Source organism: Gossypium hirsutum, chromosome D10 (genome assembly GCF_007990345.1).
Source record: "Gossypium hirsutum isolate 1008001.06 chromosome D10, Gossypium_hirsutum_v2.1, whole genome shotgun sequence".
Lineage (NCBI taxonomy): Eukaryota > Viridiplantae > Streptophyta > Magnoliopsida > Malvales > Malvaceae > Gossypium > Gossypium hirsutum.
In genome coordinates this window covers 54,224,088-54,368,266 of record NC_053446.1, presented here as the reverse complement: position 1 = coordinate 54,368,266, position 144,179 = coordinate 54,224,088, and the positions used below count along the sequence as shown (strand labels likewise).

At 34.2% G+C, this 144,179-nt stretch overlaps 6 protein-coding genes, 1 long non-coding RNA gene, 1 other non-coding gene and 1 pseudogene across 22 annotated transcripts in view; 6 read left to right on the top strand and 3 right to left on the bottom strand.

Moving 5' to 3' along the window:
* Positions 1-6,778, bottom strand: part of LOC107916273 (reticulon-like protein B16) — an 8,570-nt gene extending 1,792 nt beyond the window's left edge. The window contains exons 1-3 of one of the 4 annotated variants that reach the window (XM_016845446.2): positions 6,417-6,778; positions 126-306; positions 1-40 (exon numbers count right to left, since the gene is read on the bottom strand). The exon at positions 1-40 is cut by the window's left edge and continues 105 nt beyond it. In XM_016845446.2, coding sequence (XP_016700935.1) covers positions 1-40; positions 126-306; positions 6,417-6,555 — 360 coding nt within the window. In that variant the 5' untranslated portion in view covers positions 6,556-6,778. Of the gene's footprint in view, positions 41-125; positions 307-2,344; positions 6,385-6,416 lie in introns of those variants that run through there. The other 3 variants (XM_016845447.2, XM_016845449.2, XM_016845448.2) reach the window with 3 other exon arrangements.
* A 14,701-nt stretch (positions 6,779-21,479) lies between these two features.
* LOC121222460 (uncharacterized) lies at positions 21,480-22,776 on the bottom strand. Its single transcript, XR_005919762.1, has 2 exons — positions 22,527-22,776; positions 21,480-22,456 (listed from the first exon to the last, which is right to left on the bottom strand). It is a non-coding gene; the product is annotated as an uncharacterized lncRNA (long non-coding RNA).
* A 1,237-nt stretch (positions 22,777-24,013) lies between these two features.
* LOC107916272 (superoxide dismutase [Mn], mitochondrial) lies at positions 24,014-26,527 on the top strand. The gene is made up of 6 exons (XM_016845444.2): positions 24,014-24,483; positions 24,967-25,013; positions 25,100-25,225; positions 25,321-25,377; positions 25,772-25,849; positions 26,256-26,527. The coding sequence occupies exons 1-6, from the start codon at positions 24,189-24,191 to the stop codon at positions 26,346-26,348; spliced, it is 696 nt and encodes a 231-aa protein (XP_016700933.1). The 5' UTR covers positions 24,014-24,188; the 3' UTR covers positions 26,349-26,527.
* Positions 26,528-51,835: 25,308 nt separating this feature from the next.
* Positions 51,836-56,694, top strand: LOC107916271 (uncharacterized). 11 transcript variants are annotated; one of them, XR_005919755.1, is made up of 9 exons: positions 51,837-51,999; positions 52,500-52,814; positions 53,058-53,166; positions 54,566-54,645; positions 54,979-55,060; positions 55,198-55,290; positions 55,526-55,580; positions 55,817-55,936; positions 56,377-56,694. XR_005919755.1 is itself a non-coding variant. In XM_016845443.2 (5 exons), exons 1-5 carry the CDS (start codon positions 54,377-54,379, stop codon positions 56,381-56,383), a joined length of 345 nt encoding a protein of 114 aa, XP_016700932.2. In that variant the 5' UTR covers positions 53,534-54,376; the 3' UTR covers positions 56,384-56,694. The 11 variants fall into 11 exon arrangements, 1 of the variants encoding a protein (XP_016700932.2); XR_005919753.1 differs by having other exon boundaries at positions 51,845-51,999; positions 52,469-52,814; XR_005919756.1 differs by lacking the exon at positions 51,837-51,999 and adding an exon at positions 52,060-52,180 and having other exon boundaries at positions 52,785-52,814.
* A 23,064-nt stretch (positions 56,695-79,758) lies between these two features.
* LOC107916001 (probable methyltransferase TCM_000331) lies at positions 79,759-81,465 on the top strand. The gene is made up of 4 exons (XM_016845171.2): positions 79,759-79,833; positions 79,953-80,360; positions 80,441-80,689; positions 80,914-81,465. The coding sequence occupies exons 1-4, from the start codon at positions 79,759-79,761 to the stop codon at positions 81,292-81,294; spliced, it is 1,113 nt and encodes a 370-aa protein (XP_016700660.2). The 3' UTR covers positions 81,295-81,465.
* A 3,219-nt stretch (positions 81,466-84,684) lies between these two features.
* On the top strand, positions 84,685-86,284 carry LOC107915638 (probable methyltransferase TCM_000331; annotated as a pseudogene).
* An 8,539-nt stretch (positions 86,285-94,823) lies between these two features.
* Positions 94,824-97,516, top strand: LOC107916270 (40S ribosomal protein S26-3). The gene is made up of 5 exons (XM_016845435.2): positions 94,824-95,018; positions 95,123-95,215; positions 95,316-95,400; positions 95,489-95,622; positions 97,227-97,516. The coding sequence occupies exons 1-5, from the start codon at positions 95,016-95,018 to the stop codon at positions 97,296-97,298; spliced, it is 387 nt and encodes a 128-aa protein (XP_016700924.1). The 5' UTR covers positions 94,824-95,015; the 3' UTR covers positions 97,299-97,516.
* LOC121222941 (small nucleolar RNA snoR99) lies at positions 96,455-96,560 on the top strand. Its single transcript, XR_005920311.1, has one exon. It is a non-coding gene; the product is annotated as a small nucleolar RNA snoR99 (small nucleolar RNA).
* Positions 97,517-99,559: 2,043 nt separating the features above from the next.
* Positions 99,560-105,511, bottom strand: LOC107916269 (alpha-galactosidase 3). 2 transcript variants are annotated; one of them, XM_016845433.2, is made up of 15 exons: positions 105,115-105,511; positions 104,541-104,599; positions 104,024-104,080; positions 103,901-103,935; positions 103,557-103,660; positions 103,361-103,433; positions 103,141-103,199; positions 102,992-103,057; positions 102,824-102,907; positions 102,458-102,522; positions 102,286-102,368; positions 101,771-101,861; positions 101,529-101,587; positions 100,651-100,791; positions 99,560-99,942 (listed from the first exon to the last, which is right to left on the bottom strand). In XM_016845433.2, exons 1-15 carry the CDS (start codon positions 105,342-105,344, stop codon positions 99,832-99,834), a joined length of 1,317 nt encoding a protein of 438 aa, XP_016700922.1. In that variant the 5' UTR covers positions 105,345-105,511; the 3' UTR covers positions 99,560-99,831. The 2 variants fall into 2 exon arrangements, with proteins under 2 accessions (XP_016700922.1, XP_016700923.1); XM_016845434.2 differs by lacking the exon at positions 102,824-102,907.
* Positions 105,512-144,179: the final 38,668 nt, after the last annotated feature.

Here is a 144,179-nt window from a genome sequence, read left to right as displayed (position 1 = left end):
CTCTGACAATTCAAGCTCTGGTAATGATTGTGGTTGTCTGCTTAAATAATTTATCGACATCATTGTCAAAACTGCTTCAGTATTCAAAAGGAAATCAACACATAAAAAGGAAATGTTGGTAATACCTATCTCTGTAAGCAGCATAGTTGGAATGGACAAACAAAACTATAATTAATATCAGCAAGACATCTGAACAAATAGATAAGAATGGTAATCCAGACCACTCAAATATGAGCCAAGCAACAGAAGCAACAACAATGACACCGAGAGAAACACTCCACTGCTTCCACAAGAGTATATCAGCCGCTAGAAACATGAGAAGCAAAATTAGTTCATATATAACATAAAATAATGCACTAGTATTATAAGGGTGACAAGACATCAAGATGTTATGGTTTATATTTCTGTTAAGGTGGTTGAGAATAATTAGTTAAGTGCTGCGTTCTTATTAAGTAGATTAGTGATACGGTAAGTTTCGGGTTGGGCAAAACGGGTGCATTTAGTAAGTTGTTGAAAAAAAAAGACGGTTATTGTTTTTATTATATTACGTGTAATAGAAAGGAGGGAGGGCATGAATATTGAATATCATTTTCCAGCTTCTCTGTGTTCTAGTTTTCTTTTTCTCTCTCTCTCGAATTTCTTCTTCTCTTCTTCGATTCTACTTCTCTCCAAGAACGTTCTTCAACAAAGGTATCAGAGCTTGAACGATCCTCATGACTGGCGACGGAGTAACCACGAGAATGCAAAAGGAGCTTGGCCAGATCCAAGGTGAACTTTCTCACATACAATCAGAGTTTTCTCAACTGGATGCACGAATTGATGTCTGGTTGAAAGGTTTACAGGAAGACATCAAATCGGAGGTACGTACAGAACTTCGTTCTGAGCTGCATTCTCTATTTGAGCAGTATTTTGGTCAGGGACCTCCAGTGGCAGTGGGATGTGCGGGTAGAAGCAAAGGGAAAGGTATTTTGGGATATCCACCTGGATTTCCATCTCAGGAACATTTGATAGTCTCTCCGATGGCGGATCTAGGACATTCCAACACCTCTTCACGTGGAATGCTAGCGGAGGTGGATCATTCCACTTTTAGAATGGCATGTCCGTTGCTCGATGGTGAAAACTTCTGAGGATGGTGGTCTAAACTTGAGCAATACTTTGAAGCGGAAGGGATCGGGGACCATGCTAAGGTTCGGCTAGTGATGCTGCATCTTGAAGGTAAAGCACTTGACTGGCATCACTTCTTTGCTCGAAGACATGGAGGGTTGCATCAATTGTCGTGGGATATTTATGCAAGGGGGTTGAGGGAGCGATTCAGGTCAGACTCTTTTTTGGATCCTATGGCTGAGTTAGTGACCCTTAAACAGAGTGCCTCTGTCGACCAGTACCATGATGGGTTTTTAAGTTTGTTGAATCAGCTAAACTTGCCTGAAATGTACGCATTGAGTATATTTCTTAGTAATCTCAAGCCTGAGATAGGTTAATTTCTTAGGTTGTTTAAGCCTCAGTCACTAGTGGAGGGATTCAACTTAGCTAGACAAGTGGAAAATATTGTGTTTGGCCCAGCTAAGCGAGAAAATATACCTACTACGGGAGTTAATATGGGAAGACCTTTATTCCCTGTGGCTAAAATTTTAGGGGAAACAACAGCCTTAGTTCAACAAACGAGTCAATGAGTGGAAAATTCAACTCTAAAATGCCTTCAAAGTCATTGTCACAGGCAGAATTGGAGGACAGGAGGAAAAAAGGCCTTTGTTTCTGGTGTGGCCTTAAGTATTCACCAGGTCACAAGTGTTCCAAATCTCAGGTGTATCAGTTAGTGGTTGAGCCTCCGGAAGATAGTAATACTGAAGTAAGAGTCCTACTCAGGACGACTTTCAAGACTATTCTGAATAGTTAGAATCTATGGAGTTGGGGTCGGGGAGTTCCACTCCGGTGTTATCATTGCATGCGTTGCATGGCTTACAAGGTCACAACACCATGAGATTTCCAGCAATTATCGACCAAGTTGAGGTGGTGGCCTTAGTAGATTCGGGCAGCACACACAATTCCATCGACTTCAAGGTAGCTAAACGATTGAAGTTGACCATCAAACCTGCACCTAGTTTGAAGGTAATGGTGGCAAATGGTGTCAGACTGAACACTTAGGGACTATGTAGGGTTGTAATTTGGGAAGCACAGGGGTATAAATACACTACAGATTTTTTAGTACTTTCAGTCAAAGGGTTTGACTTAGTACTTGGAGTTCAATGGTTGTTGTCCCTAGGACCAATTATATGGGATTTTGCAAAGTTAACCATGCAATTTCAGAGTGGGGACCAAAAATACAATTTAAGGGGTACTGTACCTGGGTCGATGCAGATTGTTTCGAGAGGCCGATTCTCCAAGTGCATGAGCTTGGCAGGTAATGGTCCTTGTCTGATGCTGTTGACTTCTTGTGATCAAACTGTTCTTACGTTGCAATCGGTTTCATCACCTCCCAAGTTGCAAAAACTTCTTGGAGATTTTGAGGATTTGTTTCAGGTACCTACACTGCTACCACCCCCTCGGTTCCATGACCACAAGATACCATTGGTGGATGAATCTCAGGTGGTGAAAATACGCCCTTATAGATACCCAGCAGTGCAGAAAGCTGAAATTGAAAGACTCATTCAGGAGATGTTGCAGGCTGGAATTATTCGAGATAGCATAGTCTTTTTCCTTCTCCAGTGGTCATGGTCAAAAAGAAGGACGGGAGTTGGCGGCTCTGTATAGACTACAGACAACTAAACCAGCTGACAATTAAAGATAGATTTCCCATTCCCATCATTGAAGAATTGTTAGATGAGTTGGGGCAGGCACACTATTTTTCTAAGCTAGACTTGCGTTCTGGTTATCACCAGATTCGAATGAGTGAGCAGGATATCTTCAAAACAGCATTCAGAACTCACGAGGGTCATTATGAGTTCTTGGTCATGCCATTTGGCTTGACCAATGCACCCTTGAGCTTCTAGTCCTTGATGAATTCGGTTTTTCGATCCATTCTAAGAAGGTCGGTCTTGGTATTTTTTGACGATATCCTTGTGTATTTGCAAGGGTGGTCTGACCACTTGGACCATCTACGTGAAGTTCTGCAAGTACTTCGAGAAAATCAGCTTTTTGCCAAGAAGTCTAAGCGTAGTTTTGGAGCCACACATGTGGAATATTTAGGCCATATTATCTTCCAATGGACTGTTAGTATGGATCAAGCAAAGGTACTGAGTGTCCTGGATTGGGCTCCTCCACGATCAGTTAAAGAATTGCGGGGATTTCTTGGTTTATCAGGGTATTACAGGAGGTTTATACAAGGCTACGGGCTAATAGCTAAACCCCTTACTGCACTATTGAGACAGGATGTATTATGGCAGTGGACAGAACAGGAACAACATGCCTTTGAGCAACTCAAGTCAACGGTTTGTCTAGCTCCAGTCCAGACTTTGCCAAATTTTCAAGAGCAATTTTGTGTAGAAACAGATGCCAGCGGGCAAAGAGTTAGAGCCGTTCTTCAACAGAATGGGAAGCCAATAGCTTTCTTTAGTAAAGCTTTGGGAATCAAATAACAAGCTCTGTCCATTTATGATAAGGAGATGATGGCAGTGCTACTAGCAGTTAAGAAGTGGCATTCTTACCTTGTGGGCAGGCCTTTTGTCATCAAAATGGACCATCAGAGCTTGAAGTTTCTTTTGGAGCAACAAGCCATTACGCCTTATCAACAGAAGTGGGTGGCTAAGATGCTTGGGTATGATTACTCGATTGTGTATCGTAAGGGGGCTCAAAATGCAATGGCAGATGCGCTATCCAGGAAACATTTAGAATTAGGTCATCAATTGCTTCAATGTGAAGGCAGTCAGGAGTCGGACTGGTCCGCGATTTGGGAACGGATTTTAAGCTTGTATGAGACTGATCAGAAACTTTCTCGACTTTATGATCAAGTGCGTGCTAGCCGCAGTTGCATCCTAAATATTCGTGGCATGGCACCTTTTTACGTAGGAAGAACAAAGTGGTGGTTGACAAGGATGCAGCACTGCGAAGACAGATTTTTAACATCTTCCATGATAATCCCTTAGGAGGCCACTCTGGAGTACATGTGACTCGCCAAAGAATATCAGCTATATTGTATTGGAAAGGGCTTTCCAAGGACATACATGCTTGGGTTCGTGAGTGTATGACTTGTCAAAGGTGTAAGTCGAACAATGCAACATCACCTGGTCTATTGCAACCGTTGCCCATTCCTAAACGGATCTGGTCGAACATTAGCATGGAATTGAATGATTGCCACTTTCACAAGGAAAATCAACCATCCTTGTAGTGGTTGACCGTTTGACCAAGTACGGTCATTTTCTGGCATTATCTCATCCCTTCATGGCTCTCACAGTGGCATAGGAGTATTTCAACCACATATACAAGTTTCATGGGATTCCGGAGTCCATTGTCTCGGATAGGAACAAAATTTTTTTAAGTCAATTTTGGCAGGAGTTGTTCAACCAAATAGGAACCAAGTTGAAGAAATCAACAGCCTATCACCCTTAAACAGATGGGTAGACTGAAGTGTTAAACAAATACTTGGAGGGATATTTGCGATGTATGGTTGGGGAAAAACCTTCAGCATGGCTATCGTGGTTACCACTGGCTGAGTGGTGGTATAACACGACATATCATTCAGCAATTCCAACAACTCCTTATGAAGCCCTTTATGGACAGCCTCCACCCATCCATTTACCTTATGTGGTTGGTGCATCCCCAATAGCTTCAATAGATCGTACTCTACAGCAAAGAGAGATTATGCACAGGGTTCTCAAGTTCCACCTTTCTTGAGCTCAAGATAGGATGAAACAAATGGCTGACAAAAGAACAGAAAGGGAGTTCTAGGTGGGTGACTTAGTATATCTAAAGCTGCAACCATACCGCCAACACTCTTTGCGCAAATTCAGAAACCAAAAATTGTCACCTCGGTATTTTGGTCCTCTCCCTGTGGAAGCTCGAATAGGGCAAGTGGCTTACAAGCTGACATTACCTTCTTCGGCTCGGATTCATCACACCTTCCATGTTTCACAGTTAAAAAAAATATTGGCTCAGCTGTGAGCGCCCCCACTTTGCCACCAGTTGCTTCGGATGGTGCTCTTCTTAAGTCACTAGTTCGAGTGTTGGATCGAAGGATGGTTAGACAAGGTAATCACGCTACAGTAGAGGTATTGGTTGAATGGGCAGACACTTTTCCTGAGGACGCTTCATGGGAGAAGTTATCGGAGCTACAACGCCGATTTCCTACATTTGATCCTTGAGGACAAGGATTTCTTCTAGGGCGGGCAATTGTTATGGTTTATATTTCTGTTAAGGTGGTTGAGAATAATTAGTTAAGTGTCGCATTCTTATTAAGTAGATTAGTGATACAGTGAGTTTCGGGTTGGGCAAAACGGGTGCGTTTAGTAAGTTGTTGGAAAATAAAAGACGGTTATTGTTTTTATTATATTACGTGTAACAGAAAGGAGGAAGGGCATGAATATTGAATATCGTTTTCCAGCTTCTCTGTGTTCTAGTTTTCTTTTTCTCTCTCTCTCGAATTTCTTCTTCTCTTCTTCGATTCTACTTCTCTCCAAGAACGTTCTTCAACACAAGATAATCTTACAAAAATAACATCATACTACACAACAGGATTTCCCCAACACCACACTAATTAGTAATAGTAATTATATTGAAAGAATGTTGCTGGAGAACTGTTAGAAGCCACAAACTTTCACACATAAAACAGAATAACTAAAGATTCAAGATAAATATTAAATGAGCACAGGTAGAAGTAAACTTGGACTCCAAGAATGTACCCCACCAGGGGAAACTCATGTCGGCTTCTATATATGTAAATCCACAAATCAAGTAGATAAGTAGAGTGAAATAAAGGTTGTATGCAAGAATTCAGTGCATAATCAAGATTTGCATGCATCAATTTGATGCATGTCAAAAATTTCAAGGCACCAACCAAGAAACTTCCTCCTTGGCATCATAACTTCTATTTTTTCAAACTAACTTCAAGCAAATAGTTTATTCCAGATATGGGATTTGGCTATTCATTGGAACGCATACCAAAACAAAATAAAGCAGTAATAAAGAGGGGAAAAAAACCTAATCAGATTGTGAGAGTTGCATATCATTTTGCCTAGGCAGTATGCACAAACGAGTAACTAATATAAATAATGAGATATTCCCAAAACGGAAGCAACCAAAAAAGGAAATTGTCGAGCAAGATTTCAATTGTCATAAAATATCAACGAAACCCAAGAATCACCAATTGACTAAAGAAATTAAGTTGATTTCATTCAAAACAGGGGAAAAAGAAACGGGAGAAAACGGATGAATAAAATAAAAGATGGGTCTTTTTATTGTTTAAAAAAAATCACTTTTTTTACCTTTACCACCACCTAGAAACTGGTGAAGAGAACCTTGACGATCAAACAAACGGTAATCATCGGAGGAGGATGTTGAAGAAGTGGAAGGTATTGTCTGATTTCTTGTGTCTTCCCCTTCTGGGTTACTCGAATTCTCCATGAATTGCGATCAACGCCCTTTTGTCAGTTTTTAACTTTGTACCCAGAATGAAAAAGAAAATCACAAAATTCGAATTTTGCATAAAGTTTTCCCTCTCTGGAACCAAATTGCAGTGTCCCAGATCTACCACGTAATTGACGAGCAAAGCGGAAACAAAAGTTTTTTCTCTCTTCTCTATCTGATTATTGAAATTTGAATATTAAAAATTGGTAACAGTTGAAATACATATGATAGATGGTATTTGGCAGTATTATAACGTGTTCTTTTTCCCATTCTAAAAGGTTAAACTGCACAATTGATCACTTAAAGTTCACAAGTTTTCATTTTGAGGACCGAAAAATAAAAATTTTACTTTAGGCACCACAATCAAAAACTATTTTCATTTTAGGAACTATTGTTAAAAATTATTCTCATTTTATTCACAAGATGTTTGTTCAATATTATTGTACACTCATTTTAGTCACCCAACTTTAATAAATTTTCATTCTGGTTACTTATTTCTGTTTTTAATTTCTTTTTATTTTTTAAAAGAAGGATAAAAAGCCCTAAGTTTTTACAGATTGTTGAGATGAAACCCTAAGTTTTTACATATTGTTGAGATGAAACCCTAAGTTTGTTCCACATAACTCAATTCATTATGAAAAAAACCCTGATTTTTCCTATAAAAATTTCAGTAATTCACTAGAAAAATTCAAGCTTTTTCCTTATTACTAGAAAAATAAAACTAAAATTAATTTTAAAAGAAGGAAAAGGAAATGAAAAAGATAAAATATATTTTCTGTAAAAACCCAAGTTTCCTATAAAAACCTATATATTCCCAGTAAAACGTCAAGTTTTTCTTTTTACTGAGGAAAAGTTTAAAATTAATTCTAAAAAATGAAAAAGAATAAAAGAAATTAAAAAGATAAAATAGTTTTCCTGTAAAGACCTAAAGTTTTTCCTCTTGTAAAATCTCAAATTTTCCTTTCATTCGGAAAACAACTAAAGCTAATCTTAAAAAATAATAATAATAATCTCAAATTTAAAATTTTTCCAGTCCTCAAGATATTATGAGAGAGGGGATCTCAATTAAATAGTTGACTTTTAATACCTAAAAATAATTTATTTGAAAATAATCTCAACATCAATAGTTTTTTCATCTCACACATCAAAAGTAATTTTAATCTTGAAAATATTTTTGTTAAATGGACATCTAACACCAATAGATGTCATGATCCATTTAGATGCTTCTAGTAAAATCCTAAATCTAAAACTCTATAAATAATTCATTTTTCTTTTCACACAAAAAATATCTTACTTATATCGATGGAGTTTTAGTTTGATTGACATGAGCATTATTGTTAATGCAAGAGGATGTGAGTTCGAGTGTACTAAAACACGTTATCCTCCTATATAAAGATTAGAGAGAGATTATAAATAATTTTAGGTACTGTATTAACAATAACATATATGATAAAAAAAACTATAATGAAATTAATGTTAAAAAAATATATATCCTACCTATTTCTTGTTTTAGGAGTTGTCTTTGCTCTTTACGTTTTGTTAAAGATCTCTAGTGTCTTCTTGATTGGATTCATGGCTAGTCTGCCACCCACATTGGTTTCCTCACATTGGTTTGGAAGGCTGGCTTTATTGACTCTTTCATCCTTTGTCTTGTATTGTTGCTACTTATGTGCTTCTTCAGAACCAATTTTTTGTTGTTGGTTTTTTCGCCTTGTTTGTCCTTTGTCGGTTAAGAATCTTCCAAGCAATGCAACCCATGTTCAACTCACCCAACATGTTAGAGCTTATATCCTCCAACTAATCGGATGTCAAATGAGTCCGACAATTTTGTTTATTGAAATGTATCTCCAATTGTTAATCACTTTTTAAATGACGCAAAAATATAGAATTTTGACATTCTTATACAAGACATTTTGCGAGTTCAAAGAATATCTTTTACAAGCAAATGAATATTAGGCAAATATTGTGTGGTCTTCTCATGTTAATCAATCTTGCATCAAAGTGAATTGTTGGAACAATCGAATGTCACAAGACCTGATAAGTGTGATGTCACTCAATGGTATAGAAGCATATAAGTGTACTGCATGCCTTCCACAAATGACTCTGCTTGTGGGCTTCTAGCAGTTCTACAACAATAGCCACATTATCCTAGTACGACACCCACACAAATTGCAAACAATCATATAAATATAGTTGTAATCATTGAAAGTAATTATATTAATTAAATATGAATATATCAGTAATTTACCCATTCAAATGTAAGTTCATCGGTTTATTATCGAATCTAAGTAAAGTTCTTCTCATAATTGATATGATTCAAATGTTCGCTAAATTTATTCAGATATTAAATGTAAGTAATATTATAGAACATTTATAATGTAACGCATTCTATAACATAATATATTAAGTCTTATTATATTTTTACCTTCTCATAGTAGGAAAAGTGCATCATTCGGATGAGCGCAAACCACAACAACCACAACCAACCTAACACTCTCAGAAGCAAATAATAACAATTTATTTCATTTATCTCAATCCAAGTTACTTGCAAAGTGCCTTGTAGAGGATCGTTACAACTGCTAACCCCAAGTATGTTCTAGTCAAATGAAAATCGCTCATAGTGAGAGATATATGCAATGAACTAAATTGCTAGACGTGTTTAGCATCAACATTTCTCCAATTATATAAAGCATGTAAGGTTTAGCATGTCAATCAACCTCAACCTCATTTGCAGCTAGTGAAAGCGGATTAGATTTTTCAACCATATTAGCTTCATCCAACAACCATTGAAATTAGTATTCTTCTTGGAGAATACGTCCGACAGTGTAAAGAGTGCTCCCTCAAGATTGATGAACTTCTCTCGATACTATAGTTTCATCAATTGAAAGGTCCGATCGTAAAGTTATATCTTTCAATGTTATTGTTGCTTTGCCATATGAAATTTGAATAGAATGGGCCTTAGGTCTCCATCTTTCTATTAAAATGGTGAAAAAGTCATGCGCACACTGAATGTAGCTTACTTGAGATGTCTTATATAAACAAGCACTCTCTAAATATGAGATGATTCGTCAGTTTGAAACATCAAAATAAATATTATAATGAAACCCAAAAAATTAATCTTCAGATCATTAATCAATACAAAAAGAATTAATATTTAATTTGTTACAACCTAACCAAATTTTAATAATAAAGTCAACAATTTTTCCTGATTGTGGCAATCAAAGATACATGTCCCTGTAAAGCCATTTTAAAATTTGAAATTTTGGGCTAACTTAAAGGAATTTGGCAGGAATCTGTATGTAGTGGTTTAATAGCTAGGAGAATTAAGTGTTTAAGGTTTTATGTGAAAAATAAAAGAATGAGAGAGGTATTTATGAGTATGATCTCAACACTCATTATCTTAAGGTTGATGTCAAGCAGAATACATTAGCACCATGTTTGGTTGAGGAAATAGAATAGCATTTCTCATTATTCATTAAATGGTAAATTATTCTTTTGTTTAGTTGAACGTAATATTAATTCAATAAAATGACCATTACTTCTCTATTACTTGTCTTCCCTTAATAGCTATTCTTTGGTCTCACCAAATAATGGTTATTTCATGCAACATTAAATAACAACAAAAAATAAAATTAATTTTCAAATTAGCCCTTTAAAACTTGGACTTAGAAAATATTAAATTAAAATATTTGAATAATTTAATATAAAATATTTGATTTCAAATTATAATTTAATATAAAAATTATATTAAAAATATTATTAAATTATATTTAATAATTATATTAAAATATAATTAAATTATTTTTAATAATAATCCTATTAAAATTGAATAACAATAACAATAATCACCTACCTAACAAAATTCTACTAAGAGTATTCTAGTCATTCCAATTTTTTTTCCTTATGCTATTACAACATCATTCCATTCAACCAAACACAAAAATATTATTACAGCTCTATTTCATTATATTTCTATTACATTACAACTCTATTATATTACAGTGAACCAAACGTAATATAATTGATTCAAGTTGTTAGGAAGCCTGAATTTATGTCAACTAGGAGTGTCGAGGTCCTTTATGGGTTTAGGGGTTTCTTAAAAAATTAAAAGAATCAACACTCATAAATGTTGAGGTCACATCGTAAAAAAAATATGTTACTAATTAATTTTATCTTATAAGTATTTAGAAAAAATATTGCAATTTTTCTATGAAAAATTCACACACAACCAAAATTATAATGATAACTTAATAAAAATTTTTAATATTTTTAGTTAATTTTGCTTTTAAAATATTTTTCAATTAAGAAATATTCTAATATCTAAAAGAAATTTCTTCACTTTATATATATATATATTGCTTTTATCTTTGAAATTCATTTACTCATGAGAGAAATAAACCCTACTTTCTACTTTCTACTGCGCCTTTGCTTTTAAGGTATCTCAAATTGTGAATTATAAATTATTAGGTAAAGTACGTAGGTGACTTTAAAATAATATTATTTCTATTTTTATCACTCCAAATTTTTTTATCACATTAGCCACTTTAATTAAAATAATTGCTTGAATTAGTCAATACTATAAAAGATTACGTTAATCCATTAGCAATGTCATTTTTTTTTAATTTTAACTAAAGCTAAGAACCTCTCTGTATTTAGTCCAAAACACTTTTTTAAATATAATTAGAGTAGTTACAAAGAGGTCCCTAGTTTTAATAATAATAAAAAGTTATGTCAGCAATCTATTAGTAAATTAACAGAATTTTAAACAGTAATGATCAATTCGAATAATTATATTAATTAAAGTAATTAAATTAATAAAAAATTAGAATAACAAAAAAAATACTATTTTAGAGTGATTACTGTGCCTAAATTATTACATTGAACACAGTTTTCTCGTTGATGGTTTGCACTGTATTTGTTAAAAAAAATAACAAATAATTTTGTTGGTGTAGCTGAGTTTTGACCCAGGGAAGACACCCGTATTTGAAGCAATTGGCTTTAGAGGTGTTCATTCGATTAATCGACCGGTTAACCGACCCGAAATAACATTAACCGAATTAACGACCTTTCAAAATTTTTAACCGTTAACCGAACCGAAATTTTTTCAAAAAAAATTAACCGAACCGAAATTTTTCGGTTAATTCGGTCGGTTAACCAAATTAACCGAAAATTATATATTTTTTATTTTTGGTTAAAAATTAACCGAATTACCCGAATTAACCGGATTATCCGAATTAACCGAATTACTCGAATTAATCGAATTAATCGAATTGAATCACTACATAATTAAATTATTTTTAGACTTTTAGACTTTAGTTTTAGTTTTAGTTTTAGTTTTAGAATTTTATTTTTATTTATTAAATTATTTGTAATTTTTATGATTGGGTTAGGTTGGGTAATTGGGTTGGGTTGAATACTTGGGTTTGAATTGGGTTTAAGTTAAAAAATAATTAACCGACGGTTAACCGAATTTTTTCGGTTTTACCCGAATTTTGCACACCCTAGTTGGCTTTTGGCTGCAAAATACGCCAAAACTTGTTTTGTACAGTCTTTAATTTAGCCAACTTATATGATTGGCTACTAATTTGATATATATCACTTTAATCCTATAATAATTAGTATGATATACTCACATTTCGTGTTGGATTGATTATTTATTTATGTTAAATTATAAAGTAAAAGTATAGAAATTAAATATATTTAAAATAAAGTTTTTAAAATCAAAACGGTGGTTGAACTGATCAGACTATTGGTTCGTATGATTCAATTAAATGAATCATTAAAAACATAAAAATAAAATTATTTTAAAAACTAAAAAATGGTTCAATCAGTTTTTTAGTCTAGTTCTACTAACTTGTACCAACTCATAAGTCAACCAGTTTGTTGCCTCTTTTCGAACTGGCACATCGACCGGTTCACTCGATTCAAATAACTATGACTCTAAGTCTTTACACTTCGTGCATTTAGAATTTAGTCCAACTTTTATTTTTAAGAATTTAATTTCTCAATTTTATAGATTTAAAATTTTACTTTTAAATTATATAAAATCATGTAATATTTTAATTGAAAAGCTAACAATAAACTATTTAAACTAATTAATAAAATTATAAAAAATCAAATTATATTAGAAATGAAACTACAAGAGCTAGATATCAAATTTAAACATGTCAAAAGAATTAAAAGTGAAATTTAATTATTTTTTAATAAAATGAAAAAAATGCTAGTAATGTTTAAGACAAAAAGTTCCTTTGGACATTCCTAGGTATAGATTTGACTTTTCTTAACTTTTAGAATGTCTACCCATAATAAATACAAACCACCACCAACAAGAAACCTTACCGAAAGAAAAAAAATATATATATTATTAATAAAAATTAAGTTGATGTAACCTTTAATCGAGGTAGCAACTCGATTATAAAGTTATAAGAATATTCTTCGTAATTAAAATAAGTAATATTATTTAAGGGTATTCTAATTGTCACTTAAAATATAAAAAATTATACGTATGGTAGGATTTGAACCCACACCAATTGTATTAGTAAAGTTTTGTTTTGATATTTTTATATATTTTAAATTTATTATGCACAATTTATTATATCAATCAGTTGTATGTATTAACAATGTATTTGATTGAGTTGATGTCACAAGTTAACTCAGCGTCAACTCAAGATTGATGACAACACTATGATAAATAATTTAATCTTTTCTTTCATTTTAATAGCGCAAATATTTCATTTTTTTATTAAATTGTTTTAAACAATATGTGTAACAATCTGAAAGTCAAAGGTGTTAGAAAATGCAATTTTAGGACCCCGTTAACGTAGGTGAATTGAAATTTGGATAGATAATTTAGTTAAATTAAGGCTTAATTAAGGTTCAAAGACTAAATCATAAAGTCCAATTGTTGGAGATTTTAATAAGGAAACGAATTGAAGACCTAAATTGTAATTAATCTAAGGCTCAAAATAGTAAATATACCATGTCTAAATGTTAGTGAGTGGACGGTATGATGATGATGCTAATTAAATTAAATTAAGTAATATAATTATATTATAATTAAACTAACATTATAAAACAAAAATTGTGGATGGAAAGAGAAGCTTTCATCTTCTCAAACCAGCCATAGACCGAAACTAGAAGGGCTTAACGCCATTATTGATTTTGTAAGAGTTTAGCTCAAATTACAAGTAAGTCCTTAGTTATTTCGTTGTACTTTTTATGTTTTTGAGATTATGAAAGCTTAATCTAGTTAGCCGAAGTATTAATTTTTAAAACTTTTAAAGTTTTGAAAATTTCTATAGTTGATAATTGAAAGTTTTAGGTGTTAAATTGATAGATTCTAAACTTAGATGTGAAAAAGGGACTAAATTGTGAAGTTAATTGATAGTTTCGCACGTTAGGGACTAAATTGAGTAAATTGTAAATTTTACTGTAGAAATTAGAAATAGGAGGTCCCTAATGGATTATTGTGAAATCAGATTTCAAATTGGAATTTTAAATTGAAAGTTATGCTAGTCTCGGTTTTAGGGACTAAATTGAATAAAATGTAAAGTTTGTATAAAATGATGATTGAATGTGAATTGGATTGAATTTTTATGGCATTATATGTTTATATTAATCTGTAGCTAACGTCAACCGGGATTCCTCGAGAGGTAAGGGAAAAGCTAAAGTTGTCGACAAATAACTCGAAGTTTACAGTTTGTATTTCTTTTCTTCAACACATTTAAATTGTTGTATATTGTTATTGCTTAGCATGATAAAATATTGAATTTAGTTTTAATAGATCAGTTAAATAAAATTGATATAAAAATGTTGATTTCCGAAAGAAAGGGCTAAATTGAAAAGGATAACAATTAGTGTCATTGGAAAGAAGTATGAAATTGGCTTTGGACTGGATTGAAACTTGTTATGCTAAGCGATACATTGATGAGTTGAACTATGAATTGGGATTGATTGGCTGAGAATTGAAATCTTATGGAAATATGAAGATTTGTTGTTTAGTCAATGTGCATATCAAACTTCGGGTTACCCGATGAGGCACTAGGTGCCAAATACATCAATAAATGTTGGCACAATTAAATAACTTTGATATATCCGATGAGAAACTAGGTGCCAAATACATTGATGAACGTTGGGTGCAATTGAATAACTTCAGTTTATTCAATAAGGCACCAATAACTTCAGTTTATCCGATGAGGCACTGGGTGCCAAATACATTGATGAGTGTTGGGTGCAATTGAATTACTTCAATTTATCCGATGATGCATTGGGTGCCAAATACATCAATGAGAGTTGGGTGCAATTAAATTACTTCTATTTATCCGATGAGGCACTGGGTGTCAAGTATATCGATGAGCATTGAACTCAGACTATTAATTTGTAAAACTAGTTGAGAATTGAAATATGGTAAGCTAATGCAGTAAGTTGGTGAATTGATTAACAACATTTGTTTAAACGAATCAATAAGACATAATGATACATTTAGTTAGCTGTTAAGATTTGGAGAAATCATTGAATGTATTATTTATCTTGCTTTTATTAATGATTGAAGGAATACCATTGAGTTGACTATTTAGCGTTCAATTTATTTCCATGAGCAGGTTAGGTTTCGAATGTGATCCTTTTATTGATGTCAGCATTCAACCATAATTCCAGAATCCTCAAAGTTGGTGAAATTCTTTGTTATTTTTATGGCATGTACCTAGGAGAGTCCTTTATATATTGCTAATTTGAAAGTTAATTTTGGAGGTTGATAATGGTATGAAACATAGGTGCATAAATGAATGTTTTGGCTACATAATGAATCATATTTGTGAGTCTTCATGAACGATAGTTGATAGTACTATGGTATGTTTTGAGCCTAAGGATAGTAATGTATGATGTATTGATTGAATGGTTTGAATGCATGGAGAAGTATTTATGTTCTAATATGTTGTTCGATGTGTTTTTGGTGCCAAAATAAAGGCATGCTAATTTGGTCATTTATGATAATGGTTAAACAACGAAATGGTTGCATTTTAACTAGTTTTGTGCTGGTTTTAAATGTATTTAATGGCATCTTTTGAATCAAAATTTGGTTTGGGCATGAAATGGGCACTAAATGGAAGTTTTTGATCATTTTGGTACTAAGGTATCGATACCCTGATAAAAGGTATCAGTACTTAACGTTTTAGTTCAATTAGATTTTTATATAGAATGCAAAAATAGTATTGGTACTAGATTAAGGTATCGATACTCTATATCAAGGTACCAATACTTCAAAATGGTATTGATACATTTGCCTTTTGACTAACTTTTATAAAATAAATAGAATTATAAAATAGTATCGATACTATTATTTTAAAATTTATAATTATAAAACCCATACCTAAAAGTACTATCAAGTCATACTTTTAAGCTGAATTGTTTTCTTCGTCTGCTAGGGTTTTTCCTTGAGCACGTTTCATGTTTTTTCTTCGTCCGCTAAAGGCAAGTCTTTCTTTCTTGGCTTTCTAATTGTGTTATTTGTGTGGATTTATTTGATTTGATTTTTTTCTTGGGTAACAGAGGTAGAACTTATGAATTTAAACATTGATGATGATGAAGAGGATCCAATAACTTGTGAGAAGGATTAAGTTGCAATAAAGGATAATTATCAATTCTGTTTGATAGGAAGAGCTCTAACGGATTGTGTGGTTCGCTTTCCCTCTCTGAAAAGAACTTTGCCAGATTTATGGCACATACTGGGAGGAGTTATAATTTTAGATTTAGGGGAAAATTGTATTTATTCCGTTTTTTCTATGAAGTGGATATAAAAAGGGTGTTAGATGGCATACCATGGTCTTTCAATAGGCATCTTATTGTTTTTCATCAATTGATTAGAGGGGAAGATCCATTGAGAGCCTTATCGTTTTTTACTAATTTCTGGGTCCAAGTTCACAATCTTCCTTTTGGGTTTTTGGCAAGACAACTAGGTGATTTTATTGGACAATTTTTTACAATATGATGTTGCATTGATTACAATAGGGCAATAGAGATTTATGAGATTTGGAGTCAAAGTTGATGTTAGACTTGCATTGAAACGTAAGAAAAAATTGAATTTGGGGCAAGGACGAAAATGATATGCCTTTTTTCAATATGAACGATTAATGTTGTTCTGCTACTTTTGTGGAAAATTGGGACATGGGGAAGGTTTTTGCCCAATACTAATGACAATTGGGGTGCATGAAGTTATGTTTGGGTGGGATTTATCGTTAAAGGCGTTGTCAAGGAATGAACATTTAACTAGAAGTAGATGGTTGAAGGAGGATGTGACGAGAGATTTTCAAAGGGCTACTAGTTCTTTAACCATAGATGTGGACGAGCAAAATAAAAAGTGTACAAAAAGAGTTGCAGTTGATCTAAAAGCACGTAGAAGTGACCAAAGGAAGGAAATAATGGAGAATAAGGCAATTGCAATTTGTAAGGGGAAGAAAAGATAGAGAATAATGGAAGAAATTGTAATAAGGAATGCATCTATTAGTACAATGGTTAAATTTATTAAGAGATCGGCGGCTGCTGGTAAGCGTGCCGACCAGGAGCAATGAAAATATTAAATTGGAACGTTCGTGGTTTGGGCAGCCATGAGCGATAAATCGCCTTAAAAAAATAAGGTGAGGCATGTTCAGCCCTAGATTTTGTTTCTAATTAAAACAAAGTTAAGTGAAAAAAGAATGGAAAAGGTTTGAATGAAGTGCGATTTTAGCAATGAAATTGATGTGGGAGCGAGGGGTTTTAAAGGGGGTTATCGATTAGGTGGAAGGGAGAGTATGTGGTATAATTGAAAAGTTAGTCGGCTAACATATTGATGTGGAAGTTATGGAAAGAGAGGGTATGCCATATTGGAGACTTATAGGGTTCTATGGCGCCTCAGAAGATAATAAAAGAAGAGAGTCTTGGGAACTATTAAAGAGGTTGGGATATTGTTAAGACCTACCTTGGCTAGTCATGGGCGATTTTAATGAAATTATGTATTTTTTGAGAAAAAAAGGAGGGTGGCTAAGAAATGAAAGAAATATGACTCTGTTTAGAAAAGCATTGGAGGAGTGTGATTTTAACAATTTGGGTTTTTCGGGGAGATGGTTCACTTGGGAAAGAGGGAAGTTACTTGAAAATAACATTCGAAAGAGAATTGATAGATGAGTGGCAAATTCGATTTGGTGAGGGACTTTTTCAGGATATTATTTAAAACATTTATCGCGTGCTTTTTTTGACCATTGTCCTATCCTGGTGGATTTGAGATTAGAGAGTATTGAATTTTTGAATCAGGGAAAGAACTTTAAATTTAATGCGAATTGGATTATGGAGGATGGTTGTGAACAAAGAGTTAAAGAGTTTTGGGAAAGAAATATGGATGAGATTTCTACAAAGTTAGGTAAGTTAGGGGACATATTTAAAAAAAGAGATTGGATGAATATTAACCAATAAAATGAAAGCGTCAGCATTATTGATTACAAGATTGGAAGAATTTCACTCAATTGACCTAGATGATGATACATTGGCAGAGATGGAAGAAATTAAGTTAACTTTAAACTTGGAAGCTGATAAAGAGGAGCTTTTTTGGGAACAACGAGCAAGGGTGAATTAGCTTCAATTTGGCAATAGAAATACATCTTTTTTCCATAACTTTTCAAATCAACGGAAGAAAAGGAACCCTATAAAAAACTGAAAGGGACGAATGGAGAGTGGATTGTGGGAGAAAAGAAGGCAAGGGTGGCGATGGGATATTTTTTAAAGAGTTATTCATAGCCTCAAATACGTGGAACACTGATAGAGTACTGTAAAGAATTTTGATATGCATCCAAGGAAACATGAATGCTGAGCTTGTCAAGGAGTTTAAACTCGAGGAAGCTCTAACGGTAGTTAAATGTATTGCACCACTGAAAGCTTCAGGTATGGACAGTTTCCTAGCCCTTTTTCTCCACAAGTATTGGCATATTGTACGGGAAGAGGTTACAAAGTGGTGTGTCAGTGAAAGCACCAAAAATAACTTATCCCTAAGAAATAACGAAAATAATAGTATAAGGGAAGTAAGGTCAAATCCTCAAGGACTGAATCGCTATAGCTCCTTGTTTCTCGAAATCCCAGGCACAATCATTCCCAAGAAAAATAGCTGACCTGGAAAAAATAAAATAAAATAGAATTAAAAATGTGGATAAGTCAAAATTAAATAGATCGAAATCGTAAATGTGATAAGAAGCAAAATTAAGAGAAAGAGGTTTTCCAATTAGGGGATTCTAGCCTCCGATTATCTCGATCCTCATTTGGTTCAATCATTGACTTTTAGGTGATCCTTCTCATGACTAAATAAGCCAGTTATAGTGGAAGAGGACGCCTACGACCACCAGGTCCACTTAGGTTTTAACCTTACGATTTAGAGGAACCTGAATCTAGCCAACCGTCACTTTTGTGGGACCGTCTTACACTAGATCATCATTTCTCAATGGTGAATGCCACGCCATTTGCCCTCTTAGGCTCGACAACCTCTGACGCAGTAAGTTAACGAACCGACTGTGCTATCTTTCCAAAACAGACAAAGCGGCTGCCTTTGCACAATATGAAAAGATTACTTTTTGAAGGACATGGACGAAAATGTCGGTCCCGTAATGCGAAGAAATGATGAATACCCGTTGAGAAGGGTTAAGTGCGGTTTTTAAGCCTTATGAAATTTTTTGGAAGAGTCTTGATAACTTTTTGCTAGATGAGTTTAGTGGCTCATGCTTTTAGGGAAAAAATAAGTTTAATGGAATGGAATTTTATTGGAAAATAAAAAGAACAAAAAGCTAAGAGCTTTAGGGGGAAGGAGTTTTTTTACAGAAAATGATGAATCCATATTCATGTCACTCTATCCCCTATTTATAGTACATAAAAAACCTAGTTTGTTCCTATTTAAATTCTAGAAGATAAAAAAAAGATATAATTTGAAATTAAATCTAAACAATATCATAATAATCCTAACAATAATCCTAAAAATAAAATTCAAATTTAAATAAAGTCTTATGTTCATAAATCTCTTCTTTGAAATTTTGCCCCAAGTCTTTCACACTTTGTATTTTAGGCACCACTTCTTCCCTATTTCACATGCTGACCCATTTTGTCTTTAATTTCATGCTTTTTGTCCCTAAATTTCCTTTTGCCTTCAATTTAGTCCCTACAAGATGAAAAACCATAAAAAGCCCAAATTAGTAGAATCATACTCAAAATATATATGAAATTAACACGTAAAAGTATGTCATTTTAGTGTATTATCACAAATTTTTGTTTAGAAATTCTTAATAGAAAAAAGAGATTGATGTTATTAACTATTCTAGTATAGTGCTTATTCCAAAAGTTGATTCCCCAAACTGTATGACACAATTCAGGCCGATTAGTTTATGTAATGTGGTGTATAAAATTATATCCAAAATAATTGTTAACAGATTTAGAACTGTGTTGGACGAGTGCATTGATGAGGCGCAAGCAACTTTTGTTCCTGGACGACAAATCACAATAATACGATCATTGCTTACGAGGTTTTATAAACATTAAAACAAAAAAGAGAGGGAAATCGGAGCTATTTTGCATTGAAATTAGATATGAGCAAGGCCTGTGATAAGGTTGAATGGAATTTTATTGAACAAGTAATAAAACAAATGGGTTTTTTTGATGAATGGCTGAATCTTATGATGGGGTGCATCCGATCGGTGGAATATTCGGCTCTGTTTAATGGGATTAGAGGAGAAAAATTTAAGCCTTCAAGGGGTTTGAGACAAAGGGACCCTTTGAGCCCATATTTATTTCTTATATGTGTAGATGGTTTTTCTTCACTTATTCAATTGGCAAAAAGAGAGGGAGCTATTAAAGGCGTAAAGATGGGGAGAGGAGGACTTGCTTTAACTCATATTTTCTTTGCTGATGATAGTATTTTATTTGGGGAAGCAAGTTTGGAGAATGCAAATGCTATTAAAACAATTGTGAATGAATATGAAGGGGTTTTAGGGCAGTTGATTAATTTTGAGAAATCACTAATTTTTTTCAGTAGCAATATTCAAATCGATAGGTAGGAACAGATCAGAGCGATTCTTGAGGTAAGGGTTTCAAGTAATCTAGAGAGATATTTGGGTTTACCGACTATAATTGGAAGGTGAAAAAAGGAGGCGTTTGCATGTTTTAAAGATAGATGATTAAACGTATTGAAAGTTCGAGTGTTCGCCAGTTGTCACTTAGAGGTAAAGAAGTTTTTATTAAAGCTATATTACAAGCCATTCCAATTTATACAATGCAATGTTTCTTATTTCCCGTTTCACTATGCCGTCAGTTTGAAAATATTATTAGCAAATTTTGGTGAGGAAATTCTAAAACAGGGAAGAGAATTCATTAGTGTGATTGGAAAAGAATGTGTAAACCAAAAGATCAATGAGGGTTGGGTTTTAGGGATTTAGTGAAGTTTAATATAGCTTTACTTGTGAAACAAGGTTGGAAATTAATTACGAAACCAGATTACTGACTTTATGAGTGCGAGGTTAGGATCTTACCCTTTGTTTACCTGGAGGAGTATCTGGAGTGTGAGGAAACTTTTGGAGGAATGAGTGGGATAGAGAGTGGGGAATGAAAAGTCGATTAATATCTGGAATGAAGCTTAGATCCCAAGACCTAGGAATGAGAAAGTAAGAGTTCAGCATATTAATATTAAGTTTACATCAATAGCATACCTTACTAATTTTGATCATGTTACCTGGAGAATTAATGTGTTACAACAACTTTTTAAGGAAGAGAAAATATCCAGAATTCTTTCCATCCCACTCGTTGCAGTGGATAATCACGATGAAAAGGGTGTAGAGGGGTGACAAAACAAGGGTATATTTCGCAAAAAGCAGATACAAATGATTGTTACAGGAGGATACGATAATAAGGCAAGAGGAAGGGATACAACCTACGCTACTACAAAAATTTGACAACAAATTATAGAGATTACAGGTTGCAAGCAAAATCAAAATTACATCTTGGAGAATTGCCAATAACTTCTTCCCTACTTTTAACAATTTAAAAGATAGAAATTTACAGATTGTGAATCTTTGTCCTCTTTGCCGTACAATGGAGGAATCAGTGAGTCACGTCTTCTGGGAATGTACGTTCATTAAATGTGTCCTGCAAGGAGTGGGGATTGATGGCTCATCCAGTAGCCCGGAACAAAATTGGAATATGTGGTTAGCAAATTTATTTTTGAATATGAAAGAAGAGTAGTGTAAATGGTTAGTCATCGCATAATAGGCAGTATAGCATCACAGAAACAAAGTTTATCATCAAGGAGAAAGGTAGTGCACAACGAGATTGATATATTTTATTAAGGCATTTTACATAGAGAACATTCAACTGGAAATAGTGACAGAAGCAGGTGTTTGACAAAATGATTGTGCCTGGACTCCACCGAGGATAAATGTGGTAAAAGGTAATTTTAATGCAGCGTATGACAGTTATATGCTGAGTTTAGTAATAGGAATACTTTTTAGAGACTTCGAAGGACATATACTGGTAGCATATACTTACCCTAATACTTTTGTGGCCGATGCAACCACGGTAGAGGCGAGAGCTTGTTTACAAACAGTGGTAGTGGCTGAAGATTTGGGATTCAGAAATCTGGTGGTTGAAATGTGGCTCCTTGACAGTCATAAAGAAAATCCAAATGTTTGAAGATGACAAATCAAATATTGTTGTGATTATTAAAGAAATAAGAGAACGGGCTTGGAGGTTTGAAAGCTTTACTTGTCATTTTACGGGCAAATAGGTGAACCATGTGGCGCACATAATGGCGAAAGAAGGGAAACTATGGGATTCACCGAGGATTTGGATTGAAGAGGCACCTCCAAGAACGGAACCGGCGGTCGAAGAAGATAGAATGTCCCTGTCAAAAAGGTGAAGTGAGTCGAAAAAATACGAATGAAAGGACTCCGACAGTTTCAGTCTCTACATACATTCCATCATGGACGAAAAAAAGGTAGGATATTTGATGGTTTTGACGATGGTAGTAGAGAAGTTGATGAGGGAGGCTAGAGAGTTGAACAATTTTCTTTTTCTTTTATGTTTTTCTTTCTTTTTCATTTCAAATTTGGCGTTTGAGTTTTTCTTAGGTTTAGGCTTTACTTGTGTCAATGTAGGGTTTTTTAAGGTTTATTCTTATAAAGCTTTTATTTTTCATTTATTAGGGTTTGGCATTGTTGTAAGGGCTGGAAAGAACACTTGTCTGTGATGCAATCCTGTAATGTTTTCTTATTAATAGCATCCTTCCTGATTTAAAAATAAAAAAATTATAATTATATATTTTAAAATTTTATAAAAATTTTATTTTTAATTTTTTTATAATTATTATATATGATTTTTTACATTTTTAATCAATAAAATATAATATTAAAATCATGTTCTAATAATGCCATGTAGACGGTCAATAGTCAATCAACACCAATCAACGGTCGATCAAAGTTAAAATTATTTTTTAATATTTAAATATTTAATATTATAATTTTATTTTTTAATTAATTTTTGTTTATTTTAAATAAACCTAATTTACACGTGGCCCTTTTTCATTGGCCAAAACATGCCACATGGCGATTTTCCATTTGCCAAAGTTGCCTAACCAATTTTTTTTAACAAGCGTTACAAAATGGACCAAAAATAGAAGAAATTGATACTTTATGTACTAAATTGGGACAAGAAAAGTTTAGGTACCAAAGTAGAAAAATAGATATCCTTTTAGAGGCTAAATCATGAATTAAGCTAATATTTTATATAATTGATGAGTATTTTGTATTTGAAATTTATTTAATCTCATTCATCTGATATTATAATTAATGTTTTTCATACACATATATTATACTTTTAAAGATCTCCATAAATACAAACTAGGTCGGCATACCAAAACAAACTGATACCAATACCTACCCATACTAATAAAAAATGGTATATCCATCGATATGGGAGACATTATTTTATGAACCTTTCCCACCACATCATTACGGTCTCTTTCCATTTATTTAATGATATTTCAACAATTTTTCTATATCATTGACACATAATATTGATAATTTTTTTTACCTTGAACCTCAAATCTCAAACCTCAAACCCCAAACCCTAAATCCTAAACATTAAATTTCAAACCCTGAACCCTAAACATAAACCTCGAACTCTAAATCCAAAACCCAAACTTGAATCTCAAACTCTAACCCCAAACTTTGAATCCCTTAACCTTGAACTTGTGTTTGGGGCTCGAGGTTCATGATTTAAAGTTCGAGTTCAAGATTTAATGTCAGGGTTTAGGGTTGAGATTCAGATTCAAAGTTCAGAGTAAAAAAATTACTAAAATTATATGCCAATAACATAAAAAATTATTAAAATATTATTAAATAATTATGAGTGGACCATAGAGGGTTCATAAAATAATTTTTCCCCATACGCTACCAATTACATTGCTAAAAGGAGACGAGGTGTCCTTTCCTCTAATTTGACCCAAGAGTTGAAGACTCGTCCTTTCACCAGCCCAGTCCAGCTCATTCCTCAATTCCCTTCTTCCTGTATAAACCAAACCCCTTCACTTCACGCCCTTCTTTCTCTTTGAAAAATTAATCCAAAAGCATTTCCTAATGGCTCTTCGTTCGTCAGTCACCAGAAGAACCCTAACATTGGGCCTAAATTCCACGAGGCTGCTGCCTCTGTCTCGATCATTGCAGACTTTCTCCCTCCCCGATCTTCCTTACGACTATGGCGCTCTTGAGCCCGCCATTAGTGGAGAGATCATGCAACTCCATCACCAAAAACACCATCACACTTACATCACTAACTATAACAAGGCTTTAGAGCAGCTCCATGAGGCTATTCAGAAAGATGATTCTTCCACCGTCGTTAAGTTGCAAAGCGCTATCAAGTTCAACGGCGGAGGTAAATTTTTTGTTTTAATTGTTCGACTAATTAATCGAATTTCTTTTTTAAAGATTGAAATTTTGGGATTTTTCTGCAGATTTTGAAATTGTAAGATTTTTTTTTCTAATTTACTTGCTTTTTGCTTCTGATTACGAAAGTAAATAGGATATCTTGAAATTTGAATGATATAAATGTTAAAAATGTTATCTTTAGTTTTGATACCGAAGTTCACTTGGTGGAATTCAGCCCAATTGAATTTTGATTTCATTCGTTTCATGCACCATTGTTTTGAAATTTAAGTTTCGATGATTTACTACAAATCTGTTGGGAAAAAAAACTTAGTTCATTAGGCACAAGCATAATTCAATTTTGCTTGATTAATGATTCTGTGTAACTAGGACAGTTGTCTATTGACTAGACTGTCGCCCTCTTTGTTTTTTTATCCTTTGTAGGTGATTACATTAAATTCCCCTTATGTTGGATGATTGGTATCTCATGCAGGTCACGTCAACCACTCCATTTTTTGGAAGAACCTTGCCCCTATTCGTGTAAGATCCATATTTCCAAGTACTACGTGATGGAGCTTGCGATTTCAAATCCATTCCCTCTTTGCTTATTGACGTTTACATGACAGGAAGGAGGAGGTGAACCTCCAAAAGCTTCCTTGGGTTGGGCTATTGACACTCACTTTGGTTCATTGGAATCATTGATTCAGAAGATGAATACTGAGGGTGCTGCTTTGCAGGGCTCTGGTTGGGTGGTAAGGAGTTTGGTTAATTTTAGTTATTGGTCATGAATGGCTTGCATCTATCACTTACTTCTCTTTTCTTGTTTGCTTCCTTTTTGCCTTGGCAGTGGCTTGGAGTGAACAAGGAATTAAAGAAACTCGTTATAGAAACAACTCCAAATCAGGTATGATTGTAATATATAGCATAAACCAAGAACAATTACCGTGGCATCTTGGTTGGTTTGGTTGAATTTAAATCTACTTATTTCTATCAACCTTCTTTTCCTGCTTTGCTGGAAGACATAACTTAATAACTGAGAATATCTGATATTAGATTATTCTCTCTAGAAGATTTACCAAGCAACAGGGTTGGCCATTACCTTATAGGTCTATGATGTGTTCTTTTTCCCCTTTTTATAGAGAGGTTACTTGCCATCAGTTTCTATAGATTGAAGTTTGAAGTCTTGTCAAGTTCATATCTTTCTTGAACCGTGAGAGTTGTGGCTATTATAGTAAGAAGATAAAAGAAACCCAGAAGGTTTTGCCAGGTTCAATATAATTATGGAAATTTTGCTGCAGGATCCACTCGTGACTAAAGGGCCACATTTAGTTCCTTTGCTTGGCATAGATGTTTGGGAGCATGCATACTATTTACAGGTAATTCTCAAACTTTAAGCTGTCCACTATATATATTTTTCAAAAGTTATCTTCTACGACTAGTCACAGCAACAAACTGAGTTTTGCACTGTTGCACTCCTGCAACTGACTGAAGATAGGGAGTGTCGAAAAGATCTTATGGTTTACTTGATTTAGTTTCATAAATAAGCCTATCACTCAATCATATCCCTGTTAAGACAATAGAAGTGGTTAGGACTCTGTTTCCTCTTAAGAGAATCTCTGTACAACTTTTACTCCAGTGCGTGCACGAGGAAGGGAGGGATATATATGTGTGTGTGTATCAAGAATTTAGCTTATTCATTGATCTGTTTGAAGACAGCATTCTTAGCAAATCCTTTTGTCCTATTGATTATGTGTCCCTTTGACTTATGTTATTATGGTGCAGTACAAGAATGTTAGACCAGATTACCTGAAGAACATATGGAAAGTCATCAATTGGAAATATGCCAGTGAAGTGTACGAGAAAGAATGTGCTTGAGATTGGGCCCTTTTCTTAGTTTATGAAAGTTAATAATTTCCCTTGTGACCACCTTGGTTTTGGGTTTTTGCTTGTTCGTTTCAAGCTTCTTTCATGTGTAGCAAAAAATGATACGTAATTGCGTGAGATGAATTTCAATTTGTTAAATGGGATAACGTCACATAGTCTTTGAACTAAAATAGGGTTTAATTTTGATATGCGGATGCATGGTAGCTCTTCTTTTGGTTTTGGTTCAAAACATGGTAACACTTGTCATCTATGTGTGATGAAGTAGAAATTTGTAATATGTTTAATACAAAGTTTGTGTTAAAAAGAAATTTAACAAATTATTTTATAATTTATTTAATTTCAGTAATGTATTTAAATGAATTGATCTACAGGTTCACTTACAAGTCAATTCGCTTGATTTTTTTATATAATATTCTCGAAGAATTGATACACACGTTTGTTTGCGGATCGATTTAGACCTAGTATCTAATCCTTCAAAAAACACATTCCCTAATTAAGTGAGCTTTGTTACTGAAAGAAACATTACAGATAATATCATTATTGCACGGGAGGATTAAGAGAGGCAATGTGGGATAAATGGCCATAAAAGTTGTAGAAAAAGCTCAAAATTATATTCAATGGAATTTTAGCTAAGACTCCATCATTGAAGCAAACTTCCCTTAGAATTTAATTTAGGTGATTATGAACTGTATTTCTACTGCTTTGATGCAGGTTGTGGAATGGGGTTATCACGGAAGCATTTACACCTTCCAGGGGAAATCATCAGGGAGACATGTTTTCCCCTTATTTTTGGGTCACAGTATACATAGAGCAATGAGAACTAAGGAATGGTGATAGGGAAGCAGCGGACCAAGGATTGGTTTCCTCTTTTTTCTGCTAGGTAGTTGTTCGACTCGACACAAAATTCAGATCTAACTTGAAAGAAGAAACAAACATATTTAGAAACAAAGAAAACAAAAATAACTGAAAGAAGAAATTCAAGAATAAAAAAAAAGATTCAAAACATAGATAAATAAAGAAAATTAAAATTAAAAGGTGAAAGAAGAATCAAATAAACCGATGAATATGGATAGAAGAGAGTTGCCCAATTGAACTGTTTGAGATATAAAGCTCAACAATTTCAATTAATGGCTCTAATCAACCCTCCAATAAATAATCCTTGACAAATTGAAAGATGAAAAATAGATTCCCATGACTCCTTGAAGAAAATCGAGAAGAAAAAATGATTTCTAGAATTTACAAGAAAACAATATTGCACGAAAGAAATTAACTCCAAGAGTAGAAAATTTTATTAATGAATGAATCAATATCTTTAATGAATAATGAAGAGACCTTTATATAGGCTAACTAATTAAATCAAAATAAAACCATAAAGTATGATGAAACTCTAAAGTATGATGAAACTCTAATTAATCTAAATAAGAAGTAGTTTTAGTAGAACTAAACTTTTTTATTGTCTAAGAAACATAAAACCCCTAAACAACTTTAAATACTTTAAAATATCCTAAAATTTGAAATAAATAAATAATAAAATAATAAAACCTAATAGATAAAATATTGAGTTCATATATAATCAAAATTAGACATTACACTCGAACCCAATATGTTTTAAACTCGAATTAAAACCTAACTCCCGTAATTTCTCATAATAATCTTGTCCAAAAATTCTGCTCACATAGTCTTCAGTAAAATGGTCATAACTTAAGCTTTTAGACTCGAAATTGAGTAATTCAAAGTGCGTTTTTAAGCTAAAATATAACTCTTCAAACGCTATGCAGACATCTTAGCCTAGAAATGCTTGGACCCCATCCAAAAGTTCGTTGCAAGTTGACCGATCTTCCAAACTTGAAAATTGGCAGCTTGGTTGAATTGACTTTAATAAATTTCACCCCATCTGTGCATGTATCATTCCCCCTTTCATTGAAAAGATTTTTTTTGAATCTTTTCTTTGGCTGAATAAGAAAAAATCTTTATCATAGGTGGAATGGGTTAATTGGGCTCCTCTCAAAGAATAAACAAATTCCTAAAAGAAGCAAGTCCCTTAGACAAATTCAACTTGAGGTTAGTGAAAAAATAATCATTCCTCTTCGTTGTATAGGTTCTTTCTTTCTTCTTTTTTTTTAAATGTAAATTGAACTCAATTGATTTTTATCGCTCAAGGTCTCTTCTCTTTCAATCATTTTACATGACATCCTCATTTCCCTTTAACCCCTAAAAAAGTTTAAACATTAAATTCATCGAAATACAACTCTTTAGGAGGAAAATAAAGGTCTAACTCGTCCAAATTCATAGACTCTAGGAAACAATTCTTATTATCAAAATTTTCTGATTCACAAAGTGCACTATCACTATCATCACAATTCTCACTATTACTATCAACTTTTTTGACATCAAATTTGGAACAAGGTGCCGTGGTAGATCTAGGCTTAAAAATAGGCACAAAATTACACTTATTGCCTTTATAAACAACGTCACTCGAAGTTTCATGCTCATTCATATCATTATTGTCGATGGTAACACTAAAAAAAGACTTCTCAATAGGCTTAGTGTCGTACATACATTCTTCTTCACAACTTTCATCATTGGGTGGATAGTGAATCAAACATTGGAAACCCTTATGATCATTTGAATCACACCAATGACATTTCAAAACAGGAAAGAGATTGATCATACTCTCCTTTTCTTGTTGGCATTTAGAGTCTTAGTGATCCCTCTTATCACCAAACATTTTTTTTGTGCTCCACTAGAAGTCATTTAATCTTGCAGAGCTTGCTATGTCTTTTGTACCAATTTCGTTCCTGATAAACCCAAAAACAATAAAATATTGAATGGCATTGAGATGTAATAGCCCCGATTTTCAGTGGTACCGAAAATAGTAGTTTCGAAACCCCATTCTCCGATGATTGAGTCTGTAAATATTATTAATTAATATTTACTAGTTAATTATATTATTATATTAGAATTTGGTCTGATGATTTTGTTAAGTGGAGAGTTATTTAAAGTACATTTGTATTGACCCTAAAGTCAGTGATTTTGGAAATTGAGGTATCGGGATCTCATTTTCAAAAATCGAGGTCATAAATATTTTTATTAAATAAGTGATTATATAAGTGAATTTTATTTTGGATGTTACACCCTAAATTCGGCAGACCCGATTAGAAGACGTGTATATGTGAAGTTATCTATTTGGCGTAGTCTAGTCCATCCATTTGCAGTCTTTTGGTGAATAAGAGTTGATGTAAAGTACTCGTTGTATAAGCAATTAAAGATTTTATCTCAGAGTATTCTGCTATTTAAGAAAAAAGAGTGACAACCAAAGAGTAAGCGTGGTGTAAGTTACCGCCAAAAGTATAGTATGCCCAGTTTTCCTGAGCACTGTGCATTAGATTTTGTAACGTGATTTGGTTAGGAGTCAACTGGATTGACTGGTTAAATAATATTTGTACAAGATTCTCATTTATATTTCTCCTAGATTTTTTAGGTAATTTATTAGAACAAATTCTGGATACAATCGCCACTTATCAAGTTCCACTAAAGGGAACTAGATATATATATATATGGAGAGAAGGGTCTTTTTAGAGGGTTTTTCTTCTTTCAATACTACGCTTTGGTTTTTCTTCTTAAAGTTATATGTTTTCCTTTCCTTTATTTAGCTAGAAATTAAGGTTTTTGAATTAATGGGTGGATGTTCCACCTCCTGGTAAGTCTAATAGCTCTGTATGTTACATTTTTGAAAGAATAAGGTTGTTAAGAAGTATATGGATAGTGAGTTGTGAATAAGAGACCTTGTATGAGGGTTGTCTGTAATTGAGATGTTAGTCATTTGTATGTAAATGGGTTTTAATGGTGATTCTATGTTCTTTAAACAATTTTTGCTGCTAGTTCGAGAATGATGTTTGAGTCTAGAACTCCAAGCTGTAGTCTAGGTAAGTATCAGATGAGATCTTAGTCTCGACTCCTATAATCATTCTAGAAATTTCTTCTTATGTTGATGTTCCAGTAAAGATGCATGAGTCCTTAAGTGACTGTTGAATGAGTATATATTATCTTCGTATAGTATCTATGTGAGTTTAAATGTGTGATGTGTTGTATGTATGGGTGCATGTGATTTTGAAAAGTAAATATACGAGTGTACATGGAACTTATACTGTGATGCATGGAAGTGTTGATGTAAGTGAAACATGAAAAGAAGTATGACTCGATTAGGAAAATGAGTATAGCCTACATGAATGTGTACTTATTTTAGATGTACGATACATGATTGTAAATGTTAGAGAATGAGGGGTTTAATAGAGTGTTGAGAGATTATGTGATGTGAGTTTTGACACAGCGGTGGTATCCAGTGAAGTTCGCCAAGACAGTAAACACGAAATTGAATATGACAATTCTTAGGAAAGAACATGGCCATGACACACACTACACCAAAACAGGGTTTTAGCGGTACTTTTTTAGGTCTATAGCGGCATTTTTTAGCACCGCAAATACTTTTAGCGGCACTTCACAAAGCGCCGTAAAGATTGCCGCTAATGACAGTGTCGGTAACTTTCGCGGCAGTTTCTATAATAAACGCCGCTAAAGATCAGGAACTTTAGCGGCGCTTAAATAAAAACGCCACTATAGACCGTGGTCTTTAGCGGCGCTTAAAAAAAACGCCACTATAGACCGTGGTCTTTAGCGGCGCTTACCAAAAAACGCCACTATAGACCGTGGTATTTAGCGGCGCTTAAAAAAAATGCCACTATAGACCGTGGTCTTTAGCGGCGCTTAACCAACAAACGCCACTACAGACCATGGTCTTTAACGGCGCTTAACCAACAAATGCCACTATAGACCATGGTCTTTAGCAGCGCTTAGGCGAAAAACGCCACTATAGGCTATGGTCTTTTGCGGCGCTTAGGCGAAAAACGCCATTATAGACCATGGTCTTTTGCGGCGCTTAGGAAAAAAATGCCACTATAGACCATGGTCTTTAGTGGCGCTTATGCAAAAAAGTCGCTAATTTTGGCAGATTTGGAAAGTTTTTTAATTTGCAGCCCTCCTGTAAAAACAAATCAGAAGAAACCAAATCTAAATCAATCAAAAGTAATAAATCTATATAATAGTTAAAATAAATGTCAATAAATAAAATAAAATTCGTATTATTCTTACAAAAATTGTAAAAGTTTAAATGATAATACCAAAGTCAAAATTGAAGTATATTTACACGATAGTCTAAGACGACGGCAGTTGCGATTGCTGAAACATCTTCATCATATTCTGAAGCTGCTGCTGAAGTTCATCGAACTTTTTAAGTTGTTCTGCTTCCCTCGCCGCAGCCTCTACTTCCCTCGCTTTAGCCTCTACTTCTCTCGCTGCCGCATCTACTTTAAGCTGCTGCTGGAGTTCTTCATACTTTCGTTGAACCTCATCTTCTCTCGCTGCTGCCTCTACTTCTCTCATTGCCGCATCTGCTTTAAGTTGTAGCTGGAGTTCTTCATATCTTTTTTGAACCTCAGCTTCTCTCGATGTTGCCTCCACTTTAAGTTGTGTAATTTGCTCAGTTGTTGTCGCTTGCATCTGATATATCTGGTCTCTTAACCTTTGAACTTCAGCTTGGGCCTGACTTCCCGAACGCATGTATTGTTGCGAGCTGGATCCAAAATATTGGGATGGGTTAACAAAAGATCCTTGAAATCGAACCCGACCATACCTTTCAGGACCCAAAACTTCAGTGATAATCCGGTTATCAATGTCGTTAATATGAATAGAACTATCACTGGAAGCAATCGCTTTGTACTCCGCCTTTTTATCCTTCAGTTTTTCCTAAAAAATAAATCATATAGTTAAGAACGCAATATATATTAAAAAAACAAATGCAACATAACTTAACAATATTTGCATTACAAGAAATGAAATAAACCATTAGAAAATAAGCAGTATAAATAATTAAAACAAGTCAAACTATATTAAGAAAACGTACCATAATTTCTGCAACTTCAGGAGTCATAGGGTTTCCATCTTTCTTCCTATGTGTAATGTCAAAAAGTTGAAGGCGTCCAACTTTTTGACCCAACAACACTTCCTACAATACAATAGTAAAAATATTATTTGATAGAAAGTAATAAATATCTGCCAGTATTAAAAAATTCAAAATACCTCGGCCTGAGCTACACACGCAAAACTTCTCGACCCAGCTGTGTGCGTGAATTTTTGTTTCTGCCTACTACTTGTTCCAACTCGTTCACGATCCTAAATTATGAAATTATTAGTACGTTAATTATTAAATACTATAAACCAAAATAATTACAAGATTTTTGTAGTAACACATACCTCTCCTTTCTTCGAAGTCCAAAATTTAACGACCTCTTCCCACTGGTACCTTAGCATTCCCGGCGGGACATTTTGTAATTTCTCGTCGAGTGTTGTTTTTGTCTTAAAATAGTCTTTCTTTAAAGTTCTCTTATGGTATCTCCATCTTTTTCCCAATGCCTTCTTTACATAAGCATCGGAGACCTCTAGAGCAAATCTCGCCTAAAAAAACACAACTTAAGAAAGTAAATGTAAACGAAACTTAAACCCAAGTATTATAAATGACATACATGTTTTGTTACCTTAATGTTATCGAGAGCTTGGTTCTTGTTACTCTCGGGCACTTTATGCCATGACTCGAAGTTAATAGGCAACATATTTGCATTCCGTGCTAGAATGCCTATGTATCCTGCTAAAAGGCGAGCTTCTGATCCAACAGGCTGACCAAAGCTATTACTGGATACTTGGACACGCTCGACTGGATCTAGATCGTATAAATCCCTCAGTAGCATACATCTGCGAACTCTTAGCGTCCCAGTAGTTTCAGCTAGAAAATAAAAAGTATTGTAATATAAGAAATTTAAAAAATAAAATAAATAATAAGTCAACACACATGTAAGTTAAATGTTAAATTACTTTGAGCTTCTATAGGTTCAAGTGTAACCAGAACGTTCGAAGATCCAATAGCAGTTTGTTGTTCAGTGCTGTTTGTTTCGGTCGAGTTTGGAGTACCTTGAACAATACGGTGCGCTCGCACGGGTCTTCTAGGCATTTTATCTGCAATACAAATAAATCAGTGGAAAGCTTAATATACAATTACAACAATAATAATATGTTTAAAATAGTTGAAATATATAATAAGACCAATATTATGATATGATATTACATATAATTAAATAATCGTAAAAGCTTACTATATTATAATCCATAAATATCTTCATCCGTATCCTAGCGGACCCATTGACTGTGTGTACTAGTATTAGGGATGTTTTCGTTTAAGTTTTGTTCTGGAAATGACAAAGTTTGTGTTCTGTCGTCAATGCCATCTCTGCTTCCACTGCCCATGTCAAACAAGTCCCTAGGGATGTTACGGAGCACAACGTACCAACCCTCATCAATTGGATCTTTTGAGTAAAAAACTTGTTTGACTTGAGAAGAAAATACGTACGGCTCATCAATCAATTGTTGTCCGGTATGAATCAATCGAGTGAAGTTCACCATTGTGAAACCAAATTGATCTTGCTTAATTCCACGACCAGTATTAACATCTGCCCAATCACCTCGAAATAAGACAACTTTCAATTTTCCGTAGTAATCTAACTCAATTATATCAGTAAGAAGTCTGAAATATTCTCCATTTCCCTCGACAGGATTGTTGTCCCTAGCACTAGCATAACTAGTAACTGAGGAATTAACAACTATTCCACAATTTTGTGTTCTCCTCAATCTCTCGCGATATTTTGTATGAAATCTAAATCCGTTTATGAGGAACGCACTATATCTTTTAACCACCCGATTTGGACCTTGAGAAAGCCATTTGACTTCGTCGGTCACGTTCTTCCCACTCCAAACCTATTGTATGATAAGTCAACTAAGTAATTTCAAATGTTATGAGACAAGATTATAATTATATGTCAATGAAAGCTACAATTGCATACCGTTTCAGTTAACCATTCATGGAAAGATTCTGTGAACAACTTATTGATGTCTCGAAGTTGTGTTCTTCGGGAGCGCGAACGAGATCTCAGTATTTGTTTGTACTCACTATGTAAAAAATATGTTCAGCTTGTTAGAAGATAAACAACTGAGGACTAATTGATGAATATCAATCAAATTGTTAAAAGATAAATAATCTTACTTGCGTAAAGGTTCCATTGATTCGTGGTGAAACAGAACATACCGATGTGCTTGTACCCACGAAAAACCATCTAATTCTGCAATTTCCACTTTGCCGATTGGTTCTCCAAAACTTTGGAACAAATAAGTATCGGCCAAGTTATGATCCGTGAGTCCAGCATTTCTATTTGGTCTGCTCAACCTTGTTTCGACATCATCCAAATATCGCGAACAGAAGGTCATATATTCCTCTGCTAAGTAGGCTTCAGCAATCGATCCTTCTGGATAACGCTTGTTGCGGCAGTAAGACTTTAATTTGGATAGGAACCTAAACACGACAAATAATGTTATGAAAAGTTGTACTTAAAGGCATATAGGGTTTACGGAAGGAGATTTTTTAAAATAAATTAACACCTTTCTATGGGATACATCCATCGGTACAAAACGGGTCCGCCAAGAATTGCTTCTCCCGAGAGGTGGATTATCAAGTGAACCATAATAGTGAAGAAGGATGGTGGAAAGATTTTATTCATGTTGCATAAAGTCAATGCGGTTCTATCCTGTACCTTCTGAAGTTCTTGAACATCCAAAACTTTGCCACAAATGACTTTCATTATATTGGATAGTTCAATTATACAGGACGTCACCTTCTTCGACATACAACATCGTAGAGCAACTGGCAGTAAATCTTGCATCAAGATGTGATAGTCATGTGATTTTAGCGAATACAATCTTCGATCTTTAACACTAAAACATCGAGATATATTTGATGCATACGCATCTGGAACCTTTATATCCTTCAACACCGTACAGAACACTTCTTTCTCTGTCCTCGACATCGAAAAAATTAAAGGCGGCAACCGATATTTCCCATTAGGAAGTGGACTCGGATGAAGATCAGGTCGAATTCCCATTTGGACTAAATCAAGTTGACTCTGAAGATTGTCTTTTGATTTTCCATCTACATTCAAAATTGTACCCACAATGTTCTCGCAGACATTTTTCTCAATGTGCATAACATCAAGATTGTGTCGTAAAAGCTGATGCTCCTAATAAGGCAACTCAAAAAAAAATACTTCTTTTTTTCCACAAGTCCGCCTCATTGGGATCATCCTCTTCATCGGAGTCATCATCAGCTTCATCATTTGATCTTCTATTTATTTGCGTGTTTGTCGGGTGGTTCATCTTTCCATAACTGAAATTTATATATTTCAACATGAACAAGATATCAGATCCACTTGTCTGCGAAGGAGCTTCTCTGAACTCTTCGGTACCGTCAAATACTGAACTCTAAAATCTAAATCTATGATTTTCCGGTAACCACCGACGATGCCCCATGTAAGAGAACTTTTTCCCATTGTATAACCATTGCGAACATGTTTGCACAACATAACAAGGACACGCATAACGACCCTTTGTACTCCAACCGGATAAATTGGCATAAACGGGGAAGTCATTAATGGTCCACATCAAAGCTGCACGTAAATTAAAGTTCTCCTTTCTCAGCACATCGTATGTCTCGACACCAGCCCATAATTGTTTTAACTCTTCAATGAGTGGCTGTAAATAAACGTCGATATCATTCCCGGGCCCTTTCTCTCCAGGGATAATCATAGATAAGATAAGGGAAGATTGCTTCATGCAAATCCACGGAGGCAGGTTGTAAGGAACAAGCACTACTGGCCAAGTACTGTACACAGTGCTCATGATCTTGTAAGGATTAAATCCATCAGATGCTAGGCCAAGCCTCACACTCCTAGGATCGCTTGCAAAGGTTGGAAATTTATTGTCGAATGATTTCCAAGCTAAAGAATCTGCCGGATGCCTTAATAATCCATCATCGGTTCGTCCATCATGGTGCCACGTCATTGACTCCGCTGTCTTCGACAACATGAAAAGCCTTTGAAGCCTTGGTATCAACGAAAAATACCGCAAAATCTTGACCGACTTCTTTCTTGGTTGTGCATCATTTTCATCGTCGTTCCCATCTTTTGTGTTTCTATTTATCCAACGGGATTCGTCGTATACATGACAGCACTGTTGGTTTCTCCGATCGCCCTAATACAACATGCAGTCGTTCGGGCAACTATGGATTTTGTTGTACCCAAGACCTAAGTCTTTTATCATTTTCTTCATATCTTTGCATGACTGAGGGATTTTTGCAAATGGAAACATTTCTCTCAAAAACTCTAGCAGCATTGTCAAAGAGTTCCCGGTCCACCCTCCCAAACATTTTAACTGGAAAAGACGAACGCAGAAAGCCATTTTGGAGAATTTTGATCCCTCATATAGTTCTTCGTTCATATCATTAAGAAGCGCATAGAACTTTGCCACTTCTCCATTCGGCTCTTCATGAGGTACACTTGTTCCCCATTCGGTAAAAGCATTTGCTCCAGCATTACAATTATCAGATGCCACAAAGTTGCCCGGGAACGACTGAAAACCATGACTGTGCATATTAAATGCATCCCGCAACATACCTTCCATGTCATCCCCTCTATCAGACTGATGGTAAGCAGTACCAGGATAATATACATCTATCCTTGAAGAGGAAGTACTAGGCGGGCATTCTCCATGGAAAAACCATTTTTTATAACTCTGAACAAACCCATCAACAACTAGATGCTCGTATACAACTTCACGATAATGCCAGTTTATGTTGACACACTTGTTACAGGGGCAAAGAATCATGTTCTCTTGGCTTGCATATTGAAATGAAAAATTCAGAAAAGTTTGTTCTCCATTTCTATATTCGTTGCTTACCCTTGACAAATTCATCCAAGACCGGTCCATTGCTTAATTCTTGCAAGTCTGATTTTCAGTAGAAATTACAAGGGTAAGTTGTTAACTTCATTAGTATTGTTTCACTATCTAAGTTATCATATGATATATATTAATAAGTTATGTCGTATTATATAAGTTATGTATTAAAAATGTAAAAGTATTAATAAGTTATGTAAGTTATGTATCATTTATCCATAAATATATTAATAAGTTATGTCGTATTAATGTAAGTTATGTAATTTATGTATAATATTAATGTAAGTTATGTAAGTTGTAAGTTATGTAAGTTATGTGTAATATTAATGTAAGTTATGTAAGTTGTAAGTTATGTATAATATTAATTAATTAAGTTATGTAATTTATGTATAATATTAATGTAAGTTATGTAAGTTGTAAGTTATGTATAATATTAATTAATTAAGTTAGGTAAGTTATGTATAATACTAATGTAAGTTATGTAATTTATGTGTAATATTAATGTAAGTTATGTAAGTTGTAAGTTATGTATAATATTAATTAATTAAGTTAGGTAAGTTATGTATAATATTAATGTAAGTTATGTAATTTATGTGTAATATTAATGTAAGTTATGTAATTTATGTGTAATATTAATGTAAGTTATGTAAGTTGTAAGTTATGTATAATATTAATTAATTAAGTTAGGTAAGTTATGTATAATATTAATTAATTAAGTTATGTAATTTATGTATAATATTAATGTAAGTTATGTAATTTATGTATAATATTAATGTAAGTTATGTAAGTTGTAAGTTATGTAAGTTATGTATAATATTAATTAATTAAGTTATGTAATTTATGTATAATATTAATGTGGCTTCTACATCTCTCAAGTCTTGATTGAAAACGTGGCTTCTACGTCTCTCAAGTCAAATTTAACAACATCATAAATGATAGGCAGTAACATTAATTTCAGTTAATTTCAGTTAGGTCATTTGGCATGAAAATTTTAAATCTAAAGTTTGATATATTTAATTCAATTGGTGCTCTAAGAATTTAAAAACTGTAATTTCAAACATTATCTACTATTTCAATTTTGTGTCCATTTTATTAGTACCATATGATGGTTTCATATTAAATTTTTATTTCATGGTATAAGCTACAGAAAAGCTTATATTAAACGCAAATTGAAGGTGTATATAATGCTCAAATTCTTCACTAATAGTGCCATCAAAGGATAATGACAAGACATTTTTCTCAATTTCCATAATTTAGTCAAATGATCCTCTTTCGATTCCAATTCCAACCATTGTTGCTTATAACCATTGAGATTGTAAACTTACCAACGCTAGACCACCTCCACATGCATTAATCAAATCCTAAATTATATTTTAGAAGGGGCACCTCCATATGCATTAATCAAGCCCTAAATTATCTTTTCGAAGGGGAATCAAACAATCTACAAAAGGATCGACTATTCTAAAAGATAAGCAATGGAATCTCATTTCCAATTGTCATGATTATCTACCATATCGGAGACCCGAACATTCTCCAAACCGCTAGCTTCCATAGTGCTTTTGCTAATCAAAGGTCTTACATTAAGCAGCTACCTTTCTATTAACATCGTCACACTTCTTCCATTGTCTACTGACCAACTTATATTACTTCGAAGCATCTCTTGTACTTTCATGAATGAACCTCAAACTTATATTACATTTTACCATGTACTAAAATGAGAATGAGATATTAAACCATAATATGTTGATCGGAAAGGCAAATGGGAGCACATGGGATAAGAATTAGAGGACCCACATGCAAATATGTCCTTAAATTTGAAAGCTTTTTCATAGGAACTTGAAGAATATGCAAATTATTAACAAATTTTTCACTACAAGCCTGCAAATCTATTTCAGTGAAGGAGAGAAGGAGGAAAACCTGTCAACTGTTGTACTCTAGCGACGGCAGAGGACTGCGGTGGTACAGCACTGTGACGGTCGACGGTTGACGAGCAAGAACAGAAGGGTCGACGAGCAATGTAGCAGAGATGGTTGGGGCGCAGCAGCCTAGGGTTCTAGAATTGGGGGATTTTTGGGGGAAAAATCGGGAGCAATTTTAGGGAGAAATTTGGGGGGAATTTCGGCTAAGTGTTGGGAGTAATTGGGATGTAAGAGACGATCTTTTGCGGCGTTTTTAACCTATCGCCACTAATGCTGTTAATGTGGCAGATAAAACGACACCGTTTATTTAAAACCGGAAAGAAATTTTACGGCGTTTTCCACATAGCGCCGCTAAATCCAACCTTTAGTGGCGTTTCTACACTTGCGCCGCAAAAGCCATTCAATTCTCAAACAAAACTACACCGTTTTCACCAAATATTTTAATAACTTGTTGCGGCGGTTTTGCTGAGAACGCCGCGAAAACTCACATCTTTTATTTATTTATTTATTTCTTAAGTGTATCTTTTATTAATTGTATCTTTTAATTACTAAGTATAATTAAAGTTTAGCAATCCTTTTGATAATGATAATACAATAATAATAAAAATTTATTAATTATTAAAACAATTGTACGCTACTAAAAGTTTACTTTTATATTCGTAATTAACTTTTAATATTTTAGACTAAATTGTTATAATTTTTTCTTTTGCTTTCTAGTTCTTATTTATTATTATACAAATACATAACGAATTAATCAAGTATTATATTTCATTTATTTCATTACCAAGGAATATATCAATGAATTCAAAATTCCTACATTTTTCCTAGATAATACATTTTAATAATATAAAAGTATTAATTAATTAATTGTATCATTTAACAAGTCTCAATTAAACCTTAAACCCTAATTTAACCATTCAATATACATGCATATATAAAGTTATCTATACAGTATTACGACGCCATTTTTTTCCTATCTAACCTAGTTGCGACGTTTATACATAAGCGCCACAAAATATACAGTCAAACGCGGTCGTTTTGACATCAGTTAAATCAAACTCCTGGCGTTTTCAACCTTAAACACCACAACTAAAATACGTAAAACGGCACCGTTTATATATAAAACTTAAACTATTTGCGGCGTTTTAGGGAAAGCGCCACTAAAGACAATGCCAAACGACGCAGTTTCTTAACTCATAATACACTATTGCGGCGTTTACAAAAAGCGCCACTAAATGGAAACAACAAAACGACGATGTTTTGCTAACATTTCAATAAAATTAACCGATATTTCAATAATTTCGTTTAAATTAGAGAGAAAATTTTAACTAATAATTACACATTTTAAAAAGAAAATACATCAGTATATTTTTATATTGAATAAATATAACTATTTATGTATGCAATATGAATAAAATTTTATTTTAATTATATCAATAGTTATGTTACTATTTTACAAGATTATCTAGATCACACACGATAAAAGTTAATGTATAAAATAGTTGAACAATAAAACATTGTTCGTGTCTGCTTCTGGGATTTAACCCATTTTGATATATTTTTTAAAATATTAATTTATATTTACATTATTTTCATTTATATTAATCTAGAATATCTATAATTAAACACAAAAGCCCCAATCTGAAACCCTAAAATCATCAACCATGTTATTTATCTGTAACCATCAAACCCCAAACTATAAACCATTATACTGTAAGCCTTAATTAATTAATCGTAAACCATAAACCCTAAACTATATAAACCATTACCTTAAACCCCAAACCCCAAATCGTAAAACTTAAACCTTAAACCCGTCAATTAACTATAAACCACCAAACCACAAAATCCAATCCACAATATATCGTACGCATTAACCGTAAATCTTAAACCCTAAATTAACCATAAAAATTAAACCCGTAAACCACAAACAACAACCACCAAATCATAAACTCTAAACCCTAAACTTGGCCACCCTTAAAGTCTAAACCGTAAGTCATAAACCATAATCCTAAACCATATCTTTGAAAATTCGGGTGCCCAATGTGTTAGTTTAGTACAGAACATATATTTTATATTATTTAATTATTTAATATAAGTGTGCTACAACGTGGCATGGATCCTAGTAAAATTAAAATGTTATTCTTTAATTAGTTTTCAAATAGTAGTATATATATATCTTTAAACCTTGAACATCAAACCTTCAATCCCTACCCCAAAATAGAAAATAGTATATATACCAAAAACCCTAAAACTCTGTAGCAAAAATAATGGAAAAATAAATCCTAAAATAATGGAAAAATAAATTAAGTTTCTTGCGGCGTTTTTAATCTAAAGCGCCACTAAAAATTACTCTATAGCGGCGTTTCCAAATAAGCGCCTTTAATTAATCTATACGTGAAGTCGTAACGATGCGTTTTGGACAAATTTTTTGCGGCGCTTAAGCAAAAGCGCCACAAAAAGCTGATACTAGCGGTGTTTATGGGTAAGCGCCACTAAAGGCGCTATAGCTCAAGACAAAATGTTGCGTTTCGCGTTCAAACTTTTCGGCGTTTTTTGGTTACACACCGCTAATATCAGGCTATAGCGGCGTTTATCACAAGCGCCACAATTGGCTCTATGCCTCATTGCTAGACGCTGCGTTTTGGTTCAAATATTTTGTGGCGCTTGTTCTATAGCGCCGCTAATGATGTGCTTCAGCGGCGTTTATACAGAAGCGCCACTAATTCTACCATACCTCAATATTGTACGCTGCGTTTTGTTTAACATTTTTTGCGACACATACAAAAAAACGCCGCTAATTGCACTCTATAATGGCGTTTTCATAATGCGCCGCTACTGCCACTATTCCTGAATATTGAACGATGTGTTTTGTCAGCTTTCTTACGGTGTTTTTGTTTAAAAACGCCAGTAATGGTGCTCTTTTTGTGGCGTTTTATAGAATCGCCGCTATTGCTGGATCTTTACCGGTGTTTTGTGATTAACGCCGCGAATGCCTGATTTTTAGCAGCGTTTAATCTACAAACGCCACAAAAAATGCCACTAAATCCCGCTTTTGGTGTAGTGACATTCTGGAAAGGACGGATGAGTTGCATTTATCTATTGGGGTTTCTGTGTGTCCTAGGGAAATAATGGGTAAACTTCACACAATGATGAGTTTAGGCAAATCTATATCGCAACACATTCCGTGTCTCATGCACTGGCACACGGGCGTGTGGCTTCGTCGTGTGACCCCTGCACCTATTTAATGCAAGTTAGTATGCTCACACGGCCTAGCACATGAGCGTCTGGCTTGGCCATATGACCCAAGTCAGTGAGTACCTAATTTTGGACACAGGCTGGGACACGGCTGTGTGCCCTACTTCGAATGCCCACACGGCTTGAGACATAAGCGTGTCCCTTGATCGTGTGAGCCACACAGCCTGGCCACACGGGCATGTGTCGCCTGTACCTTGGAAAATTTTTGAAATTTTGTGAAAAATTCTCTGAGTACCCAGTTTAGTCTTGACTTGTTTCTAATGCATGTTTTGGGCCTCAAGAGCTCATATAAGGGGCCTTATGAATAATTTCTGACTTGAATGTTAAAAAATATGAAATGTCTGTATTTAATCTTTATATTTCGGTAATGTTCCATAACCGTATTTTAGCAATGGATACGGGTTAGGGGTGTTATATTTATTGGTATCAGAGCTACATTTTTAGGCGATTCTTAGACTAACGTAGCATATACGAGCCTAGCATTACATGCCATTATATAACCTGTGATAGTGTGATATCTTCTAAACATTTTAAATATGTTTTTTATATGGTAATGTCGTCCAACCGAGCTGAATCTGAAGAAGCTGAGAGCAATGCTCAAGCTTTAGTTCAAAGAGCAGCTTCAAGTAGAAGAAGGCCCGTATCTAACGGCCGAGGAGGAGAGACTAAATAAGCCTTCTTCCAAATTATGAACGAATGGTTTAAAAAAATTGTAAGAATAAACCCGGCTGTACAACAACCTCCACCCCCTCCTGTCTCTCAACTGGTTCCCAATATGCCACAGGATGCAGAACTTGTTAGAACTGGTAAGCCTCCTGTAGATAAAATTCGTAAATATAGGGCAGAAGAATTTAGAGCTACAGCCGAAGATGATCCAGAAAGGGCTGAATTTTGGTTAGAAAACACTATTAGATATACACTGGCCGAATGTCTAAAATGTGATGTATCTCTGTTAAAAGATTCGGCTTACCAATTGGTGGAATACACTGATTTCTGTTGTAACGAAAGAGAAGATCACTTGTGAATTTTTCCAAACTGAATTCAAAAAGAAGTATATCAGCCAGAGGTTTCTTGATAAAAAAACTGAAAGAATCTTTGGAGCTCAAACAGGGGCACATGACTGTATCTGTGTCATGTCCCAAATTTAAGGTTGTCGAAATAGTGGTTTTGTAACCACAAATCCGATGAGAAAAAAATTATTTTTCTTATATTTTTATGGTCTACAATTTCACAAAATGATTTCGTGAAAATTTCGTTCAAAAATTTCGACGTTTGGGCACTCAATTTGGTCAAAAGGACTAAATTGTAAAAAATGCAAAAGTTGAGTTCTACATGTTAGAGGTGTCAAATTGTTATGAAACTTTATATTGGAGGTCCTTATATGATAATTAGACCATTGGTTAAGTTTTTAGACAAAAATGGACATGAAATAAGTGAAATAGAAAATTTTTAAGTTAGGGGCAATTTGGTAATCTAGTAATTAAAATGAATTAAAAGGGAAAAAGATGGCAAATTGTGCTCATCTTCTTCATTAGGTCGAATTTAGCAAGGGGAGAAGCCATAGTTAGGGTTTTCAAGCTTCCAAGCTCTATAGTAAGTGATCCCAATCCCCGTTTTTAATGTTCTTTACGTTTTTAGAGTCCCGATAGCTTAATTTAGCTTATTCTAGCAATAATTTAACCTAGGGTTTATATTTGGAAAAATACCCATAGGTGAAAAGTGCTTATTTTGATGTTTTATAGTAGAATATGAAGCTATAAATTATGTTAAACAACTTTTACTAGTCGATTTTAAACGAAAACAAGTAAGTTGACATAATCGGTAAAAATCCCTAATGTACATAAGTAAGTGTTAGAGTGAGAATTTGATGCTGTCATAGAAGAGAAAAATGTTCAGCATGTTATAAAACATAAGAATATGAGAAGAAATTTAATTTCCGAGCCTTGGGGCAAAAATGTAATTATGTAAAAGTTTAGGGGTAAAATCATAATTTTGAAAAAGTTAGAGTCGATGGCTATTTTGATGAATGTGAGTATTAAATAAGTTAAATTTTCTATTTTAGATCAAGAAGAACGAAACTCGAGGTTAGACAAAGGGAAGAATAAAGTTGAAGACTAAGTTGGTGAATTGGTCTATAGTTGGTATCGAGGTAAGTTTACGGTAAATAAATGCAATATTTCAAAAATTATTATTAATGCTGCTATTTTCCAGCAACTATGAATTTATTTCATGAATTTATTTGATGATGACCCAAGCATGAAATGATAGAGAATTAAAATTAAAAAGTCCCGTTGATACATAAGGATGGTACTGGATACGAATGTCATGACATTTGGGTAAAGAGGTCCCATGTAAGACCATGTCTGGGACATGGTGTTGACACCTAGATGAGAGGTCCCATGTAAGACCATGTCTGGGACATGGCGTTGGCACCGAGATGAGAGGTCCCCCGTAAGACCATGTCTGGGACATGGCATTGGCACCGACATGAGAACATCCCATGTAAGACCATGTCTGGGACATGGCTTTGGCATGTTATGATCAGAAGAGACCCAAGTATCCTTATTGTTCCAATGTAGCTCAACGGGCTAGTAACCGAATCATGTACATGAAAGTTCAGTTAAGAGCAAAAATGGCAAGCTCATGTGAGTTATAAGAGTCAAGAATTTATTATATTGACAATTGATATTCAACGATGCAGCAAGAGATGAGTAAGTTATGCACACAAGTATACTAAGTAAACAAGCAAGAGAACTAGAATGATATTAACTAAAGAGTAAACTAGAGATATAGATACTTGAGTAAATTTATTTGTGTTTAATGTTGCTATTTATTTGCTAGTAAACTTACTAAGCTTTATGCTTACATATTTTAGTTTTCTTTCTCTTATAGTATTGTAAAGCTACTGCAAGGATCCTAAGAAGTCAGAGATCGTCCACACTATCAACCACAACTGTTTGGTATTTTATGATGAAACACGTTTGAGTTATGGCATATATAGGGACTTAGTTATTTTGCATGTTTGTAATTATGATTTTGCTAAAGAATGAGGTGTAAGTATTTGATGATGACTGATTATTAAAAATGGTTAAGTATGAAGGTGTTTGTTGTTATAAGAGTCTAGGTGATAAATTATGCATGGAAATCATGAAATGAGTAAAATTTTGTAGAGAAATAGAATTCAGGCAGCACAGTGACGTGAATTTGAAAAATCACCTAGGATGGTATAAAATAAATTAGAGGGTAAATGGTATATGTAATTAAATATTTTTGAGTCTATTTTCTTGGAAAAATGACGGTTTAGCAAAAGGAATTTTATATTTTGAGATATGTGAATTTTAGTGAGATAGGGTCAGATCTATTTTTGGAGTCCCTGTTCTGAGTTTAGAAAATCATTAAAAATTTTAAAAAAATGGTTATGAGTTATATTTTATATTATTAGATTCCTTAATGAGTCTATTTTCTTTAGGAACAAGTGGGAACACCATATGAAAATCCTATAATGAGAAAATTTATTTTTAGTAACAAGAGGTCAGAATACTCGAATGGTGAAACAGGGGAGAATTTAACTAATAAACTGAACTAATTGGCTAAACAGAAAAAAATTCTAAAAATTTTATGGTAGGAAGATATATGAGTCTAGCTTCAGGGAAAATTACAGAATTAAATTTCGAGTCCCGTAGCTCGAGTTATAATGAATTTAGTAACTGCTGCGCGATTGGACAGATTTGCTGTAAATAGTGAAATTAATTTTCAGAACAAATTTTTATGCTCCGAATTAGTAGGATAAGCTAGGTAATGCCTCGTGCTTGACTCCGGCAACGGTCTCGGGTAAGGGGTGTTACAATCTGAGTATGAACTGGAATTTTTCCGACTGAGTAAGTTTGCCAAAGAATGTATCCGACTGAATTTGCAATGTGTAAGCGATTTGAAGATGGTTCAAGTGAAGACATAAAATTATTTGTCGGGATTCTTGAGTTGAAAAATTTTGTTGTACTGGTTGATCAAACTCATAAAGTCGAAGAGGTGGGTAGAGAAAAGAGGCAAGCTGAGATGGAAGCCAGGACTTCAAGTAAAACATTTACAAGAAAGTCACAACAATCGGCCTCAAAGAAATAAAAAAGATATTATGATCCTTCTACTACCTTTGCAGGATATTCGGGTAGAGATAGAAGTATTCATCGCTTCAATCCAAGATCCCAAGCTACATCTGTAGCAAGTGCAGGCAGTGTTAGAAACACTAAAACCAGATGCAAGCACTATAACAAAATGCATTTTGGTGAATGTAGAATGAAAAGTGGAGCTTGCTTTAGATGTGGTTCTTTTAATCACTATCTAAGAGACTGGTCGAAAAAACCTGAAAAAGATACAGTTCAAACTTCACTGTTGAGCAATCCCGCTACAAGAGGTAGACCACCTCGTAATTCTGGTAATGTGAGTGGTAACCGGGGTACAAAAAAATATTGAACTATGAGATTTGAAGCTCAAGCAACAGCCAAAGCATATGCTATTCGAGAACATGAAGATGCTTCTGCACCCGATGTTATTTTGAATGCCCCAAAAATTTAATTTTTTAATTTCTTTGCATGATATGACATAAATTGCTTGCTTGCTTTAATGGCTAAGTGATTTGGGTGTGTATGGGAGTGTTTGAGAAGCCTAGGTTCGAGTCTTGGCTTCGTCATAATTTTTAATTTTACTCTTAAGTGAATCTGGACACTGGCATATAAGCTCTATTAATAATAGTGCTTGTTTTATGACACAAAAATAGCTTGTGGTCTAGTGGCAAGGTGGCGTGTTGTGTAACTGTAAGGTCTGAGGTTCAAGTCCTGGGTTGCATAATGGAGTATATATTTTGCTGCTTGAGCTGTGTAGGTAGTGGAGTTGGATTGAAACACAGCTAAGTGGAGTTTGAATAGAATTTGATTGGAGTTGTTGGGGAGTTGAGGAGAAACCGGTGGAATAATTCAAGGAGGGATAAGGGGAGAGATTTTAGGAGAAAATCAAGGGAAGTGGGGGAGAGGAGAAGTGTGTCGAAAGTAGACTTTGATACTCAGGAAATTTGGCTAGAGGGGATACTGGTCATTTTGGTATACTTCTTATTTCGGTTTTGGGTAATGTTTCCCTCTTTTTGCTTTTTGGTGCCAAATTTTTGCTAAGTTTTCGAGTATCTCTTGGGTTTGTTCGATTGCTTTTCTACCTTCCCTTTTAATTTTTTTTTTCTGTTTTGGCTGAATAGTATTTTGGTTCCCTCCTCTGCCGAATTCGCCTTCCTTTCTTTCATTTATCATCTTTTGATTCTCCATTCCTTTTTCTTTCTTTTTCTCTTCCCCAATCTGTGCTCTCTTGGCCGAATATCCTCTTTGTCTTTCAATCGGTTTACCTTTGCCAGGCTATTTCTCCTTTTACCTCCTAGTCGAATATCACCCTTTGATTGCATCATTCTCTGCACCGATCTTTTCTCCACTGCTTATTGCTGTTCCAGTACTACAAGTGTTTCTGATTATCGGTAAAGTGTTTATACTCCTCACTTTTTGATTAAATATGTTCTCTTCTATTATTCTTCTTAAAACTGAATACTCTCCTTTTTATCCTTTGATTACCAACTATTGATTCTTTCCTCATAATGTGTTACTTATTGTGGTTTTAGGGTTTCCTTCGAGGTGTGGCGGATTGTAAGTGGTTTGAAGTAGTCGCAACCCTTGTTCTCAACGTTCAATCAAAGTAATATGCTACCTCACTTTTGGGGTTTAGGTCGTATACTGATTATGTTCCTATAGGATATCATTCGCGGTTTGAGGCCACTTATATGGCCTAACTTAGTTAATGAGATCGTTGTTTATGGTACAGATAATCGATAAAAGCGTGTGACCACTTTTGGTTAGCAGTCTTGGAAGATTAAAGTCGCCCTCATTCAAGCAAGGTAAGGATGGTGTTTTTGGATTAAGTGTCAATAAGAGGGTGTTTTACCCTAACGATTAAAGGACTAACATTGGGTCATGATTGAATCTAGGTTGGTGTACGTGGAGATTTGTGTTCTTCTCGTAAACAGGTGTGTAAACATCCCATTGTAACTGTAGAACGACAAAAAGCCGAAAAGCTAAAAATATGGCGTTTTAGACCACACAAGCTTGTGATCGCTTGTGTGTTAAGCCTAATCTGCGAATCATGGGTGATAGACTGTAGAGGCTTTCATGAGCATTTTCATGGGCTGGGGTCATAATGAGCCATGTTAGGCCGAGATGGGCCGTGTGGGACAATGGGCTCGTGGGCCTCACACGAATGAAAGCCACGATTTGTGGCAAATACTGGATTGGGATATATAGATCTCATAGCCGTGGCAAGATCTAGGCTGAACGGGCCACACGAGCGTGTGGGCCCACTTGGACTGAGTAATGAGTTGTGGGCCCATTTATATTGTTATGACCATTTAGGTTTCCTGGGTCGCTCAAGGCAACTGTAGAGCTCTCTAGAGGTCCATATATGTATCGAGACCCCAAAATAGGTAAAATGACCAAAATACCCTTAAAGGGTAAAATGTCTGTTTTACCTCTAATAGATAGGAATGACCATTATACCCCTAGTGTTAGGTTGACTGATTTGTTCATGATTTGTATATGACTGTTATTGAGTATGACATTCTGCATAAATGTATGATTTATGACATGACATACTGCATGGGGTTGGGATATCGTTATAGAGGAAGTATACTATACTGGTGGCTTTGCCACATATACTGTTATTGGCAGCTTTGCTGTGATACTGATACTGACAGCTTTACTACGATACTATTACAGGCAGCTTCACTGCGATATTGGTGTGTTGGCTGGGTGAGTCGACTCTATCCTCACACGGTGTGTTGGTGGTACAGAGTGGTGTGTTGGCTGGATTTGGATGGGTTGCATTATTGCACTGTACTATTACTGTATTAGGCTAAGGCCCGCATTATTACTATATTAGGCTAAGACCCACACTATACTGTTACTGAATAGGGCTCAGGCCAAGACTGTTACTGCTTGTTGAATACTGATTGACTAATAGGGGATTACACACTAAGTTTTCGTAAACTCACTCTTTTCTTTTAACTGTGCAGATAATCTTCAGCCTTAGGCGATTTGGTGCTGCGAGGGACTCGGAGGTGGCCACACAATTGCAGCGGTTCTACACTTACTTTTATTTAAATTTAAAGTTTATGTTGAGTTTTGTTTATGTAATAAGACCTTTAAGTTTGTTTAAATTTTTAATTGGGCTTTTGCTTGCTTATTTTAAATTGCTAGTTTAGGAGAAGATGAATTTTCAAAATAATTACTATTTTCAAAGACACAAAATTTAAACAATAGAGTTTCAAAAGCTTCTGTGATTTTTAGATCAACTTATTATAACAAAAGTAGACAACAAGGCAAACGTTTTGGCTAGATGATTTGTTAAATAATAATTAAGGGGTTTTTAAAACTTAGAAATGAATTTTTACCATCAAGTCTAATTTTTTGAAAGACACTTCAATGTGACATGCGAGATTCGACTATAACGTCTAGGCCGGGTCTGGGGTGTTACATTATTATTGATACTTTTTCTCTTCTTGATACTAATATAATTGCTTTAATTGATCTTGGTTCGACACATTTATGCATTTGCAAGAATTTAGTGTCTAATAAAAATTTGCCTGTCGAGTTCACTAAATTCGTGGTTAAAATATCGAACCCCCTGGGCCAGTATGTGATTGTGGGTAAAATTTGTTTGAATTGTCCGTTAATGGTACGAGGTTATTGATTCCTAGCTGATTTGATGTTATTACTATTTGATGAATTTGATGTGATTTTGCATATGGACTGATTAACTCAGAATGATGCCGTGGTAAATTGTAAACAGAAGCATATTGAGTTGAAATGTCAAAATGGTAAAATTCTCTATATTGAATCAGATAAAATGGATGGGTTGTCTAATGTGATATCAGCCATATCAGCACAAAAATATATCAGAAAAGGGTATGATGCTTATCTTGCTTATGTGTTGGAACCAAAGTGTCTGAATCAAAGATTAAGTCAGTGCTAATGGTTTCTGAGTATCCTGATGTGTTTCTAAATTTTCTATAGATCTTGTTTCGGGGACAACACCGATATCTATAGCACTCTACAAAATTAAAAGAGTTAAAAGCACAGTTGTAAGAATTGACTGATAGGGGTTTTACTCGACCCATTTTTTCTCCATGGGGTGCATCGATTTTATTTATCAAGAAAAAAGATGGATCATTGAGATTATGTATTGACTACCGATAGCTCAACAAAGTTACAATCATGAATTAGTATCCACTGCCTCGTATTAATGACTTGTTTGATCAGTTAAAAGGTGCCATAGTATTTTCAAAGATTGATATTCATTCTGGCTACTATCAGTTACGAGTGAAAGACTCGAATGTGCAAAAAATAGCCTTTAAAACTAGGTACGGGCATTATGAATTCCTTGTGATGACGTTTGGTTTGACTAATGCACCTGCAGTATTTATGGATTTAATGAATAGAATTTTCAGACCGTGTCTGGATTGATTTGTTGTGGTATTCATTGATGATATTCTGGTATATTCCCGAGATGAGACCGAACATGTTAAGCACCTGAGAATTGTACTGTAAACTTTCAGAGATAAACAACTGTATGCTAAATTCAGCAAATGTGAATTTTGGCTTCGAGAAGTTGGTTTTCTTGGACATATAGTATCTGCTGAGGGCATTAGAGTTGATCCGAATAAATTTTCAGCAATTGTTAACTGTAAACCTTAGAAAAATGTATCTGAAGTCAGAAGTTTTCTGGGATTAACCGGTTACCATCAGAGATTTGTAGAAGGGTTTTCGATGATAGCTCCTGTGATAACACGGTTGTTGCAGAAAGATGTATAATTTGAATGGATTGATAAATGTCAGCAAAGTTTTGATCGGTTGAAAGCCCTGTTGTCTGAAGCACCAGTTCTAGTTCAGCCTGAATCGGGTAAAGAATTTGTGATATATAGCGATGCATCATTGAATAGTTTAGGCTGTGTCTTGATGCAAGAAGGTAAAGTGATAGCTTATGCATCTAGAGAGCTAAAACCACATGAAAAGAATTACCCGATACATGATTTAGAATTGGCAACTATTGTTTTTGTGCTGAAAATTTGGCAGCATTACTTATTCGGCGGAAAATGTCATATATTCACTGATCATAAAAGTTTAAAGTATTTGATGTCACAAAAAGATTTGAATCTGAGACAACGTAGGTGACTTGAATTATTGAAAGATTATGATACGATTATTGATTGTCATCCGGGAAAAGCAAATGTGGTTGTAGATGCTCTAAGTAGAAAATCTTTGTTTGCTTTACGAGCAATGAATACCTGATTGTCACTATTTGATGATGGTTCAATTTTAGCTGAACTAAAAGCTAAACCGATGTTTCTGCAGTAGATCTGCGAAACTCAGAAAAGTGATAATGAGTTACAAGCTAAGTGGGTACAGTGTGAAATGACTTCTGATTCAAAATTTCAAATTGGATCTGATGATTTAGGGAAAACAATTATTTTTTATGGCCGATCATCAGTTCCGCTTATTTTGCAGGTAATATTCCAATCTTATTCTTTCTGGAAAAAGAAAAAAAGTGAACTTTTTTTTTTCTATGTTGCTTTTTAATTTGTGTTTGGTTTTATGGATAAAGTGAAAAGGAAAGGAAGATTTAGTTTTCATGGAAAAAAGTGTGGATTCGGTGCAGTTCAGTAGACTGTGATCGGATCCACCGCAGGTAATGGCTTTCTTAATTTTTTTTTCAAAATTAATTCTTGCTTGGTTGCCGAGAAAACTATAGAAATGAATTTTGAAATGAGGCCATTTCTGGTTTTGATAAAATAACGAATTCAATTTTCAGAATGTGTTATTTGCAAACTTTTATCAAATTGAAAGAAGATTTTAGAATAACTTGAACTCAATTAACTTAATTGTTGAATTGGAAGGAACTTTACTATCTTGAATTCGTGTTGATGATTTTACTTCATTTCTTAAATAGTTTCTTTTTTTTTATCTTTGCATAAAGGTTCATGTTCTGTTGTGATTGGAATCAATAGGAGTTCAATTTGTAATGCAATCTGTTGACGAGAGTAAGGAAAAGAAGACGAATTTGAAACGATCAAGATCACTATCCCTGCACGATATGCCCGTGACTGACAGCCCTGCTATGCAAACCCTTGACCATTACGCAAACCCTTTTATAAAAATTATTGAATGAATAATATCAAATGCAATAGGCTGTAACTGTTTGATTTTTACCTGGTTTCAATATACTGTGTGTGTGGAAAATTAGATTTTTACCCCATTGTCTTGAATATGACATTATTTTTAATGAATTACAGACTCATGGACTTGCTGAATATATAGCTCAGGTGAGAATTTCTTTCAATTTCCTTAATTTTGTTCACATATTTATATAAATTAGTCACTGGTTTGTATGAATTTGGAACTGAATACTGCTTTTGGGAGCAAATAGAAGTTACAGTTCTTTGCGAGGTGTACATCCAATGCCATAACTCTACAATGATGCCAAACTTCATTTTTCCCCCATTTAATTGCTGTATCGTGCATATAGATTTCTCTCCTTCATATTTGGGGAATTTGATTGCTTGCAGGAAGAGATGGATAGAAAAACTGGGTATTGGTGGTCACTTGATGGCAAATTCATTACATTTACTGAGGTTGATTATTCCGAGATACCTCTTTTTAGAATTATGCACCAAGGTAAAAGCTCAGTTGGTCCCTATATGTTCTTTCTTCTATAGTTTGATTAAAAAATGTTCAGCATTCAATTTCTTACTGAGAATTTTTCTCTGAACTCAGCCTCAGATTGAGAAAGTATACTCTTCTTACTTGGAACTGAAACTTGAGGATGTTGACCCTGTATATCAGGGCCCAAGAGGTAAAAGTTTTCCAGACATAAAAATTGGAACATTTTGTAACATGAAAAACTGTCTTATTTCTAACATTCCAAATGTGGCATGTCTGAATTTGACTACTTTATTGCGGGCCGCATGATCGAGTTCCTTTGCAAGAAATGAAAGCAGATTGGCATGCTTGCTTAGACAACAGAGTTGGATTCAAGGTATTGATCTCTATAATTTAGGTTAGGCTCTGTAATATACTTCTGTTTAGTTGCTTCTTATGTTTATCATTGGAGATTTTAGAACTTTAATTGAATTATTTAAAGTGGCTTAATTTTTAATTTTGCAAGTTTTTGTTGATCAGCAATTTTTTTATTTTCTGTGTGTAGTATTTTTCTATATTTTTTTATCTTTCATCATGCTATCCCTTGCATCGCAGTTAACAAATTGCTTGTGGAATTTGTGATTTGCCTTATCTTTTTCTATCTCATTTTATGTCTTTCATAACTGGAATTGTTATAATACTTCTTATCTTGTGTAGAAGACTGCAAAGGTCTCAGTCTCTTTAATTCGTTATCTTATTTGATCAGGTGCTCTCACTTTGCCGATCCAATTTCTTTCAATCAGATGTTTACATTTTTTTTCAATGTGCTATTTTCTTCATGTTGATTCCTACAATACTTGTATATTAGGCTCTCGCCCCTTATTTTTTGTGTATTACTTTTGAATACATTCGTCAACCACGTATATTTAATAAAACCACTTATCGATTCACTCATACATATGAAGGGTGACTAAAGTTGTTTTGAAAAGAAATGAACATGAAACTAATTGCAGGGATCCTAAACCGATAAGCTTTGGTATGAAGAATATCAATATATTGTCTTTGTTTGGTATGAAGGAAGTTTTAGTTAGTTGGCCATTATTAAGGTCAGAACTAGAGTCATTGTTTGGCTGCACTTCGATTTTTGTTAAGTTGAGCTTAAATTTTATTAGTTTTTTTGGCTCATTGAGCTTATATTTTCTTTTTATACATGCAAAATGGAACTGGATTTAATTGCAGTTAAAAAATGCGCAAGTTCTGTGCCTGTGCCGCTGATCTTTTTGTTTATTTTGTGGCACTAATTCATAGATTAGAAATCATGTCTTCTCGGTAAGGGAACGTTGGTTTGGTACTAATATTCTCTTCTTCTTTTTTTTGTCTTGTATCTATTTATTATTATTTTTATTTTTTGCATTTGTATCATTTTACGTGACAGTGGCTGTCCTAAGGCATACCACCCAGCCTGTATCAAAAGGGATGAGGCATTCTTTAAATCCAAGGCAAAATGGAACTGCGGTATGTTTGGATTAATTATTTATCACTTTTAGTTCGATTTAATTAATATAAGTGCTGGGGAGAGTTGAAGCATGAATTCTACTGTCTAATATATCGTAAAATATGAAGGTATAATGTGTCTCTGCCCTTTTCAGACCTTATTTTGTTGCAAGATAATTCATAGTTAACAACTCAAAAGATAAGTAATGCGCATCCAATATTATTATAGCATTTTTATTTTTTGATATTATATATTCTAGCTTATCCAAAATATAAATATAATGTTTACTATAATATATTTATTTATTTATCTTATTATTTTTTTAAGACCTATACTCGTGTTTTCATTTTAAGACATACACGGATAAAGAAGGTATCAGGCAGTAGTAGCTGTTGGCATTTATCCCAAGACATCACAAGCACTACATTTTACCGAGTAAGAATAGTTGATAGAGGCCTTCTTTTTTTCCTGGAAGCTAATTAGTGGGTTGAAGTTTTGTATGTTTTCTCATTTCCATTTCCTTTTTCTCCTGTTTCTTTACTTCTCTTCTATTGCAATTTTTTCTAAGCCAGATTCTGTCAGCAAGAAGATACATTTTAGTCCACAGTTACAGACAGATCCTAGGCAAAGTTATCTCCATGCTAAATCTTGTCTTCAACCTTTAGGTATAGTGTTTCTTAGCAAGTAGGAACTCTTCTATGTTAGTTGTTTTCTGCATTTTTTTGAGGGGGCCAAAGCATAATTTTCCTTTATATTGATTTATAATTTGATCATATGTAAGGGGTTATAATTTGATCATATTATTGGTTTTATCAACTGTTGGGAGATTGTTCTCATAACACTAGCTACTGGTCTATTCATTGTTGCTGCTGGAGGCATATCTAATATATTTCTTCATAGGCTTGCTGAGAACATCCAAGATGCTTATGGTAAGGCAGCTAGCATTGCTGAACAGGTTTTTCTCTTCTCTCCTGGTTCCATTTCTTTCAACCAGACTTATTTTTCTTAATGTTGTTCAGTGAATTTAAATTGGCTATTTTGCTTAATGTTCATACAGTTCTAACCCTATTCTTACATCAATGGTGTATGTTTCAAACGAGGCATTATTTTATTTTCTAACCCTCATTTTTTAGCATACTTTTCTTAACATGGAAGAATAAGCTATGATTTTGACCTTGATGTTGATGGCAGTCGATTATTTAACACCAAAACCCATATTTTACGGGTTTTTCAAAGAAGAAAAATACTGATAATAGATGGTCTCTGCAAAAAGATGGGCTACAAGGACGCCAAGTTACTGATGCTTTTCGGGTATTAGATTTATCCTTTTTCATCTGTTTCTTGTGTGTTCCTAACTTTCACTGTAAAATGGGATAGCTAAATTATATGGTTTCTGCATGCTCTAAATTCCTGAAAAAAGGTTGACAACATTAGCAAGTAAAATTTTAGAGAAAGTTCTATGAAGTTTTTTATGGATTCTGTGGCGCAGACCCATATTTTTTATTTTGGCATATCATGTAATTGTTGTACAAGTAAAGTAAAAAGTAGACTGAAGCAGTTTACTATGAAGTTTTTAGAGAAAGTTCTATGAAGTTTTAATCTATGCTTGCTTTCCCATGGATTTCCATTCCAACTAGCTTCGATACGGATCTGCTGCTTTCAGTTTCATGCGATCTCCTCACTGTTAACTTGTAATTATCCTTTTTCCACCTTTTGATGAGTGATTTTGCTGCTGCTATTGTTGTTATTAGGCTCTGATAGCCAATGGCGTTGAAGCGGGGACTATCCAGTGTGGGCGTCCAAAGGAACAGAAGTTTTGGATCTTGTTTGCGTATCGTGATTTTTTTTTTCTTCTCAATTCTGATGCTCATTGCTTTGAGTTCATTACAATTCTGTTGCTTTCAGTTTCACGCTCATTGCTTTGAGTTCATTACAAGATTTCCTTGATTAAATAAAAGTATTATGTCTTTTATTACCGAGATTTACTTGATTAAGAAAATGCATTGTATGTTTTATTACCTTGCATATGTATTATTTATTTTAGTTTTGATTCTAAATTTTTATTTTTACTTAAGAGTTCTAACTTTTGGATTTTAATTGTGTTATTAATTTATTATTTTAAATTCTAAAACTAAATTCATTAATTTTTATATTTAGTTTTTAAAGTTAAAATTTTCATAGAAATTTAATTTAAATAATATTTTTTATTTATCCTTAAAAGTATATTTAAAGTTCAAATTTAGAAAATAAAACATAATATAATATTTATCATAAAAATAAATATAATTTGATTAAAATATATTTTTTAAAGGTTATGTTTTTAGCGGTGTTTTTGCGAGAAGCGCCGCTAAAAGTCACGGTCTTTAGCAGCGTTTGTGGGAAAAGCGCCGCTAAAGGTCTTTGTCTTTAGTGGCGTTTGTGGAAAAAGCGTCGCTAATGGTCTTGGTCTTTAGCGGCGTTTGTGAGAAAAGCGCCGCTAAAGGTCATGGTCTTTAGCGGCGTTTGTGGGAAAAGCGCCACTAATGGTCTTAGTCTTTAGTGGCGTTTGTGGGAGAAGCGCCGCTAAAGGTCTTGTTCTTTAGCGGCGTTTGTTTCTAAAAATGCCGCTAAAGTTAGCGACGCTGTCATTAGCGGCGTTTTTTTCTTGAGCAAATACTAGCGCCGCTAAAAGCCTATTTTGGTGTAGTGTGTGTACTAAAGAATTCAGAGCTTATACAGAAAATTTTGCACGAAACTCATAATGTTACTATGTCTGTACATCTGGGGAGTAATAAAATGTATAATGATTTAAAAAAGATGTACTGGTGACCAGGAATGAAACGCGACATTTCTGAATTTGTATCTAAATGTTAGATATGTCTGCAAGTTAAAGCTGAAGATCAGGTACCTTCGGGATTATTACAGCCAGTCACGATACCAGAATGGAAATAGGAAAGAGTTACTATGAACTTTGTATCGAGGTTACCCTTATCTCTGAAAAAGAAAGATGTCATTTGGATAATCGTTGATAATTTGACAAAGTCTAAAAACTTTATTCCGGTACGTATGGATTTCTCCATGGACAGATTAGCAGAGTTGTATGTTTAAGAAATTGTCAGATTACATGGTGTACCAGTTTCTCTTATTTCTGATAGAGATCCAAGGTTCACATCTCGATTCTGGAACAAGTTACAAGAGGAATTGGGTCCGCAATTACATTTCAGTACCGCATTTCATTCTTAGGCTGATGGTCAATCCAAACGTGTGATACAAATTTTAGATGATATGCTTCGGTGTTGTGTTTTAGAATTCGAAGGCAATTGGGAGAAGTATTTGTTGTTAGTCGAATTCACATACAATAACAACTATCAGTCAAGCATTAAGATGGCACCGTATGAAGCTTTATATGGGCGCAAATGTAGAACTCCATTGTATTGGACTGAGTTTAGTAAGAAAAAGATACATAGAGTTGATTTGATCTGAGAAACCGAAGAAAAAGTGAAAGTGATCCAAGATAGTTTAAAGGCAGCTTCTGATCGTCAAAAATATTATGCGGATCTTAAAAGAAAAGAAATAGAATTTCAAGTTGGCGACAAGGTATTCTTGAAGGTTTTGCCTTGGAAGAAATTTCTTTGCTTTGGTCGTAAAGGAAAATTGAGCCCGCGAGTTATCGGGCCATATGAAATTACTGAAGGAATCAGACTTGTTCCGTTCCAATTGACTTTACCACCGGAACTAGAAAAGATTCACAATGTCTTTCACATGTCTATATTACGACGATATCCGTCAGATCCTTCACATGTTATCTCTCTGAAAGATGTTGAAATTCAGCGTGATATGTCTTACGGTGAAGAACCGACTAGAATTCTAGCACGTGAGACGAAAGAATTGAGAAATAAAAAGGTAGCTCTAGAAAAAGTCCTATGGCAATGACACGGTATAGAAGAAGCTACCTAGGAACCTGAGGAAACAATAAGAAATCAATATCCAAACCTCTTTATTGGTAAGACTTTTGAAGACGAAAATTTTTAAGAGGGAGACTTGTAACAGCCTATTTTTAGTGAAATCAAAATAGTGGTTTTGGAAGCACAAATCCGAGTCCAAAAAGAAAATTATTTTAATATTATTTCATAGTCTGCATTATGATTGAAATATTGTATGAAAAATTCGTAAGGAAATTTTACTGATTACATGTTTAATTTAATAGAAAGGACCAAATTACATAAAGTGCAAAAGTTGAATTCTAGTAGCTATAGGTATCAAATAGCTATGGAATTCAAAATTTGAGGTCCTTATATGGTAAATATACCAATTAGTGGAGTTAGTAGATAAGTGTGATAATTCATCATTGGAAATTTAAGAAAAGAAAATGACTAAATTGGAAAGAGAAATAATTAAAGATGATAAAAATCTAATATCATCTTATTTCATCATCTTTCCCAAATCAAAATATATGGAAACCCTAGCTATCGAATTTGGGTTTTGATCAAACTTATTTGGCTCAATTAGGTATGTTTTCTTGTCCCATTTTTAGTAATTTTTATATTTCTGATATCGTAATAACTTAATCTAGCTATCCCAAGGATTAATTTGTAAAGTTATCAAAGTGTTACGGTTTTGCCATGGATGAGTATGTATGAAAAATGAAGTTTTATGGTAGAAAAATAAGGTTGTTGATAGATAAACAACTTTCGTAAAGGGAATTTTGATGAAATCATGATTTAGGGACTAAATTGAAAAGATGTAAAATTCATGGAAAAATTCTAAATTTTATGATATACATGAGCTGCCATTGTTACATGTAAAAATCAGTTAGGCTTGGAATAAATATTAAATTGCATGAATTTTATTTTCCGAGCCTAGGGACGATATTATAATTAATTAAAAGTGGTAATTTTGCCTAAGGTGTGAATTGGATTGAATTGAGTATCAATTTTATGAAATTAATGTTAAATTCATTCGTATAGATCCAGATGACCAAATACGGAGTTAGATCGAGGAAAAGAAAAAGTGTCGGATTAGTAGAGTTTGCATACACGAACAATTATCGAGGTAAGTTCGTGTAACTAAATTGTATATTTATATGGTTGAATGGAATGTTTTGTATGTGAGTTGTGTAATTTCCATGTATGAAAATAAATCACATATCCGCAATGGTCTGACAAATATTAAGTCCCGTTTGAATAAATGAGAATCGATGGATACAAGGTTTCCAATTGGTTGTGGTCTTGCATGTGTTGTGGACACACCACAGCTCGAAAGAGCATCCCGTTATTAGCTCTCATGAGCTTTCCATTATATGGTTCTTACAAGCTTTCCGTTAATAGCTCTTCGGAGCATCCCGATTGGTTGTGATCCCATATGTGTTGTGGACACACCACAACTCTTATGAGCTTTCCGGTATATGGCTCTTCGAAGTTTCCTGATTAAAGGCTCTTTCATGAGCTTTTCGATTATTTGTCTCTCCAGAGCTTCTCTATATTGGCTCGCTTGAACCTTCCCGATATTGGCTTGTATTAGCTTCCCGTTACATGGCTTACATGAGCTTCCTGTTTATGTGCTCTTATGAGCAGTCTAGAATATAAATTGACAGATAATACATAAATTGACGGATTACAGATTTGTACACTTCGTGTGTACTACCAATGTATCCATCGAAAAAGGAATAATTCAATAGGCAAATTTTTGATATAAGATAATCTGAATTCTTGACGAATTATTACAGAAATATACCTAAAATACATTAATATGATTTGTACATGTTATATGGAATATATATATATAAGTAAAATTTGATTGATATTGAGTTCAAACATGTTTCTTGATGTTCATGAGAATTACATGACTAACATGCTTGATGAGGATATCTGTTTATGCATTTGGCCAATTTGGTTTGAACATATTTATTTTCTTACCTTAAATGTGAATTAATTGGTAAGTTAAATTCAATGTTATACGAACTTACTAAGCTTTAAAACTTCCTCTATTTTATTTTCTTTGTCTTATAGTACTCTGAAGCTCGTAAAGGTTGGAAGCTGGTCGAAGCTACATCACACTATCTACCGGCCCATTTCGGTATATATATAGAAAACTAATTTTGGTTATAATGGCACGTATAGGGTAATTTAACCAATGATGGCTTTAAAATACATTTTGTTGTAAATAGCCATTGGAATGGCTTGAGTTGGATATATTTTGCTAAGTATATCTATGTGTGGCTTAATATGTTTGTTGCGTTTAATGTGGTTGAGTAATGGATAATTTATGAGTATGATAATATATGGTTTGAGATAACATGATTGGACAAATATGCATATAGGTTTATATGGTTAATTAGGTAAGATTGAATACTTGGACATATATGGTGTTATAATATGTGTTAAACTTGGTTTTTGGCTTGATTTAAATGTCTTATATTGATTGGTGAAAGTGTTAAAGTGCTGATGTAGGTGGAAGACAAATTGGGTGAGAAAAATGGCCTTGGAATTAGCCTATTTTTGTCCACACGGGCAGAGACACGGGCGTGTGTCTCAGCGGTGTGTGACACACGGCCTCACGCGTGGGCATGTGGTTTGGCCTTGTGTCCCCTGTATCTTTAAAAATTGAGAAACAGAATGCTTAAAAAGTTCACACGGCCTGGCACACGGGCGTGTGGCTTGGCCGTGTGACCCAGGTCAGTGAGCAGCTAATTTTGGACACGGGTTGGGACACGGTCGTGTGCCCTACTTCGAATGTCTACACGGCCTGAGACACAAGTGTGTCTCTTGATCGTGTGAGCCATATGGCCTGGCCACAAGGGCATGTGTCCCCTGCACCTTTGAAAAAATTTCAAATTTTGTGAAAAATTCTCTGAATACCTGGTTTAGTCCCGACTTGTTTCTAATGCATGTTTTTGGCCTTAAGGGCCTATATAAGAGACCTTATGATTAATTTATGACTTGAATGTTAAATAATATGAAACGTCTGTATTTAATCTGTATATTTTGGTAATGTTCCGTAACCCTGTTCTAGCGACGGATACAAGTTAGGAGTGTTACAGTTTCAGTGAAACGATGCACTGAAGACTTAATGAAACAGAGCGTTTCATCTAGCTAATCCAAACCGTTATTTTCCATTTTTTACTCTTCATTTTCTGTTATTTTTCTTTTATATAATGGCCTATAATTGCTAAAGAGGTTATGAATTAGTTAGACACGGAATTCCTCTTTTCTCTTAATTCTTTCATTCTCCAATTACTCTCTTCTTCTTTTTCTTCCTTCTTCTTTCTCTTTGGAATTTCTATCTTCCTTCATTTCTTTCTTTTCCATTTTTGGCTTCTTGATTTCTGTTCGTAACAAAGGTATCAAAGCTTCAGTGATCCTCCATGACTGGTGATGAGTCAAATTGAACCCTTCTGGTCTCAATCCATCATATGTTTTATCCTATTACTATGGAAGCACTCCACCTAGTTTTCTCACCTTATGAATTTGTGGAGAAGATCGTCACATTTCAGAAGTCGGTTGGCTTTCAAGTCCTAATCTAGTTTGAAGGATGCTTGAATGCTATCTTAGCTAGAATTTCTCTGCAGAGCCGTAATGTTTATGATAGCTATTGTCAACTTGATATACAATTTTATGGTGCTGATGCGTCGACCTAGGGGTCATGTGCGGGCAAGAATGTGATTGGTACATCTTTGACGGTACCTTAAACGCCAGTTTTCAAATCTGAAAATGGTGACGGGGATGATGGTGTGGTAGAGGTAAAAAGGCATAATAACTATAACTCTCCTACGTCTGATTTGACACTGACGATACCGGTTGACACGAATGAGTATCGTGCTATCCTTCAGAACAAGTTCCATCAAATCTATGTTGTTGTTATTATAACAACCCATTTTTTAGTGGTGTCAAAAATGGTAGCTTCGGGGCCACAAACCTGATGAGTGAGTCTGTAAATATTATTATTTAATATTTACGAGTCAAATATTGTATTATAATAAATTTTGATTTGATAATTTATGTTATTTGAATGAATAGTTAAGTTCAAGTGGTTTGTCCTTAAAGTTAAGTGGTTTTAGAAAATAAGGTTTCAAAACCTCGTTTTTATAAACCAAGCTCGTAAATATTATTATTAAATATTTACGAAGATATTATAGAGGTAAATTGAAGTTTGGTTCAAAAATTTTAAAGCTTACATAGTTAATTAATTGAAAAAGATTAAATCGTAAAAGCTACAAAACTTAAATTCTATTAGTTAAAGAGGTCAAACGGCTATGGAATGTTGAATTAATGGACTTAATTTGTAATTATATCATATATAAAAGTAACGGACAGCCATGGAAATTAAATTGTTAATGGTTAATTAAGTTATTAACGATAATATGGTAATTAGGTAAAATAAAATAAAATAAAACAAAGTAAACGAAATATGAAAAAAAAACATTATCTTCCTTGTTTCTTTCACCCAAAAGACTGAACACCATTGCTAAAGGAGGGGGAGGCTTTGGTCAAGACATATTTTTAATGCATGGTATGATTTTTGAGCCTATTTTTAGTAATTTTATGTTTTTGAGATTGTTCTAACTAAGTCCAGTTAATCTGTACATTCATTTTTGAAACTATTATAGATTTTGGATTTTACCATTAATGAATCTTAGTTATTCTTGATGTTAAATGATGAATTTGTAGACTTGGTTGTGGATTAAGATTATTTTGTAAAGTGATTTTTGTTAGTTTTTAGATAAATGATTAATTTGATAAAATACTAAAATTTACATGGAATTTTTGTGAATTGTGAATAATTATGGATTGTACTGGTATATGAATAAATTTGGCTAGCATGGAAAATTGTGGAATTTTGAAAATTTTGAAATTTCGAGTTTAGGGACTAATTTGTTATAAATGTAAAAGTTCAGGGAAAATGTATAAATAATAAAAAATTAAGGTTCATATGCATAAAAGTGAGTTGGAATATTTATTTGAATTTGATAAGACTGAGTTTAATTATTATAGATCAAGATTTGATTCATACGGAGGATAACCGAAGAAAAGGAAAAATTGTGGATTCCCTATGAGTCAACTGTTGGTATATATTAGGTAAGTTCGGAAGTTAATTTAGTAGCTATTTGATTTATGTTCTATAATTTAATGCTTATCTATTTATGATTGATTCATCAAATAACTTGATTTGAGAAAAGGGAAAGACCATGATTGAAAGATATCATGGCATTATATTCAAAAAGGAAAGAACATGATTGAAAGATATCATGGCATTATATTCAAAAAGGAAAGAACATGGTTGAAAGATACAATGACATTATTTTAGGATTGTGTAAGACCTTGATTGAAAGATAACTTGGCATCCCCAAAAAAGTGGGAAGGTTAAAAATGATAACAATGGAATGACTATTATATCAATGATCTACGGTTAGGTATGTGAATAAGAACTTATGAGTATTATATTAATAGATTGAAGTTTATTATGTGAATAAAAGGTTGAATTGAGTTTTAAATACGTGCGCTTGTAATGTTTCATTCCATAATAAGTTATTTATTTCATTTGGTTCAATGGGTATATTAAGCTTGAAGAGTATATGAATACATGAAATGATCTATGATTTTGAGAAATAATGTAAGTTATATTTATATGTGTATTTAAAAAGAAAGGAATGTTCTTTGAATATATGTGTTGGATGCAATAAGAAATTGAAATGCTTGTGTTACTATATGCCAGGATTTGGTTGGATTTACATGTGAATTATTACATTTACTAACCTTGTGAGATGGTATAGGAAATAGAAATTTTGCTTATGACCTAATGAAATTATGCATGGTTAATCGTTATAATGTGTTCGATAAGTTTAAATTTTCTTTATATGAGCTTACTAAGCATTAGTTGCTTATATGGTTGTTTTTCCTTGTTTGTATAACATCAGATAGCTCGATCAGTTGGAATCGCGTCAGAGCTCTATCACACTATCCGTCGACCATTTTAGTAATTTTTGACTAATGGTTATAAATGGCATGTATAGGGCATAAATGTTGTTGACACCATTTTTTTGATAAAACGGGGTCGACATGCATTTTAAAAATGAAAACGAAAATGGGAGTCGCCACCAATCCTTTTTGATAAGGTGTGATCGGATCACCTCGAAAAGTTTTTATTTTAATAAATGATTTGATTTACTAAAACAATAATTTCGGTCTACGAAATTTTAAAAAAAACGGGTTCGGGAGTCGATTACGCACGAGAAAGGATTAGCACCCTCGATACGCCCAAAATTGGTACCTAGTTGATTAATTAATGTCTCAGTGTCAAAGATTAAAAACTTGAAAAGAATTTAAAAATACGATCCCTCTTTATTGTGTTATTTTAAAATTACTCGAATAAATAAAAATGGAAAATGCTTCCTTATCTCGAAGTAACAAGATGTCACATCCAGTAAGTTAGGACCCGAAATCTCGTATTTTGAGAGTAAGCTTACTTTTTTTATTTAAACCTCATTTATTTCAATTTTAAAAGGATATTTGGTTATTTAGGATCACAAGAAAAATCGAAGCCCAGTAAGTTAGGGTACAATTTCTCGAATTTCCTAAATATAGAATATTACCTTTATTTTTGAAATTTTATGGGTTTGGAAATTTAAAAGGATATTTTGTTATTTAGGTTTAACGAGAAAATCGAGACCCAGTAAGTTAGGGTACAATTTCTCGAATTTCCAAAATGCAAAATATTGTCTCATTTAACAAAATTCCATTTTGAATAATAGCGGGTAATCTATTTGAAGGTATGCATTTATCTCACTTAGAATAAAATAAAGCAATCTAAGTTGGATAACTATGTCGGAGTTTAATTTACAATACAAGGACGTGAACTAATCCATACAATAATAAACATAGAGTAATGATACATTAATAAAATTACACCAATGGCACACACAATGAAAATAATCACTCAACATACATTATTTAAACATCAGTATTAATAAAAAAAGGATGAATACATTAAATAACATATATAACTTCGAAATGAGTAGTATAAAGTAAATTAGAATAAATAAATGTAAGACAATTTTTAAAAAGATAATAAATGAGTCTTAAATAAATAATATAAAAAGAAAATTAAAAAAATCAATCATATACAAAACAATTTAAAAATATTATATATGAAAAATTTTAAGATAAATAATAATATATATGTACACATGAAAGCATAAAAAGGAATATATAAGAAATCTTGAAATGGATAATAAATAAATTAAGACAAATAGTAAAGTCGAAAAAGGTACCAAACAATTTTAAAATAATTAACCTATAATAAATCTTAAAGGAAATAGTATAAAAAATTTGGAATGTCATATAGAAAAGAAAATTTAAAATAATACATATAAACAAAAATGATTTAATATAAATAATACGTAAAAATAAAATGAAATAATATATATAACAGAAAAAAAATCACACAGTTTAGAAAGCAAATAAAAATGAAATCAAAACAAACGAAACTAATAATAATAAACAAGAGCAATTTAAAAGAAAATAAAAAATAAAAAAAATTAAAGAACCAAGGATGAAACTGGAAACGAACAAAAATCTAGGGGTCGAAACTGTAAATAAACGAAACAGGTGGCTAGGGGGCTAAAACAAAATGCTCTAAAGACATGGGGGACCGATTGTGCATATTCCCCGTCCCTTATGCGCATTGTTTTTGCGCAGGCGCAAAATTCTATGGCCGAAATTTAGTAAAATAAGAGAGTGCATCGAATGTCCACAGAATTGAAGGGACTAATTGCGAAAAATACCCATTAGGGCACTAATGCGCAGCTCTCCAAGCTTTCAAATGGCACTGCAGATTCTTATATAAATAAAAAAATTAAAACCCTAAATAAACAATCAGCCCCTATTTCCTTTTTTCTAAAAATAGAGATTCTCAAATTACCCTAACCCTATTTTTCAGCTGCTCCTAATCGCTGCCATGGCCGGTGACCGGCGCCGCGCGAAGGAGTCTCCGACCCGTGTATTGAAGCATATTCAGGGGTCCGAGCTTTGGAATGGGAATCAAGGAGAACGAGGAGAGCTTTTGCCCCCCTAAATCCGCATCCGATGACGGGGAAAAGGCCGATGACGGTGCCGGATTTAGGGGTCGATTTAGGTAGTTTCTTTCTTTTTCTTTTTTTCCTTTTTTATCTTATTTGCTAACCTTTTTTTTAAATAGATTTGAAAAAAATAAGTAAATAGAAAGAATAAAAAAAAAGAAAAAACGAAAAGAACAGTTTACAAAAAAATATCAACCTTTAGAATTCGGTTTCTGAGTATTGATTGACTGGTGTGTGTTTGTAAAAAATTTGCAAGAGGAAACCTTGGCTTTTATAGCCATCTTACAACTGTTAATTTCTATTATTTGTTTATTTTCGTTGTTGCGTGTTTATTGCTCTCTATAAGTGTCAGACGAGGCCGACGGTGGTGGCAAAGGCGTGCACGAGGAGCGGGAGAGGCGCAGGAGTCATGCGGCGGCTATAGGCAGACCTAGGTGCGGCGCACCTAGGGTTTCCTTTGGCTGAAAAATTTTTAAGTTTTGTGGGCTAGGGTTTTTCTAATTTTTGGGCCTATTGGGTTTGGGCTTGTAGTTTTTGGGTTTAAATTTGCTGAAAATGGACTGCTTTTGTTTTTATTATTTGGGTTATTTTGTTGGTATGGGCCCGGGCAAAAATGGGCTCTTACAAATGTAATCCTGGTTCCTTTGATGTTTTGAGTTTGTGATAAGCTTATTATGATCAAGTGTTTAGTTGGTGTTGTGTTGTAAATGATGATGTAAATAGGTGAAGTTGCTCTTGTGTTTGTTCTATCTTATATTAGGTAAGTCATGGTTGAATGGTATGCTTTTAAAATGGTTGTTGGTATGTTTGATCTAACTTTATTGAATGAACTTGTAATGATGAATTGAATTATGTTTGATTTGTGATTGTGGTACATTTTGTTAGTACATTGGTTAGTCTTATAGGTTGATGGAAATAGTATCTTTTAAGTATGTTTAAAATGTGTTTTGGTCATATGAATGTTTGTGGAAATGGTGTGTCTTGGTGTGCAAGAATTGGGTTTGAAATGACTTGTTTTAGGGGCAATTTATGAAGCATATAGCTTGGGATACGTGCTGTCACATGGCCACGTGCAACACACGGCCACCCCACACGATCACATGTCATTATTATTTTAGGTGTTAGTTTCACACGACCCACAACACGGCTGTGTGATCTAATACAGAATGCACACACGATTTGGCACATGGTCTGGGATATGTCACACGGTCACGTGACCATGTTTTCAAAATTTTCAAGTTTTTCCAAAATTTTCTGTTTTTTTTCAAATTGATCCTAGAATGTTACCAAACTAAATTTAAGGTCACTTAGGCTCGATTTAAGACCCATAAGAATTGTGTTACATTAAATAAGATGTGTTTTGAATGTTTTTAATTCATTTTCTTAATTGTTGTATATGAAGTTAAATGTTATGATTTGTTTAGTAATGCCTTGTAACCCTACTCCAACACTAGAGATGGGTTAGAGGTGTCATAGTTTCTCTCTCTCATGCGTCGGCTGTGAAGGTAGAAGGTTCATCTGCACCAGTTGAAAATCAAGCACTTCAATCGGATCCAATGTTCAAGGTTCCTTAGATATTGGAGTAGGGTGAACCTGATGCTAGTTTTTTTGTTGTTTCAACTACACAAAAAATGTTAGGGACTCGAGTGAGGCAAGCCATAACTGAGACAAATGATAGGTGTGCAGTGATGGGTAAGGTTCCTCCAAATGAATATTCTTTCAGTAAAGTGCTACCAACAAATGATCCAACTGATGATTTTAATGGGATTTCAGGTGATTCTGTTGTTGAAAATTTAATGGCTTCTACTCTATATTCTATTCATTAAATTTTGGTTAGATTTGATAACCCTAGCAAAACCCCTTCTTTGGATTACTTAGGTGATGAGTTATTCAAGAGTTCCTTAATTGTTTGTGTTTGTTGCAGCCCACACATGCCTAAAGAAAGTGTGGTTTGTTAGAAAATGGGGCACTGTCCTTGTTTGATTTAACTTCTTGTGTTAATTGTTAGAAACTCAATGGCTATGTTAAAGGGAGTAAACTTAGAGTTTTATGGGATGATTCGACTGGTGCAGAGAATTATAAATGGTTAGGTATTGAGTTCAATTGGCATTATAGAATTTTAGTTGTTGCTCGATCAGATATTGATTTGTTACTTGATTTTAGGCATGATGAGTGTAATGTAATTTATTTAGCTAAAATTGAGATGTTGGGCCCATATGTTGTAGTTGATGAGGATCAGTTCCTAGCATTTTCTAGAGTAGGAGTTGATGGGTTTCAGTTTGTTTTGGCTTTCAATAGTTTATATCTTCTTTGAAGGGTGCCATTGTTGTGTTGGGCTCATGATCTAGATAATCCATGCTTCATTGATGTGATTAGGTTATCAGGATTAAGGTCACAATTTAGGGATGACACATATCAGTGAGCAACTGAATCAAGTTTTTTGTATAATATTGGGATCATTTTGGAATTGTGAGTTCAGGCTGTTTTGTTATGGCCCTTCTTTAGCTAATGAAGGATTTGTTTCTATGGAAATTTCAAAGTTTTGCAAACCCTTTTTGAGTAGGAGTTTCTCGAAGTTGGCATGTGAGTTAGATGAATTTGGTGGGTTAATTTTGATTAGGCTAATGTCTTTAGGCAGAATTTTAATATAGCTCACAGAAAACCATTGTTCAATTTTAAGGATAGCTTACCATATTCCTTGATTGACAATGAATATGAATTTCCAAAAAGGTTTAAGTATTTAAACCTTGACTATCTTCGTGGTTATTTGAATGACAGTTTTGCAGAAGGCTTAGGTTACGAAGTGTAGAAGTCCCATAAGGATTTTCAGCAGAAGGAATTTTTAACCTAGACTTGCATGAAATTTTGTGTGAGAAGTTGACGGTCTGTGGATTTGGTCAATTTAGGTCCTCTCTTGCACTTTCTTTTGTCTTTAATAACATTAGCTTGTCAACAAGTATATGTGAAGTTACTTCAAGGCAAATGTGGGCAACCTTTTCTTTGGAACTTTTATTACTAGCTTTCTCTAACTATCTTAAGCTACTTGATGTGCCCTTCGATGACATGACCATGCCTCTGTAATTTTCAGTTGTTCTAGGCCTTCCTCAATTGCCTCCATTCCTACTAAGGAATCCTTCACGCTGCAACACTAAGTGGTCATATAAAACGCAGCATGATGATTCGCTTGTGGGTCCTATTCTTCCTCTCACCATTTTACTTACACTTCATGAGTTTCGTAATGGCTGTCCTGATTTAGTGAAAATGTGTGGATTTTCATGAAATGTGAAGTTTGGACTTAGGTTTAATGAAGCCATGTGAGTTGTTGCATAAATGGTTGTATTAGATTCTAGCTTGTTTAATAATGATGAAATCGTCTCTCTTGATGATGATAGGGATAAGATATGGGTCAAATTTCAAAGGTCAAAACAATTCCTTTTATAGCATCCAGTTGTAGGTGAGTCACATGGAAACCATATTTATAACGATGTGAAATTTACTACCATGAGTACCAAAGTGCATAAGGTTACTGATCCTAATGACACAATGGATAATGTTGGGCTAGAACTTTTTGACGACCTATGTCCCATTGAATTGAAGTTTACTGTTCCTGTCATGAACTTTGTGCTGATGGATGCCCTATGCTTGATTGAATAATGGGTATTTATGGTTATCCTACTGAAAATTCAAGCACATTTCCTCACTTTGATCATTGGGGGCAAGGAGTTTTTTTAGGTGGAGGTAATTGTTATGCTTCAAAATAAAGACTAAGCAACCAACAAGCAAAAAGATGCGTTTGGTTTTGGTGAAATGATGCGCAAACGGGTTAATGAAATGGAGCATTTCATCCAGCTAATTTGTACCGTTATTTTCCAATTTTTATTTTTTTTAAATGTTATTTTTCCTTTATATAATGACCTATAATTGTTAATGGGGTTATGAATTAGTTATACACAGAATTCCTCTTTTGTTTCTATCTCTTTCCTTCTCTAATTACTCTCTTCTTCTTCTTCTTCTTCTTCTTCTTCTTCTTCTTCTTCTTCTTCTTCTTCTTCTACATTCTTCTTTCTCTTTGGAATTTTTCTCTTCATTTCTTTCCTTCTCTACCATTTTTTTCTTCTTTATTTCTGTTCATAACAAAGAATATCTTGCTATGATCAAGTTGATTTGTGACTCCTAAAATAGTTCAGGTAGTTTAGTGTCTAAACAGGAACAAGTCAATGTCATTCTTGCAGGACTGTTAATTGAATTTGAGTCAATTTTAACTACTATCTCATTGAAAAGGGAGAGTTTGCCTTTAGACCTAGTTACTGAAATGTTGATGGATTTCGAATCAAGGTAGAAAGAGTTTATAATGAGTGGGTCAATGCATGCAAATTTGGTTCAATTGAAGACTAGTACTCAAAGTCAACATTCTAAACCTTTTGCTTAAGTTAATTCTCAACAAAGTCAAGCTTATGATGGTAAAAAAAATTTTGATCGTTATAGCATAGAGGTGGTTATGGTTTCACAAGTCGTGCATATGATTGTTTTGGTTATAATAATAAGCCACAAATTAGCTATGAGGTCGAAGTAGACACTTTATTCAAAAGTGTTTTTATAGATTTAATCATTCCTATGATGGTTCATCTCCTGGTTCATAATATTCAAGTGTTTTTCAGAGAAGTGAAATGAATTGTCCCATAAATGTTAATAATTATGAGTTTACTCAACAATTTCATCTTGTAAATAGTCTTACTCTTGGTTCTGATTCTTTTGGTCCTTTTCCTCCTTCACAGATGGTGTATAGAACTAGTCAAGGTACAACATTTGGAGAACCAGCTTCCATAGCACAATATGGGAAAAATCAATCTTTGTTAGGTTCACAAAACACTCATTCAGTGGTGCCACAAATAACAACAATGATGGCTCTACAACATCAAATTGATTCGATGTTAGGTAAAGGTTGGTATCATGATTTAGAGGTTACCAACCATGTTACAAATGATCTCAACAACTTGGATTCAAGTGTGAGTTACATAGATATGGGCAAGCTTTTTATAGGAAATGATTCTAGTGTTCGATTTCTCATTTTAGTTATGCATTTTTTAGATCATCTGCTAAAGTTTTGAATTTGAGAAATGTTCTTCATGTTCCTAGAATTCGAAAGAATCTGATGTTTATATCTTAGTTTGTTTGCGACAATCATGTCAATTTTGAGTTTCATCCATTCCATTATTTTGTAAAGGGTATTGTTTTGTTTTTCAAAATTACATATAATAAATAATGAAATGTATGGTTTGAAACTAATAATAATTAGAAATTTTGTCACACGTGTATGTGTGCTAAAACTATGTGTTTAGAATGCATGGGTGTGATTATAAATAACTTACAATACATAATGAAATGCAATATTTGAAACTAAATAACACATATGTAATATGTAAGAAAGTAAAATAAAAAATAGTTTAAATTGTGACTAAAAGAAATTTAAATAGGTAAATACATCATATTAAGAATATTAAATGCACTCCAATTGTTTATCATAGCAGTGTCATTTTTCTTCAGTTGATATTGAGTTAACTTATGACACTAATTGATCAATCGACAACATTATCAATAAGATTATGGCATACTCACGATATGGGTGAAAATAATTATATAATATATTTATTAAAAATTAACATAAAAAACTATATGTTACTTTAGTTGAAATGGCAAAGTTGGGAGAGTGTTTATTGTTTGGGGTTCATATCCCATCATAAGCACGAATATTTTCTAGATTTTATATAAAAAGATAAAAATGCCCTTAAATTGATATTTATTGCTTTGTTAAACTAAGGACATCTTGGAAATTTAATTACTTAGTGGGGACCCAGTTGATATTCGAGTGGTTGAACCAATTTTTTTTATTTTTTTAAGTTTTAATATTGTTTTAATTGGACAGGCGAACCGATGACCTAATCGGTTCAACCACCAGTCCAGTTTAAAAAAAATTGAATAACACATGAAATATGTACAATCTTAAAAAAATATTAAATTGTCAATAAAACGAAATTCACATACATGAACACATTAGATTAAGAATACTAAACGAATACAATTATCTATCAATTGGGTGTGAGGTTTTATGCACTCCTGGCGAAGCTAGTCCACAGAGGTTCGTTGGGCTCAATGGAACAACTTGATGATGAACTTAGTGTAAAAAAAATCGGTTTAAAACGGTTTTCTGTCACAGTGAAAAATTAAAATTTTAAAAATCAAGCTAATTGTGATATTTATAGCAATAAACTCTTCTTGAAAAGTACACGTGCTTGGTGCGAGATAGATCCTAGACGTTCCCAGCTTTCAACCGAATGACCTTCTCTGCTATTCTCGTACCACGAATCGCTTGGAGTGTGAGTTCGAACAATCATGATTCAAACACAGAATCAGAAACGAATTATTAATTTCAATAGGAAAGTAATTTTCTCTCAATAGAAACCAGTAGAATTGTTATTCCCAAAAAATAGAATTTATACTTAGAAAATAAATTATCACTATTTTTGAGCAGAATAAAAATATCTCAAAGTTGTGTGTTTATAACTCTACTAGCGTCATCTATTTATAATGAGAGATAGTGATTCGCGATAGAATGTGCAAGTATACACCGTCATTATCAAGTAATAAATGAGTAAAAAGAGTATCGTCTCCATAGGGATTGTATCTATTAATCAACAATTGTAAAATTAATATTTTACAAGTTGGTTATGAAAATAAAATATTTGAAGGTGATGGACGTCCTAATTAAATTAACAACTAATATGCAGATGAGATAAATTAAAATGCAATGAAATGTTTAGCAGCAATTCACAAGATTTTACAACTATAACATGAATAAGCTAGAACAATTACAACTCTTGATTTAATTCATTCATTCTCATGTTTAACAAACGTTCCAAAAAAATTTCATGGCAACTCGATTATTTATGAACTTGGAATCTAAAATCATAAACTCTTTCGAGATATTATATTTATCACTTAGAAAAACTTGCATATTTCTATGTCATAATTTAACTAAGGATTCCTTAGAGTTTATGTGAAGTAACAGGGACAAGTTTGTTTGAAAATCACATAAATCTAAAGTTATGCAAAGTAATAGTGTTCTTCCAGAATTATTATGAACCTTTAATTTATTCTTGTTCGAATATAAATTAAGCATGCATCTTCCAAATATTGTGTCCATTAATCACCATTCGGTATAGGTTAAGCAATTAATTCTAATGTAGTCAAATATATTTTAATACATGAACAATATAAATGATTTTATTTGACAACATAAGTAATTGAGGCAAAGAACATGTTTCGAACAAATTGAATCATGAAATTGCAATCATCCTAGTTGAAACAATTTAATTCATTATTATTAATGAAAAAACATTCAAATAATTTGCAAACATGTTTATAAACTAAGAAAAATTTAAAGAGAAAGGAAGAAGAAACTCTGAGATGAATTCGATAATTTCCTGAGAACTATCCATGGTGGCTTTCTCCGATCTCCATTGTTGCTCCAATGCAAATTACTCGTCAAGGTAGTCGATCAAAAGAGCTTTTCTCTTAAGAACTTCTTACTAGGGGAATTCTCAAAGAGAGGATGGGAAAAATGAAGGGAAATGGAAGGCTTAGGCATGGCGGAGGAAGGAGAATGAAGTGAATGTGTTGAATGAATGAATGATAAGTGATGATATTTATATATGAGGGAAGACTTGAGAGTTTGTTAAAAATAACATGAACATCCCTTGAAAGTCTCTCATGAATGGTCGACCATAAATTGTGGAAAGAGGTTGATTCTTGCTTGATTTTAGCTTGATTCTTGTTTGATTAAAGGAAAAGGGTTGGACGAAAACCATGGGAATTTTTTGAGGAAATTTTGTGATTTTGTTTACACATGAAGGGACCCTTAATTAATTTTTCCAAAGCTGATTGGGCTGCTCATTGTCAAATTTGGATTCTTTACCCCTTAATGGACGGTTTGGGCTTCAATGTGAAGAGTAGACTTGTTCCTTTCATCAACCCACTTCCAAGTTGGGTTAGAATTAATTCCTTGAGTCCAATACTCAAGCTTTGTCGTCCCATGCTAATTAATATTCAACTCATGTCCATGTGCCATCCATAATGGCTTCAAATATCCAACACATCAATGTACCAAGTTGCAGCAAATTTAGCACAAAATTATGTATTTCCCAAAATGTAGCAACATAAAGTAAAATTGTATAAAATTAGCATTTAATTACTTAAAATTACAATCTTACTTTAATTATGCTCAATTTCTCAATATGTACTAAAAATACATAATTTACTATCAAAATGCTCGGAATTTGCATAAATTCATAGTTAAAAGATGCTTTAAAAGTCTATATAGTTTAGAGTTATTAGATAGGAGAATCCTGGTTAAATTAGTATAATACAAATAACACTTATTTGATAGAAAAACTAGTCTCTTAGTTTAACTAGGAGAGGGAGGTGACACACCTTAGTTAAACATACTAGGGTTGTTGCCCTTCATATGTATTATAAGGATTTTTGAGTCTCTCTTGTATTTGGTCCAATTATATGTGCTTATTAGACTTTTAACTTAACACTTTATAATTTAATCCATCCCAATACTTGTTTTTCTATTTCCCAAAATAAATATTATTTATTAATTTAATTTAAATAGATAAATTATTTTTTTCAATTAAATAATTTTCTCAACCCAATTCTAATTTCGTTAAAGTTATGACAATTTTACCGTAAAAGAATCTATGGGAAAATATATTTAACTTTCATATTCAACGAATTCACAATGAACAATTAATTTAATTTTAGTTTTGAACTTCAATTATTTGATTAAATAATAATTCAAAAAGCTTAAATTAATTCTCAAGTTATTTCCGTACTTAGTGAGAAACCACAATCATTTTCTAATGAAACTCATTTCTCTAACTTTATCATTTTCATCCATTTATGTTCATTTGATTCTACACACGATTCATTTCTGGTTTCAACGAGCTAGCAGGGGGATTGATTGGACATATATAATTAGGGCTCGAATGATTTATAATTGAGTTCCAACTTTTCACCTATTAATTATAAATTCATTTAGTCACGAAGTCATTCCACTATAGTATCGTGACTGAGTTCTCCCTAATTATATACCATTACGAAAGCTACTCGATTAGTGCTCATCCAATGACCTTGTCATAAGTGTGTTACCCTCATAGGATAACCTTAATCTCTTTGGGATAAATTCATTCTCCCAATATGATCATATTTTATTTCATGGTAACCATTACATCTTCCTTTATGAAAAGTCAATTACTATCAAATAGTAATTAAGTCATTTATCACAAAAACAAATAACTTGTGGCCACGTTTACTTTTAATCTATCATGTAATGCCAATGAGAGGATATCATTTACCCATTTCTTGGATTATGAATTCCACTATTATGAACGATGCTACATACTAAAGAAGTCGTATTCTCAACGCACCAACTTTCGGTTCCTTTTTTATTTGAATTCAGGCTTTTACTTGCATCAAAGTATACGAGTCACACATACATAGTCCATCATCCACTTAGGATTAAAGTATTCCACACTCTGAATGTTACAAGTGAATAAATTCATAAACAGATTTAGGATCTATTCTTCTTGGGTTTTATCCAATGTTCTGTCAGTCCAATCAGTCACATCTATGTCTCTATCTTTCGGGAATCATATGCTCTGATCCCAAGACAAAACACTCCCTAATTGGACTTGATAGACGACGTATTAGTATTTTAATTGGTTTTATCACTTCAGGTTAGACTAAAGACAGTTTAGGTTCATCTTCTAATACAAGTTGTCTTTCCGTATTACGATCCGACCACGTAATACCGCTCAATATTAGTAAACATTAGATAACTAGTAAGCCAATATTTTTATTTCCATTTTACTTTGCATGCAAAATATCATTGAGAACAATATACAAAGGGTATTAATGTAATTCATGGATAATTTTATTAAACCAATCTGTTCGAAAAAATACAAGTATGCAAAACTAATATACTACACTTAAGACACCAGATCCAATATTCTCCCACTTGTACTATTGAAGTAGGCGAGTCATACTTCACATTCTCATGATTTCTCATGTTTATCAAAACTCCTAGATATTAGAATCTTGGTAAATGGGTTCACAAGGTTGTCCTCTAATACGATTTTGACTACATCCACTATTTTGTGTGCTACTTCCTCTATTATGATGTGATACTTTCTATCAATGTGATTTGTCCTCTTATGATTTCTGGTTTTTGGTTTCCTTGGTGTTAGCTATTGCTGCACTGTTATCACAATACAGTGTGATAGCTTTACCTATATCAGGAACGACTTTAAGATCCGTAAGGAACTTTCAAAGTCATATTTCTTCTTTTGTAGCTTCAAAAATAGCCACATATTCTGTGTCTGTAGTGGAGTCAACAGTACAGCTCTACTTGACACTTCTCTATACTATGGACTCACCGCCTAGGACAAAGACACAGCCCAATGTCAATTTCCTCAAATCCTGACACATTTGGAAGTTTGAATCTGTATAGTTGGTAGGAGTAAGATCTCCTTAGGAATACACAAGCATATAATCCCTTGTTTCTGTAAATACTTGAGTATATGCTTAACTACTTCTTAGTTTCTTGGACTAAGATTTGCCTAATATAGAATCACAGCCCCTACTGCAAAACAGATATCTGGACGTATGCATAACACGATCTACATGAGACTTCCTACTGAAAAAGCATAATGAACATTTCTCATGTTTTCTCTTTCTTCCATTGTCCTAGGACAATCGTCCAAAGAAACATGAAATCCCAATACAGAAGGTTAAGTTCCCTTCTTAGAATCGGTCATTACATAATGTTCTAATATCTTATCTATATATGAAGCTTGTGATAATGTTATCACTTTGTTTTTTCGATCTTTTAGGATTCGAATACTTATAAAAAAGCTAGCATCTCCCAAGTCCTTCATGTTAAAATGTTGAGTTAACCACATTTTAACCGATGACAATGTCACTACATCATTTCCATGAGTAGAATGTCATCGACATATAGAATGGGAAAAACCACATTTTCATCCCCAATACGTTTATAAACACAAGGTTCATCTACATTTTGCTCAAATCTAAAATTTTTGATTGCTTGATCAAACCTTTGATTCCATGAGCGGGATGCTTGCTTAAGTCCATATATAGACCTAAGCAGTTTGCAAAATTTATGCTCATTTCCTTTAACTATATATCCGGTGGGTTGCACTATATAGATTTTTTCTTTAATGTAGTCATTCAAGAACACTGTCTTGACATTCATTTGCCAGATCTCATAATCGAAAGTCATCGCAATGGATAACAATATGTGGATTAACTTGAGCATGGAAACAAGAGAAAAATTTTCTTCATAATCAATACCTTATTTTTTTAGTATAATCTTTTGCTACAAGTCTGGCCTTGTAAGTTTTCACTTTTTCATCCACATTTCATTTCTTCTTGTCGATCCACTTACATACAATGAGTTTTATCCCTTCTGATAAGTCTACAAGTTCCCACACTGAGTTGGAATCCATAAAATTCATTTCAGCTTTCATATTTATTTCTCAAATCTGAGAGTTAGAACTTTATATGGCTTCATCAAATGTGAGTGGGTTATCATCTTCCTATTCGACAGACTTAGTGTATTATAAGGGTGTTACCCTCATAGGATATCCTTAATCTCTTTGGGATAAACTCGTTCTCAAAATATGATCCTATTTTATCTCATGGTAACCATTGCATCTTCTTTCATGAAAGGTCAATTACTATCAAATGGTAATTAAGTCATTTTATCACAAAGACAAATGACCTGTGGCCACGTTTACTTTTCATCTATCATGTAATGCCAATGAAAGGATGTCATTTACTCATTTCTTGGATTATGAATTCCACTATTATGAATGATGCTACATATTGCAGAAGTCGTATACTCAACGCACCAGCTTTCAGTTCCTTTTCGATTTGAACTCAGGCTTTTACTTACATCAAAGTATACGAGTCACACATACATAGCCGTCATCCACTCAGGATTAAGGTATGCCACACTCTGGACGTCACAAGTGAATAAATCCATAAACAGATTCATGATCTATGCTTCTTGAGTCCTATCCGATATACTCCAGTTCAGTCAGTCAAATCTATGTCTCTATGTTCTAGGAATCATCTACTCTTATGCTCAAGGTAAAACATCTCCCCAATTGGACTTGATAGATGACGCATTAGTCTTTCAATCGGTTTGCTTAGTTCTGATTAGACTAAGGACATGTTTAGGTTCATCTACTAACACAAATTGTCTTTCCATATTACAATTCGACCACGTAATACCGCTCAGTATTAGTTAAATATTAGATAACTAGTAAGACAATATTTGCTTTTATTTTACTTTTCATGCAAAAAAAAACATTGAGGATAATATACAAAGGGTATTAATTTAATTCATGGATAATTTTATTAAATCAATCTATTCAAAAAAATACAAGTATATAAAACAAATATACTATACTTAGGGCACCAGATCCAACACTTAGCCCACGGAGGTACATCTAATGAGGACATGTATAAGGGCAGGTGGATGTGGTGTGACAATGTTTATTGTGAATTTGTTTAATTTTGCATTTAATTTGTTAAATATAGTTCAATGAAGGAGATTTAATTCCGATGTTAGGGTTGATTTGATAAAAGTTAATTGTTAATATTATTAGCTAACTATAAATTTTCAGCAAATTAACTCTAAAACTTGAATTAAATACTAAAAAGTTAACATTGTTACTTTCAAATACCAAAATTGTAAATTTTGTCAAATACAGGTACCACATTAGGCTATATATATTACCATATGTTTCCACACACATACATATATATTACCATATATATTTATAATTTACCACATATTTTAGTAGATATATTTTTATTTTACTTTAAAATATAAATATAGATATGTTACCATATATATATGTATAGTTGTATGCTAGAGAATGAGCATGAATAAACGAAAGATTGGATAAAGTTTTTGAAGTACATAAGCAAAATGGCAACAGAAAAGGTTCTTCGAATGAACCCAGCAGATCATGAAATCAGCTATGCCAATAATTCTGTTACCCAGGTTCCTTTCCGTCTTTCTTCCATCTCTTATTTCAATATTAATCATTTCTCCATTACATATTTTCCTTTTTCTCTCAACATATATCATACTAATAAGTTTATGTTAAATATGCTTTTCAGAAAGAAGTAATATTGAAAATAAGACCAATCATTGAAGAATCCATCACTGATATGTTCAACAAAATTGTTCCAATTTATATAAAGGTGGCAGACTTGGGTTGCTCTTCAGGTCCTAACACCTTCATCACTACATCGCACATTATTGACACTATCCATGGCATATGTCAAGAAGAACAATTGAAATTTCCCGAGTTGGAAGTGTTTCTAAATGACCTCCCAGAGAATGACTTCAACTCTGTGTATAAATCAGTCCCTAGTTTCTATGACAGGCTGAAGAAAGAGAAAGGAGATATAGTGCAGGAAAGGTGTTTTATAGGAGGAGTTGCAGGTTCTTTCTATCACAGACTCTTTCCAACCAAAAGCTTGCACTTTGTGCATTCTTCCTATGGGATTCATTGGCTCTCAAAGGTTAGTCATTGAACCAAAAAAGATAGATACCTGTTTTGGGTGTTATCCCTTATTTTAATTGTTGGAATATATGTGATTAGGTCCCTGTTGGACTGGAGGACAACAAGGGGAACGTATACATGGCAAGATCAAGTCCTCCCAGTGCTTTCAAAGCTTATGCAGACCAATTTCAGAAAGACTTCACAAATTTTCTAAGCTTGCGCTCCGAAGAAATAATGCCCCAAGGGTGTATGGTACTAACCTGTATCGGTAGGAAAAATCCAAATCCCTCAAAAGAAGATTATGGTTGGGATCTGCTATCCAAATCCCTTCTTGACTTGGTTGTGGAGGTTATATATTTATTTATTTATTTATTTCCTTATATTTCCTTACAACTCTTTCAATAATTGAAGCTATAAAAACAATGAAAACATGTATTTTGTGAATTATATATATGGGTTAATATATATCTTCTTATTGAATTTGTCTAAAAGTACATAGTTGATACTTTTTTTTTTTAACCTATAGGTGGTACTTGAAGTTATATTTCGTCACCTAATTTAATTAATTGTAGGGAGTAGTAAAAGAAGCAGATGTGGATTCATTCAACGTTCCTCACTACACACCTTGCAAAGAAGAAATAGCTGAGATTGTTGAGAGAGAAGGATCGTTTGATATCAAGAGGCTCCAAGTTTTTGAAGCCAACCTCTCGGCTGTATTAAGTAGAGAAGAGCAGCTCCATAACCAAGACTTGGATTTCAACGTTTATCTGGAAATGGGGAAGAAGACTGCAAATGGTGTGAGAGCTATTTCAGAGCCACTTCTCAGCAGTCATTTTGGAGATGCTGTAATTGACAAGTTATTCAAAAGGTGTGCAACTCATGAAGCTGATGATCTTAGTAATTCAAAGTTCCATAAGCTGACTACCATTGTGGTTTCATTGACAAAGAAGTAGTTTATTAGGGAATTGATAAAAAAAGAAACGATTATTGGAGGATTTATTTCAGTTTTATTTGATCAGGAAAAGGGTGGAAAAGTGATTAGTTAATTTATAGAAAGTAACATGGAAAATATTTTGTTATTTAGAATTGAAAAATCAGATTAAATCATAATTAAAATGAAGTCGGAGAGTAAAAGTGCAGTTATACCATTAGGTGAAAAGGACCTAATTGGAATTAACCAAAAATATTATGTATTGAATCTCTGTGATAAAAGCTGAGCAACCTTTTCTCTCTGAGCAGACCTACAATTTCTTGTCTCGAGAAAAACTTCAATTCATTTTAATTATTTTTGGTTCAAAATTTAACTTTTTGGAATCAATCGCACTGATATTGGTGTTTGGATTTTACTTGTCTGCCATGCTAGATTCTTCTCATTGTGCCGTAGTATCAGTGGCACCACGGTAGGTTTTACATGTAATGAAAATTTGCAACTCTATTTGAAAGATGGAAAGTGCCATTTCATTCATGCTTTTTACTTTTTCTTTTATCCTTTTATATCTTATTTTTTTAATTTAAAATTTTCAAATAATATTTTTAATATTAAATTTAATATGTATTTTTTTATAATTAAAAATAAAAAATTATTTATTATTTTAACTTTTCATATTTTGATGTAAAGGTTTTCAATATTTTTATTTATTATTTATTATATATAATTTTTAATCTAATGTCTTTAATAGTCATTTTTTATTCTCACCTCATTACTACAGCTGCATTTGAATCCAAACACACACCCAACTGCTGTTTCTAATCTCACTGCTACAATATTCAATCTCATCGTTGCAATAACTAATCTCACTACAACTGCTATTTTTAACTTCATCGAAGATAAATGCATCGCCTATCCAAATTAAGCTTTAGTTTTTTCTTTTATATTTTAAGTCTCTTAGGAAGAAAGAGTTACCTTTCTTAACTACCCGCATTTTTAGGCTAGTTTTTAGGGATTTTTTTCTTAGCCATCCACATTTTTAAGTTACATTTCAGGGATTTGTTTTTTCTAGTCATCCACGTTTTCTAGGCTAGTTTTTAAGGAATTGTTACTCTTTTTTTCAACTCCCTTCTTTTATAAAAAAGGGTCGCCACCCACCATAAAGGGACCCAACTTTGATTTGAATAAAAGTATTCTTTGAGTTATTCTCCTTTGCAAGAAATCTTTTCTTAATTTTTTTAAAAGAGTTTTCAACTCAATCTTTTTTTAGATTGTTGGTGGGAGTTCCTCACCTTTCAATTTATCATGTCAAATGAAAACGCCCTTTGCAATGATTATTTTCTCTCTAGCCATTTCAACCTACCCAACTTGATTGCTTTTGAGGCCTATAACTCGGGATTTCGGGGATCAATTTTTTCCTTTTATACCCCGCCCCATTCCCTATATAAATGCTCTTTCTTCATCCTCTACTCACCCACATCCCAATCTCTTCTAAATTATTTTTTTTCCTTTTTCTTGCGTGTTGAAATTTTAAGGTTTAAAGATTTATTTTTCTATCGCTTTGAGGGAGACTTAGTTATAATTTTAAGTTGTGTTTGTGTTTACACGATGATACCATGAAGCTCGGTAACCTACAAATTTCACCTGTTGTGCGAGTCTGAAGTCATAATTTTAAGATAAAGAATTTCTTGTCTCGAGAAAAACTTCAATTTATTTTAATTATTTTTGGTTCAAAGTTTGACTGTCTCAAGACATTAAAATTTGTGTCTATCTCATATGTCTGAAGACGGGGTCTATCATATTATTATATATCAAATAGTACTTTCAAATGTAATTTCAAAGGTAAGATATTAAGTTTATTGACCAAATCATGAGAGTTAAGTGGTTAATAAGTCAAGATAAAACAAGTTGTAGGCAGGGATTTAAATTGCGGTCGAGGCCGCGTTTTCGGTCGCGTTGCGTTTATCGCGGTTGCGGACATAACGGATGCTATTACGGTCATTGCGGGTATCGCGGTCGTGAATTTTAAAAAAAATTCACACAACTTATTATAAAATATAATAGCGGTTTTCGCAGTAGCGGTTTCGGACAGTGCCGCTACACTACACCAAAACTGACTTTTAGCCGCGTTTTTAGCAGCGGTTGGATAAAAAACGCCGCTAAAGATCTATCATTAGCGGCACTCCATGGAAAACGTTGCTGAAAATAAGCATTAGCGGCATTTTTGGGAAAGCGTCGCAAAAATACTTCAGCCCAACGACGCCGTTTTCTGAGCTGAGAAGGATTTAGTGGCATTTTTATGTAAGTGCCGCTGCTGGTCAGGTCTTTAGCGGCGTTCTTGGGAAAGCGCCGCAAAAATACTTCAGCCCAACGACGCCGTTTTCTGAGTTGATAAGGATTTAGTGGCGTTTTTAAGTAAGCGCCGCTAATGCTCAGGTCTTTAGCGGCGTTTTTGGGAAAGCGCCGCAAAAATACGTCAATCTAACGACGCCGTTTTCTGAGCTAAGAAGGATTTAGTGGTGTTTTTATGTAAGCGCCACTAATGTTCAGGTCTTTAGCGGCGTTTTTGAGAAAGCGCCGCAAAAATACTTCACCCCAACGACACCGTTTTCTGAGCTGAGAAGGATTTAGTGGCATTTTTATGTAAGCGCCGCTAATGCTCAAGTCTTTAGCGGCGTTTTTGGGAAAGCACCGTAAAAATACTTCAGCCCAACGACGCCGTTTTCTGAGCTTTCGAGGATTTAGTGGCGTTTTTATGTAAGCGCCGCTAATACTCAGAGATTTAAAATAATTTAAAATATTTGTTAAAAATGGATAAATTAAAATACTATTGATTTTTAATTTATATACTAAATTATTTCAAATATAATTGTAAGAGATAAGATAGTATTAATTTTAAAATATTTAATTTAATTATCATTATAGTTTAGGGTTTAATAAATATGGTTAGGGTATATATATGGTTAATTTAGGATTTAAGACCGGTTTAGAAGTTACAATTTTAAGTTTTATAGATTATGGAATTAGAGAATATGGATTAGGGATTCTGGCTTAAGGGTTAATGTGATTTAAGGTTTATGGGTTAAGGGTTAAGAGTTAGGGGTTAGATGTTAAGAGTTAGGGATTTAGGGATTTAGGGTTTATAAATTTGGTGTTAGGTTAGAGTTTAGGGTTTAGATTAATTAATGTGTTTTAATTATATATTAAATAAGGTTTAGGGGTTAGGGGTTAAGGGTTAGGGGTTAGGGGTTAGGGGTTAAGGGTTAGGGATCGGGTTATGGTTTAGGATTTAGGATTTAGGGTTAAAGACCTATTTTGGTGCCGCTATACCGCTATATAACGGCCGCTATTTCGGTAATGGACCGCTATTTAAATCCCTCTTGTAAGGAATGAGCATGGACAAAAGCATCATTACATCAAGTTTTTGAAGTAAATAAGCAAAATGGATGCAAAAATGATTCTTCGCATGAATGCAGCAGATCATGAAATTAGCTATGCTAATAATTCATCTTTTCAGGTCTCTTTCCGTCTTTCTTTCAGCTGTAATTTTAATATTCGTCAGTTCTCCATTATATATGTTCTTTTTCTTTTTTTCAACATCTTCATCTTCTTCCTTATGTTAAATATTCTTTCAGAAACAAGTAATATTGAAAATAAGGCCAATTATTGAAGAATCTATCACAGATGCATTCAAGAAGATTGCTCCAGTTTGTATGAAGGTGGCAGACTTGGGTTGCTCTTGAGGTCCTAACGTCTTCTTGGCTATATGGCACATTCTAGACACCGTTCATGGGATATGTCAACAAGAACAGTTGAAGTTACCCGAGTTTGAAGTGCTTCTAAATGATCTCCCAGAAAATGACTTCAATTTTGTGTTTAAGTCAATTCCTGGATTCTATGAGAGGCTTAAGAAAGAGAGAGGAGATATGTTGCAGGAAAGGTGTTTTATAGGAGGAGTTGCAGGTTCTTTCTATCACAGACTCTTTCCAACCAAAAGCTTGCACTTTGTGCATTCTTCCTATGGGATTCATTGGCTCTCAAAGGTTAGTCATTGAACCAAAAAGATAGATACCTGTTTTGGGTGTTATCCCTTATTTTAATTGTTGGAATATATGTGATTAGGTCCCTGTTGGACTAGAGGACAACAAGGGGAACGTATACATGGCAAGATCAAGTCCTCCCAGTGTTTTCAAAGCTTATGCAGACCAATTTCAGAAAGACTTCACAAATTTTCTAAGCTTGCGCTCCGAAGAAATAATGCCCCAAGGGTGTATGGTACTAACCTGTGTCGGTAGGAAAAATCCAAATCCCTCAAAAGAGATTATGGTTGGGATCTGCTATCCAAATCCCTTCTTGACTTGGTTGTGGAGGTTATATATTTATTTATTTATTTCCTTATATTTCCTTACAACTCTTTCAATAATTGAAGCTATAAAAACAATGAAAACATGTTTTTTGTGGACTATATATATGGGTTAATATATATCTTATTATTGAATTTGTCTAAATGTACATAGTTGATACCTATTTTTTTTTAACCTAGGTGGTACTTGAAGTTTTATTTCGTCACCTAATTTAATTAATTGTAGGGAGTAGTACAAGAAGCAGATGTGGATTCATTCAACGTTCCTCACTACACACCTTGCAAAGAAGAAATAGCTGAGATTGTTGAGAGAGAAGGATCGTTTGATATCAAGAGGCTCCAAGTTTTTGAAGCCAACCCCTCGGCTGTATTAAGTAGAGAAGAGCAGCTCCATAACCAAGACTTGGATTTCAACGTTTATCTGGAAATGGGGAAGAAGACTGCAAATGGTGTGAGAGCTATTTCAGAGCCACTTCTCAGCAGTCATTTTGGAGATGCTGTAATTGACAAGTTATTCAAAAGGTATGCAACTCATGTAGCTGATGGTCTTGGTAATTCAAAGTTCCATAAGCTGACTACCATTGTGGTTTCATTGACAAAGAAGTAGTTTATTAGGGAATTGATAATAAAGAAACGATTATTGGAGGATTTATTTCAGTTTTATTTGATCAGGAAAAGGGTGGAAAAGTGATTAGTTAATTTATAGAAAGTAACATGGAAAATATTTTGTTATTTAGAATTGAAAAATCAGATTAAATCATAATTAAAATGAGGTCAGAGAGACTAAAAGTGAATTATACCATTAGATGAAACAGGACCTAATTGGAATTAACCAAAAATATTATGTATTGAATCTCTGCGATAAAAGCTGAGCAACCTTTTCTCTCTGAGCTGCTGCTCGACCTTAGGGCCGGTACCATTCACATCTCCAACCGCTTTTGTTGGCTTTTTCCTTGTCTTTATTGCTGCCAACCTTTCTTTTGTGCCAGATTACCTTCGTTCGTACTGAATTTTTACTAAAACTTAGAGTTGCGTGGTCGGATTGAATTATACTTTAGGGAAATGGGACCCACGAAATTTGTGTAGGCTCCATGAAGGAGAGCGGTGACACGTGTTTCAGACTCTTGTCAGTTATGGGTTTAACGTTATTTTTAAAAAAAATATTTAATATATATAATATAAAATCAATTTTAAATATAAAATACTAATAAAATAAAATTCACAAATAAAACCTATCATTCAACAAATCCAACACAAATAAGGAAATAAATCCATTCCATATATTAAAAAAAATCATTTCAGCATAACAATCCATCATTCCATATAAATTCAAAATAAATAAGAAGAGAAAATTATGTATACAATCAACCACAAGATTATCTCATACTGAACTTACTGAACATATAAAACTAAGTTTTATCAAATATTAGCCTACACAAATTCAATCACCACCATCATCCACATTGGCTTCAAATTTACTTGGGTTCAAATTTTCCACTTCTAACGAGTAACAATGTCCCATTTATATATACAACATGGGGTTCGAATTTCCCACTTTTAAAATCACATTGGTTCAAATCTATATTTCAATGCAAAATTTTTTAATTTATATAAATCTATTTGAATTTGGATTTTAAAAAAGTCATCAATTAGTACGACTCATTTTCAGAGTTTTAAGAGGTAAAATGATAATTTTACAACATATTTTTCATTTGGCATCTAATGATGTTAAAATATTAGTGTTTATAAGTATTCGTAATGATGAGATTAAGGATGGCAATGGATCGGGGGTAAATATTGTTAAATCCATCACCATTTCACAGTTGGTACTTCACCATCCATCTTTCTTCACTATAGATGTATAATCTTGAAAATCACTATCACATCTATAAATGTTAGATACATCAATCCCTTCTCCACTTCAATTTAAATTTGTTACATAACTTTAATATTTTCAATCTTTGTAAGTCAAGTAAATATATAAACATAAAATATATGGATTTTTTTATATTATGTTATTACATACTTATCTTTTTCACTAATTTATATATACAATGCTAAAAGAATAATTTCATATAGTGAAGTGGGTTGGGGTGGGGCAACCAATAACCATAACTGCTCCAAATCCATTATGAAAAAATTCGACCCACCCGTCTTACATCTAATTTTTAAAAGAAAAAATTTACTTCATTTGGAGCAGACAGTTTAGATTTTACCAAGAAGATGTTTTAACATTGGAAACCAAATTTAATAATGGAAATAAATTTGCACCACCCATTTGAATTGGTTAACCTTTTAACCTGCATTGTTGGTATTTTTAAAATACCTAAATATTGAAAAAAGAGGTTAAAACCCTATATTTTCTTCTCCATTATCGGCTAACATAAGAGCAAACAAGAAAAAGTTTGTCTGCACTTTTGATTTTCCTCCTCAAATCTCTTTAAATTACCATCACCTTTCTTTCATTTTCATGCAAATCGATTACACACAAGCCACATTTAAGCCATCTTCATCATCATCTTCATCACCCACAAGTTAGATTTTAACTTATGTTGAGAGAGAAAGAGTTCTAGTGAAAGAAAGTGTTGAGAAAGATAAGAGTTGAAGATTTTTATCATCTTTTTACTTTTAAGTGCTCATTTGGTTGTCAAAGTCATTAATATGACCATGATAAGACATAAAAGTAACATGTTTTTAATCCTATTCTTGATCTGTTTTTGGATGATTTATCATTAAATTAGTGAATTTGATCCTTTAAATTCATCTTTTTACTTTTAAGTGCTCATTTGGTTGTCAAAGCCGTTAATATGACCATGATAAGCCATAAAAGTAACATGTTTTTAATCTCATTCTTGATGCGTTTTTGGATTATTTAACATGTAAATTAGTGAATTTGATGTTTCTAATCCTTTAAATTCATGTTTCTATACTTAGGTGAGCATAGGGGAACGAAAGGAGCGAAAAACAAGCCAAAATCGAACAAAAAGAGTTATTTTCAGTATCCACACGGCCTGGGCATTTCCACACAGGCTGGCCACACTCACACGTACTAGCCACATGCCCGTGTGAGCCACACAGGCTGGGCACACGCCCATGTGCCAGCCCGTGTCGATTTTGCAACTTCTCTTTTACGCGAAAAAACTCAATTTTTAGGGTTTCTAAGCATTCTAAAGTTTATAAATACATATTAGAAGAGGACCTAAGGGGACACACAAAGAAGAATGCAGAAAAGACTCAAAGAAAGCCACCGGATTCAAATCAGAAGCGGATCTCCTTCAAGATTGAAGATCTCCATTCAATTTCCTTAGAAGTTTTATTGGGTTTCTTTATGTCTTGTTGTTATCCTAACTTTAAAATGGTTTTATTCCAAATTATGAACTAAATTCCCTAGATCCCTAGGAAAGATGAGACCTATGATGGATTTTAGTATTTGATTTCTGAATTACATGATAAATACTTGATTCTTGTTCTCAATTATGTATGCTTATTTCTTATTTTAATATTTTATTTCTGATATATTGATTCAAGTTTAATGTGCTTATTTCAGTAGAGCAAAAGTCCCTGTTTAAGAGTAGATCTAGCATAATTGAGTGGAGTTGCAAGCAATCCTAGAAATAGGACGACACAAATCTACCGAATTAAAGTCAAATCTAATAGGGGAATTCATAGATCGAGTTAATGCGACAATAGGAGTTTTAATTAGAAAGAGATTTCAATTAATCAACCTAGAGTCAGTTTTTCTTACTCTCGAAAGAGATATTAACATAATTTAGGGATTTCTACGGATCAAGGCACAAGTGAATAAATCGTTTAATTCAGATTCAGGTTAATAAGTGAAGTCTAGGTGGATTCTTTCCTAGGTATTGTCTATCTCATTGGTTATCTTCATTTATTTTTCCCAATTCACTCTCTGTCGCGTTCTTAGTTAATTTAGATTAGTAAATTTAGATTATAACAATTCCTTCAATTTATCGGCTAAATAATAGAAAAACAGTAATTATCTTCTCACCATAGCTATACTATTGTTCGATAAGTGCGCTTGCCTTTGTCGTAATTATAGTTAATTTAGTGACCATCAGACCATTATGTGTGGTATTTATATGAAATATATTGTGCATTTATTATGTGTGTTTTTGTTTGGTAAGAAAAAAAAGCTTGAGAGAGGCTCTCCAATCTATGGATAAGAGAAAGTCTTGAGTTGAAAAGGGAAAACGAGCTTTTCTTCTATTGTTTCTTGCTTGAAGGTAAGTTCTCATAGGACTTGTGTATATACTTTGCTCAATAATAGTAAAATGTATTAATTTGTTGGTCATAAATTGAGGAAAACTAACTATGAACTTGTGTGAAAGCAATGCATTGCTAAATGAATTTATGTTAAATAATGTGCAATGTAAACTAAAATGAAATTGAAATATGCCTATGATATCGAATGTAGTACATCTTATATGGGATTGGTAACAGTTTGGATAATAGGTGTTATAATTAATATTCTTAAATAATAAATTATTAATCTTTTATATAGTCCTGAAGGTCTTAGATTCCAACATTCTCTCACTTGGAGGCAATTGTTATGCATACCTCCTCTAACCACAACCCTGCCCATGGGCAAAACGTCATTGACTATGGTCATAGCCAACACGTCTATTTGACATGTAGAATATTTCTAACCTATCTCTGTTAGTATAAATCTCCGGTGAGAAAAATCTCGAACACACAAACAAAACTCGAATAGAAAAAGAAGAAATAGAACAAGGCTCCAAGGTGTGTATCAAGCCACTATTTTAAAGGTTATATTCGCTCCCACCAATTTTCGGTGTGCAAAAGAGTTTCAAACAAATTAACCTCGAGGATACAATAAAGCCAATGACTATTTGCATTTTGCACTGATTAGAATAGCCCACTAAGCACTGAGCAATGGATAATAAGAAACTCAATTTCTACAAAGGGTTTCTACAGTAATACTTTATAGAATAATCTAATAATATTAGAAAATAGAGGAAGGAAAGAAAAAATTTAGAATTTGTTGGTGTGATTTTCAAATGAAATTTTATTTCTATTTATAGGAATTTTCATTTCTCTTCATAGAGACATCTTTCAATAGGTGTCTTTCTGAATAAATAAAAAATAATGATTATTCATCTAATTTTATAACTATTCAAGTAATATCGTTTGAATAGTTATAATTCTTTTTCAAAATCAAATGATATAACTTTTGACTAATGACGAAAAGATTTATCCTTTGATTAATTACACCCATTCATTTATAGTTATTGGAATACTATAAATATTTGAAAATGTTCCAACAATCTCATCATGAGGTCTCATCAAGTCTACATCAATCTAATCAAAATTAAATCATCAAATCAATTAGTCTAATCACTATCTAGTTAAGAAAATTGTCATGTTTCCTAAGAAGCTAACTACACAAGATAAGCATATACATGTGTCAAGATCTAATGCCAAAAGGGGTAATGAACCTCACATATAAATACTCATGATAGAATATTTGGGTTTAAGGATATTTTACCTTTAGAGGATAAAAAGTCGTATGTGGTTGACTTAAGAGAGAAGACAACTATTGATACAAGATTTGGGTTTGACGTTTGAGGACGATTCACCCTTAAAGGGCAAAGAATCGTATGTAATTTAGTTAAGGGAGAAGATATTATTAGAACTCTAGTCATCTGTAGCTTAGAGAAAGGTAGAAAAAGAAGAGAGCCTCTCTTCTATCTCTCATTCCTCCAGCTGACACATGGATCACACTATACTCGTTTTTTTACATAAATAATATAAAATAAATAAATACCATAATAGGATAAGGGGATTAATATTCACGAAACTAGCCAAAATCAACAGTGCTACTTTCAAGCGACACCGCTTTACTTTTTAAAAAAATATTTTTTTTGGTGCAGCCTGACCAATTGGCGGCATTCATATTTAAAATTAAAAATACAAATTTTTTAACAGTATATGAGTAAAAGATGAAAGAAATTATTTTTTTATTGGTGCTCCTAATGTGTTAAGCAACACCCTATTATTTTTAATAAAATATAATTTTTTAAGATGAAAATAAATCTGATTTGATAAAATTTATTGGGTATAGGAACCCGGGCTCATGACTAACAAGTCATATCCGCGACAGGCTGCCAAGTCAGTGCCGTTTGACAGCCTGTTGCATATATGACCCGTCGGTCACGGAAACTTGAGTTGTGGCATCATCATACACAATGATCTCGAGGCTCATATGTCGATTGCCGATCTTGATATGATGCATGCTTTCGAGTTCCCGAGTACCTGGACATCATACCTACTTACTTGATGTTAAAAGATCCTGACAGAGTTGTTCGTGGGTCAAAGATTCGCAAGCAAAGACGAGTATGTCGATGCCATCAAACGCTATAGTTTGAAGGTGTCTGTCGACTATAGGGTGGCTGACTCTAAACCAACGATCTATGTTAGTGAGTGTTGGAAGTTGACAGAAGGGTGCAAGTAACGGGTACGAGCTGCATTTATCCAGAGGTCCCAGTAGTGGGAGATACAGAATTATGTTGGGCCTCATACATGCACTTTTGCTCGTATGATGCAAGACCATCGCAAGCTTGATTTAAAAACCATCTGCAACTGTGTATCGGCAATAGTTAAAGACGACCCCACCATTGTTGTATCGATGTTGATTGCCAAAATGCCAGAACAGTTCCACTACCGAGTTTCATACCAAAAGCATGGCTGACAAAACATATGGCCATGGATCAGTTGTACGGAGATTGGGATGTCTCGTACAACGAACTCCAATGGTGGATTGCCGCAATGCGAGAGTATGTTCCAGGGACTATCGTTGAGTTGCAGACATTGCCTTATAGCGATTGGGACAACTAACTACATCCGGGGAAAAGAACTTTTCACTGTATGTTTTGGACATTTGATCTATGCATTTAGGCTTTTCCCCAATGTAAGCCACTTATGCAAGTAGATGAGACCTGGTTGTGTGAGAAATATACACAGATCCTCCTTATTACAGTTGCACAAGACGGGAACCGGAACATTCTATCGATGGCTTTTGTCATTGTCGAAGGAGAGAAGTCGGAGTCATGGCAATTTTTCGTGGAAAACTTGCGGAGATATGTTGTAACTCAAGATAATGTTTGCATTATATCTGATAGATCAAAGAGGCTAGTAGCCGAAATTAGGAGTGCGGGTGTTCCGTAGAGATCCATCTACTGCATTAGGTACATTACGGTGAACTTCCACAAGGAATTCAGAAATGTGGATTGGCGAAGACAAGTTGTGAAGATGGGTAATTATCTGTCTCATTTTTTCCATATGTTTAGAGTTTTCCAAACGACACGTAACATGTTGTAATGGTTTAGGGTATGAGGTGGAGCCACATCGGTTCAAAAAGATATAGGCCCGAGTTCCTATACTCGATAAATTTTATCATATCAGATTTTTTTCAACTTAAAAAATTTATATTTTATTAAAAAATAATAGGGTGCCGCTTGACACATAGGCAACACCAATAAAAAATATTTTTTTTCGTCTTTTACTCGTATATTGTAAAAAAACTCGTATTTTTAGTTTTAAATAGTGCCGCCGATTGGTCAGGTGGCACCAGGTATGCACTGTTGATTTTGGCTAGTTTCGTGAATATTAATCCCCTTATCCTATTCTGGTATTTATTTATTTTGTATTATTTATGTAAAAAAAACCCCACTATACTCTTTTCTTTTTTGTATTTTTATAAAAAATAGATAATTTGCAATTTTAATCTCTCTAATATGTTTAAATTTAAAATTTAATCCTTATACTTTTATTTTTAATATAATTTGCTCTCTATATTTTTATAATATTATTAACTAGTTCAAATAGTTAATGTTGTTAACTTTTCAATTAAAATGTTATGTGGTTATATATAATATGAAAGCGGATTTTTAAATCCAAAAAAGGAATTAAATTCTTGAAAATAAAAGTAGGAAGACTAAATTCCAAATGTACAAATTGTATAGAAACTTAGAGTCATGGTTCTTTGAACCAGATCAAAATGGTTGGGGTACTGATCTGGAGAAAGGTATCAAACCGGTTGACTTGTGAATTTGTATGGACAGATAATCTTTTAATAATTTATTTAATCGAATCATATAATCAATAGTCTACTAGTTCAACCACCGATTCAATTATGAAAATCCAGCTTTAATCTTTAAATTTTTGATACAAACAAATAATTAACTCGGCGCAAAACATGATAGGACTAAAATTTAAAAAAAAATGTCCAATTCACAAGACTAGGTTGGTTTTTTTAATATGGTTAATGGAAAACAACTATTCCAATATTTCTTTAAAAAAATATTTTGATAATCATAATTTCACATTTCAAATGATATGATATCTTGGTTTACTTTTTTTTATGAGTAAATTACATTTAAAATCATTAAATTATTAGTTAATTTATATTTTGGTCATTTAACTTTAAAAAATTATAAAATGGTCATTGAATGATTTGAAAATTTTTGTTTAAATTATTGAACTATTCAAAATTTTTTATTTAAATCAATGGGGGATTAAGATTTTTTATTTATTTAAGTCTAGCTAGTGAGCTCTAGTAATGATTCGTTGATCGGTACGGTGAATCAGTACTCATCGGTTTGTAGAAAAACATACTTTAGATTCAAGTCGATCTAACGATCAGTGTCCGAGATAGATAAGAAAATTGTTTGGATTTTAGTTCACAGATTCGTGATGTTCAAAGTTGTGCCATAAAAAAAAGCACTATAAAAGATAAGGAAGAAGAATTTTCGATTAGTACAAGCAGTATGAACTGAGAAGGCCATACAATAACGATTTTAATAATACAGTGACTTAAATGAAAACTTTTGAATAATTTAATGACCATTTTGAAACTTTCTGAAGTTGAATGGTTAAAACGTAAACTTTCTAATATTTTAATGGCCTTGGATTTAGTTTACACTTTTTTCTAATTCACATTAGTCATTTAACATTTTTTTAACAGTATTGGTGATCTAAACTAAAAAAACGAAATATTAAAAGGATTAAATTATGCAAGTTAAAATAAAAGGATTAAGAACCTAAGTTGTGCTACTCTAGGAATAATCTAGGTTCAAATTATCATTGTACCAAAAATAATACAGGGATTAAATCTCAAGTTAAGTATACTAGAGGGACTAAAATCAGAATTTAACCTTATTTAATAAAACCTAAACAAAAAAGTAGGAAGTGTGTAAATGATGAAATTTCTAGGGTTTCAGTGACACAGAGCCAAGTATAAAAGAAACATTGTCTTCTATAAGACCCAATCTTCCTCTCAGTGAACCCTCGTCACTCGGCGGCAGAAGCAGAGAGCCTCAACATCTACACTTTATCCTCAAATCATGGTCCGAATGTTCATTTCATCTCTATTTCCACATCTGGGTATTTATCAAAACTTAAATGTTGCTCACAATTTTGATCACACTGGATTGATTATTTCTTTTTGTAGACTTTCAAGCGTAGGAATGGTGGCCGCAACAAACATGGCCGTGGCCACGTGAAGTTCATCCGCTGCTCTAACTGTGGCAAATGCTGCCCTAAGGTACTTTACATTTGTATTCCCATCTGGTTCTTTGAGGTTTTTTTTTTCTCTGAAGGATTTTAATTTTCATTTGTTTTTTGTTTCTTTGGAATTATTTAAGGATAAGTCGATCAAAAGGTTTCTTGTGAGGAACATTGTGGAGCAAGCTGCTGTGAGGGATGTCCAGGAAGCTTGCGTCTATGACAGTAATTATCATTTGATTTCCTAATTATATGCTAATTTTCTCATTCTAGTACATACATTTGGATTTATTGTTTGATTAATTGGATGTAGCCTACACTCTGCCTAAGCTTTATGTGAAGATGCAATACTGTGTTTCATGTGCTATCCACTCCCACGTTGTGAGGGTCCGGTCTCGCACTGACAGGAGGAACCGTGATCCACCTCAACGCTTCATCAGGCGCAGGGTATATCTTTTTGTAACCCATGATTAGAGATGCTTTTCACTGTCAACTATCCATGTATTGTATTGTGAATGAAATGCTGTTCTTCTTGCCATGTTGGATTGCTTATCATTTCCTTTTATTACATGGCTAATTAAGATGAAATTCTTTAGATTTTAAGGTTATTTTATTTTTGCCATAGAGTGGGGGTGCTGTTAATAGAATTTTAGCTATTGAACTCCTCCATAGGGTTTGTGACCTATGACCATCCCTAGGGTGGTTCTTTTTTTAATTATCTTATAAAGAATAACTGAAGGGTATTTTTGGAAATTTCTTTAATGGCTGCTAGTCTTCTGCTTGAGCAGAATTTTTCAATAGATGTCTGGATCACCTTTCAATGCCTTAGTGATTGGTTTATGATCATTTTGGGATGCAAAATTCCTTGAATCTAATATAACTAGCTCTTATATACAGAATTCATACGGAGCTGATTGATAGAATTTTGGCAACATTTTTGTTGATTGTGATATATAACCATCATTAAATGATTCCCTGTATTATGTATAATGCAAGTCTTTAGGGACTTACGTCTGTCCCTTCTGCAGAACCTTTAAGTGCTTTAGGGTTGGACAAGTCCCACGTATCTAAACCACTTAGTGGCCTTTTTTGGTGGCTTATTGATCATATTGGGATGGAATATTCCTAGGAACCTAGATGCAGAAGTCCTCCATTGGACTGGTGGAATTTTGGCTACATTTTGCTGATTGATCCGTGACCATCATTAAAATGATTCTCTCTACTATTTATGATGCAAGTCTTTAGGGACTTATGTTTGTTCCTTCTGCAGAATTTTTAAGTGCTTTAGGGATGAACAAGTCCCTCGTAGTCAATAACCATCTAAACCACTTAGTCAGTGGCCTTTTTGGTGGCTTATCCATCATTATGGGATGGATGGTATATTGCTAGGAACCCAATTAAATGTTTTGTGGAGGTCATCCAGAGGGATGATAGAATTTCGCTATTCCTGAAACCTAGAATCCCTCTACTTATCAGATTGTGATCACTCAGAATCTTTCTTGTGATGCTTGGCATTTCTTTAGGGACCCATCTGCCCCTCGAGATGAAATCTTTTAAGTGTTTTAAAAATGAACGGGTCCAGTGGTCCCTCATATATCTAACATCATCTAATTCACTGTCATGTACCATTTTACAGTTGTAAGCTGATCACTATAGTATAGAAAAAGGTTTCTTATATAGGTGGTATCTGTAGGTGTAGGGGTTCTTTGTTAAGTCTAAATAATGCGTACTTTGTTACAGAAGATTTTTTATCTCAACAAGAAGGAAAAAATAAGCTTTTGTACTTAGACAAATGTGCTTGGAAAGTACGCTATCTATTGTTGACAATTGCAGTGTTTGGTTGTGGAAATATATGTGCAATTGCTTTGTTTTTCTTTTTTGTTATAGCAATGAACTCATAAACTCTACTGTATAGCGCCTTCATATTTATCAGAGGCTTGCATCTGTGATAACTCTACCTATTCTGTGTTTTATTGTCTTGTTTTCATATTTCTTCCATTTTTGCTACATTCAGAAGCTTCATTATTTATGTATGTGATTTATTCGTTCAGGATGATATGCCAAAGCCTGGTCAGCCTGGTCAAGCTCCTCGTCCAGGTGTTGCCGTTCCTGCCCGTCCTTAAGGCCCCCAAAGTTAAAGATAAATTTCTATTTTTGTATTTGCTTTGAATGGGGCTGCTTTAATTTTGAGAAAAGTTGGATTTGTGTAGGAAGGTTTTTGATTAGTTAAAAGTTTGATCGCATTTGACAAGCTATGAATGGTTGAGAATACTGGTTGGAATCTCATAATTTCTATTTAGTTGCTTATTTTAGTCAAAATAATCTTCACATCTTTGAGACATATTGCTCATTATTTTACATAAAACTTGTTTTTCCATTAGTCTGGGCTGATGATGAATCATAGTTGGAAAGCAAAGAGCTTGATTCGGCTATTTTACCCATTTGACCCCCAAAAAATAATATTTACAAAAATAATTCTGATTTAAAAATATTTGCCAACAGTAAAATTAGGTTATGGAACTAGATGGTCAGCATTATTATTTTTTTATTAAAAAAATAATTTTTGCTAAAATTTTAAAAAAAAAATTTGAGTGTTTGGTTGATATCTTTTTATCTGATTAAAAAATAATATTTTTGAGTGTAGTGCTAGTCAACCAAAATAATTTTTTTGGGTGTAGTGCTAGTCAACAAATTGCCAAAATCACTTAAAGAAAAGATAATAAGAATATTGCAACATAATCCCTATTTGTTTCTCATCTTTTTTATTTCCCAAGTTTAATTATATATATTATATTTTAAAACAATATTGAACTATTTATTATGTTTTTAATTATTATTGCATCACTCACATTATTATTAATTTAAAATATATCGAATTACATATTTTATAAATATATTACTCTTTATCTTTTAAAATAAAAAAATAATAATTTAGCAATGAAACATATTCTAATTTTATAAAAAAATATAATTTAATTGTGCATATTAATTGTGCATTTTAATATATTTTTACAATTATAAAATTTAATATTAAAATTAATAAATAGTTTTAAAATACTTTCATTTGAAGTTCTTAAATAATATATTAAAATAAAATAACTTTAACAACTTTTTATCAAAACCACCTCCAAAAGATTATCATTACATTTAAAAATCAATATAATTTTTAGGCTTAATTTTTTATTTATACTTGAATTTAACAACAATAAAGTTACATTTAACGAAATAAAAACAAAAATTTAAAAAAAATCATGAAAATTCAAATATGATAATATTAACACGTTATTTTAAATTAATTTTTAAATTTAATAATAATATAAGTGATGCAATAATAATTAAAAAAATATGATAAGTATTTCAATATTATTTTAAAATATAAAATATGTAATTAAACTTAGGAAATAAAAAAGATGAGAAAACAACGAGGGGTTATGTTGCAACATCCCCAATCTCTTTTGTTGGGTGATCTTAGTCATTTGTTGGCCGACACCACACCCCAAAAAAATATTTTTTTAATCAGATAGAGGGGTGCTGGCCATTAGTGTGCCAGCACCCAAAATTTTTTTTTTTAAAATATATGAGTGCCGGCCATTTAGTGTATAAAACTCCAAAAATTATTTTTTAATAGAAAAAATAGTGGTGCCGGCCGTCTTCCGTAACCCAATTTTATTATTTATTTCAGGTAATTTGGTGAATCATTTTTATAAATATTAATTTTTTTTGGATTAGACAGTAAAATAGCCGCTTGATTTAGAAGCAGTTCACATACTTCTAACATGTTTGGGTGGAAAAGACCCTTGTGAGGGATGTCATCGAAGTTGATAAATCCGGAAGGCAGTAATCCCGGCTCTCTTTCTTCCAAATTCCGTTCTTCCAAATTCCGTTTCAGAACCAGTCCCTGCACCATTGCTCAGCCAAAATTAAAATTTCCATGATTCAATCTGAGCACTAGAGTGAAGCCGTAATTACATAAGGGTTAAGGTAGATTGTACTTGAATCACTTGTGCTCGTACAAACAATTGCCACAACTTAGCAGGATGTTCTTACAAAGACAGTAAACCATCATTATAAAAGAATGCCATGATGTACATATTGGTGTACAGAGTAACAGATACGATCTCATACATGCATCGCTATCAGTTCCTGTAGCACTCTGAACTCCGTACACGTACACATTCTTTCAGTGCAGGCTTAGAAGCTTTTCAGGGAACCAAAATTTAGTGGTGTGACTGAAAGGCAATTGAAATCAGGCGTGGCACTAAGAATCACCCATAAATAAACCTATATATACATTCATTTACTCGGGTCAGGACAAAGATCAATGCTGCCTCAAAACACAAACCCCATCTTCATTTTTCCAAGAATGCTTAAGTGAACCAAACTGTTCGACTACAAACGAAATTTTTATTACTAATTAGCTCCATCAAATATTTATAAATAATCATCACAAAAACAACATTAACCACTTGTAAAAGACCACCAGATAATAACAGTGTTTTTTTATGCAATCCCACATCTGGTATGATTCACAAGTATCAAACGACTCCTTGTAGACACCATTTACAACAGTTCAAGCAGCAGTAATTTTAAGTAGTATCAGATTTCTCGGTAATAACAAAGAGAAACCACAAAAGGGATACCATTATGAGCAACAACCTAACTTTCTGAGTGAGCCACTGTCTTGGGAGTGAAAATGTACATATGACAGTCATGCGAATCAACTTTAGCACCAAATGATGCCACTGCATTTTCCTTGACCTCTTTGTGCTGCAAGTGATAAAGATAAGTAAGCAGGTAGTTGGAAACTAAAGAATTTCAGTCAAGGAAATGTATGAGCAAAACAGAACGAATTGTAGTTGGTATGACTAAAATTTCCTACTGCAATGGATTGAATGTTCGATAAACTTGAACAGGTTTCCAGTTTGGTGAAGTTTGAGCAATTTAATATCAACATACCCCCTCCCACAGTTCGACAGGTTACTTGCATAAGTCGAATATCTATCGATGTTTGGGAAACCCAAGCAAAGCTTCATTAGGGTGAGAGTAAGGAATATGTGTGCCTTGTTGATTATCTAGTTATACTTTGCATGTACTTTATGTAAGAAAATACACATGATTCTGGTTACTCAACACCAAAACAGACACTTAAGCCATCCTGGCTCTCCAACAGCCTAAGTAGCTTGAGGAATCCTGGGACGATATAGGATGATGCTACACTGTGTTGTTTCCAACTGACAGTTATTGACTATTTTCAGAAAAAAGAAAGAAACTTGGGAACAAAAAAGACAAAAAGAATCAACAGGCATTAGAAGGAATTAAGGTGTTTGTAATGAACGGAGGGAGGGTGTTTGGACTGTTGGAGGCAGTTTTATAAACCTGATAGATTTTTTGGTAACTTCTACGTCTAACACAAAAGGTTAATCTGAGTTTCAATTCCTTCAACCAAAACACCAGCTGAAAAGTAAGTTTGCTCACCTGCCACAAATCTCTTATTGAGACATGGGTGCTAGATTCAAGACCGAGTACCTCCCACCTAGCTGTTATAGTTGCAGCTTTCGAACATCTATTCCAGAAAGCTACGACTAAGCGATTGCCAGACAAAGGTCCTGCCCAAACCTGCAAAACATAATCACAAATAAAATTTAAGAGATGATCTATCCGTTATAGCATAGCGCAAACTTAAAACAATGTGTTGCACCATATGGTTGACAGCTCCTGTCGTAACCGAGTATGAAATACTTTGTCATACAGGAAAGTTCTCATACACAGCTTTCACAGCTAAAACAACATTTAGCTGCTCGATACTCTTACAATTGAGTCTTTCCTTTTATTTTTATATATTCTCTTGCACTGCTTTGGCCAGCAAAAAGCAGGCATACATAAGCCTTTCCTGAGACCCAGCTGCAACATTGATAGTTAAGCTTACTACTAACTAAAGCCACATTTAAGGGTGGTATTAGAGGCCATTCTTCTCTACCAATTTGTTAACTTTGTCAAGGAAAATATTCGCAGAAGTTATCACACTTAAGAATCATTGGGTTACTCATGTAATAATGTGAGGAAAAAGCTTATTTATTACATTGTATTACAATAGTTAGACATAAAATATAGAATAATTAGTACAATTTTAAACTTGAAATTAGAAAGATGAGTAGAAGCTCTTGTAAAAAATGAGATCTCTTCAAAATAAACAAAAATTTTCCCTTTTCTTAGCTAAAAATAAGGCATGGGAATGGTTAAACTTATCAATTGAATTAATTTATTGCTAACTCATATACTAAAACATGCATAAAAAATGATACTCCAACCAAACGTAGCATTAGTGTACCAACTTAAGCAAGCTTAAAGATCACCTGAAGGCAGTTAGCTTCTCCAGAAACATAAACTTTCCTTCCCTGGACACCTAGTGAGTCTGCAAAAAGAAATAATATCCTGTCTACTTAGTAGCCCGAAAATATGAATTGAAATCCATGGAATTATAAAGAATAACAGACAACACAAATTTCTTTTAATACAAGAAGCATAAGAAAGCCTGACTTGGCTGCAGACAGGGACGAAGGGATGAAGGGCAAAAAGTAAAAATAAAGAAATTCACCTTGGTTTACAGAAATGACCTCCTTATTGCTTAAAATTTCAAGGGTTTCAGCAGTCATGTTTCTTACATCACAACCAATTAAAAGAGGGGCCTGCACCATCAACAACAAAATTTTAAGCCAACTGAAGGATTCAAAAGGACATAATGTAGCAGATATACAGATATGGTCAGTGCTAATTAAGCAAAAGTAAATGGAAGAAAAGTTCTCAAAAGTAAAGAAATAAAAAGTATCCTCACAGGACACAACAAATTAAAAAGCAGATAAGGACTCAACCAATAATCCAGGTGCGTGGCAATTAAAACATTGGTGTCAAAACTTGGCAGAGCAAGCTCATGGAAACAGCAGTTCACCAGGAACCAGCTATGTAAGATTGGTTTCTCAATTCCAGAATCAATGAAATTAATAATAAAAATGAACTAAAAATAACAAGTTGGGATGGGGATAAAACAAATAACTTGTTTGGGACATACAACATTTAAATAAGGAATAAGATTAAAAAAGAAAAAGAAAAGACCTTCATCAAAGCCCAAATGCTAAAATGAGCACGGTATTCCTGATAAGTCATGCCTCCATTTCCAACTTCCAGCATATCAGGATCTAGTCAAAAAGGATTACATGGAGAGTTCAATAACCGCAGCTTTGCACAAGAATTTTAACATCTCTATGCGAAAAAAAGACATTTTTACCATTCCATCCTCCAGGTCCAGCACGGGAAGCCCATTTGTCATTTATATCAGCTATTGTAGTCATGCTAACCAACAAGCAGAAAAAGAAGGTATATCAATCAATGTAAGAAATCAGTATCAGCAGAACTTTTTCTTTTTCTCCATGAACTAGACAGAAAATCATGTTTCATTTCTTACATTTCTTACATTTCTTACAAGGTACAAGAAAACCAGTTCAGTTTGTCGTGCTTTCCCAAGTGGTGATGATTAAGGGGGAGAAACTAAAGGAGCAAGCTAACCGTACTATAATTTCAGCATGTTTAACAGTGATGCATAAAAAAGTAACTCACTACACTACTCAAGCACTTCTTATTCAAGAATTCTAACCTTGCCCATGTATCATTAATGTCATCTGTTGTACGCCAGCTATTTCCGACTCCACGAGCCCATAAGGCTGGGTCTTCAACCCCCCTGTCAATGAAGCCATGGTTGATCCCAAGGTTGTGCCAAATTGTGCATGAAAATAATGCAAATAGATAATGGAATTTCAATTACCATTCACAAATAGAATAGAAAATTGTTCTCCCAGTTGCATTTAGAGCGTCACGCATTGGAGGATATCTGAAATTATGGTACCAAATCCAATGAATTGAACCAAAGAAATAATGATTCTTTGAGTAACAAAAATGAAGAGGAGATGTAACCTTTTTTTAGGGTCAATACCCAAGTTGAAACAGTTATCATACTTCAAATAATCTACACCCTGGTAACAAAAAAAAAAAGTATCAAATAGACATTTTTCTGTCATTTGTTTTCAGAGTCCATTTTATTAGTACTTTGAATTATAGAAGCCTACTGGTATCAAACTTCTAATATTATGAAAAAATAGAATAGTAGACAATTGAATTATGGTTTCCAACTAACCCAATCAGCAAACAGCTGTGCATCACCAGTTTCATGGAAGAGTGATCCGGGTCGAACTTGACACGTAAATGCCCTACAACATTGAGTTGAGTTAGTGAGGAAAATCCAGAATTTAACAGAGATGCAAAATTAAGTAACATTTTCATTGTGAATCTAACTTCAGAGATTCTGCGCAGGTATTGGAAGTCCATCCTACCCAGCATCACCATAAATACCGAGCTTGAGGCCTTTCCCATGTACATAATCAGAAAGAGCTTTGATTCCAGATGGAAAAGTTTTTGGATCTGGGACCAACTGACCCTGCATGATGAAGCAAAGCCGTAAAATTTAGGCGATCCTCGTACATTCAAGCAATAGACCTTGATATAGTACTAGAACACATATTTGACATGGACAAGTTTTATGAGGGTAGTAAACTAAGAAGCTCATAATATTATTCCATTAATTGAACTAGAAACGACATTTACGATAGATCAAGGTTTATAGAATGCAAATAGCAAGAGTCATAATTCTTTTTTAAAAGCAATAAGATTATCTAACCTTCAAATTTCGAGTGGCAGCAGACCAGCAATCATCTGCATCCAATGAAAATAAGTAAGCCTCATATAAGACAATATAAGTTAGGGTAACTATGTTAAATAAGACAATAACACAGAAGAATACCTATATTAACATAGACATAGCCTAAATCAGCCAAGCCAGTTGAGACAAGTGCATCGGCTGTTCATAGTAGAAACAAGGTCAGTATTTCAAATGAATTTCAACCAAGAAAGAAGAAAAAACAATAAACCAAAACTCAAATGGTATCGGAACAATGTTTCAATATGTCAATTAATATGACATTGTATTTGAAGGATATCACCATCATTAGATTTTTTGAAGTGGCAATGGAATGATATATATCCCAATTCAATTCTTTAGAAATGAATCCAGTATACCTACTGCTTATCAAGTATTCCTCTACGTTTCATACGAATATGTGTTAATGAGTTTGGCTTAGCAGAACATAATATTAACAAAAGAATCAATATGTCACGTGATAATTCATGAGATTAACAGGGAAAGAATGTGGGTAGTTTATGTGTATTTATGAGCAATCTAGGCAAAATTGATCAATACCACATATAAGAAAAGGCCAATGAACCATGAGAGCAACTAAAATCGGGTAAAGAACCAATACCTGTTTCCTTAATAAGATCTTCACTGATACTACAAGCAAAGAAATTCCAGCTATTCCATCTGAAAAAAGCATGTATTAAAAGAACATCATATTTACCTTTGACATGCAATTAGTTTTAATACCAAAAGATAAAAACAATGAGTTCGGTTGCATTATTACATTAGCAGTGTCACTTGATACATTAACATCAAAGCCTTTGAATTAAGATCTCAAGCAAAACACTATATTCCCCCATATTGGCTTATCAAGTCCCAGTTGCAAATCTTTACTGAGTTTAGTCCTAAAAACAATATCTCCAAAATTATCATTGTTTCTAGACTTTCCATCACTGAACAATTTAATTTTAGCTTTTTCACAATAAAAAAATACTTTTTCCCCCTTCATTTTTTATGATTACACATATAGCACATATCCAACCCCTATAATCCAGGAGAAAAAACAGAAGAAAATTATATATATATAAGTAAATCGGCAGAAAGCAAGGACCTAGTGCATGAAAAATCAAAATCCAAACTGGGTTCTTAATAGATGAGGGATAAATTAAGATAAAGAAATAAAGAGAGAAAAGCAATACCCCATTTGAGGCGTTAGAGCCAAGCCATTGTTGAGTTGAAAAATCCCATATTTTGAAGTATCATAAATGGAATTGTAGGATTTGGAGAAACCAGAACTGGGTTTTTCAAGTTTCTCTAAAACACCCACTTGTCTTCCTTCAATTCCACCATCAATCAACCGTAGTGTAAGAACCATCACAATAAAAACACTGTAAACACTCTTCTTCTTCTTCATGTTCTCCATGCCCATTTCTATATGTTTCTCCTTCACCTTCTGCTGTAATTTGATTTAGAGGTTAAACTTGATCAGTTTCGTATAAGCTTTAGCAAAGCAAGGAAAAGAATAAAATATATGGATTTTGTTGATCCATATTGTTCAAACACGATAACTCAGGTCAGAGGTAAGCCTTAGATTATTGTCTGATTAAGAGTTGCGTGGTCGGATTGAATTATACTTTAGGGAAATGGGACCCACGAAATTTGTGTAGGCTCCATGAAGGAGAGCGGTGACACGTGTTTCAGACTCTTGTCAGTTATTACCTTTCTCTAGATTACTCCTCAGTTTATTGTCTTAAATAATATAAAAAATAAATAATTACGAAAATAGGATATGTTAAAAATTAAATACGAAAATAGCATTTGTCACTTCCGTTTGACTTACGGCGGCATCGGCATCACTTTCCTCCCAATCATTCGACCATCATTAGTTCTCTTTTTCTTTTAAATAATTTACTTGTGTCGCTATTATATCAGACAACACTGGTATGTATGTTTTTTAAAATATTCAAGAAAATACAGATATATTTAGATGTGTTCAAACAGTTAACCGAACCAAACTAGTACTAACTGAATCAACTAAATTTTTTAATCATTTAACCATTAATCGAATCAAAATTTTTTCAAAATAATTAACCAAATCAAAATTGTTAGAATTAAGTGACCCGAATCCTTATTTAAATAAAATACAGTGATAAAATAAAATAAAAATAAAATCCCTATAGAACTATACTTCTTTTATTTTATTTTAGAATAAGATTTTTAAAACCTTATTAAACTCTATCTATTTGATATTGATTAGAATAATGTGTTTCAATCTTACTACACTCCTATTAGAATATGGTTTTACAAGCCTATAAATAAACATAGCCTACTCCGTTTGTAATTATTCGAATTCGACATAGTGAATTTTCTTCTCTTCTGCCCGTGGTTTTTTCCCAAAAGGGTTTCCACGTAAAAATCTGTGTTCTTTATTTTTATTTCTCTTTTCTTTGTGATATATTGTCATTACTAGAGGTGATCATGGGCCGGGTCAGGCCAGGTTCGGCCGGGCTTGGATAAATTTTTATGCTCATATTTTGGGCCGGGCCTAGAAATAGGGCCAAAAATTTTGTCCAAGCCCGGCCCAAAAGAAAATTGCTAAGCCTGAGCCCGGCCCGGCCCGGCCCGGCCAATATTAAATTTTTTTAGCTTATTTCATTAAATAAAAAATTTTAAAACAAATATTAAAACAAAAAACAAATAAAAATAAGACAAACAATTCTTAAAACAATACACAAATTAAAAATATAATAAAAAGTCGTTATATTAAAATTGAAACAAATTAGAACTACAAATTAATAATAAAACAAAAGTATATTTGATTAAAAATAAAAACATATATATTTAATATATAAGTTTTACCTGAGGCTCGGCCCGTTTTCTAAACGGGCCTTATTTTTTTGCCCAAACTCATATTTTGGCCTATATTTTTACCCGAACCCTCTCATTTTTCGAGCGGGCCGTCGGGCCGGGCCGAGTAGCCCAACCAATGATCACCTCTAGTCATTACCGACATTCTATTTTTACAAGTTGGTATTCGAGCTTACGGGTTGTTCATCTCAATCACGATAATGGCGTCTTTAAAGTATGAAATTCTGCTGTTAGATCGCAACACTAAATTTGCGTTGTGGCAGATAAAGATGCAGACAGTTCTTGCACAGATAGGCCTAGAGAAAGCCCTGCTATAGGTAGATAAGATGCTTTCAACATTGACGGAGGAAGAGAAGAACCGCAAGGATCAAAAAGCATTAACACAGTTACATATGCATTTGTCTACCGAAATTTTGTAGGATATGATGAAGGAGAAGACCGCCGCTGGATTATGGAAGAGGTTGGAACAAATATGTATGTTGAAAACTCTAACTAGCAAGCTGCATATGAAGCAGCGTCTTTATGCTCACCGTTTGGAGGAAGGTGCATCTGTACATGAACACTTAACAGTGTTTAAAGAAATTCTCTCAAACTTGGAGGTCTTGGAGGTTCAGTATGATAAGGAAGATCTAGGGTTAATTCTAATTTGTTCGTTGCCCCCGTCTTATACAACCTTTAAAGACACAATTTTATATAATCGCGAGTCTCTCACAATTGATGAGGTTTATGAGGTTTATGATTCTTTAACCTCATATGATAAGATGAAGCATCTTCTGGTTAAAACCGACTCTCAGGGAAAAGGTATCATTGTTCTTGAAAGACAAGATCGGAATGCTGATGATGATCGTGGAAGGACATAGGAACGAAATATTCACGGTAAATCTAAGGGTAGATCGAAGTCTTCAAACAGAGGTAAAACTTGTAACTTCTACAAGAAGAAAGGGCACATTAAATCTAAGTGTTATAAGTTATAGAACAAGATCAAAAGGGAGGCTGCGAATCAAAATGGAAAACAACCAGAAAATTTCGGTAAAACTGATGTTGTAGAAGACTACAGCGATGGTGAACTTCTAGTCGCTTCTGTCAACAATTCTAAAGTGAGCGATGAGTGGATTCTTGATTCGAGTTGCACCTTCCATATGAGTCCCAATCGAAATTGGTTTACAACTTACGAAACAGTGTCAGAATGTGTTATTTTGATGGAAAATAATGCTTCATGTAAAATTGCATGTGTTAGAACAATTAAAGTTAAGATGTTTGATGGAGTTGTCAGAACACTTAGTGACGTACGACATCTTCCAAAATTGAAGAGAAATTTAATTTCGTTGAGTACTCTTCATTCAAAAATGTACAAATACACAACTGAAAGTGGGGTTTTGAATATTTCTAAAGGTTCCCTCTTTGTGATGAAAGGGCAGAGAGATACTGCCAAGTTATATGTTTTACAGGGTTCTACTATTAATAGTGATGCAACTGGAGCATCCTCTTCCTTGTCAGATGATGATATTACTAAACTTTGGCATATGCACCTAGGGTATATGAGTGAGAATGACATGGCAGAATTGAGCAAAAGAGAATTTCTTGATGGGCAAGAAATTTGCAAACTGAAGTTCTGTGAGCATTGCATTTTGGGGAAGTAAAAGAGAGTTTGATTCACCAGAGAAATCCATAACACGAAGGGAACGTTAGAGTATATTCATTCTGATCTGTGAGGGTCATCTAGAGTGTCTTCTAGAGGTGGAGCTAATTATATGCTAACTTTTATTGATGATTTTTCTAGAAAAGTTTGGGCATTCTTCCTGAAGCAGAAAAGTGATGTGTTTCCCACATTTATGTCTTGGAAAACTATGATTGAAAAATAGACGGGAAAATAAAATACATCTGCACAGACAATGGCTTAGAGTTCTGTTCTGATGAGTTTAATAAACTGTGCAAGTTAGAATAGATCGTGAGACACTTGACAGTTTGTCATACTCTACAGTAAAACAGCGTTGTAGAACGAATGAACAGAACGATCATGGAGAAGGTTCGATGTATATTGTCAAATGCCAACTTACCAAAGTCATTTTGGGTCGAAGCAGCCTCTACTGCATGTTTTTTGATCAACTGATCTCTATCCGTTGCCATTGAGAAAAAGACTCTACAATAGGTATGGTCTGGTAATCCTGTTGACTATTCTGATTTAAAGATCTTTAGGTGTCATGCGTATGCTCATGTTGATAATAGAAAATTGGAACCGAGATCCATTAAATGTGTTTTTCTTGGTTATAAAACTGGTGTAAAAGGGTATAAGTTATGGTGTCCTAAAAATAGAAAAGTTGTGATTAGCAAAGATGTTATTTTTTATGAAACTGCTATGCTACCTAACTTATCTCTTAAAGGCACTTCCAATAAAGAAAATAAAAAGTAGGTGGAACATCAGATTAATCCAGAATCTACAACAGAGTTGACTCCTGAAGCTAGTACAGAAATTCAAAATAGAGTTGCTTCTTCACCACAATACTCTATCACCAAAGACATAACTAGAAGAGAAATTAAACCTCTAAAGAAGTATCTCGAGGTTGATCTAGTTGCTTATGCTTTAAATATGGCTGAAGATTTAGAAGAAAACTAAGAGCCATCTAATTATTCTAAGGCGGTTAGTTGTGAAGACTCAGAATAGTGGATGTTTGCTATGCAAAAGGAGATGGAATCACTCCACAAAAACAAAACATAAGATTTTGTGAAACTTCCTAAAGGTAAAAAGGTTGTTCGTTGTAAATGGGTGTTTAAAAAGAAAGAGGGGACTCTAAGAGTTGAATAAAACATATATAAAGCAAGGCTTGTTGCAAAGGGTTACAGTCAAATTCCAATAGTGGACTTCACAGATGTGTTCTCCCTAGTTGTGAAGCATAGTTCGATTCGAGCTTTGCTTGGTATTGTGGTCATGCATGATTTGGAGCTTGAGCAGTTAGATGTAAAAACTGTATTTTGTATGGAGAACTTGAGGAGGATATTTATATACAACAACCAGAGGGTTTTACAATCTCAAAAAAGAGGACTATGTTTGCTTGCTAAAAAAGTCCCTTTACAATTTGAAACAGTCACCAAGACAGTGGTACAAGAGGTTTGATTCCTTTATGACTTCTCATGATTTTAAAAGAAGTAGCTTTGACAGTTGTGTTTATTTTAAGAAAAACAGTGATGGTTCTTTTGTGTATCTACTCCTTTATATTGATAACATGTTGATAGCAGCGAATGATAAAGGAGAGATAAGAAAGGTCAAAGCCCAACTAAGCGAAGAATTTGAGATGAAAGATTTGGAACCAGCAAAGAAGATACTTGGTATAGAGATTCTCAGAGATAGAAAAACAAGAAAAATTGTACCTAAGTCAAAAAATGTACATTGAGAAAGTTCTTTGCAGATTCAATATGCAGAATGCTAAGCCTGTTAGTACTCCTTTAGCAACTCATTTCAGACTTTCATCAACTTTATCTCTACAATCAGATAATGAGATTGAGTACATGTCACATGTTCCATACTCTAGTGCAGTGAGATCTCTAATGTATACTATGGTTTGTTCACGTCTAGATTTATCATATACAGTCAATGTAGTTAGCAGATACATGACGAATTCCGGTAAAGAACATTGGAAAGCAATTCAATGGATTTTAAGATACTTACGAGGTACTACTGATGTTTGCTTATAGTTTGGAAAAACTAGAGATGGAGTAATTGGGTATGTTGATGCTAATTTTGCTAAAGACCTTGATAGAAGAATATCTCTCACAGGTTATGTCTTTACAATCGGAGGTTGTGCAATCAGTTGGAAAGCCACTTTGCAAACTACAGTTGCTTTGTCTACCACTGAAGCTAAGTACATGGCGATTACTGAGGCTTGTAAAGAAGCTATTTGGTTGACTCTTTAGTGAACTCAATGAAGACCTTCAAATCAATACAGTATTTTGTGTCAGTCAGAATGTCGTCTTCCTTACAAAAGATCAAATGGTTCATGAGAGAATAAAACACATTGATGTTCGGTATCATTTTGTTCGTGATATTATTGCTCGTGGTGATATTGTTGTGAACAAAATTAGTACACATGAAAATCCTGCAGATATGATGACTAAATCACTTCCTATAACCAAGTTTGAGCATTGCTTAGACTTGATTGGTGTTCATTGTTGAAATTAAACCCTTAAGGGGTTTTATGAAAGAGGTGGAGAACTTATTTGTTGAGAGTTCATGATGAAGAACTTGTTCATTAAGAATTTGTGTCAAGGTGGAGATTGTTAGAATTAAGTGACCCGATCCTTATTTAAATAAAATACATTGGTAAAATAAAATAGAAGTAAAATCCCTATAGAACTGTACTTTTTTTATTTTATTTTAGAATAAGGTTTTTTAAACCTTATTAAACTTCATCTATTTGATATTGATTAGAATAAGGTGTTTCAATCTTATTACACTCCTATTAGAATATGGTTTTACAAACTTATAAATAGACATAGTCTACTCCTCTTGTAATCATTCGAATTCGACATAGTGAATTTTCTTCTCCTCTGCCCGTGGTTTTTTCCCAAAAGGGTTTTCACGTAAAAATCTGTGTGTTCTTTATTTTTATTTCTCTTTTCTTTGTAATATATTGTCATTACCAACATTCTATTTTTACAGAAATATTTCGGTTAACCGAATTAATCAAAATTTATATGTTTTTACTTTTTTGGTTAAAACAAGTATAAAATATATAAAAAAATAAATTGATAATATTTATTTGACCGAATTATTCGAATTAACCGAATTAAAACTACATATAATTTGTATTATTAATTATTAAGTTTGGTTATTTCGGTTAATTATCCAATTTCGAACCGCATTAGCCGATAACTGAACTTCTAAAAACTCATTAACTGACCTCTGACTGAATTAAATCGGTTAACCGACCAATTAACCGAATTAGATTGATCCAGTCGATTAATTCGGTTTACAGTAAAATTTGAACACCCCTAGGTATATCAGGAAACAAAAAAATATTTTTTAATGATACAGCCGGTGTGTCAAGTGGCACTGACGAAAATAAAAAAATTTTGACTAAAAATGAAAAAAAATAAACTAAAGTTAAAAAAAATAGTCCTAGGAAAATAAGAAAGTAAAAAACTCTAAATCCGTGTGCAAAACTATTTCATTCATCTTTTATAAGAAAATAAAAAAAATTAAAAAAAAAACTAAAAGCTTTTGGTCTTCAGTTTTTGTTGTTGTCCCTACTTTGTTTCTCTTCTCTAATTTTTAAATGTTAAGAAAATTAAATATCCTCAAATGTTGAAAAAGATGAAATGTTTTCAAAGGTATAAAGAATAAATGTTGATAAAAATACAAAATAGTACCTTTTAAGTTAAAAGTTGGGCTAATTTACCAAAAAAAGTCCATTTTTTTTAAAAAATTACCGAAATGGGCCGGTTTTTAATTATTTACCGGAATGGGCCATTTTCCGTGAAATCGCATCCACGTCAGCGCGATGTCAGGGTACGTGACAAGACATCGCGTCCACGTCAACAGGTCGCGCTGATGTGGACACGATGTCATGCCACGTAGCGCGGCTGATTTTACGTTTGGGTTTTCTGGCTTTTAGGGTTTAGGGTGCAGGCTTTTTATGGGTTAGGGGTCCCGGAAAATTTGTTTTCGAGTTGATGTATCTGGTCAAATAGTGGGAAATCGCTTCTACCAGGATGCTATTTGAGAAGAAATTGTGAAATCGTGGCCTCGTGGACGCGATTTCGCTACAGTGGTCATGTAAGAAATAATTTTTTTTGATGTTTTCTGAGCAAATAGTATAAAATCGCTGATACCAGAATGCTATATAAGAAGAAATTGTGAAATCGCGCCCTCGTGGACGCGATTTCGCTACAGTTGGTCATGTAGGAAATAAATTTTTTTGACGTTTCTGAGCAAATAGTGTCAAATCGCGCCCTCGTGGACGCGATTTTGCTACAGTAGCAAGTTTGGACTGAGGCTATAAATTAGGCAGAAAATGTTCTTAGAATGCATAACTCACTGCAGAAACATTTTAGAGAGGCTAAGAAACTTAGAGTTTCAAAATGAGTGAACGTATTAGTGTTGTTATTTACTACGATGGTGAGGTTTGTCACACCGAGAATGGTGTTGTTTTTTTGTCGAAAAATACGGTGCGACTGTCATTTAGCCAAAACATAGATTTGACAGAACTCCGTAAAAGAATTAGGAGTAAAATCTTCGGAACGACGCCAATGAAAGTTCTGTCAATGACGTATCAATTTTGTTCTTCTTTTGATCCGGTGACATATGACTCGTTCGACATAAAAGGTGCTCGTAGCTTGGAGGCAATGGTGCAAACTCATCTTGCTAGCAGAGCAACTTATATTGAGTTATATGTACAATTTACGTCGCCAACTGATGTACTTCCGTCCGGTGTTCGAGATGTATACACGACCCCTAGCTGACACTCGGTTAGCGTGTTACAAAATACGGAACAGCCCATGTTCGGTAGCGGTGTCGAATGCATATCCCCCCTAGACACTCTGTCGGTGGATGGGACATGTACGTCGGTGGCTCGACGTTTCACGCTGGAAATACGAGTTGGGGAACTGCATCAAGTTCTACTGGATAGCAATCTACATCCAATTGGGGATGTTATCAAATGCCCAAAAGAAGGGATGACGTACTACCTACGACATCAACCGGTGAGGGGACGTTGTACGCTGCAGATGATTGTGGGTTAAAAGGTGACTCCGATGTGGATCCACCTCGAGAGCCCGGGCCGGATGGTGCAGAGGTGGGATTATTTTCTAAACCGGAGCCTATTCCAATAGAAAGTGAAGATGGTGATAGGAGTGCAGATGATGAAGAAAATTCACGATTCAGAGCATACTCACCTCCCGCCCACATGCATAATGTGGATCTGTCAAATGATGATGCGTTAGAGTTTCCAGATCTACCACACCGGGTGCGCGATCGTACAAGTTCGGGGGTAGATCTCGGTGAACTTGAAGTTGGTAATCAGTTTACCAATAAGGATAGTTTTATTGGTGCTTTGAAACAGCATAGCATCAAAAACGGCGTTAATTACCACGTCGTTAAATCAAAATCTAATAAGTTTGAGGCAAAGTGTGCGGTGCAAGACGACACATGTTACGGAAAATCGTCGCCTCGTTAAGGAAAGGACAAGGTTGTGGGAGATCAAAAAGTACAAAGGTCCACATACATGTGCTGCAGGTACAGTATTGAATGTGTCTGAATAATATTTTTATTTTCCAATGTTGCATTATTTAATGTACTCACTCCCTCTGTAGGTGTTTCAGAAGATCATCCGAAAATGGATTCAGCTATGTTGGCTAGCTTGATACTGCCCACGATAAAAGCAGATCCTCGGACTTCAGTACCGGTGATAATTGCCAATATCCGTAGCCAAATGGGGTACACACCCTCTTACCACAAGGCTTGGATAGCTAAGCAAAAGGCATTGGAGAATATGCATAGTGGGTGGGACACCTCATATAATGAAATATGGCAATGGTGTCAGGTGGTAGAGAGATACGTCCCAGGTGCCATCACAGACCTTGAAACGAAACATGCGTACTATAACGACCGATTGCTACGTGGATGCCAAGTGTTCAAACGCCTATTTTGGACCTTTAAGCAATGCCGAGACGCATTTCCCTACTGCAAGCCGTTGGTACAAATTGACGGTACCTTCATGTTCGGTAGGTACACTCATCGGCTATTGGTTGCAGTGGCACAGGACGGCGGTGGGAGAATTCTTTCAATTACATATGCAATAACACCGGGGGAGTCGTCTGATGACTGGGATTTCTTTCTCTCTAGGTTGAGGAGGCATATGTGCCCCCAACCTGATATCTGTGTCATTTCAGATCAGGGCGCCGGTATACTAGCTGCATTTGATCGAGAGGGAAGCTTGTGGCAGCGTACACACCATAGATATTGCCTGAGACACGTTGCTTCGAACTACTACAGGAAATATCCATCTAAGACGGAACGACGACAAGTGACCAACATGGGTATTTACTGTATAACTGTATTATTTCGTTTGTTAAATTGAATTAGTTTTATTGGTAGAAGCGGTATGAAATATTCAGTATGTTCTTATATTGGTAGGGTATGAAATGAATAAAGATCTTTTTCACGAGATGTTGGCAATCTTGCGATCCCAAAACGAAGAAGGGGCGGACTACCTTTGCAACATACGTTTCGAACAGTGGGCACAAGCATACGACGGAGGCCTACGATATGGCCATATGACGTCGAACCTGGCAGAATGCATAAATTCTGTTCTTAAAGGAACGCGCCATCTACCGATAACAGCGGTTGTGCGAGAGACATATTTCCGTTTGGCGGCGCTATTTCCAAAGCGAGCAGCAGGTTATGCAGGCCAGATGCAGGGTGGGCATGTATGGTGCAGTAAGGTAGTTTAAGAAATTAACAAGGCGAAGGCGAGGGCAAACGTCATGCACGTTGTGTGTCACGATCGAGACAATTTATGGTTTCGCGTGACGGAGTTTGACATACCGCACCAAGGTGTTGTTGGCGGGCAATATCGTGTACACTTGTGAAACAAGACTTGTGACTGTGGGAAGTTCGATGCACTTCGTTATAAATGCGCTCATGTTATTGCAGCCTGTCAGAAACTCCGTCTGGATCCGCTGAGTTATGTGGATGAAGTGTACAAATTAGAAAACATGTACAGCGTATGGAGACACGTTTTCCCACCAGTCCCAGATGAACGTAAGTGGCCGCCCGTATCTCTTGCTCCTTTTAAGTTGTTACCGGATAGAGAATTGCGTCGCAAGCCGAAAGGTCGACCTTTCTCTACTAGAATACGGAACAATATGGATATCCGAGAAACAGCCAGTCAACAGAAGTTGTGCGGATGGTGTAGGAACCCAGGCCATACAAGTCGATCGTGCCCTAATCGCAATAGTTGAATGAAATTATAGAAAAAATTACCTTTTATTCAATTATTAATTGATAATTGTATTAATTGTTAGTAAAATTATCAAATTACTACAATTTCTTAAATGTTAGTACCAGTCAAAACATTTTACGAAATCCAACATTATGTAAAACTACAATTTCTTAAATGGTTACTAAGATTATCAAATCCGCTGAGTTATGTTAGGGTTTTTACATTAATTAAATTAGGTTAGGTTAGGGTTTTTAATTAAATTAGGTTAGGGTTTTTAATTAAATTAAATTAGGTTAGGGTTTTTAATTAAATTAAACTATGTTAAGGTTTTTAATTAAATTAGGTTAGGTTTAGGGTTTTTAATTAAATTAGGTTAGGTTAGGGTTTTTAATTAAATTAGGTTAGGTTAGGGTTTTTAATTAAATTAGATTAGGTTAGGGTTTTTAATTAAATTAAATTAGGTTAGGATTTTTAATTATATTAGGTTAGGTTAGGGTTTTTAATTAAGTTAAGTTAGGGTTTTTAATTAAATTAAATTATGTTAGGGTTTTTAATTAAATTAGGTTAGGTTAAGGTTTTTAATTAAATTAAATTAGGTTAAGGTTTTTAATTAAATTAGGTTAGGTTAGGGTTTTTAATTAAATTAGGTTAGGCTAGGGTTTTTAATTAAATTAGGTTAGTGTTAGGGTTTTTAATTAAGTTAAGTTAGGGTTTTTAATTAAATTAAATTAGGTTAGGGTTTTTAATTAAGTTAAGTTAGGGTTTTTAATTAAATTAAATTATGTTAGGGTTTTTAATTAAATTAAATTATGTTAGGGTTTTAATTAAATTAAATTAGGTTAGGGTTTTTAATTAAATTAGGTTAGGTTAGGGTTTTTAATTTAATTAGGTTAGGTTAGGGTTTTTAATTAAATTAGGTTAGGGTTAGGGTTTTTAATTAAGTTAAGTTAGGGTTTTTAATTAAATTAAATTATGTTAGGGTTTTTAATTAAATTAGGTTAGATTAGGGTTTTTAATTAAATTAGGTTAGGTTAGGGTTTTTAATTAAATTAGGTTAGGGTTAGGGTTTTTAATTAAGTTAAGTTAGGATTTTTAATTAAATTAAATTAGGTTAGGGTTTTTAATTAAGTTAAGTTAGGGTTTTTAATTATATTAAGTTAGGTTAGGGTTTTTAATCAAATAATGTCAAAATAACTCGGAAAAATTTCTATGTGTATTACATCGTCATAAACTTCTATTTCATTACATCAAATGATAAATTTTAATACGGTAATCAATGTCTATGACCGGGGGATTCGGTTCCACATGGCGGCCGTCGACGATTACGCGCTGGATTCCTCCTTCCTCTAGCTTCCAGCGGCGATTGCTCTTCCTCGGGTGGTGATTGTTGTTCTTCCGGTTCGGCATCTGCTTGTCGGACTTGGGACGATGATCCACCTTCAAAGAATACTGTATGTGGAGGTGTTTGCATCATGAACGGCGACGGAGTTTGAAAGCCATGCGTTGCTGGCGATTGGTAAAAAGGAGAGCTCCCCGACGGCCCCCCTTGCAACCCCTCCTGCGCCGATGGCCTAGTTATCGGTGGTCTGCTCGGCATTACAGGAAATGGAGCTAATCCGGGCATTTGGCTCCAAGCTGCCATAGGCTGTTGAAAAGGATACATGTACAGGTTAGGGTACATATAAGGGCTAGGAAACATACCTGGCATCATAGGGAAAGGCGATTGCGTGGGTATCATCTGTTGAATTACTGCGTCAGGTGACTGCGCCGGTGCTCTCGTTGGGGACGGTGATTGCATTGCCGCTGATGATGGGCCAGGTGAATGTCTGGGCCTCGTTGATTGGCTGCCCTCGTAGTCTTGTCCCCTTGGATTTAGAGGCCCGCGCCTTTCCTTTCCGACACGTATTTGTCGCTGCCTCTCCTCTGGCGTAAGTAAATACGACTTCCCATGAATCCTAAACCATGGCATGTATTCTGGAACGCACGCTAACTCGGGAACGATGATTTGTTCCCGAGTAGGTAGATATTTATACCGATTTTCCCACATTTCCGTGTACTCTGACCAGTATCTAGGCCAATCCGTACCTAATAGCCGAATGTCGATTTTGTGGTACTCGTCAAACACCTCAGGGTCCGTAGGGATCGGTTGTCTACATCCAAACTATCGTAAGACTCTGTCTGTCTGGTGGGGCTCCACTGTTGCATAGTTGATCAACACCACTTTCATGTGCCAAGCGTTGGGATTTTGTAAAAACTATTCCGGGATTACTGCCCGGATTGCCGGATCCTCGTATGGTGTCCATTGAAACTACATGAACATGATAGAAATATTACTTATATACATAATACTAAATATTAAATACTAAATATCAATCCACTAGCGAATGTATGGAAATATCTATTTGCAATAATACTTACTTCTGCTTCCGACCGTTGGTCCAATAGAAGCCGTATATCTTCAAGTTCAGACGGTAATCCACGATAACTCGCCGGATGGTTCCACCTAATTAAATAAATTTTTAGCATACTTTTATTCTTACAAAATCTACATAACAATTTCAAAATGTAATGAAGAAAATTTACCTCGTTACGAGTGGGAATGTATATGGGTGGTTCACTCGAGGACGTAGAAATGGAAAGCGAAACCGTGCCCATGATTGCCCCGATTTTTGCTCTCCTCGGTTTGGTCGCCCCGCACATCTCCCGATATAATGTTGCCAAGACGGCAGACCCCCAACTAAATTCACTGGCTGCTCTAAAATCAACGAGTTTTAGTAGCCACCTTAGATGTACACGGCTCCGTGACGTTTCGACCATGAAATAGCCTCCAATTATTTGAAGAATGTATGATCGAGCATATCGGATTCGTTCAATTTCGGTTGAATTTTCATTCAGACCGGGGAAGGTGGCACGTAACCAGCCCATCTCCACCTTACCTCCATCCATTTTATCCGGAACGGCGCCCAAAAGCTCGTAGCACACCGCCTCCCAATTACTAGATTGGGCAGACCCAGTGACTGGGTACCCGTCCACCGGCAATCCCAAATGTAGATGGACATCTTCTAGAGTGATAGTGCACTCTCCACATGGAAGATGAAATGTGTGTGTCTCAGGTCTCCACCTCTCGATCAACGCACTGATCAGTTTCGTCTCCAACTTGCATCCCCGACCTACCGTCGCCACGTGCCAAAATCCCGCTTCCCGCAGGTAGTTCTCTACTAACGGTGATGGAGGAGCATGCATATTCCGAATATTGCATTCCAATACTCGATCTTCAGCCTTTTATAAGAAAAAAATAAATTAATAAATATCTAAGAATACATAAATAAAAATATCTTAAATAAAATTTAAAATTTAAATTTAATACTTACCATTTTCAATTGCTCCACCGATATGTGATTCCTATCAAGACGAATCAATGATCCGGCCATTGTTGAAAATATTAAAAATTTTAAAATTATTTTTAAAAAAATAAAAAATTTTAAAATTTTCTTAAAATAATGAAATTTAATGGAAAAAGAAATTTAATATGGATTTGGAGATTTTTTAAAGGAAATTGAGAGGATTTTGGAAGGCATTTGAGAGTTTGAGAGAATTTTGAAAGGAATTTGAGAGAATTTTTGAACGGAATTGAAAGAAATTTTGAAGGATATTGATATTGAATTTTGTTGTGAAAATAAAAGGGGTGGGGGTTTAAATAGTAAAAAAAAATTTTACCGTTGGGGGGGCAACGGTCAATTTTTTGACCGTTGGATACTGTTCACGCGCGCGGCCATATCGCGTCCACGTCAGAGCGACTTGCTGACGTGGACGCGATGTCCTGTCACGTACCCTGACATCGCGCTGACGTGGACGCGATTTCGCGGAAAACGGCCCATTCCGGTAAATAATTAAAAAACGAGCCCATTTCGGTAATTTTTTAAAAAAATGGGCGTTTTTTGGTAAATTAGCCTAAAAGTTGTTTCTTTAATAATAAAATTAGTAGTTTTGGTTCCCAATAGATGAGGAGCCAATTAATTTAATAAAAAAATTAAATTAAAGGTGTTTTGCAAGCTATTTATTTTACCTATTTTCGTATTTAATTTTTAATTTATCTCATTTTGGTAATTATTTTTTATAATATTTATGTAAAAAAAGCCAACTATTTTCAGTTAAAAATTCAAATCAATGTTTCAGGTGACACCGATAGGCACGGTATATTTTACCTATTTTTTATTTAATTTTTAACTTATTCCATTTTGATATTTTTTTATTTTTTGTATTATTTATGTAAAAAAGTCAAAATAGTTTAAATTAAATTATTTATGACCAAATTGATTAAAAATAAATTGACAAAATATCCTTTTATTAATTTATTAATAAAATTATTTCTATTCAAAATATCATTTTTATTAAATTATTAATTATTAGAATCCTTTGGAAATAATTTATTAAAAAAGAAGCGAAGGAATAAACCCCTCAGTTTAATTTATTGATGAAAAAAATAATTGATTGAATGGGTGAATTTGATGGTATTTGACCGGAAAATCTTTTAAATTATATTTTTTATTTTATTTTTAATATTTATATATAAATACGTATCTATTAAAATTATTAATTATTAGACACATTTATATTACTAAACTCTTAGAAAAAACTATTATATATATTATATGTGATTTTGTTTTTTTTATTTATACTTAAATGAATAAATATTTAAAAAATGAATTTTACATGGTATTAATTTCTGTTAAAATCAATAAAATTTAAATATATATATATAAGTTCTATTAATTTATTGAAATTTCAAATATTAAACTTTATTTGATTTTGTAACTTAGATTAATTTATTCTAAACTTTTAAATTGATTTTAATTAAATTTGTTCTAAGAAAGTTTTGGACATTTAAAAATTTATGGACTAGATTATAGTAAAAAATACATAATAGAACAATTATATATAAATTTCAAATTTTACATAAGTCATTAATATAAATGATAAGAAAATTTACACTTCTAAAATTATATACATATTTTACTATACAACTATTATTAAACATTTAAGTTTTAAATTATGAATAACTTAGCCTCAAGAAGAGTAAAAGGATAAAACCTTCGGTGTTATCGCTTAGATGACACCCTCCTTGAACAATGTGGAAATCAAAAGCAAAATTTGGACGTAGAATTCCCCTAGCCCCTAAGTATCGAGTCAATTTCTCCTCAGTAATGGTACAATCATGATAAGGAGTGACTACTCATTGTGAGCCTTTGGGACCTCTGGGTCCAAATGGAAGATTATAGATTACACCACTTAATACAGATCTCATTTCCTTTTTTTGAAACGAATGCATTCCTCAGAAGGATATTCATACATAATTTACTTTCGATGGATTCACACATAGACAGATATTGAACACTTCACCAGGATGGTGTACTCTCCAATATTATTTTTTCTTTTGGCTGATACTTATACTAATTGGAATTTTAAGGTGAACCTCGTACGAATCCTACTTTTGGCAAATTCTTATACTAAATTTAACAACTCTCAAGATACCAGCCAGATCATATCTTAAATCATATCAGAACACAACTCATTCTGATGGCTGAAACATTCCCAGGAAATCCCAAACAACCATGCTACATACCATGAAAACATCTAGATTTGGCGGACAACTTAGACTACAAATAACCTCTATACATAGTGTATAAATATTCAGATTTGGCGAGTACCATAGAATTTAGATAACTTCTATACATAATGTGGATTTGCTCAGACTTGACGGACAGTTACATCGCCCCTAATTTCAAGTACACTGAATTCTATTTTCTGATGGATACTGTAGCGAGGTCGTAAAACAAGACACCGTAAAACGAACAACTTCAGTACTACTTTAAATGAATCTCCAAACCTCACCATGATGGTAACTAACAATTACTAGCCACTTAGGTGTCACAAAATACTCCACAAAGGCATCACAGAATACTAACCATTAAGGCCTTTCAAGGAACTTACTGATTTATTGTTCTAACGGACCTTATTTCAGTTGATGCCATGGGCCTCACCCACATGGTCTTATACATTTCTTCATGTCGTGATCTACCAGTCCGGCTCACAACCCATCGGAAGCTACACTATGAACATCCTCATTGTCATAAAATGTCATGTGTCTCTACCACATGGTCTTACGTATTTTTTTCTGTACTCTGCCAATCCGGTTAGCAATGTACATGCCCTACTGGAGGCAACACATACAGATGCATTACTCATTTAACACAGAACACACTTACTAGATTTCATTCACACTTCCGACAAATTCATACTCTCCAATACCAGATCTCATATGCATACATACTACACATCATCTTATTCATACAGCACATTATATACCTCATTTGTAAAAATAAAAAAGCTTTACGATACTTCACGTACACAAAGCCTCACCAGTTATCCGAGAAAACATCAACATATAAATAACCATTGTAAATTGTCATACATGAGTTAGGATAAAGACTCTCATGAAACTCACATTCACCTCAACTCTGAGTTTCTGTTCGGATGATTGTACCCGAAATAGAAACGACAACTGGTTAAAAGATTATGGAACTTCCACTAAAATTTTATTTACAGACAATTTACTCACATCTCAAATACAAAAAAAAACCCCATGTAAGGCCTCATATTCACACCCTACTATTTTTATGCCTCTTAATATTCTTACTCTTTCAAATTTTCAACATGCGGAGTTATAAAACTTACCAAGAGATTGAAACATCCACTGATCAAACCAAAATTTTTAGCTTCCAATCCTAACAAAGAAGAAGAGATTGTTTAAGTTTAGGAAGAAGAACTAGAACGTAGAGTAGAATGAAAGAAAATCTATCTGAAATGTTCCCTTCCTACTATATATACTCAATTCCTCTTACTAGATCTTGACAAGTGTCAAATGCATACGAAAATTATCCCTTAAATTCCCTAGAAAAAATGAGAAAAATACAAAAGAGAATTCGGTGCAAATGTGGTCTGACCAGTCAATTTATTTAGTTGAACTCCCAACCAATCACATTACAGAACCCACCTTGCATAATGTTTGAGCAAACCGAGCGTACCATGCATTTGGTGGCAACTCTCATAATGTGTGCTCTTGAAGACAATCTAATCTTCCAAAATTTTCTCATACACTTAATAGGCGCTTCATACTCAGCCAAAACTGTAAGCGCACTCTTCGTTGTCGTACTCTTTCTTGAATTGAAGAATACCTCAAAATGAAATCCTTAGATGCTTCTACGGGCGGATACTTTATGTGCCAAACTTTAGTTTTCCATAAGTCTATAAAATGGTCGAGTAAACTACCATAGTGCAACAAAACAAGAACCGTTCACTTCTATTTGCTTTTCTCTCGAACCTACCAATTTTGGGGTGTGACAAATAGATGACCAAGTTGTCTGGATTCAGTTACTTGGCCTTCCCAAGGGTTATTATTTAGAATGCTTGCTCTGTGCTATTGGTCAGACAATTGGACCGGTAATTAAACTTGATGAGTATACTGATAATGCTCGAAGAGGAAAGTTTACGCAACTGGCGGTTTGTATCAACTTGTGAAAAACATTGGTGTCCAATGTCAGGATTAATAGGCATATTCAACATTTCGAATATGAATAGTTCCCTATTGTTTGTTTCAAGCACAAAATTTATGGCCAAAACTCAAAGTTGTGCCCTGGTCAGCAAGTGCCTATGTCTGGAGGTGATAATACTTATGTAGCAACGGAAGGTGTTATATGCTATGTAGCACTAGTTAGTGACAAGGGTGGTCTTCAACGATGAGTGGAAGAGGAGCATTATGGTTCGTGGATGATAGTGGAAAGACGTCAAAAGGGGAAGGGTCAGAGTTTGGGAACGGTAGTAGGTGAGAAGCATTGCAATCGGACTAAGGGGTCAAGATTCTCGGTGCTTGATGAAGTTAAGGAAGAAATCTGGGATGAGGTTCTGGCCGTGAATGAAGGACCTCAGTTAGGTAATGAAGCTAAAAATTGGGAAATTTGAGTTGTTAAAAAGCCAAGACATGTTGTTTCCAAAAATGGGAGCTTTCAAAGAAAACAGACAGTAAAGGCTAAAGGGAAGGGAGTGATTGTGGGCAATGGGCCAAGAATAGGTCTTAAAGTTATAGGGCACAATAATGCTGCTGGTAGGGCTCCGTCCACAGCAAGGCTTGGATCTTTTGATGATAGATTACACATAGGCCTGCAAAAGTCAATTGGACAGGAAAAGGATCTTATAGTTCAGCCCGTTTAGGTTAGGTCCATTTTGGACAAAGAAAAACATGCAGTGGTGCATTTGGTAACAGTCATTCTTTGGTGATACCAAAGAATAGTTATTATGCGAAGACAAGTAATAAAGAAGTAATGACCATTTTATTGAATGAGTATTACGTTCCACCAAACAAATAAACGGTGTGCCATTCAATGAATAGGAGGAATGGAATATATGGTGTAATATTTTATTCATATAAATCATTCATGTCAAATTTGATGTAAATTAAAATTTTCTAACCATTTATTTTTATGTAAAAATTTCAGCCATTGAATATATATTAATATATAGAGTATTTTATACTGATATGATAGAAATATCAAATTGGTTCGAAAATTCACATCCATGACAAGTAGGGCCGAAGTCAAAAAAATTTTTTGGGAGGGTGGAATTAAATTATATATTTTTATGATAGTAAAAATGCAATTTCTTCATTTTAATAGCTTATATCTTTATAATTTTTAGAGGATTAGATCAAATTTTTATAATTTTTGGGGATCAAAATACAAATTCACCGTTACTAATTTAAAATTTTATAAATTATAAATGGCCTAAATGAAAATTTTCTATTTTAGGATGGATCGGGACCCTTGCCAACCCCCTAGATCCACTCCTGGTGACAAGTATAATTATATTGATAAATTCAATTATTGGATCATTAAAATATTAATCATACAAAAGGGTGTAAAACTAGTTTACACTGGTGTCGGTGGATCCATCCCCATAATAAGTATATTAAATGGGGAGGGGTCCACTTACACCGATATAACACTCAAGTAGCCTTACACCCTTCCATATATATATTTTGTACGATAAATATTTTAGCAACCTAATCATCATATTTCATATTCCATTCATACAAGTCATACATGTCAAATTTAAAGTAAATTAAACATTTCTAATGTGAAAAAAAAATTCAACCTTTCAATAAATATTAATATATACAATATTTTAGATTGATATGATAGAGATATTTGATCAGTATAAAAATTTATATGCATGACAAATATAATTATATCGATAAATTCAACGGTTGAACCAATAAAATATGAATGGTACAAAAATATATGAAAGGATGTACGCCAATGTAATTAGATCTCTCCCCAACTTAAATATAATTTTTTATGATATATACAAATAAGTTGATAAACTGATTTAAAAAATTGAATATTCAGATAGGTTTAATTATAATTTCATCTCTTTATTTTAAAAAAATTGAGAAATTGACCTATTTACTTTAATGTCAAAATTTGCTCCTTTAGAAAATTTGAGAAGTTAATTCAATCATGTAATGTTGTTAAACCATACTATTATATTAAATAAGTTAGTTAAAAATTAATAATCCAACAATTTATGTGTACGAAATCAACAATCTAATAATTTATATGTAATAAATTAGTGAAAATCAATAATAGAAACATTAATATTGATAAATTAAAATAAAAGAATTATTTTTAATGAAATTCAAAATTAAACGCATCAAATAGAATATCTAAGGAATATGCTAATATTGGATTTCTGATGGATCCGTATATCTTCACAAGAGGCGAGTAGATTATTCTATTCCAATTATAGTGTTTTTATTTCTTTTAGGATACGAATTGAAGATAAAGATAGTACGAATTTTGGTTAAATTATATATATATATATATATATATATATATGAGAATAGGCCATTTTTGAAGAGAGAAAATAAAAAAACTCGTCTTAAAAAATACGTTTTCACTGAAAGTTGATAATCTAGCTCTTTTGGTCAGATGGTTAGATATTAGTGCTTTTATTCTTCAGTCCCGGGTTTGATTCTTCTCTTACTTGCATTTGTATTTTTTATTTCCAGTTGTTGTTGACACCATTTTTTGATTGAAAACGGGGTCGACTTGGGTTTTGAAAAATGAAACAAAAACGGGAGTCGCCACCAATCCTTTTTTTGATAAGGTGTGATCGGATCACCTTGAAAAGTGGTTGTTTTTAATAAACGATTTAATTTTACTAAAACAACGATTTTGGTCCACGAAACTCAGAAAAACGAGTTCGGGAGTCGGTTACGCACGAGGAAGGATTAGCACCCTTGATACGCCCAAAATTGGTACCTAGTTGATTACTTAATGTCTTAGTGTCGAAAAATTGAAAACTTTAATGAAGTTAAAAATACAATCCTAAAAAAACTCGGATGATATGGATTGAAATTCAAGAGGATATTTGGCTATTTGGCTATTTGGTTAAATGAGAAAAATCGACACCCAGCACCTTAGGGCACGTTCTCTCAAATTTCTCAAATGCAAAACATTGCCTTATTTCGAAAATTTTTTTTAAAAGGATATTTAGCCATTTGGTTGAACGAGAAAAATCGACACCCAGCACCTTAGGGCACGTTCTCTCGAATTTCCCAAATGCAAAACATTGCCTTATTTGAAAAGTTTTAAAAGGATATTAAGCCATTTGGTTGAATGAGAAAAATCGACATCCAACACCTTAGGGCATGTTTCCTCGAATTTCCAAACGCAAAACATTGCCTTATTTTAAAATTTTGAAAGGATATTTAACTATTTTGTTGAACGAGAAAAATCGACACCCAGCACCTTAGGGCACGTTTTCTCGAATTTCCCAAACGCTAAATATTGCCTCAATTAGAAATATTTTCTCTTTTTTTTTTTGAAATATGATATTTATATGCATGATGGAATAATAAACATGATAATGTGAATAATAAAAAAGGAACAAAAACGAATGATAAAATAAATCAATCATGCATATACCATAGCAAATGAATAAATAAATTAAAGCATAATAATGGGCATATAAATAAATACATAAATGAACACAAAAATAAAGGAAGATATATGAAAATTATAAAATATGAAAATATGTATGTACATACAAGGGAAATATATATGTATATATATATAATTATGAAAATATGAAAAACATATATATATATTAAATTTATAAAGTTTATGTAAGCGTGTATATACATGTGTATGTATATAAAGTTTATAAAACATGTAAGTATGTATATATATTCGTAAAATGTATATAAATACATATATATAGATTGTATGTAAATTAAAAATATATAGAATATATAAGTATGTACGTATACATATATATAAACAAGTTATAAAAAATATGTACATGTATAGGTGTATATGTATGTATATATAGAATAAAAATGAAGCTAAAAATAATATATTACTAATTAATATAGTAGTAACAAATAAATAAAAGGAAAATAAAATTAATAATAGTTAATAATAGTAATAATAATGATAATAACACTAATAATAATAATAATAAACTAAATAAGCTAAATCATGGACTAAATCGAAGTAAAAACAAAAATACTAGGCGAATTTTAACATGGAAAATAAAAAGGGGACTGATTTATAACGCGTGCGAAGCCCAGGGGATCGATTTGGAAAATATCCCAGGCCCTACACGCAGCGTTTTGACACGGGCTGAAATGAAACATAAATAAAATTATGCAGCCGAATTAAAGAAGCAAAAAAGGGACATATTGCATTAAAGCGCAAAAGCGGAAGGAACTTACGCGATAATATCCCATTAATATGGAAATACGCGGATCCTGGGTTGCGGGTCGGGTAAGCGCGCGGGCAGGAGGCCCTAAGGCAAAACGGCATTGTTTCAAAAAAAGGTTATTTAAATCAAAAAGTTCTTTATTTTTTATTTTTATTTTTTGTTTTAACTCAAAAGAGAAAAATGAAATCCCCCTTTTCTCTGTCTCCTTCGGGCGTTCCCCAGAATCCGGCGAGAAACCGCCGCCAGTTCCACCGCGGATGGTGGCCGGGGTACCCAAAAGTCGGGTTTTTAGAACCCCGATCTCGATCCCCTCTAAAATATACCCTTTTAGTCCCGAAAAGTCGAAAAAATGAGGGGTTTTTCGTACCCCTTTTTAGTCCGATTCCAACGCCGAAGGTGGTCTCCGGCGACGGGCTTTCGAGACCGGTAGGTATCCCCTTTCTTTTCTTTTTCGTTTTGTTTTTAGTTTTTAAGAGTAGTAAAAAAATGCAAACAACAGAAAATAGAAGAATATAAAAAAATTAAGAACAGAGAAAGAAGAAGAACATTGGAGTCAACCTTTTCAATTTTTCTTCTTTGATCTGCTTTTCATTCGAGTTCTTCCCTTCTTTTGAATACAGATTTTGGTGGCTTTTATAGCCAAAAGATAATCCTAAAAATCTATTTTATTTCCTATTTTATTTTTATCGTTTCTGTCCAATATCGCTGCTGTTGTTGCTGTTGTTCTCCTTTTTTGCTTTGTTTGCAGGTATTGGTGAAGTCAACGGAGGCGAAGGTTTCGGCTTTTTGCCGTTTTGGTGCAAGGTGGCCAGGTAGGCCTTGGGACGAGGCGTGGGCGTCGCGCCCGAGGAGGAGCGGCGTGGAGGCTGGGACTAGGGTTTGATTTTTGCTGAAATTGTTTTAAGTTTGGGCCATGGTTGGATCTGTAATTGGGCTTAGGGATTTTGTTTTAAATTTGTTTATGTTTTGTGTTCTGTGTTTGGTGTTTGGTATCTAAGGCCCGGGTAAAATTAGGCCGTTACAGCTGCCCCTCTTTGCTCGTTATCGTGTAACGAGAACAGAGCAAAGACTTCAAAAGGGCCAATTTTGCCCGGTCTCATAGAGTCTTGACTTCTTGGTGCTTCTCTTCTTCAAATAACTTCGTTCCAGTCCACTGTGTCTTGTTGCTTTGATCCACTCCACTGCACTTCAGAAAGAATGACTTGTAGCTTCAATCTTCTTCACAGCAACTTCAGGGGGGGCAATGTTTGTGGTCTTAGTCTGCTCCACTGTAACTTCAGGGAGATAAGATCTGAAATTGATCGGTCTACTCCACTGTAACTTCAGAGAGATAAGATCCTTTATTTTAATCCGCTCTACTATAACTTCAGGGAGATAGGATAGTGTCTTCGATCTGCTCCGCTATAATCTCGGGGAGATAAGATCTGAAATTCTTCGGTCTACTCCAGTGTAACCTCAGGGAGATAAGACCTGATACGATCTACTCTACTGTAACTTCAGAGAGATAAGATCCTTTATTTTAATCCGCTCCACTGTAACTTCAGGGAGATAGGATAGTGTCTTCGATCTGCTCCGCTGTAATCTCGAGGAGATAAGATTTGAAATTCTTCGGTCTACTCCACTGTAACCTCAGGGAGATAAGACCTGATGCGATATACTCTACTGTAACTTCAGAGAGATAAGATCCTTAATATTCACTGACCTGTTCTCTGGGGAATATGACCTGTATAATGAACCTAATTATGCCTAGTGATTAGGATGGCATGATCAAAATGAATCAAATGCTCCTAATTAGACATATGTGAATGGTGTTTGCATGAATGCAGAATTTTATTTTTCCGAGAATGATCCTACTTAGGTTATCATTACTCAAAGTTTATTAAGGATTTGTGACTGACGTGTTACAGCACCCTTTTTGCTTGACTGGCTTTTCTGAAGAAACATTTATCCAAGTTTCTCCCACTGTAAACCTCAAAGTTTAATCTATTAGGGCACACAATTTGTGCCATCATTCTCCCACTGCAATCTAATGGTAAAAATATGTGGCTTTTATTTCAATCCTATCTTATCACAAATCAAGGATACAGGACCTAAATCGTTCTGGTTTCTTACACCATTCTCAAGGTGTCATACTCATGTGCAAATGAAGGCTCTCTTCTCCAAGGTAACCTCCTCCTATTGCCTGATGGTCATTGCTTGCTTGTTTGTGTAGGCTTTGTCACCAACATGGCGTTTTGTCAATCAACGCATTTGATAACAAAAATCCAAAGAGAAAGTCTAAATTTAGACTACTCCTTCCTAAATTTCCAACCTTTAAATTTGGTGTGTTCTAAACAATAGTCCTGCTTCAGGCTCCTTTATTATTTAGAAACCTTTCAGAGTAATATGCAAAACTTCCTTTGTGAAAGTTTTATTAGTCCATACAACATATTTGCAAAAAGGTTATAATAATGAATAAGAATAAAGCTGGTTCTGATCATAACTTAAAAGAAATAAAACATCGAAGATAGTGAAAGAAACATAACAAAGAAGTGGATTGAGAATGTGTATCTTAGCAAAAAGCAAAAAATGTATTCTCAAGAATATACATATAAATGGAATAAGAACTAGGTGCCCCAGTTATTGCAGCTTGAATTTCTCAGTACAAGCTTTCTGAAGACCATTCGGAGTTTGACATGTGTTTAGGAGATCCGCAATACTCTGTCAATGCTCCAAGACGTCGAATATCCTTTCTTGTTAGTTCGGGTAAAGTAAGATCTTCACATGCCCCTGATCAAAATTTGATATGCTCAAATCACCTTATGCCCCAATTCGATCAATACTTGAGCCACCCTTTCTGGGTTTTCAACTTAAGCCCCCTTTGGTCTCAAGGTGCCCTTTGCGGGTTTTCACCCTGGCTTGTCCAAAGTTTTTTTTTTTGGAAAGCAAAGCACCCTTTACGGGTTTTCACTTTGGTTCCCTTTTTTCTTTCAAGTGAAGTATTTCTTGACGGAGTCTGCGTTTACAGGATTTGGAAAACTTTTGCCATCTATCTCACATAGGATCAAAGCCCCACCAGAAAAGGCCTTCTTTACAACATAAGGACTTTTCCAATTTGGCATCCATTTTCCTCTTGAATCTTTTTGCATGGGGAGAATCTTTTTTAGCACCAAGTCTCCATCTCGAAACTCTATGGCGTGGACCTTTTTATTATAGGCTCGCATCATTCGTTTCTGGTACATTTGCCCGTGGTGAATAACTCTTAGCCTCTTTTCTTCTATTAGGTTCAACTGATCGTACCGAGATTGGACCCAATCGGCTTCGTCTAACTGTAGTTCAGATAGCACCCGTAGAGAAGGGATTTCAACTTCAATGGGTAATACCGCCTCCATTCCATATACCAAAGAAAAAGATGTTGCCCCGGTAGAAGTTCTAACAGATGTTCGGTAGGCAAGGAAAGCAAATGGTAACTTCTCATGCCAATCCTTGTAAGTTTCAATCATTTTCCCCACAATCCTTTTAATATTCTTATTGGCCGCCTCCACTGCACCATTCATTTTTGGACGATACGGCGACGAGTTATGATGTTTGATTTTAAATTGGCTGCAAACCTCAGCTATTGTGCTATTATTCAAATTTAACGCGTTGTCGGATATGATTTTCTCAGGCACTCCATATCGACAAATAATCTCTTTCTTCAAGAATTTGCTGACTGCCGACTTCGTGACATTTGCATATGAAGCAGCTTCCACCCACCTGGTAAAGTAATCAATGACCACGAAGATGAAGCGATGCCCATTAGAAGCCTTTGGTGATATTGGCCCAATAACATCCATACCCCACATGGAAAACGGCCAAGGAGAGGTCATGACGTGAAGAGGTGAATGAGGCGCATGTATTTTGTCTCCGTAAATTTGGCATTTGTGGCATTTCTTGGCATAATTAATGCAATCTCCTTCCATGGTGGGCCAATAGTACCCAAATCTCATGATCTGTCTGGCCATCGTAAAACCATTGGCGTGCGTCCCACAAATACCCTCATGTACTTCCTCCAAAATTTTCTTGGCCTCCACGGCATCTACACATCTTAACAGTACCTGATCCTTCCTTCTTTTGTATAACATTTCCCTATCTAGGCCATATTCGACGGCTGCTCTTCTCAGAGTTCTTTTGTCATTCTCTGTTGCTTGATTAGGGTACCCCCGATTCTTCACGTATTGTAGGATATTCTGATACCAAGGACAATCATCTTTCCCCTCCTCTTCAATGTTGCAGTAATGAGTTGGGGTCTCATAGATACTCATCTGAATAGGCCTCATTATCTCAAGTCTATTCACCTGAATCATCGAAGCTAGAGTAGCTAATGCATCAGCCATCTGGTTTTCCTCTCGTGGGAGATAATAGAACGTGATATTGTCAAATTCATCAGTCAATTTGAGGACCAGTTTTCTATAATCAATTAACTTAGGGTCCCTAGTCTCTCATTCCCCTTTAAGTTGGTATATCACCAATGCAGAATCCCCATATACTCTTAGCACTTTGATGTTTCGTTCAATGGCTGCACGAATGCCCATAATACATGCTTCATATTCTACCATATTATTTGTGCAATCGAAGTCCAACTTGCTAGCAACAGGATAATGATCTCCCTTTGGGGATACCAAGACTGCCCCAATTCCATTACCCGTAGCATTCGAAGCTCCATCGAAATTTAACCTCCATACGTTATCCTTTTGAGGATTTTATTCGATACTCGCCACATACATCAGGTCCTCACTTGGAAAATCAAAATACAAAGACTCAATAGTCTTCCACAGCTCTACTGGCCAAGAAGACAGCTATCGCACTTCCCTTTACGGCCTTCTGACTTACATAAACTATGTCAAACTCAGATAGCAGAATCTGCCATCTAGCCATTCTCCCGTTTAAAGCAGTTGATTCCATCATATACTTCAAAGGATCCAACTTTGAAATCAGCCAAGTCGTATGATACAACATATACTGCCTTAGTCTCCGGGTTGCCCAGATTAAAGCACAACACAACTTCTCAATTGATGAGTATCTCATTTCACAATCAGTAAATTTCTTACTGAGATAGTATATTGCCCTTTCTTTCTTTCCTGTCTCATCATGTTGGCCCAATACGCATCCCATAGAATTCTCAAACACTGTTAGATACAGTATCAATGGCCTATCTAGACTTGGCGGCGATAGTACTAGAGTGTTAGCCAAGTATTGCTTTATCTTATCGAAAGCCCTCTGACATTCCTCATCCCATTCACCCGGATTATGTTTATTTAAGAGACGGAACACTGGATCACATTTCTCTGTCAATTGTGAAATGAATCGAGTAATGTAATTCAATCTCCTTAGGAAACCTCGAACTTCCTTCTGAGTGCGCGGGGGAGGTAAATCTCGTATTGCCTTTACTTTGTCTGGGTCCACCTCAATCCCCTTTTTGCTAACTATGAAGCCTAATAACTTCCTTAATCTGGCTCCAAACGTGCATTTTGCCAGGTTAAGCTTAAGCTGAAATTTCCTCAATCTCAAAAATAACTTTTCCAAGACTTGAATATGCTCTTTTTCAGTTCTAGACTTTGCGGTCATATCATCAACATAAACTTCAATCTCCTTATGCATCATGTCATGAAACAAAGTCACCATAGCTTTTTGATATGTTGCTCTCGCATTCTTCAATCCGAAGGGCATTACTTTGTAACAAAATGTTCCCCATAGAGTAATGAATGTTGTTTTCCCCATATCTTCAGGGTGCATCTTTATTTGATTGTAACCAGAAAAGCCATCCATGAAAGATAATAGTGAGTAGCCTGCCGTATTATCTACCAAAGTATCAATGTGAGGCAATGGACAATTGTCCTTTGGACTAGCCTTGTTCAGGTCTCTGTAATCCACGCACATTTGCACTTTTCCATCTTTCTTGGCAACAGGGACGATGTTTGCTACCCACTCTGAATATTTGATTTCTTATAAGAATCCAGCGCCAAATTGCTTTTTGACTTCTTCTTTTATTTTCAACACAATATCAGGTCTTATCCTTCTGAGCTTCTGCTGAACTGGTTTACAATCTTCTTTTATGGGCAAACGATGTTCCACAATGCTAGTATTTAGCCCGGGCATATCTTGGTAGGACCAAGCGAAAACATCTTTGAACTCTCGGAGCAATTCAATGAGGTTCTGTTTTGTCTCTGCGGTGATTTCGGTTCCAATTTCCAACTCTTTTCCATCTTTTAGGCTCACGATTTCTAATGACTCCTTATGAGGTAGGATCTGCTTATCCTCTTATTCCACCATTCTTAACAAGTCCGGAGATGCACCATAATCTTCATCATTTTCAAAGTCGTGAGATCCCTCCAAACACATTTCTTGCTCAAAAATAGGCCCCGTGTTTGAAGCAGCGTCATTCATGTCATTGATATCTGAGGACCTATGACTGCATATCAAAGAATATACCAAGAATATATAAATTTATGAATAAATATTTGTGCAAAAGAGTTACAAATGAAAGAATTATTTGTAAGACAATCAACCAAATGGAAAATATGTATTTGCATAGAAAGAAAAAAAAGAGTGATTAATCGAGATGGATGTAGATATGTATTTCATTAAAATAATAATATTTAGGCCCAAGCCTATTTCACAAAAGATTTCATATCGTTTCTAGGCCAAAAACAACAGGAATATTCTGAGCATTACTCTGAATAAGCCCTAAAGATTACAGGGATTTCTTCGGTAGTCCAATTGTTTAGCTCGCTCCCAGGCTCGTATGGGTAGATCTCCAACAAGGCCCTTTTTTCCGTTGTTTCTATAGCGTTGATGTGAATATTTTCCAACATTCCTTCAATGCCTTTGTTACTGGACACCCCACACTCAGAATGAATAAATCCTCCCGACACAAAAGATGTAGATATGTGGGGAAAGGTTAAAGGCTCCCACTTAGCTTCATATCCGCTCAAACGCGCCCTTCTTTTCTCTTGTCTTTTCTCTATTTCTTTCTTCTTCTGTTTCATGTCTGGCTTGTATTTTAAGCCAAAACTATTGAACTTTTCCTTCAGCACTGGAGCTTCAATCCTTCCCTGAAGATATTTTCCCAATCCTTTCCCTAGTGAGGCTCCTCTTCCTACCATCAATCGCAACCCCATTTCGGTGGTCCTGGATATTTTCGGTATTGGAATTCTGCTTCCCTCTGCAATAAACATCGCGTTCACAAATTCTAACGACCGAAAAGAACATTTCAGTGCCTCATCGTTGATGTCCACATAAGGTGCCTCACTAGTCATCATTGCAATAATATCCTCCTATGCATCTATTATTACCAACCTACCCTCCGATACCAACTTCACCTTTTGATGTAATGATGAAGGTACTGCCCCGGCTGAGTGTATCCACGGTCTTCCCAATAGACAGTTGTACAACGGCTTAATATCCATTACCAAGAAGTCCACCTCATAAGTGATTGGGCCAATCCTTAACGGTTCCTCAATTCTCCCCATAACCTTCTTTTCCGTCCCATCAAATGCCCTTACTATACCCTGGCATGCTTTCATGTGTGAACTGTCCACCGATAATCGACTAAGAGTGGATAGAGGTAATACATTCAGTGCAGATTCATTATCAACCAGGGCCCCCGAGAGTGTGTACCCTTTGCATCGGACAGTAACGTGCAATGCTTTAGTAGAACCCCATCCTCCGGATGGTATTTCGTCATCATTGAAGAAGATAAAATTGTCAACGCCTATATTATTAACCAACCAATCCAACTTGTTTACCGAAATATCGTCATCCACATATGTTTCATTTAATACCTTCAAGAGTGCATTCTGATGTACTTCTGAGCTAAGGAGTAAAGCTAAGAAAGAAATACGGGCTGGCTATTTGTGTAGTTGCTCCACAACACTGTACTCACTATGTTTCAGAAACTTCAAAAACTCCTTCGCCTCCTCTTCTTTTATTGGTTCACTAACCAATGGCTCAACTTCTGATGCCTTCCCTTTCCTCTGTTCTTTCTTCCAATTCTCTTCCCTGGGCGACTCTACTTGAGTGTCATATCGTTTCCCATTGCACGTGTAAGAGCCTATTTCTTGATTTCTTTCCACTTCTTTTCCCGAGATGGTCACATTGCATCCATAATTCTACGGCACCATTTTGCTATCCTTATATGAGAAATTTGATGGTTTTTGAATTACAACTTTTGGTGTTACTTGAGCCCTATCCTCATTACTCTTAGGGCGCGAGATAGTAACCACAGGATGATTTATTTTTGGAGTATCTGTTCCCGACTCTGTCGCGCATATGTTCCTCATTTCTTCCACATCTTCATAGAACCTCATCTCCTTGTTATCCATCATGCTTTGAACCAAAGCCCTGAATCCTTCACATTCTTGGATCTCGTGCCCTGTTTTATGGTGGAATTCACAATATTTTCCCCTCTCATGCCCCTCCTCAGAATTTGAGATAACTAGCCCTCTTTTTGCCATTTCTTTCCAGACCCGCCTCAATGGAGTTTTTACTTCGGCAATGTCAGTCTTGACTTCTTCTCCCGTAGCTTTGCTCACCATATTCACCCCTTTATTAGCGTGATTAGGTAACGGATTTTCTGCGTTAGGTGAGTCGTCAAGTTTGACAACACCCAACTTGATAAGTCCTTCTACTACCTTCTTGAAAGCAGTACAATTTTCTATTGAGTACCCAGAAATTCCTACATGATAATCACATTGCGCGTTCGTGTCATACCATTTTGGATACTGGGGCTGTAGAGGATTCAAATAACGAGGGGCAACAACATGTGCATTGAATAAAGTCTTATACAACTCCTTGTATGACATTGGGATTAGCGTGAATTGGGGCTTTTCAGTAGTTTGCCTAGCTCCCGACTCTTGTCTTGATGATCCCGGTTGATTAGCAACCACTTTCTTTGGTTGATTCACGGTAATTGACCTACCGTAGGCATTCACATTATTCACTTCATTTTCTCTTTTCCTCGGGGCTGCCCTCCTATTATTCTCTCCTCCATCTATTCTTCCACTTTTGATGGCATGCTCGATCATCTCACCATTCATGATTATATCCGAGAAATTCTTTAAAGCACTTCCTAACATGTGAGTGATGAACGGGGCTTTTAATGTATTAATAAAAAGCGTCATCTCTTTTTCTAAAAGCGGTGGTTGCACCTGAACTGCCACCTCTCTCCACCTCTGCGCATACTTTCTGAAGCTTTCATTCGATTTCTTCTCTAAATTCTACAGAGTTATCCTGTCAGGCATCATTTCTAAGACATGATTGTACTGTCTCATGAAAGCCTGTGCTAAATCCCTCCAAGTAGCAATTTTGGTTCGACTCAGCTGATTGTACCACTTTGATGCCGCTCCTGTAAGACTTTCTTGAAAGCAATGCATTAATAATTGATCATTATTAATATACCCCGTCATTCTTCTACAAAACATAGTAATGTGGGCTTCTGGGCAACTGGTCCTGTTATATTTCTCGAATTCTGGCATTCTAAATTTGTAAGGTAACACCAAGTCCGGAACCAAGCTCAGATCTTTTGCATCTATTCCATGATAGCTTTCGATGCTTTCTATTGCCCTAAACTTCTCTTCTATCCATTTCTATTTCTCCTCAAATTGTTTTGGAAGTTCCTCCTTCGCCTTGTCCTTTTCAGCCATCTCATCAAGATCTAGGATAGCAATATTATTTGGGCTATCACCGGGATTAGAGCCCGCTCCGGGTTGAAAATTCATTGGTATTGAGGTATCGCCTTGGAACTGCTTAGGCCTAACCGACACAGAGGGCCTTCGCGGATGAGACTCAGTCTGAACTTGTGCATGTGGAGGCGTGAAACCTGGAGGATAAAGTGGTTCACCATTGTTTTTTTCTTCATTAATAATCACGGGACCTTTCCCCTTATCTACTCCCTTTAATAATTGCGTCATCTTAGTTATCAGATCATTTTGAGACTCCTGCATCTTTTGTGCCATATCATGCTGAATCTTTTCCATTTGTTCTTTCATTTGCGTTTGCAACTGGTCTTGCATTTCCTTTTGAAGTCGTTCTAGCTTTTCCAACCTTTGATCCATAATTTTTGACTGAGCACGGGTATTGTAACAATGTTCAGTTGGCAAGTTTTTGTTGGTTTCCAGGATAATTGTCATAATTTTAATTAATTAGGGCCCTTTTTGAAACTTCAATGCATAATAAAATGTAATGAGGATGAATGGATGCAGAAAGAGGCATTGATTCTAATTCAATTTCATTAGAAAAAATTCAACTAGAAAATAAATTTCTTTTACATAAAGTGGATTACATATACGGCTTTGCCTTTATGCTCAAAGCCTTAACTCTCCTAAGGAGCCAAGCTAACTCTCGACCCCGACTTGATTCCGATTCATATTTCAAACTCAATACATCGGCCTGAACTGCTAAAGCTTACAAATGATCAGCTACTTCCCGAATTTGAGATATAGCTTCACCCATCACGTAATCCCTATCTCTAATCTGATTTTAAGAATGGAGGAGCTGCTCTTGGCATTGTTCGTTACGCCTTTGAAGAAGTTCCTCTCGCGATTCAGAGCTTTGCAGTGCGTCTTCAAGTTCTCCTATTTTTTTCTTCAATTCTTCAATCTTATTCAAACTTGCTTTTAACTCGATCACAGAGTTGCGACTACGGCACAAGTGAAGCGACCTTTCTAACTCCGCTACCCGATCTTTCAATCTTGCTTCTTCATTTTGGCATTCTATTAAACTTTTCTCCAAGGCGCCCTCTCGAGCTCGGGCACCTTGAAATTTCTTCTCCCACTGATCAGCTTTGGTCTTTTCTTCCTCGATCTCTTGTTTCCATTATTCCGATGTTTTCCCCAAACCCGCAGTTCGCATTGACAATCGCAGCCTCTTATAATCCGTTTTTAAACTATCTAAATCATCTTCTGCCTTGTTTTTTCATTTTCTTAACTTTTCAGCTTCCAACTTGTAGATATCAACATCTAGTGCAAAACGCATCTTTTCCTCTTCTAGCTGTTCTATCCTCTTTCCAAACTCTGAACTTCTTTTTTCGAAGTCTTGCTTGATGATCTCTAATTCTGAAGGGGCTACTCGTAAATGTTCTTCTATAGGACGACCACATTCTTCTCTTGGCTTTGGGATGTTATCATCGATCCTCTTACTTCGCCACCCGTGATATTCGGGAGTTGTAGTTGCTCCTACGACAATTCTTTTCATCTGGTGAATTCACTTCCAAGCGTTAGACATCTCTCGAATCTTTCCCCTGTAGTTATTACCTTTATAAGAAAACTCACACTCGGCTAGCCCTTGTGTTGCCGGTACGAACTGCCTTGACCTATCCGTCAAAGGTGCATATCCGACAGCTCCCCAAATTCCAAGCAAAGGGACCCAGTCAAAGTCCCCACATCGGTACAAAATCTCGTCGGGCACTATCCAAAAAGCTCTCCAATCAACATCTTCATCTCGTAGATTATAAAGGATCGTCATCCACTTTTCCTCCGTGATGTCATTACGTCTTGGTGTCGCTGCTAATTCCTTCAAAGGCGAGTAATTTTCTAAGAAAACTTGATAAGAAATCTTATCCACCTTCCAGAAGTGGCTGTGAAACCAAACCAACAGGAGTTGTGCACAACCAACGAATCTTCCCTCCCCCATTCTTCGACATGCACTCAAAGACCTAAACGTTTCGGCCAAAATTGCTGGAACGGGTGTGACCCTCCTATCAAGTTGATCAAACAAATCTATAACAGCTTCGTCTATATGCCCCAACGCTTTAGGAAAAATAACCAACCCATACATACTCAAAGCAAAAACATCAACCTTTTTCTTCGTATCCGGGTGTGCCAAAATCTGATCTCGCAAACTTCTCTAAGGGATACATCTATTTTCTCCCTTTTGTTTGATTCGTGCGGTGACCCATTGCTCACTCATTCCGGTAATTCTCGTTAACTTCTTTGTAAAAGTCGAAACATTAGCAGTTCTAGAATAAACTTTATCCACTTGGATTCTTGGACAACGAAGTAAAGTTGTATACTCCTCCACAGTAGGCACCATGTCTATCTCTCCAAATGTGAAGCAGCTATAAGCAGAATTCCAAAATTGGGCCAGAGCTCGAAATAAATGTTCATCTACATTGATGTCAAGCAAGTAGGGTAAATCACCATAATTATAGTAAAACAATTGTTTGACTTCATCATCCCATTGAGCCCAAATTTCTTCAACTCCTGAAAATTGTTCTGAGTTACATTGATGCTGGTGTAATCCCATAACTCTGATGCATACCCCATTGTCAGACTATCACCTTTCTCAAGTTGTGACTTTTCTGACCATATTCGGATAACTGCATTATCTTCCACCTTGCTAAGAAATTCACTTTCCATGATTGGCTTTTCTATCTAGTAACCGAATGTGAATCAACGCCTTTTATAATGAAATGCCATGCAGACAAAATGCCATGCAATCAAAACAAAATAAGTTAGTATCAAAATTAAAATCCGATACAAGCAAGAAATAATAGAGCACCTATTTGGATATCTACTATGGGTTTGAAGTAGTTCTATCTAGGCTGGGTTCCTAGGGTTCACTACATGTGGTTTGGTTCTAAAGTAAGGGTACCCAAACCAGCGGATTCCTCGATCTTCACCCATTATAGGCTCATATGGATCGAGTTCGGTCCAGGGGAATACATTTCCCTATGGCTGCATAGAGATGAAAATCTCACGAAGACATAGGTACGAATGTATTCCGAAAGCGATCCACTATCCTGCACGGAGGTAAAAACCTCACGAAGGAGTAGTTTCTCACTCCCACTTAAAAGGTGCGACCAACGGTCATGCAATGCAACATGCAGAAAGATGTCAAAATTTAAGCCAACACAGCTATCATAAACCACAATAATGAAAATTGTAATAGAGGCCGATGAAATGCAATGAAAGGATCGTACATTTAAACCAAGTTTTCAATTTTCGACAAAAAGACAAAAAATAATCAACTCATGGCTCGACTCACTTATTTTGAAAAAAAAAGTCCCCAGTGGAGTCGCCAAGCTATTGACACCATTTTTTGATTGAAAATGGGGTCGACTTGGGTTTTGAAAAATGAAACAAAAACGGGAGTCGCCACCAATCCTTTTTTTGATAAGGTGTGATCGGATCACCTTGAAAAGTGGTTGTTTTTAATAAACGATTTAATTTTACTAAAACAACGATTTTGGTCCACGAAATTCAGAAAAACGAGTTCGGGAGTCGGTTACGCACGAGGAAGGATTAGCACCCTTGATATGCCCAAAATTGGTACCGAGTTGATTACTTAATGTCTTAGTGTCGAAAAATTGAAAACTTTAATGAAGTTAAAAATACGATCCTAAAAAAACTCGGATGATATGGATTGAAATTCAAGAGGATATTTGGCTATTTGGTTAAATGATAAAAATCGACACCCAACACCTTAGGGCACGTTCTCTCGAATTTCCCAAATACAAAACATTGCCTTATTTCGAAAAAATTTTTAAAAGGATATTTAGCCATTTGGTTGAACGAGAAAAATCGACACCCAGGTGCCTTATGTGAAAAGTTTTAAAAGGATATTAAGCCATTTGGTTGAATGAGAAAAATCGACACCCAACACCTTAGGGCATGTTTCCTCGAATTTCCAAACGCAAAACATTGCCTTATTTTAAAATTTTAAAAGGATATTTAACTATTTTGTTGAACGAGAAAAATCGACACCCAGCACCTTAGGGCACGTTTTCTCGAATTTCCCAAACGCTAAATATTGCCTCAATTAGAAATATTTTCTCTTTTTTTTTTGAAATATGATATTTATATGCATGATGGAATAATAAACATGATAATGTGAATAATAAAAAGGAACAAAAACAAATGATAAAATAAATCAATCATGCATATACCATAGCAAATGAATAAATAAATTAAAGCAAAATAATGGGCATATAAATAAATACATAAATGAACACAAAAATAAAGGAAGATATATGAAAATTATAAAATATGAAAATATGTATGTACATACAAGGGAAATATATATGTATATATATAAAATTATGAAAATATGAAAAACATATATATATATTAAATTTATAAAGTTTATGTAAGCGTGTATATACATGTGTATGTATATAAAGTTTATAAAACATGTAAGTATGTATATATATTCGTAAAATGTATATAAATACATATATATAGATTGTATGTAAATTAAAAATATATAGAATATATAAGTATGTACGTATACATATATATAAACAAGTTATAAAAAATATGTACATGTATAGGTGTATATGTATGTATATATAGAATAAAAATGAAGCTAAAAATAATATATTACTAATTAATATAGTAGTAACAAATAAATAAAAGGAAAATAAAATTAATAATAGTTAATAATAGTAATAATAATGATAATAACACTAATAATAATAATAATAATAAACTAAATAAGCTAAATCATGGACTAAATCGAAGTAAAAAAAAAATACTAGGCGAATTTTAACATGGAAAATAAAAAGGGGACTGATTTATAACGCGCGCGAAGCCCAGGGGATCGATTTGGAAAATATCCCAGGCCCTACACGAAGCGTTTTGACACGGGCTGAAATGAAACATAAATAAAATTATGCAGCCGAATTAAAGAAGCAAAAAAGGGACATATTGCATTAAAGCGCAAAAGCGGAAGGAACTTACGCGATAATATCCCATTAATATGGAAATACGCGGATCCTGGGTTGCGGGTCGGGTAAGCGCGCGGGCAGGAGGCCCTAAGGCAAAACGGCGTCGTTTCAAAAAAAGGTTATTTAAATCAAAAAGTTCTTTATTTTTTGTTTTTATTTTTTGTTTTAACTCAAAAGAGAAAAATGAAATCCCCCTTTTCTCTGTCTCCTTCGGGCGTTCCCCAGAATCCGGCGAGAAACCGCCGCCAGTTCCACCGCGGACGGTGGCCGGGGTACCCAAAAGTCGGGTTTTTAGAACCCCGATCTCGATCCCCTCTAAAATATACCCTTTTAGTCCCGAAAAGTCGAAAAAGGAGGGGTTTTTCGTACCCCCTTTTAGTCCGATTCCAACGCCGAAGGTGGTCTCCGGCGACGGGCTTTCGAGACCGGTAGGTATCCCCTTTCTTTTCTTTTTCGTTTTGTTTTTAGTTTTTAAGAGTAGTAAAAAAAAGGCAAACAACAGAAAATAGAAGAATATAAAAAAATTAAGAACAGAGAAAGAAGAAGAACATTGGAGTCAACCTTTTCAATTTTTCTTCTTTGATCTGCTTTTCATTCGAGTTCTTCCCTTCTTTTGAATACAGATTTTGGTGGCTTTTATAGCCAAAAGATAATCCTAAAAATCTATTCTATTTCCTATTTTATTTTTATCGTTTCTGTCCAATATCGCTGTTGTTGCTGCTGTTGTTCTCCTTTTTTGCTTTGTTTGCAGGTACTGGTGAAGTCAACGGAGGCGAAGGTTTCGGCTTTTTGCCATTTTGGTGCAAGGTGGCCAGGTAGGCCTTGGGACGAGGCGTGGGCGTCGCGCCCGAGGAGGAGCGGCGTGGAGGCTGGGACTAGGGTTTGATTTTTGCTGAAATTGTTTTAAGTTTAGGCCATGGTTGGATCTGTAATTGGGCTTAGGGATTTTGTTTTAAATTGGTTTATGTTTTGTGTTCTGTGTTTGGTGTTTGGTATCTAAGGCCCGGGTAAAATTGGGCCCGTACAGTTGTTTTAGGCTTTTTTTGTCTTTAATTAATATTTTTAACAAATTAACTCATTTGATTAGATGGTTAAATAATTGTGATTGCATACTTAAGTTTTAGGTTTAATTCCTCTTGTAAGCATTTTAACAGGTATTTTTTATTTCATATTGTTTCAAGTTCTTTTTAAATTAAAGTTTATAATTAATAAATATATTGCTTTCAAGTTTCTTGATTGATAAATTTTTTATTTATAAAAATCAAATAATAAATATGTTATTATTTTTTAGAAACATCAACTAATTCTTTTGATATATTTTTCTTTATATATAATATTTATATGTTAAATATTTATTTTCTCCACCTATATTGTGGGATTTGGTGATTTCTAAAATTATAAAATCAAATAATTATTTCAAATATCATTATTATTCTTATATGTAAAATATTTCAAATATCATTGTGTTTTCATCTACATTGTGGGTATGATATTTCAATTGTTTTTATATGTGAAATATTTCAAATACACAAAAAAAAATATATATATATATAATACTAAAATTTACTAAACTCGTGATATGGATTGAAAAATAAATATTACACATATAAAAATTATATTTACTAAAAATAATGACATTTGCAATAATTATTTGATTTTATAAATAAAAGAGTTATTAATTAAAAATAAAAAAACTTGAAAAATTATATTTATTAATTATAAGCATTAATTAAAAATAAAAAAAATAAAAGCTAGAAACAACATGAAATAAAAAAAATACATTTTAAAATAGTTATAAGAGGAATTGAACCTAGAACCCAAGACTAAATTACAATTATCTAACCAAAAGAGCTAATATGTCAAAATATTAATTAAAAATAAAAAAATTTTGAAAAATACATTAATAAAAAATAAAATATATAAGTAAGAGAATAATCGAACTCGAGACTTAAAA

Coding starts and splice junctions, on each gene's coding strand:
- LOC107916271 (XM_016845443.2), top strand. CDS start 54,377: ATGCGCAAGTTCTGTGCCTGTGCCGCTGATCTTTTTGTTTATTTTGTG. Junction 54,460..54,565: donor TTAGAAATCATGTCTTCTCG/GTAAGGGAACGT, acceptor TTTACGTGACAG/TGGCTGTCCTAAGGCATACC. Junction 54,646..55,525: donor CAAGGCAAAATGGAACTGCG/GTATGTTTGGAT, acceptor ATTTCTTCATAG/GCTTGCTGAGAACATCCAAG.
- LOC107916270 (XM_016845435.2), top strand. Junction 95,216..95,315: donor GTGGCAAATGCTGCCCTAAG/GTACTTTACATT, acceptor GAATTATTTAAG/GATAAGTCGATCAAAAGGTT. Junction 95,623..97,226: donor AACGCTTCATCAGGCGCAGG/GTATATCTTTTT, acceptor TTATTCGTTCAG/GATGATATGCCAAAGCCTGG.
- LOC107916001 (XM_016845171.2), top strand. CDS start 79,759: ATGGCAACAGAAAAGGTTCTTCGAATGAACCCAGCAGATCATGAAATC. Junction 80,361..80,440: donor GGATTCATTGGCTCTCAAAG/GTTAGTCATTGA, acceptor ATATGTGATTAG/GTCCCTGTTGGACTGGAGGA. Junction 80,690..80,913: donor TTCTTGACTTGGTTGTGGAG/GTTATATATTTA, acceptor AATTAATTGTAG/GGAGTAGTAAAAGAAGCAGA.
- LOC107916272 (XM_016845444.2), top strand. CDS start 24,189: ATGGCTCTTCGTTCGTCAGTCACCAGAAGAACCCTAACATTGGGCCTA. Junction 24,484..24,966: donor TATCAAGTTCAACGGCGGAG/GTAAATTTTTTG, acceptor TATCTCATGCAG/GTCACGTCAACCACTCCATT. Junction 25,014..25,099: donor AGAACCTTGCCCCTATTCGT/GTAAGATCCATA, acceptor TTTACATGACAG/GAAGGAGGAGGTGAACCTCC.
- LOC107916269 (XM_016845433.2), bottom strand. CDS start 105,344: ATGGGCATGGAGAACATGAAGAAGAAGAAGAGTGTTTACAGTGTTTTT. Junction 103,200..103,360: donor CACAGCTGTTTGCTGATTGG/GTTAGTTGGAAA, acceptor TTTTGTTACCAG/GGTGTAGATTATTTGAAGTA. Junction 101,862..102,285: donor GCATTTGGGCTTTGATGAAG/GTCTTTTCTTTT, acceptor TTGATGGTGCAG/GCCCCTCTTTTAATTGGTTG.